The 144,179-nt window shown below is 41.6% G+C and overlaps 5 protein-coding genes across 16 annotated transcripts in view; 3 read left to right on the plus strand and 2 right to left on the minus strand.

Moving 5' to 3' along the window:
- The first annotated feature begins 7,647 nt into the window (after nucleotides 1–7,647).
- NMU (neuromedin U) lies at nucleotides 7,648–30,338 on the plus strand. Of its 5 annotated transcripts, none has more exons than XR_014175962.1 (9): nucleotides 7,648–7,858; nucleotides 19,257–19,306; nucleotides 20,413–20,460; nucleotides 20,579–20,638; nucleotides 22,544–22,618; nucleotides 25,428–25,481; nucleotides 27,118–27,157; nucleotides 28,530–28,665; nucleotides 29,957–30,004. XR_014175962.1 is itself a non-coding variant. In XM_081960089.1 (8 exons), exons 1-7 carry the CDS (start codon nucleotides 7,696–7,698, stop codon nucleotides 27,151–27,153), a joined length of 486 nt encoding a protein of 161 aa, XP_081816215.1. In that variant the 5' UTR covers nucleotides 7,648–7,695; the 3' UTR covers nucleotides 27,154–27,157; nucleotides 29,957–30,338. The 5 variants fall into 5 exon arrangements, 3 of the variants coding, with proteins under 3 accessions (XP_081816215.1, XP_081816214.1, XP_081816216.1); XR_014175963.1 differs by having other exon boundaries at nucleotides 20,417–20,460; XM_081960089.1 differs by lacking the exon at nucleotides 28,530–28,665 and having other exon boundaries at nucleotides 29,957–30,338.
- A 4,775-nt stretch (nucleotides 30,339–35,113) lies between these two features.
- On the plus strand, nucleotides 35,114–48,067 carry PDCL2 (phosducin like 2; the record flags this gene model as incomplete). The annotated part of the gene is made up of 6 exons (XM_081960292.1): nucleotides 35,114–35,179; nucleotides 38,838–38,958; nucleotides 40,708–40,798; nucleotides 42,540–42,683; nucleotides 45,149–45,357; nucleotides 47,946–48,067. 6 exons carry the CDS (start codon nucleotides 35,114–35,116, stop codon nucleotides 48,065–48,067), a joined length of 753 nt encoding a protein of 250 aa, XP_081816418.1.
- Nucleotides 48,068–51,001: 2,934 nt separating this feature from the next.
- Nucleotides 51,002–121,150, plus strand: CLOCK (clock circadian regulator). Of its 8 annotated transcripts, XM_081959451.1 has the most exons (23): nucleotides 53,247–53,354; nucleotides 74,549–74,775; nucleotides 75,560–75,688; nucleotides 76,039–76,130; nucleotides 77,399–77,458; nucleotides 85,751–85,899; nucleotides 92,389–92,480; nucleotides 93,395–93,484; nucleotides 95,826–95,946; nucleotides 100,061–100,174; nucleotides 104,820–104,938; nucleotides 105,416–105,498; nucleotides 105,710–105,816; nucleotides 106,800–106,947; nucleotides 107,222–107,297; nucleotides 108,399–108,540; nucleotides 108,784–108,884; nucleotides 109,813–109,902; nucleotides 110,407–110,565; nucleotides 112,793–112,999; nucleotides 113,930–114,135; nucleotides 115,493–115,760; nucleotides 117,005–121,150. In XM_081959451.1, exons 4-23 carry the CDS (start codon nucleotides 76,084–76,086, stop codon nucleotides 117,179–117,181), a joined length of 2,556 nt encoding a protein of 851 aa, XP_081815577.1. In that variant the 5' UTR covers nucleotides 53,247–53,354; nucleotides 74,549–74,775; nucleotides 75,560–75,688; nucleotides 76,039–76,083; the 3' UTR covers nucleotides 117,182–121,150. The 8 variants fall into 8 exon arrangements, with proteins under 8 accessions (XP_081815578.1, XP_081815577.1, XP_081815574.1 ...); XM_081959452.1 differs by lacking the exons at nucleotides 53,247–53,354; nucleotides 75,560–75,688 and adding an exon at nucleotides 51,002–51,075; XM_081959448.1 differs by lacking the exon at nucleotides 75,560–75,688.
- Nucleotides 121,151–125,348: 4,198 nt separating this feature from the next.
- On the minus strand, nucleotides 125,349–139,116 carry TMEM165 (transmembrane protein 165). Its single transcript, XM_081959314.1, has 6 exons — nucleotides 138,814–139,116; nucleotides 131,732–131,957; nucleotides 130,032–130,207; nucleotides 128,202–128,384; nucleotides 127,283–127,388; nucleotides 125,349–125,972 (listed from the first exon to the last, which is right to left on the minus strand). Exons 1-6 carry the CDS (start codon nucleotides 138,982–138,984, stop codon nucleotides 125,896–125,898), a joined length of 939 nt encoding a protein of 312 aa, XP_081815440.1. The 5' UTR covers nucleotides 138,985–139,116; the 3' UTR covers nucleotides 125,349–125,895.
- A 2,365-nt stretch (nucleotides 139,117–141,481) lies between these two features.
- SRD5A3 (steroid 5 alpha-reductase 3) overlaps nucleotides 141,482–144,179 on the minus strand; it is an 8,713-nt gene continuing 6,015 nt past the window's right edge. The window contains exon 5 of the mRNA XM_081959166.1: nucleotides 141,482–141,803. Within this exon, the coding sequence (XP_081815292.1) occupies nucleotides 141,544–141,803 (260 nt within the window). The 3' untranslated portion in view covers nucleotides 141,482–141,543. The remainder of the gene's footprint in view (nucleotides 141,804–144,179) is intronic.

A 144,179-nucleotide genomic window follows, 5' to 3' on the forward strand; every position in this document is an offset into this window, starting at 1 on the left:
TGGCTTCCCCATTAACTTTGTTTGCCAGAAGTTTGCAATAGATGATCACATGACTTAGGGACACTGTAACCGTCATAAATGTGAACCAATTGTCAAGCATCCAAATGTAAATCACAAGACCGTGGGGATGCTGCAATGGTCGTAAGTATGAAAAATGGTCATAAGTCAATTTTTTCAGTGCCGTTGTAACTTCTAAGGGTCGCGAAATGAGCTATTGTAAGTTGAGGACTACTTGTATTCCAATGGAACTTGCATAGGAAAACTTAGACCGAAGGACTTAAATATATTTCTCTCTTAAATGTTTTGGCAAGAGCCTTCAGAGAAAATTTCTAAGACAGGTGCAAGTGGATAATACTTTCTGCTTATCAGTGCCTAATTGTTTTACGGCCTATTTTTTTCTCATCAGGAGAGGATTTTTATTACGGATTGTTTAAAATATCTAATTTGGATTTTAAAAAGTGCCCTTTTTAAAAGAACTTTTTAAATTAGATAACCTAGCAAGGCCTGGTATAGAAAAGGCTGAGAGTTTAGTTACAAATGAAGTAGGGCATGCAGCCTTCAATTTATGACCACAGTCGGGATCGTAATTCCCGTTGCTAAGTGAGGCAATTATTAAGTGAGTGGCACCCAATGTTATGAATTTTTTGTTTTGTTTTGCCAAAGTTGTTAAGTGAATCGTGTGATTGTTAAGCAGATCCACTTTGTGATGACCAGGGACGAGGCACGAAGGTCACACAGGCAGCTGAGAATTCAAACTCCCCTTTAATGCTCCAAATGTCCTCTCAAATTCTCCCATGTTCTTGGCAAGTCCCAAAGTAAAGCGCATGCACGCACACGGCAGCCTCTGGCTGCGCCCAGTCCAGAAAAACAAAGGAACAGGGAAATGAATCCACGAAACAAAGGACAAACAATGAGTCCACAAAGTCAGGAAGAAGCAAGCAGTCCTGCAAACTCCAAATGTCTGTACCAGTACACCAAACTCTACCAATTCAGCATTCGTCCCTGACAAACGGCCTTCCCCACAGCGCCTCCTTAAATCTCAGTCCCCAGGTGTGCCTTGTGAAAAGGGGCAGGGCGCTCTCCTCCTGAGTCATTGGGTCAGCCTGCGCCGTTCCTGCCTTCTCTCTACTCTCCGTGCTCAGGGATCAGGAGGGGGTGGTCCTTGCTCATCGCCTGAGCTCTGTCGGTCCTCATATCTACTGCTTGCCCTCTATAGGTCATCCTGCCCCTGTTCCTCCCTGCTAACAAGCTATCCCAATCCTGAGGGGCCTTGGGCTGCCTTGGCCTGCTCTGCCCCACACCAATGAATCCCCCCCTTCGATCTCCATCGGCTCTAGCTTCTGCTCCTCCTGCTCGTCCTCCTCCACAGATTCGGGCTCCAATGGGGGCATGACGCACTTATTTCGCTTGTCAGAAGCTGGCTAGGGAGAATGCTAATGGTGACCACATGACCCTGAGAATCTGCAACCATCATAAATACATGCCAGTTGCCAAGTACCGAAAGTTTGATCAATTGACTGTGCGAATGCTCCAATGGTTGTTAAGTTACCAATTATGAGTTACCAATTGTAACTCACTTTTTAAAGTTGTATCTTTGAACCATCACTAAACAAACGGTTATAAGTTGAGGACTATTTGCATTCAGTGTTTTCCCCAAATCTATCTATTTGTGATATCTGCACCAACACTCCAAACCAAATATACTCCCATGCTGAATAGTCTTTCTGTAGTTTTTGAAAAATATCTCTCTATATAAAAGCCAAATACCACTCACTCATCACAAAATCTCCAGAACTGTAAAGCCTACAAACTTGAAATTTGGCACATATGTTCCTCTCGGCTTTTAGGTGCTTGCTAAGAAAGGATTTTTTGAAATGACCATCAGATCATTAGTATTTCTTATACAGTAATTAACACGCTCTGATGCTAAGGAGTTCTACTCCCCCTCCCCACCTGAAAAGAACCCTGTTCCAACTGCCAGTTGCCTCACATTCTGTTACCTCAGTTCAAACTGGCAGACATTCCTTTTCTTCACTCAACAGCGGTCTGGGGCACCTTACAGTACTAAACGTTGGTACCTCACCAAAATGTCTATGTTTCCACCTATGGAACTGCTTCCGGACTCAAGGCAGCGGGAGTTATATTCCCTTATGTGTTTCAATCACCGACCACCACTGAGCCAACCGATTGAACCGGAATAGTGGCATTTTTTCCCCTTCCTTAAAAAGGTCGTGGCATTTTAAGTCTTCACTCCCTGAGAACTACCAGGAAACCTGAAGCCCTTCAAGTAATGCATTGTGTCTGCCTTGTCAATAGATGGATTTTACTCGAGGGCAAAACCAAGGCCGAGATGCGCTTGTCCCCATCAGTGCCAGTTTAGTGAGTACTGGAATTCAGCAAATTAGTACAAAACATCTTCCAAAGGGCAGAGAAACATGATAGGTCACACGCTGTTGTCATCCTTCAAATATCTGCCTGGCTTTCCACCTTCAACCTTTTATGATTTGATTTCTTTTCTTTTTTTTTAATGTATTTTTTATTTCTTAAGTTGGAAAGCAAGCCGTTGTATTCTTCATCTGGTACTACCTGTTCCTTCTGTAGGCTATTTAGGACAAGTACAACAATGTAGAGCGTTGTTTTTTTTCCCTCTTGAAAAGTGGCCAGGTTTAGCTGTATTGAATATATACCTTAATGATATGAGAATCAATACAGGTAGTCCTCGACTTACAACAGGTCACTTAGTGACCGTTTGAAGTTACAGCACTGAAAATAGTGACTGTGAACCATTTTTCACACTTATCACCATTGCAAGATCCCCATGCTGATTTACATTCTTCAGATGCTTGACAACTGACTCATATTTATGACGGTCGCACGGTTCAGGAGTCATTTTGCGACCATCTGACAAGCAAAGTCAATGGCGAACCCAGATTCACTTAACAGCCACTTGCTAAGTGGAATTTGTCCTGTTTTACAACTTTTCTCACCATGCTTGTTTAAGTGAATCACTGCAGTTGTTAAATGAACAGCCGTGCTGCTAAATTAACATGGTTTTTAATTTAACAACTGCACTGATTCATTTAACAAGGGTGGTGGGAAAAGTGGGAAAATGGGACAAATTCCACTCAACAAACTTTTCACTCAACAACATAAATTGTCATAAGGTGATCACAAGTTGAGGACTGCCTATATACAGTAAGCAGACTACATGCATCATGTATTCTTGATTCAGTCTTCCCAGTAATAAAAATATGCGGATAGAAATACCGCCAACTTGGCATTGTTGTGGTTTCTACCAGTTTCTTAACCAGGAGTAAGTTTATACAAAACCAGGGCAGACTCTTATTTCATTTCAGACCAGCTCCAGATAGCAGGCAGATTTAATTAACAGAGGCAAGCTTAGCCATATGGGCTAGCAAACATTTTATAAACAAGTAATTTTTAGGAACTGTGGCAATGAGGTAGGTGCAGGGGTGGGCAGAGGGGTAAATAGGAAATTAGAATATTGTAGAAGTATAGAGTATAGGCCAGTGCTGGCAAACATTTTTGTCACCAAGTGCCAAAATGGGAGTGTGTGCGCGCGAGGGAGGTGAGCGCTGGAAACCGGAAGAGCAGCTCCCTGGTGCACATGTGCAAGAGCGCTGGAACCCGGAAGAGCAGTTCCCCTGCACATGCCGGGAAGCTGAGCTTCCGTTTTCTGGCATGCACATGCGCACCGGTACCTATTCCGCCGGAAGTTCCGCTTCCCAGCACATGCATGCGTGCCAGGGAGCTGCTCTTCCTTCCAGCCTCCCACGTGCGCAAAGACCAGCTGGCCGATGCACATGTTCGCATCAGAACCCGGAAGAGCAATGGATGATGGCTGGCGTTCCCGGAAACGCATCTGGCAGGCATGCCTTAGGTTCACCATCATAGGTATAGGCTTCTACATAATTGTCTACAGAGAGTAATGTGAGAGGTAGCTGCATCAAGAAATTGCTACCTAATGTTTCTTGCCTCTGACTTTGGGAGACAAGAAAAACCAGGGCAGCTTCACTTTTTGCAATGTGTTGTCTGCATTTTTCTTCCTTTACAAATGAAACATGGACGAGCTCCAGCAAACCCCAATCCTGTGGGGCGTTCCCTCCCGATCCCCCAAGAATATACTGCCAACGCTAAAGAAACAACATAGATCTGAAAAATAAGATTAATGTCAGAACCTGCCAGGATCATGTCTGTTTAAACCACAAAAGATCAGCGCTCAAAATGAGCAATCTAAAACTGGAAATATCCTTTTAATAAGGATGTGTTTATTCCTGCATGATCTGCAAATTAATTGCATGAGGGAATTAAACTCAGCCAGATACCAAAGCACATGCCCTGATCTCCTTTATGGAATATCGGTGTGGCTACTAAGCATCAGAGCCCTGAACTTGTTGGAAACTGGATCTCAAATGCAGTTGAGCTTCTACTGAAAAATGGTTAGTATTAATGGAATGGAATGGTGTCGAGCAGGGTAGGGTAGGAAGTAGGGTGGTGGTGGGATTCAAGTAATTTAACAACCGGTTCTCTGCCCTAAAGACCAGCTAGGTAGGTGTGGCTCGGTGGCCATGTGACCAAGTGGGTGTGGCCAACTCAACATCATTCATGTCGATGGGTGCTTCACCTTAGCTGTTACAATGTAATAAGGGTTAACCGGAGAGGCAGTTTCTGTAAGCAGGGCAATAAAGATTAGGCTAGAAACAACACTGGAGTGTTTCCTTCCTGCCTTCCTTACAGGATTAGCCCTGTAAAGTGGAAAAAAACAAAATGAGATTTCTTCTAACAAATAGTTCTCTGAACTGCTTAGAAAGTTAACAATCAGTTCTCCCGAATAGGTGCGAACTGGCTGAATCCCACCACCGGGGTAGGGAATGGAATGGAATGGAATGAAATGGAATGAAATGGAATAGAACACAACAGAACATACCTTGGAGGTCTTCTAGTCCAACCCCCTGCTTAGGCAGGAAATCCTACACCCCTTCAGACAAATGGCTATCCAACATCTTCTTTAAAATTTCCAGTATTGGAGCATTCACAACTTCTGGAGGCAAGCTGTTCCACTGATTAATTGTTCTAACTGTCAGGAAATTTCCTCTCACTTCTAAGTTGCTTCTCTCCATGATTAATTTCCATCCATTGTTTCTTGTTCTACCCTCAGGTGCTTTGGAGAATAGCTTGACTCCCTCTTCTTTGTGGCAGCCTCTAAGATAATGGAACACTGCTTCATGTCTCCCCTCGTCCTTCTTTTCATCAGACTAGACATACCCATTTCCTGCAACCGTTCTTCATATGTTTTAGTCTCCAGTCCCCTAATCATCTTTGTTGCTCTTCTCTGCACTCTTTCTAGAGTCTCCACATTTTTTGTACATTGTGGCGACCAAAACTGAATGCAGTATTCCAAGTGTGGCCTTATCAAGGCATTATAAAGTGGTATAAAGTATAGGGAATTATACATTATGAAGTATAGTGTTTCATTCTGATAATAGATGGAGAAAAGTAGAGTATCAGAAATTTAGAAATGTACATTACTATTGTCAAGTTCAAGTTGATCATATGAAATAGCAGTAGGGGTTTTAAAATTTCTTCTCCTTTCTACTATTTCTTTTAACAACACAGACTGTCCTTGACTTATGCACTCAAAATGTTAGTTGCTAAGCGAGACATTTCAGTGAACTTTGTCCCATTTTATGACTTTCCTTGCCACAGTTGTTACGTGAATCACTACAATTGTTAGGTTAATAACAGAGTTGTTAAGTGAGTCTGGCTTACCCATTGACTTTGCTTATTGGACATTCGCAAAAGAGGATCATATTACCCCTGGACATTGAAACCGTCATAAATATGAGTCAGTTGCCATGCATCCAAATTTTGATCACGTGACTGTGAGGATGCTGTGAAGTTCCAAAGTGTGAAAAATGGTCACACTGTAAATCACTTTTTTCAGTCACTTAATGAACTGTTGTAAGTTGAGGACTACCTGTACTGGGCGGGGGTGGGGGATCATTATATTAAGGGTGTGTGTGCACATTTCCCTTTTCAAAGTGTCGTATATTTGGGCTCTGACACTTCTGCCCATCGAGCGGAAAGGAGAAGGATAGATCTGATCAGAATCAGAAATCAGAATAACAGAGCTGGAAGGGACCTTGGAGGTCTTCAAGTCCAACCCCCTGCTCAAGCAGGAAACCCTACACCATTTCAGACACATGGTTGTCCAATTTCTTCTTCTAGGAAGGAAGGAAGGAAGGAAGGAAGGAAGGAAGGAAGGAAGGTATGAAGGAAGGAAGGAAATAAGAATATCAGAGTTGGAAGGGACCTTGGAGGTCTTCTAGTCCAACCCCCTGCTCAAGCAGGAGACCCTATCCCATTCCAGACACATGGTTGTCCGATTTCTTCTTAGAAGGAAGGAAGGAAGGAAGGAAGAAAGAAAGAAAGGAAGAAGGGAAGGAAGAAAGGAAATCAGAATAACAGAGTTGGAAGGGACCTTGGAGGTCTTCTAGTCCAACCCCCTGCTCAAGCAGGAGACCCTATCCCATTCCAGACACATGGTTGTCCGATTTCTTCTTAGAAGGAAGGAAGGAAGGAAGGAAGGAAGGAAGGAAGGAAGGAAGGAAGGAAGGAAGGAAGGAAGGAAGGAAGGAAATCAGAATAACAGAGTTGGAAGGGACCTTGGAGGTCTTCTAGTCCAACCCCCTGCTCAAGCAGGAGACCCTATCCCATTCCAGACACATGGTTGTCCGATTTCTTCTTAGAAGGAAGGAAGGAAGGAAGGAAGGAAGGAAGGAAGAAGGGAAGGAAGAAAGGAAATCAGAATAACAGAGTTGGAAGGGACCTTGGAGGTCTTCTAGTCCAACCCCCTGCTCAAGCAGGAGACCCTATCCCATTCCAGACACATGGTTGTCCGATTTCTTCTTAGAAGGAAGGAAGGAAGGAAGGAAGGAAGGAAGGAAGGAAGGAAGGAAGAAAGGAAATCAGAATAACAGAGTTGGAAGGGACCTTGGAGGTCTTCTAGTCCAACCCCCTGCTCAAGCAGGAGACCCTATCCCATTCCAGACACATGGTTGTCCGATTTCTTCTTAGAAGGAAGGAAGGAAGGAAGGAAGGAAGGAAGGAAGGAAGGAAGGAAGGAAGGAAGGAAGGAAGGAAGAAGGGAAGGAAGAAAGGAAATCAGAATAACAGAGTTGGAAGGGACCTTGGAGGTCTTCTAGCCCAACCCCCTGCTCAAGCAGGAGACCCTATCCCATTCCAGACAAAAAGACATCCAATCTCTTCTTAAAGCCCTCCACTTCTGGTTCCAAACCATCTCTTCCTCCCCTCTTTCCTTCCTTTCTCCCCCGCCCCCCGCTTCCCTTCCTTCCATCTCTTTTGTTCCCTAGCGGAGGAATACCTGTATAGGGCAAGCCAGGGCGGCTCCCCACTGCAAGGGGGCGCGGTCACTCCGCGTCGCGCTTCCCCAAAAGACCCTCCAGGGACCCTGGGCTCGGGGCTCCGGACGCTTCTCTGAGTCACGCGTGGAAAAGGAATGCTTGACAAGGGGCGGGGCTGCCCAGTCGCCGCCTCCCCCAGATCCGGGAGATTTAAAAGTGGGAGCCCAGCCGAGCCCTTGCAAACTCTCGGGAGCGCATGAAGAGCGGCGGGCCAAGGGAGCCAGCAGGAGCGCCGGCGGTAAGAGGCACCATGCGAAGGGCCAGCGCTTGCCGGACCCGGCCGGCACAGCAGCTCCCGTGGCCGGCGAGCGGCAGCCGCAAAGCCGGTCAGCCCAGCCGGAGGAAAGCCGGTCCTGGAACGGCTTGGAGGTTGCTGTTCGCCCTGCTGGCTTTTGGGGTGAGCTCCTGCAAAGGTAAGGGGTCTTCCCGGTCCCTTTTCAGCCAAAGGCTCAGCGCCTTCTCGCTTTTCTTCTCTGGGATTCCCCCCCACCCAATACTTTTAGGGGTGTAGGGTGTGGGGGTGGGAATCCATTGAAAGCAAAAGCCCCAATAATCCAGAGTGTGTAGGAGGGGGTACTTTTCATCTCACAGGTCCCCTCCTCGACATACGGCCGTCATGGAGCCCAACATTTCCATCACTAAGCGATGCGGTTATTAAGAGAAGAGAATGGAATAGAGGATTAGAATGAGAATAGAAGGGAAGAGAAAAGGAGAGAAGAGAAGAGAATGGAATAAAGGATTGGAATGGGAAGGGAAGGGAAGAGAAGAGAATGGAAAAGAGGATTAGAATGGGAAGGGAAGGGAAGAGAAAAGGAGAGAAAAGGAGAGAAGAGAAGAGAATGGAAGAGGATTGGAATGGGAAGGGAAGAGAAGAGAATGGAAAAGAGGATTAGAATGGGAAGGGAAGAGAAGAGAAAAGAAGAGGGGAGGAGAGAAAAGAATGGAATAGAGGATTGGAATGGGAAGAGAAGGGGAGAGAAGAGAATGGAATAGAGGACTAGAATGGGAAGAGAAGAGAAGAGAAGAGAAGAGAAGAGAAGAGAATGGAATAGAGGATTGGAATAGGAATGGAAGGGAAGAGAAAAGGAGAGAAGAGAAGAGAAGAGAAGAGAATGCAATAGCGGATTGGAATGGGAAGGGAAGGGAAGAGAATGGAATAGAGGATTGGAATGGGAGGGGAAGAGAAGAGAAAAGAAGAGGAGGGGAGAGAATGGAATAGATGATTGGAATGGGAAGGGAAGAGAGGAGAATGGAAAAGAAGATTAGAATGGGAAGAGGATTAGAATGGGAAGGGAAGGGAAGAGAAGAGAATGGGATAAAGGATTAGAATGGGAAAGGAAGGGAAGGGAATAGAGGATTAGAATGGGAAGGGAAGGGAAGAGAATTCTTTATTGGCCAAATGTGATTGGGTGCACAAGGAATTTGTCCTTGGTGCATATGCTCTCCATGTACATAAAAGAAAAGATACATTCATCAAGAATCATAAGGTAAAACACTTAATGGTAGTCATAGTGTACAAATAAGCAATCAAATCATACTTGGAAACAATATAAATCATACGGATACAAGCAACAAAGTTACAGTCATACAGTCATAAGGAGGAGCAGGAGATGGGTGATAGGAACGATGAGAAGATTAATAGTAGTGCAGACATAGTAATAGTTTGACAGTGTTGTGGGAATTAGTTGTTTAGCAGAGTGATGGCATTTGGGAAAAAACTGTCCTTGTGTCTAGTTGTGCTGGTGTGCAGTGCTCTATAGTGTCGTTTTGACGGTAGGAGTTGAAACAATTTATGTCCAGGATGCAAGGAGTCTGTAAATATGTTCACTGCCCTCTTTTTGACTCGTGCAGTACGCAGGTCCTCGATGGAAGGCAGGTTTGTAGTAATTGTTTTTTCTGCAGTTCTGATTATCCTCTGAAGTCTGTGTCTGTCTTGTTGGGTTGGGTTGCAGAACCAAACCAAACAGTTATAGAGGTGCAGATGACAGACTCAAAAAGTTAAGTGAGTTTTGCCCCGGTTTACGACCTTTCTTGCCCCAGGTGAATCCCCGAAGGGGTTAAGTTGGTAACGTGATTTTTCAGTGAATCTGGCTTCCCCACTGACTTTGCTTGTCGGAAGTGGCGAAAGGGGAACAGGTGATTCTGGGGAATACTGCAACTGTCATAAATAGGAGTCGGCTGCCAAGCATCTGGAATTTTTTTCAAATGACCATGGTGATGCTGCAATGGTTGCCAAAGGTAAAAAATAGTCCCAAGTCACCTTTTTTTTAGTGCTGTTCTAACTTTGAACTTCACTAAACGAACTCTTGCAAGTCTCGGGCTACCTGTGCTTCTAGCATGTTACTACTTTGAATGGAAAACATTGAGCATTTCAAATAGTACATTCTTAGGTCGGGGTGGCCCTGCCATAAATGCCCCCCTCCGAGGATTCCCCTCTTTTAAAACAGCCATAAAAAGGGGGAGGGTGTCCCCATTTTTCAACTATTTGGGAAGTTTCCTATCCAAGCATCCCTTCCTCTCAATCTTATTCAAAGTTTATTTTTCTTGCTTCAGACTTTAAGGCAAGTGTAAACGTTTACTCATCCCCCCCACCAAAAAAATTTCTCCAGGATTTTAATATATGAAGTTTTACTTAGATTTTGGGATAGGTATCCCTAAGTGTATAATAAACAAGGCAACTTGAGTGACTTACCTATTTTCTTGATAGAGAGCTGTTAAGAGGGCTCCTTGGTGCTCTCTGAGTTTGCTTGTTTTAGAATACAATGGAATAGAATAGAATAGAATAGAATAGAATAGAATAGAATTCTTTATTGGCCAAGTGTGATTGGATGCATAAGGAATTTGTCCTTGGTGCATATGCTCTCAGTGTACATAAAAAGACAAGATACATTCATCAAGAATCATAAGGTAAAACACTTAATGGTAGTCATAGTGTACAAATAAGCAATCAAATCATAATAGGAAACAATCAATATAAATTGCAAGGATACAAGCAACAAAGTTACAGTCATACAGTTCTAAGTGGGAGGAGATGGGTGATAGGAACAATGAGAAGATTAATAGTAGTGCAGACTTAGTAAATAGTTTGACAGTGTGGAGGGAATTATATGTTTAGCAGAGTAATGGTGTTTGGGGGAAAAAACTGTCCTTGTGTCTAGTTGTTCTGGTGTGCAGTGCTCTATAGCATTATTTTGAGGGTAGGGATTGAAACAATTTATGTCCAGGATGCGAGGGGTCTGTAAATATTTTCACAGCCCTCTTTTTGACTTGTTTTTTGCAGATGTTTCATTACCCAAACATCATCAGTGCTAGTAAGGAGGGCAATAAAACATCTGCCCCCTTGTCAACCTTGAGCTACAACTATTCTCTTTTATTAGGGTTAAGTTTACACATTGCAGTAAGCTGCTTTTCTTATGCTGTAACACAGGGGTGTCCAAACTTGGCAACTTTAAGACTTGTGGACTTCAACTCCCAGAATTCCCCAGCCAGCAGAGCAGAGCTGCCTGGCGAATTCTGGGAGTTGAAGTCCACAAGTCTTAAAGTTGCCAAGTTTGGACACCCCTGCTGTAACATATTGAAAAGTTGCCCCAAAATTCAAAAGGTGTGTCATTTTACACCAATTAAACTTGGCTGGGGAATTCTGGGAGATGAAGTCCACAGGGTTTAAAGTTGCCAAGGTTGGACTCCTCTGATATAAATGGAATACTTCATCTGTTTCCAACTGTTTCTATGTCTTAAGAGCTTCTTAACAATTGTAAAAAAGTTATGTTCTGGGTTTTAAAAAAAAACCCTGCATATTATGCAGAACTTTAAGTCAGATCTGGGGACTCCTCCTTGTCACAATTATAGCAATAAGAATGTAATTCCAATTTTTAAAACTCAGTCTCATCCTAGTTTACGTCTAGCAACGAATGTCATTTCCAATGCAGTTACTTATTATCAAAGGGTATGTCCCTCTAGAGAGCAATAGTGCCTTTTTTAGGTCAACTAATAAATAATCAGCAAAACATTGAATTTTCAAATAATAGTTGACGTAATAAAGAATATGGCACCAATGAATATTATACACTAATTCTAAATAGAAGCCACAGCAGCAATAAATCTCTGCAATAGAACAGGAGAAAGGATTTCTTCACACAATGCAGGCATTATAGCTTTGAGATATTAAGTAGGTCAAGCAATTCATATTTTGTAGATATTTTCAAGTATTGGTATATGTATCGTACCCTCATTTAACAAAACGCTTGAATTTAAAGCATAAGGTTAAACTTGCTAGTAGATCACTCTTCATACTTTACATAAATGACCTGTGCGATCATATTATAAGCAACTGCGTTCTCTTTGCTGATAATGTAAAACTATTCAACACCACTGGCAATACTGCTACTCTTCAGAAAGACCTTGACTATGTATCAGAATGGTCAATCAATTGGCAACTTCAAATCTCAACCAACAGATGCTCTGTCTTACACATTGGCAAAAAAAATCAGAAATACAAGCTGGGCGGATATGACCTCGTAGACGACCCCCACCCTGTCAAGGACCATGGACTACTCATCTGTAATGATCTCAGTGCCAGAGCTCACTGTAACAGCATTGCCAAAAAGGCATTAAGAGTTGTTAACCTAATCCTGTGTAGATTCTTTCTCTGGTAACACCGTACTACTAACCAGATCATACAAAACATTTGCTGGACCAATTCTTGAATACAGCTCATCTGTCTGGAACCTTCAGTGTGTATCGGACTTTAACACAATTGAGCGAGTCCAGAGATATTTCACGAGAAGAGTCCTCCACTCCTCTGCTCACAACAGAATCCCTTATGCCACCAGGCTCGAAATTTTGGGCTTAGACAACTTAAAAATATGCCACCTTCGGTCTGACCTATGCATAGTACATAAAATTATCTGCTACAATGTCCTTCCTGTCAATGACTACTTCAGCTTCAACCACAACAACACTGGAGCACACAATAGATACAAACTCAAGGTAAACCGCTCCAAACTCGATTGCAGAAAATACGACTTCAGCAACAGAGTGGTCGATGCCTGGAATGCTCTACCTGACTCCTTTGTTACTTCCTCAAACCCCCACAGCTTCAACCTCAAACTGTCTACCGTGGACCTCACCCCATTCCTAAGAGGTCCATAAAGGAGGCGTGCATAAGTGCACCAGTGTGCCTACCGTCTCTGTCCTAACAACCCCATTTATTCGTATCCATTTCTTATATTGATAATCTTGTATATGCTTATATCTATGATCTTATACATGCTTGACAAAAGAAATAAATAAAATCCCAAAGATACATTTTTAAGGCAAGTAGATAAATCCATTTTAAAATATCCCAATTGTTTATTCACAAACCATTCCATGGTTTAGAATCCTTATTTTACTGATAAGTAACAAAAGTGACAGCATTCGTCAAAGCACACAAAGAAATACAATTATATTGAATGTTTATATTTAATATCATCTAGCCTGATCTCCATTGCTTCGTAGTGCTAAATGAAATCATGTGTTCATATTTACAGCTTCAAAATATTAAAAAACCCTAAAAATGAAAACATAATGAAGAGAACTTGAATAATGGCTGAGTCTTATTTGTATCTTCTCTAAGTCTTTGTGCTTCGTGCAGAAAGTGCAAAGTATTAACTAAGCATGCATGCGTTGCCCAGTTAGAATTTTAATGTGGTACTTAGCCCAAATCCTATTCTTTGTGCAGTTCCCTTTTATTTCTTTGTTGCTTATTCTGTGACTTTTTTCTTCCTATGTGGAAGAGTTGCAAAATACTTTTTTTAAATTAGTAGGGCTAGGAGTAGTACTAGAAGCCATCCAGGGTCCAACTAGCAAGCACTGCTGATGTGCATAAAAAAATCTTTTACTAACAAGCTGTAAATGGGTATATTCTTTCTGCCCTCATTTTACAATTTGAATTCTGTCTGTCTATCTGTCTTGCTTGCCTGCCTGCCATCCATCCATCCATCCATCCATCCATCCATCCATCCATCTTCTCTCTAACACTATTTATTTATCTTTGTCTGTCTGTCTGTCTGTCTGTCTGTCTGTCTGTCTGTCTGTCTGTCTATCTATCTATCTATCTATCTATCTATCTATCTATCTATCTATCATCTCCCTTTCTCTCTCTCTCTCTCTTCTCTCTCTCTCTCTCTCTCTCTAACTCTACAGCTATCATCTATCTACCTACGTACATACCTACCTACCTACCTACCTACCCAGTGGTGGGTTTCAAATTTTTTTAGAACCTCTTCTGTAGGTGTGGCCTGCTTTGTGGGAGTGGCTTGCTGGCCATGTGACTGGGTGGGAGTGGCTTGCCAACCATGTGACCGGATGGGAGTGGCTTGGCAGTCATGTGACTGGGTGGGCATGGCCAACTTGTAAAATGTGGTGCAACTCACTTATTTATTTATTTATTTATTTATTTATTTATTTATTTATTTATTTATTTATTTATTTATTTATTTATTTATTTATTGGATTTCTAGACCGCCCCCTCTCCCAAGAAGGGACTCGGGGCGGTGTACAGTCAATGCAGATAAAAATACAATCATAAAACACTTAAATACATTTGGATGGAGGAGATAGGCTGTACAAGAAATAAATATATTCTAAAACCCTAAAAAACATCCCCAATTAAAAACCCAAACCCCATTAAAATAAATCCCCGGGAGATAAAACTAAGAGAGTGCCAGGCCAGCTGATTGAAATAGGTGAGTCTTTAACTTTTGACGGAAGGAACGGAGGTCGGTGGTAGTTCGAATGTCGGGGGGGAGGTCATTCCAGAGGGTTGGGCCCATCACAGAGAAGGACCTACTCCTAGGTGTCGCCCGCTGGCATTGCCTAGCGGACGGCACCAGGAGCAGTCCCTCCCTGTGTGAGCGGATAGGTCGCAGGGACGTGTGTGGTAGGATGCGATCCTGCAGATAACTAGGTCCTATGCCACTTAACAACGCTCTTGCTTAGCAACCAAAATGTTGGCTCAGAAACTCTGGCATTTGAAGCATGCAGGTCTTAAAGCTGTCAAGTTACAAGACCCTTGCACCCCTAACCCTTTAGGAAAAAAAAAACCCAGGGGTGTTCAAACTTGACAGCTTTAAGACTTGTGGACTTCAACTCCCAGAATTCCTCCTCGCCAGTGGTGGGTTCCTCCCGGATCGCACCGGATCGCGCGCGCTCCCTTTCAGCGCTCCACCTGGCTTGCGCGCTCCCTTTCAGCGCTCCACCTGGCTCTCGCGCTCCCTTCCGGCGCTGAAACCGGAAGTACAGTTTTGCCCGGCCCTGGCGAAGCAACGACGCCTGTCTGCGCTCCACCAGCTCGGCTGGGAACGGAGATGTTTCCTCAGCGGAGCGGAGCGCCTGAAAAGTCTTTTCAGGCGCTCCGCTCCGCTGAGGAAACATCTCCGTTCCCAGCCGAGCTGGTGGAGCGCAGGCAGGCGTCGTTGCTTCGCCAGGGGCGGGGCAAGACTGTACTTCCGGTTTCAGCGCCGGAAGGGAGTGCGAGAGCCAGGTGGAGCGCTGAAAGGGAGCGCGCAAGCCAGGTGGAGCGCTGAAAGGGAGCGCGCAAGCCAGGTGGAGCGCTGAAAGGGAGCGCGCGCGATCCGGTGCGATCCAGCAGGAACCCACCACTGCTCCTCGCGCTCTTCATCTTGATGATGTGCGGACGGGCGGGGGTAGGGAGCTGGAACTGGTTCTAAACGGCACTGTAGATTTGTGGAACCTCTTCTATAGAAGAGGTTAGAACTGGCAGGAACCCAGCCCTCTACCTATCTATCTACATACACATACATATACATACATACTGTGTATACCTACATTCATACTGCAGTTTTCTGGCAGCAAAGCCTACTGAATAGAATTTCCTTCAGAATAGATATGCATAAGATTATTAAAAATCAGAACTGTTTAATTATATCTTTTTGATGGTTTTATTTATTTGTTTTCCATAGGGATGATGAAAACACCCTGTTAACATAATTCAGGGGTGTCCAAACTTGGGAACTTTAAGACTTGTGGACTTCAACTCCCAGAATTCCCCAGCCCAGCGCTGGCTGGGGAATTCTGGGAGTTGAAGTCCACAAGTCTTAAAGTTCCCAAGTTTGGACACCCCTGACATAATTCAACTTTGCCTACATACACAAATGTCCTGCTATTCCCTTTTAGGGCGACCACTGTGATGCAAAGCAAAAAAATAATAATATAAAAGTAGCAAGAAAGGAAATTAATTGCATGAGATAAGAGGAGGAAACGATTAAAATCTGAATTTCACCAACACGATTCACCATATTCATACCTTCATATTTTTAGAAATAATCTGGGCTGCCATTAAATCTGTACGTCACTTCTGTGCTTCAGAAACTCAGCACTCTCTGAGAATTGCACGAAGCAGATTCATCTTCCTTTTTACACAAACAAATACACAGTTTGCAGTTTGATCCCAGTTCATTTTTTTCCATATGACCAAATCCCATCAGAGTACTTATTTTATACCACTCTCTCATTTTGTATTCAAACCATTGTCCTTTAGCATCACTGCATGTTTGACCTTATAACTTCTTTTTTCATCACAATTGTTCACTATCCCATTCAGCAGGCTAATTCTGTCGCCTGCCAGCAATTCGGCACTTCGAATCTCAAGGTTGACTCAGCCTTCCATCCTTCCAAGGTGGGTAAAATGAGGGCCCAGAGTGTTGTGGGCAAGGTGCTGAATCTGCAAACCGCTGAGAGAGGGCTGTAAAGCACTGTGAAAGTGGTAGATAAGTCCAAGGACTATTGCTATTGCTATTCCCAGTGCAAATCTTTTTATTGCTTAGTCTGTATAGATTAATACACATCCATATACGTCTTCAACAGGGGTGGGTTTCTCTCAGTATTACTACCGGTTCGATGCGTGCGCGATTCTGCTTGTGCATGCGTAGTTGCTTGTGAATTGGTTTGTGTTGTGATTGGCTGTCCACAGTATCAGTCAATCAGAATAGAACTGGAAGGGACCTGGGAGATCTTCTAGTCCAGCCCGCTGCTCAAGCAGGAGACCTTATATGCGGGATGGCATACGCACGCTGGCCAGCTGTTCAGCCTTTTTTAAAGCCATTATTCGCCCTCTCCAGGCTCCAGAGGCTTTATAGGAGCTTGGGGAGGGCGAAAACAGAGCCCCCCCCCCCCCCGAGGCCCTAATTGGCCCTAAGGGCAAACTGGAAGTTCGGGAACGGAGCCTTCAGGGGTCTTCTGGATGCTTCCCTGAAGGCTCCGGAAGACAAAAAACAACCCAACACGCAAACCGGAAGTGACTTTTTTCGCGCTCCAGAGGCTTCAGGGAAGCTTCCCTGAACCCTCCAGAGGGCCTCCGGGAGGGCGAGGGAGTCTGTTTTCGCCCTCCCCAGGCTCCTATAAAGCCTCTGGAGCCTGGGGAGGGCGAAAAAAGCATGCAAAAAATGGGGGGGGAGTGTCTGTCATGTGTGCATGCGCACTGGGGAGATCGTGCATTGCATTATGGGTGCAGCAAGCCCACGCATGACCCTCCTGCGCTCCCCCCATTTATGGCACACGAGCCAAAAATGGTTCACCATTGCTATCTATACCAGTGATGGCTAACTTTTTTGTCCTGTGTGCCGAAAGCGTGCATGTGCATGCAACAACACACGCATGCATGCCCACACCCATAATGGAATGCTCATGTGACACACACACCCTGTGCATGTGTGCTCCCCTGTGTTCTCCCCATCCCCCCCATGCATGCACGCACCCTTCCCCCCCTGCCCAGTTTTGGGTCTAGCAGGTCTTCCTGAAGCCTCCTGGGACTAACAATGGGGCATGAGGGGGAGCACTGCACCTCCTCCATGCTGTGCTCGCCACCTGTGCATACGCATGTTACCCCCCATTCGCCTCCCCACACATACATGCACATCTCCCCCATTCCCAAGAGACCTAAAAATCAGCTGGTTGACGAGAAGCGCACATACATGCGGGGTGGAGCTGAGCTGGAGCAACAGCTCATGCGCCCACAGAGAGGGCTCCACGTGCCACTTGTGGCATGTGTGCCATAGTTTCGTCATCACGGCCCTTCAGACAAGTGGCTGTCCAGTCTCTTCTTGAAAACCTCCAGTGAAGCACCCACATTTTCTGAAAACAACTTCCGTTGCACTGGTTAATTATCCTCACAGTTAGGAAGTTTCTCCTTAATTCCAGGTTGCTTCTTTCTTGGGTGTGGCCCGCCAGCGGCCAGCGGAACTGGCAGCAGATTCGGACAATGAGGAGGTTGGGGAGGAAGATGGGCCAGTCCTGGAGCCTGGGGAAGGCTCTGATGAGGGCTCTGTATCGGAGACAGAGAGGGGGCCAGAGCTGTATATCAGTTATCAGCTGCCTTCAAAATCAGACATCAGTGAGGCAGATGAACAGCTGGAGTCTGTTCCCAGTGTGTGCATGTGCAGAGTTTCCATACGAAGGGAACAGCTAAAGAACAGGGGTCGACTTGGGAGTAAGGCCACAGACGGACGATGAATGGCCCCTCCCAGAGGAAATAAAAGAGGCGCGAAAGGGGAGTGGAGTTGGCAGGGGACAATTAGTTCACTTAATTGGTTTGTGACTCTCCGAGATTCCTTGCCAAGTTTTGCGGATATCGGTCTGGCAGCTCTCCAAGCCAGATAAGGTCTGTGATTGTAAATCCTCCCTTGAAAGACTTTGCTGTATGTGAATGAGCAGAATTCACAATAAATTAATAAAAGGGATTTTTGTCGGGACAAGGAGTTGCTTCATGCTCTTAGGATGCCTAGATCAGAACACCTTGATAAGTTTCCATCCATTGTTTCTTATCCTGCCTTCAGGTGCTATGGAAAATAAGTTGACCCCTCTCTTCTTTGTGGCAACCTGTCAAATACTGGTATATTCAGGAATCTTCTTCAATACTCAAGTTCAAAGACGTGAATGTTTTTTCTAGCCTGGGGTCTTTAAAGACCAAATTTCACATCAATAGATAAGTAAAGAAAATACCATGGCTTGTACAATTCTGATCTTTGCAGTCGTAGACACATCATGGCATTTTAATATCTTTTCCAAGGCCATCATGGATTCTGTAGGAAATGTTAATCTGTAAGTGTATTTCTTAACAGTTTGTTCCCTAGGTTCTTGATTCCTTATAAATAAAGACTCATAAAAAAACCCTTATTCATAAATAGTTGAAATATTCATTAGGTGTTGAACATATGTCTTTTAGAGAACGAAAGAGACAGAAATACATAGCATATATTTTTCTCTAGCTACCATCATTTCAGAAATTACCTGAGTATGTTGAATTCACATCTAGATAAAGTGACAACACTAATTTAAAAGAAAAATAAAGTTCTGCATTCAAATATATGTAGGTATTTATGGGACGGATCTCATTTCAAACTCAATATTGTTAGGATTAGGGATTAAAATAAAATGCGTTTGGAAACATGGGTTTTCACATCATCCAATGTGTACTGCAATGTAGCTCAGATTCAAAAGTGCAGAAATTTCAATGTTTCATTTGGCACTGAAATTAATGAGAAGCATGAAAAAATAATGACGTAAGCATATCATATTTTATGTCGCGACATAAATCAGGCCTGAAGTGAACTGTTTCTGGACTCCGAATATCAGCTTCTTGTATATATTCAATGTCGTGCTGCTTTTTTGTTACTAATACTGTCACCGTGTTATCTGAGTAACAGTATTTGTTTATTCATTGACATATTCAGAATTGGTGATCTTTGCATAGTTGGTAATGTATCATAGACAGAAAATTTAAACCCAGATCATTTCTTTTCTTATTTCCAGGTGTACCAGTGATGTCCCATGTTCTCCAAGGAGAAAAAGTGTGGAATGAGGTAGAAAACAGTATCCTTCATGTTACTACTTTTAGTGTTGTTTTATTTAACACAAAGGTGTACCTGTTGTGGCCAGCAGAGCTGGCAGTAGAGTCGGACAGTGAGGAGGTTGGGGAGGTATTAGATAGGCACAAACGCGAGAGGAGACCGTGAGGCAATCAAACAGTCTTTATTGTAACTCAAACAGCTGTCACAGCAATACAGGAGAGAAGCACGGCTGGGCTTGCCTGACAGCTATTTATATGGAGCTGTCAGGCAAGCCAGCCTATCTGTACAATGGATTTTGCCCGCGCTCAGCCAGGTCGCGTCTTATCCAATCAGACGCGACCTGGCTGTTGCTATTGCAGACGCCGGCCGCCGGAGAGAAACCCCTGACGTCATCTGCCAGGATACAACAGGAGGAACATGGGTCAGTCGCTGAGGGCTGAGGGAAGCTCAGACGAGGGCTCTGCATCGGAGGCAGAGAGGGAGCTAGATAGCAGCAAGGCAGAGGAACAGGTGGAGCCTGTTCCCAGTGTGCGCATGAGCAGAGCTGTCAGAAGACAAGAACAACTAAGAAAGCAGGGTCAACTTAAGAGTAAAGCCACACCTTGGATTGGCCCCTCCCATAGGAAACAAAAGAGGAACGAATGGGGAGTGGGTTTTTGCAGAAAACAATTTGTTCATTCGATCGTTTCAAGAGTGGAAAGTTCTGTGCGTAACGGTAAGAGACTCTGTGCCAAGTTTTGCTTTGCCCTAGTGCTTTGGAAACTAGTTATCTGGCAGGGCTCAAACGAGATAAGGTGCGTGTGGATAAACATTCCTCTGAAAGACTGTTTGCTAAAGCCTTGCTGACTGTGAATGAAAGGGATTCACAGTTGTGTAAATAAAATAGGTTTTGTAGGGATCAAGACTTTGCTTCTTGCTTTCAAAGGAAGCCTGGGTCAGAACAATACCTATGCCATTTGTACTATAAGATTTAAAAAAAAACCAGATTTAATAATTGAGATTTCTAATAGGGAACTGACATATACTTTCTTTGTAATATTCAATAAAAAAGTTAAATTTCTTTCATTTTTGTTCCGTTGAAAACGTTACTGACTCTACCTTCTACTCAATCTTGATAGATAGATGGTATGTGTTCTACCATCCCAGCGAGAGAGACTCTGCCTCAGGTCAGTTGAATTTAATGTTTTAAATAATGCAAATGTGTTAATTTCCCCCCCTCCCCAAGGAGGATAATTTCAGTTCATTAATCAAGCCTCTCTCTCTCTCTCTCTCTTTTTTTTTTAGCCATCCAATGCGCTTGAAGAATTTTGCTTTATGGTTCTGGAATTGCTACAGAAAGACAAGGTAATAACAGTTACCACTGCATTTTTTTAATATGGTAGTCAGCTTCTTCTGTTCAGGTAGTCTTTGACTTATGACCGGTTGCTTAGCAACTGCTCCAAGTTCCGACGGCCCCTCCCAATATGGTACTCAGTTCTTAAGTTCCAACTGCTATTCCCCGGTCACATGACCTCAATTCAAGTGCTTAGCAACCAGCTCACATTTACGGCCATTTGCCCAGTGCTGTGGTCACACAAGTACAATAGATAACCTTTTGGCCAAAACAATGACGCTTACTTCCAGTTTTCAGAAAAAGCACATCCCATAGTGAACAGTGAGTTCTTTTAATGACGGCTGCAAAGGTCATAAAATTGATCGTGTGATGGTCCGTTTTGCAACTGTCATGACTTACCGTAATATTTGCAAGCTGCATTCCGGCCGTAAGTTGAGGACTACTTGCAATGTTTTATAATTAGTTTTCAAGCAAACGATGGATGCTAATGGATTCTCAGCCTTGTGATACCAGCTGTCGCAAGGCTACACACAGACAGATTAATTTAAATAAGGAATATGCAAAAACGGATGGTCTGTTTTTCCTCTGAAACACATCAACGTTACTATATCAAGAATGACCTAGTGGCTTTTTCCAAGATATAATCTTCCAGATTGGAAATGGCTGGCAGAATGTTCAGTTCTGTATATCATTCGTTTATTTATTTATTGTTGAATTTATTTACAAACTATCTCGCCAATATAATACATGTGGGTCTATGCATAATTTTGTATTTATTTATGACATGTTTGTGTAGTGTATATTGGAGGTGGGTGACCCTTTGAGAGCCGTATGGATCAAAATTTCATTTTAATGTATGCCGATTAGTGTACATTCAAAGTGACAATGAAGTTACTCTAAATCTAAGTCTAATGGGGCTTCTTTGGACGGCTGGTTAGCAGAACCATTTGTCAAAATTGTAAATTAGGTAGGTAATTTAAAAATCTCATTTTGAAAGGTTTACAAAGCAGCAGATGCGAATAAGGCATTTCCAATTTGCATAAGCCTTGAAATGAATTTAAATTGAATATTTTCTGTATTACATAGCACAAGGGTGTCCAAACTTGGCAACTTTAAGACTTGTGGACTTCAACTCCCAGAATTCCCCAGCCAGCAGAGCTGGCTGGGGAATTCTGGGAGTTGAAGTCCATAAGTCTTAAAGTTGCCAAGTTTGGACACCCCTGACATAGCAAGACAAGCTTTATTGGGCCATATTCTCTGTAGGGTTGAAAAACTTCAGCGTTTATTCGATTTCTAACATTTTTATTGTTAGAAATGACTGACCTTGATGCAGATTATTTTGAATTAAGTTGATTTCAAGCCACGGTTTCCTAAAGTTGTCATTAGAAACTCACCAAAGTTGATGTCACCGTAGTTTGTAAATGAGCATTGCTATTTATTAAATAGTACTGCAATTAAATAGTAAATACAAGTTAGCATGAATTAAGCTCAATCTTTCCCTCTCCAAAAAGGACATAGTTTAGTTAATGTTCTTGCCACATTGTCAATCTTAATGGCAGAAACCATTTGGGCCAAATTCTGGGATAAAATCAGAAACCATTACTATTTTTACAGCTCTACAAATTATTCTAAAGTTTATTATTTTATTATAAGTCGCTTTTTTCCCATGCTGTTGTAACTTTGAATGGTCACTAAATGAACTCTTGTAAGTCAAAGACTACCTGCATTTAGCACTCTAGCCAGTTTTGGTGTAATAGTAGCCTTGTCTCCAATACACCATGATTTTAAGCCTGGAAGACATTTATTATGTCTGTCTGTGCTGTGCTTAGAAGTGTCTGTTGTAGGAGAGGGATTTTCTCCTAGAGTCAAGCTGGAATCTCATTGCCGTTTCCGTGTCTCTATTCCTATTTTCTTAGCCATTGGTCCCACATCCCTTGCTGCCACTTACTCCCCAAATTCATGACGGGAGACAGAAGAGATACAAAGCGGACGTACGTAATTTCTAAATTATGCGCAACAGCATAACTTCATGTGTCTTTCTCATCTTTTTTTTAAAAAAAGCTTCTTAGTTTTAATTTATTTCTTTTTTAAAAAAGTTTTTTATTTTTCCTTTTCAAATTCATTCATTGATATACATTCTTATAATTGCTATTTAACATTTGTCTATTCATCGTAGTCTATATATATTCATTTTTACACACACACACACACACACACACACACACACATATAGATACCGTATTTTTTGGAGTATAAGATGCACCTTTTTCCCTCAAAAAAGAGGCTGAAAATCTGGGCGCGTCTTATACACTAAATACAGCATTTTTTCGCCTCACGAAACCCCGCTCCCTTCACCAAAATGGCTGTGCATAGCCTTTAGGAGGCTTTCAGAGAGCTCCTGGGGGCTGGGGAGGGCAGAAATGGGCTGTTTTTTGCTCAATTTTGCCCCCCCTAGCCCCCAGGAACACTCTGTGAGCTTCCTAATGCCCTTGTTTGACATAAAACAGGCTCGTTTTCAAGGAAAATGGGACATTTTTGTTCATTGTTGCCTCCTCCCCCAGAACATACCCTCCGAAAGGCTATTCATGCCCTTTTTCTGAAAAAAAACCCGGGCCCGTTTTCGCGAAAACACACCTTTTGGGGGAGGTTTTTCCTCTTCAAAACCTTGGCGCATCTTATACTCCAGTGCGTCTTGTACTCCGAAAAATACGGGTAATACAGTTTGGGTCACTTTCTTGCCACCCCATGCCTCCATCTCTCTTTCCCCTCTCCTCTTCCCTTCAATTTTAATTTATTTCTATTGGGCTGTATCATACTAGTCCTGGACTTACAATAGTTTAGTGACTGTTCAAAGTTGCAACGGCACTGAAAAATGTGATTTCTGACCGTTTTTCACACATATGACCATTGCAGCATCCTCGTGATCATCTGATCAAAATTCTGCCGCTTGACCACTGACTCATACTTGTGACGGTTGCAGTCTCCCGGGGTCATGGGATCCCCTTTTGGGACCTTCTGGCAAGCAAAGTCAGTGGGGAAGCCAGATTCATTTAACAACTGGGTTACTTAACAGTTGTTAAGAACTGCAGGGATTCACTTTAACAAATGTGTCAAGAATATTTGTAAAATGGGGCAAAACTCATTTAATAAATTCCTCATTTAGCAACATAAATTTTGGGCTCAATTGCAGTAAGTCGAGGATTACCTGTATTTCTAACTGCATGCTTATGGTTTTATTTTTTATTTTTTTAATTCATTGAGGATTAGTGCGTTTATTCAGCACTGTAGCCTAAACTACTCACGGCAGTCTTGTACCATTCGTTTCAATAGGACAATAATAGCACAGTAGGTTGTAGCATCTGTTAGGATATATCTGAAGCATTTACATTATTTAAATCTTTTTATATGGCACTTCAAAATATACATCAAGAAATAAAGTTGGTAGGTATGACTTTTTATTAATAAGGTCAGCATAGCTTTGTAATTCAATGAATCCTAGGGAACTGGAGGCTAAAACATATGTATAAAGAACGGTTGCAGGAACTGGGCATGTCTAGTTTAATGAAAAGAAGGACTAGGGGAGACATGATAGCAGTGTTCCAATATCTCAGGGGTTGCCCCAAAGAAGAGGGAGTCAAACTATTCTCCAAGGCACCTGAGGGCAGAACAAGAAGCAATGGGTAGAAACTAATCAAGGAGAGAAGCAACTTAGAACTGAGGAGACATTTACTGACAGAACAATTAATCAGTGGAACTCCTTGCCTCCAGAAGTTGTGAATGTTCCAACAATGGAAGTTTTAAAGAAGAGATTGGATTACCATGTGTCTTAAATGGTATAGGGTTTTCTGCCCTAAGCTTGGACTAGAAGACCTCCAAGGTCCCTTCCCTTCCTGTTATTCTATATTCTAAAACTGAGTTTGCATGTAACACTACTTTGGAATTCTTTATCCATTTTTCTTGCTGCAATGGGATTGATTCACACAGAGCAATATGTTTATATGTATTTATATCACACTAAGCCTGAAAGAAACAAACCACTTTATGTTTCTTTGTGTAATGCATGTGAACTATACCCAGGGGTGGAGTTCTCTGCCAGGTTGCTGGGTGGGCATAGCCATGGTGGGCGTGGCCTAGTTCGCCTCCTGCACCACGGCCGGGGGGGGGGGGCGTTTTTGCCCTTGCTGGGCTCCAGAGGCTTTCCTCGAGCCTCCGGGAGAATGAAAACAGCCTCCCCAGGCTCTGGAGGCCCTCTGGAGGCCGGAAATGGGCCCATTTCTGGCCTTCCCAAACTTCCCCTAGGCCCATTTTCACCCTCCTCCGCATGCACCCTGCACTTACCTACATCCAAAACGGGCTGTATGGGGACTCCTGGGAGGGGAGGGGAGGAGTGGGCAGGAGTGGGATTTGGCGGGTTCTCCGAACTGCACAGAATCTTAGCTAGAGGTTCTCCCAGACCCCTGCGAACCCCCAGCAGCCCACCCCTGATTATACCTGAAAGTCCTCGTGTAAACGTTTTACTACAAAGAAAATGAAAGAAATATCAGTGAAATCAGACTTACACTGCTCTTAATAATTAAGGACTTTTAAGCAAAACATTCTGATGGGGCTGTTATAATCACCTCACAAAATGTTGTTGTAAATGTTTCCCATTTATGGCAGACAGGCGTATCCCCTCATTAAGCTCCATTTTGAGATGGTTTGTAGGAGCAAAAAGGTCTTGCGATGTGCAAAAGGACGAAAATAGTCTTCGTCACTTTGCCACCATGTTTTGGGGAATTTTGAAATCTGTTCTCTTTTTAGGAAGAACTTCGAATACCTGGAGGAGTTCAAAGCAGAGGATACTTTATGTTCCGAGTAAGTCAATTTCTGTTTCTTTCTGGCCCAAGGCTATATTACAAGACAATAAACAGAACTTATGCTGAGAAGAATTGAGGTTATTCTTTGGGGATAGTCTTTTGGCTGGCCAATAAATTAGAACTACCAATAGATGATGCAGCCGATTTTATCATCTTCATGACTCTTCTTTAAATACTGTTATTTTTTGCACTATAAGATGCACCGGACCACAAGACACACATTAGATTTAGAGGAGGAAAACAAGGAGAAAAAAGTCTGCCTCTGCCTCCCAGCATCCATCTGGTATTCATCTGGCTAGCATCCTTGCAGCAAACAGTAAACAGCCTGGTCAGCTTCAGCACATTATCACAGCCCCAGCACGTGGCTCATCAGTGCTCTGCTCCGTTACGCCCACCGTTGGTCAATTAAGCTGAGCTGCTACTGTTGCCGGGGAACACTGGAGCCTTCACTGCCGAGCAGCTATCGCTGGTTGGATCAGCCTCCTGGAATACCACTGATCAGCTGTTCTAGGCAGCAGGGATTGCTGCTGCCACCTATCACCACTGCTGCCAATTGCTGCCGATTGCCGCCTATCGCCACCGCCTATTGCCACCACAGTCATTCAGCTGATCGGCGGCACTCTAGGAAGTTGATCCAACTGCCGATCAGCTGCTTGGCAGCAAAGGCTTCAGCATTCCCCAGCAGCAGTGAACGGCCGCAGCGGAGAGAAGTGGCGGCGGTGACAGGTGTCAGCAGTGGACCCCCTCCCACCCCCCGTAATATTCACTCTATGAGATGCACAGACATTTCCACCCACTTTTGGGGCGAGGGAAGTGTGTCTTACAGTGCAAAAAATACAGCACATAATACAACCAATTTAAGAGGTATACAGTACATAGGATGCTTAAACTTTTTGAACTGAACCGTAACTAATTTAGAGAACAAAGCTTTCTTATTTCTTATTTGTTCTCCTTCAACTGTGTTATTTCTTTTGCCTTCATTAATTTCTCGGTTGGACAGATTCCAGTTCTGCACGTGTGCATGTACACAAAAAATGCACACAGCAGGATAGGATAGGATGACCTAAATAAATAAATATCCCCTAAATATCCAAAAGGAGAGAGAGTAAGATCGGTCTCAATGTGGCAGAGCACTGAAATGTGCTACTTCCAGCATTTTCTGAGGAGACCAGCGAAAAGAATAAAGAGGCACAGATGGACTTGATATATGCCATTTGCTCATTTTCTCATTTTCTACCAGAGAATAATCCTGCAGTCCTCAGCTATAATCACTGCTGCCCTCCAGCACTACATATATTCTATTGAATATGTCAGTATAAATGCTTGCGAGTTAAATCAATGAGCCAGGCAGACTTCATGGTTTATGTACCTCTCTAAGGCAACTTGCAGTCTTAGTTGAAGGTAAACAGATCAAGATTTTTTGCTCATTTTTTTCTACTTTTCCTTTATTAATGAAACACTCAAATCTCTTCTCTAATATTCAGCTGTAATTAAAATGGAGGAGCGATCTGAAAAAAATCATGAACATGTTAGAACTTAGTTTCAAATCGCAAGAAGGGAGTTCATAATTCTCACAGAGGCATTCCCAAAGATATTACTTATCTATCCTTTCTTTCTTTCTTTTTTTTTTGTAGCCACGTAATGGAAGAAGATCACCTGCTTTCTATTAAAAAGGTTTTTAATCTTACTTTTGGTTTCAAATAATTGGAATGTCTGGGGAAAAGTATAAACATTATCTTTCACCAAATCTTATAATCTTTGTATTTTTTATAAATACTTCAGGCACTAACATGCGTGGATGCATGTATTATAAATAAGTGTGTGTGTATATATGTGTGTGTATACGTACACTTTCCCAACCATTCTATTGAGGAATTTACAGGATTAAATTTCAGCATTTTAGTGCATTCTTTCATCTCCCCAGAAAGAAGCCAACAATTGCAAAAAAAATCACAGAAATAACTATAATGCCCAAATTTTTGTTCTCAGAACAAAATCTCACTTTTTCTACCATATCCTTCCCAATTGTAATGGAAGAATTTACTGCTTCTCCACATTACTGCTTCCATATCTTCTGATTTTGTCTGTTTAGAATTGTCTAACCACCTGATCGGGGGACGCGGGGGCTCAGTGGCTAAAACGCTGAGCTTGTCGATCAGAAAGGTTGTCAGTTCAGCAGTTCGAATCCCTAGTGCCACATAATGGAGTGAGCTCCCATTACTTGTCCCAGCAGTTCGAAAGCATGTAAAAATGCAAGTAGAAAAATAGAAACTACCTTTGGTGGGAAGGTAACAGTGTTCCGTGCATCTTCAGTGTTGAGTCATGCTGGCCACATGACAACGGTGACGTCTTCAGACAGTGCTGGTTCTTCAGCTTTAAAACGGAGATGAGCACCGCCCCCTAGAGTCAGGAACGACTAGCACATATGTGCGAGGGGAACCTTTACCTTTATCTAACCTTTCGGGAGAGGGGACGGTCTAGAAGCACGGTAAAATAAATAATAAATAAAAATAATAATAACCTCACTGATTACTGAAAACTATAAATGTAACCTAAGCAATGAGCAATTTACTAAATTCCTTTAGAATTTACCATCACTTTGGTTGGTAGAACCTCTTAGTTCTTTTAAGAAGCCCTCTTTGGTCCTCGTGGATAAGAGGGTAGGTTTGTTTCCGTAGCATCAGCCGCTCTTCAGAGTCTTCTGTCAATTCAGTTCAAAACCTTTATTGTCGGGATACAACATGGGTACAATGAGATTGGCTAAGCCTCCCTTCGTGCCTCCCACCCAACAGAATACAACTAACATGGAAAGACAACAAATCCCAGTGAATCCGACTAACAAACACCCAGAGCAGACACCCAGTTCATATTGTGTCATGTGAACTTATTGCACGTTGCACCCCAAGTCAATCGTACTATTGTGTTGTAGAGTTATTTTTCATTCCAGAGTCATCAAAGTATGTCTAAAATAGAGTGATCCATCTTCACTGTACAAAGTAGACTTTTCATCTGAATATATTGTTATGCTTTTATCATTTCATCATAGAGTCCTGGTGGTACAGTGGTTAGAATGTAGTATTGCAGGCTAGCTCTGCCTACAGCCAGGAGTTCGATCCTGACCGGCTCAAGGTTGACTCAGCCTTCCATCCTTCCAAGGTTGAGTTGGACTAGATGACTTACAGGTAAGGAGGGCGGGTGGGCCTTCAGGAGCACCGTACCGGAACGGTACCTGGTGCTCCCAGCAGGCACTGGTACACCCGTACCGGGGTGTACCGGTAGTATCCCACCACTGCTTCCAAATCTGTTAATCTGTTAAAAGTCTGACAGCCCACGGATAAAAACTGTTCTTCAGCCTGGGCTGCCTCTGCTTCTAGATCTCCTTCCAGATGGTAGGAGGGTAAAGAAGGGCTGACCAGGGTGTGAGTCGTCCCTGAGGATTTTCCTCACTCTCCTAAGGCAGCAAACCCTAGCGATATCATCTAGTGGTGTCAGGGGGCAGCCCACGATGTTTTGTGCTGTGCTCACCACCCTCTGTAATGTCTTTCTGTCCGCAGCTGTCAAGCCAGCATACCACACTGTAATGCAATGAGTGAGGATGCTCTCCTACCGACATACACTTCTCTGCCTCAAAGGGACAAGTTGTAATTCTTTGAAAGACACAGGGGTGGGTTCTGGCTGCCGCTACTGCCGGTTCATTCAGGGATTGCGCCCCGCTCGTGTACATGCTCAATAGAACAAAAATTGCTCTGCACCTGCACAGAAAGCAAAAACAAGATGGTGGCACCTATGCCGCGAGAACCAGTTCGGGGGCATGGCAGGCCTGGGTCGCTGCTGGCTTCAGCGATCCAGGCTGCTAGGTTACTACCGGTTCAGACGGTAGGAACCCACCTCTGGAAAGACATCACATTTAAGAGAGAGAGTTGCTAGGAGCAAACAGATTTTTGGAGAAAGTTCAAATCAAGTCTTGAAACTCTGGATTAAAGCAAACACAGATTCCAGTAATGAATTTTACCGATTGGTATCACAAAAATATTAATATTCCCCCAGATCAGTGGTGACTTGCAGGCAGTACGCCCTGGTACGGGTGTACCGGTGCCTGCTGGGAGCACTGGGTACCGTTCCGGTACGGTGCTCCAGAGGGCCCAGCTGCCCGCCCGCCCTCCTTACCTGTATTTGAGCTCTTCGGCGCTTCCGTGCATGCACACGGAGTGTACGGTGCTCTCGCGACGCTCTGCCGAGCAGTTGGAGTGTCACGGAAGCGTCGTGGAGCATCACAGGAGGTAAGGATGCATGTGTGTCTTCATGTGGTGGACGCCGGGCCCCGTTGCACCATACCGGTTGCAATGGGATCCGGACCCCACCATTGCCCCAGATGTATAACAATTGAATCCATTTTTTAAAAGTGTGTATCATAAAAGTGTCATGTAATTGTTTTATATATTATTATGATTACATATTTTTTTCTTTCTTTAGGCAGGTTCTTGGATCACTTTTGGGGCTGCAGAAAAAAATGGACATCTTATGCGCTATTAAATGTCAAAGCTTTTTTTTTTAAAGATACTTTATCCAAAGTACAAAATTCTTACGATTAAAAATGCAAACGTCTGCATGTTTACTCACAGAAAAGTTCTTGTGTAATGGGCTTACACTCCCATTAGTGTGTACAGGTTTGCAACCTAAAGTACAATTTTTAAAGCATCTTAACATTATTCTAGTCCCTCATGTTACAATTTTTGAAATGGTGTGAAATTAAATTATAAACAAAAGTGTTGTTGCTGCATGCATGGACCTTGTCAGTTGAGCGAATGCTACATATACATAGTTTTTTCCTTCCTTTATTGTAAATAAAATCATTCAGTAGAGAGTTGTTTTTAATGAGTACTTTAATGACAATGTTGCTGATTTTTAGTGTCATGCTTTCCGGACTTTGGGTCTTAACGATTTCCAATTAGGCTTGAGTGTTTTTGCAAAACAACTAATGCACTAACATCCAAAATATTTTTAAATGGGCCCCCCTTGCATATTATGATATTATGATGTTTCTGCTGTTGAAGCAGGAGAGCATTTTAAGGGGAGATAACCAAAATGAGGAATGTTCAAAATCTTGACTTCATCCCTTTCTGTTACTATCTACACTTCTTAAACATCCCATTCCTGTGGCATTCAGCTTTCTTTCATGATACACCGTCTTATATATAGCCATTTAAACTTTTTTTGAAAAACATTTCTTAGTTGCAAAAGTCCGCTTCCTACCCAATCACTATATATTTCCTTGAGAGAGACAGGAAGTCTAAAAACATGAAATTCTATCTATAGCAGTCTCTCTGTCTGACTATCATATCTATCTATCCAGGGGTGAAATCAACTTACCTTCGCTACCGGTTCACAAATGTGAGCGCAAGTGCCACCTCCGTGCATCGCAGAACCTTCCGCACATGCACAGAACGTCAAAAACAGGATATGATGACATCCGGGCGGGTGGGCAGAGCCTCCCGCTGCCACCGCTACCAGTTCACCCAAATTGGGTAGAACTGGCTGAATTGCACCACTGTAATCTATCTATCTATCTATCTATCTATCTATCTATCTATCTATCTATCTATCTATCTATCATCTGTCTATCATCTTTCTAATCTTTGCCGTTCTTCCATCTGCTTGCTCTACTTTTTTTTTTTTTGGCATTTATATAAAACTTGCAAAATTTCACTGCAGTTTCCCTGTCAAAGACAACTACTGTATTTTTCAGAGTATAAGATGCACCCTTTTCCCTTTAAAAAGGGTGAAAATCTGGGTGCATCTTATACATTGAATACAGCATTTTTTGCCTCCCGAAACCCCACCTCTTTAACCAAAATGACCTGCATAGCTTTTAGAAGGCTTTCAGAGAGCTCCTGGGGGCTGGGGAGGGCAGAAATGAGCGAAAAACGGGCCGTTTGTTGCTCACTTTTGCCCCGCTGCCCCCAGGAACACTCTATAAGCCTCCTAAAGGCTATGCATGCCCTTTTTTGGGAAAAGAAATTCACCAGTTTTTGCAAAAAAAAAACACTCTTTTGGGGAGGTTTGCAGAGTGCAAAAACTTTTTTAAAAAATTTGCCTCTTCAAAACCTTGGTGCATCTTATGCTCCAGTGCGTCTTATAGTCCGAAAAATACCGAAAATAGGCAGATTCAAAACCCTCTTATATTTACCCTCCCTTCGTTCTGTTGGAAGGAGTTCTAATATTTTTATATGACCTCTTTTTCTGAAGTTATCCTATTCCCACTCCCATTTCTATCACCTTTTTCTTATTCCATGTCCATTTTTCCCCAAGATCCATTATTGATACTGCTAACAATGTCCCACATTCAGACCTCTTCTCTTCACCATCATCATTTTTTTCCAGAATCTTGCAGACTTTCTTTTTTAGAACTCACGTTGGATTTTTCCTCTATTACTGTTTACTGGAGCATTGCATGCAATTATTACTAATTTACGGATTCCTACTTTCATGCTCTTCCACAAACAGCCTAGGTCAGTGGTGGGCAACCTTTTTTTTCAACTGAGCCAAATCTCGCCAAAACCACGATTGAAATTTATTTTGAGAGCCACATTTTAAAAACTGAAAATATATAGGATGGTACACTGTTTTTAGTTTCAATAAACTCTGGCATTTGAAGCACGCAAGTCTTAAAGCTGTCAAGTTACAAGATCCTTCCATCCCTAACCCTTTAGGGAAAAAAACCCAAGGGGTCTTCAAACCTGACAGCTTGAAGACTTGTGGACTTCAACTCCCAGAATTCTGAGAATTGAAGTCCACCAAGGGCATCAATCATATTAGCCCAGGCAGGGATCTGCAAAATTGGCTCTTAAGACTGGTGGACTTCAACTCCCAGAATTCTGAGAATTGAAGTCCACCAGTCTTAAAACAGCCAACTTTGCAGACCTCTGTGTTAGCCCAAAGCCTGGCGCTGGGCGGGCCTTGCTCCCCCATTGGTGGAGCCCCAGGAAGCGAGGAGGGAGAAAAAGAGACGGAGGCCAAGGAGCTTCTCCCCCCCCCCCCGCAAAAATCTTATCAGGGAGCCGGCGGGCAGTAGCAAATTAGCTGATCACGCGGCGTGATCGGCTAATTTGCTACTGCCCGCCCGGCTCCCCGGTTAGATTTTTGCTGGGAGGATGCGGGGGGGAAGCTCCTTAGCCTCCGTTTCTTTTTCTGCCTCCTCGCTTCTCGTCCCCGCCCGACTTCAGGAGGATTGCTTGTTTTGAAGTGCCCGAGAGGAGGGAGGGGAGCGGGCGCCCGGCACACAGAAGAGCCACATTAAAGTATGTAAAGAGCCGCATGTGGCTCGCGAGCCGCGGCTTGCCGACCACTGGCCTAGGTACACCATCATACTTTCTGAATATCTTTCAATCCTTTAATTTGTAAGCCTATACCTTCACTTTCCTGTACGAGTTTCTCATCTCCACAAGATTATGCTACCAACATTCCTATTACATTTTTCCACTTTCTCTTCGTTTTGCAGCTACAGAATGTTCTCTGTTTTTCTTTCATTTCATCTGTGAATTCATCTTCTTGACCAGACGTTCTCAACCTTGGTAGCTGAAAGGTGTGTGGACTTCAACTCCCAGAACTGAAGAGCTGAGGTTCACACATCTTCAAGTTGCCACGGTTGAGAAACACTGCTCTTAAGCATGGCCCCCTCTCACATTCTCATCCTTCCACATGTGTGGTCAGCATTAAATGGGCTTACAGGTAGGGTTCTTCTTTGCCTGTCATGACATTGGTGAACTGAGGCCTTCACATAATGCTTTGTTGTAGGACAGAAAAGATGTACATGATGTTACCATCCTTAACCTACTCATGCCACATTTAATATTCCTTTCTAATGATTAGGGACGCGGTGGCTCAGTGACTAAGATGCTGAGCTTGTCGATCAGAAAGGTCGTCAGTTTGGTGGTTTAAATCCCTAGTGTCGCGTAACGGAGTGAGCTCCCGTTACTTGTCCCAGCTTCTGCCAACCTAGCAGTTCGAAAACATGTAAAAAATGCAAGTAGAAAAATGGTGGGAAGGGAATAGCGTTCTATGTGCCTTCGGCGTTTAGTCATATGGGCCACATGACCATGGAGATATCTTTGGACAGCGCTGGCTCTTTGGCTTTGAAACGGAGATGAGCATCGCCCCCTAGAGTCGGGAACGACTAGCACATATGTGCGAGGGGAGTCTTTACCTTTGCCTCTAATGGTTAGAAAACTACAGATCAGTTCTGGCATGTTTTGGTCAAAGCATAATTAAAGTCTAGTTTTGCCCAAAGCATGCCTGCATATTCTGTGCAAGTTGTCACCTCTAATCTAGGGCTCCCTTTCAAGAAAACATATTGTTGCCCACAGCAAGAAGTTATGTGCAGTGTACTGACACACACTGAGGCTTTATATGATGGCTGAGGAATTCTGGGAGTTGAAGTCCACAAGTCTTAAAGTTATCAAGATTGGAGATCCCGGCTTTATAGCATTGTAAAATTTTACAAAAAGTGGAACCATGAACCCTAAGTAAAAATTACCTTTGGGAAATATAACAAAAAGTATTCGGTAGTTGTTTATTCTTTGACTAAATCCCAAGCCTTTTATATCTTAAACGTAACATTTATCCTCATGTGCCCGTCAGTATGTGCTTGTAATCTCTACCAGATGAGCCTAATTGGTTGGTGTCAATGGGAGGACATAAGTGTGGAATCCATGATGCTACAATAAAGTGCCTTTGTTTATGAGTTTTTGTGCCTTTCTTACTACTGACTTTCCCCATGGATTACCTCTACTGCTTGCAGAGAAGAAATTGATAAGGCAGAGATTGGAATATAAGTGGGCCGAATTCATAAACTTTCCACTATTACCCATTTCTTTTGTTGCTATGTCTATGCCTATCCACTACACAGACTTTTTTTTATATCTATGGCAAAAGATCTTTCAAAATTCATAGAATAACAGGACAGAATCACAGAGTTGGTAGGGACCTTGGAGATCTTCTAGTCCAACCCCCTGCTCAGGCAGGAAGCCCAGTGATGGCAAACGTTTTTGGTGCCAAGTGCCGAAAGCATGTGTGTGCAAAACCCCAAAATGCAATGCGAGCTCCCCCTGTGCATGCACACCACACGCAGGCACGCCGCCTCCCCGCGTCCCATTTTGGCTCCCAGGTTGGCACAGGATGCTTTGCAGGCCCAAAACTGTGTGCAGAGGGGTGCGTGTGCATGTGCAAACCCCCAAAATGCAATGCGAGTACCCTCAGCATGTGCCCTGCCCCCCATGCATGCACATCAGGTTACTGCCGGTTCAGTGCGCACACATGTGCAGTTGCCCATAAATAGGCCTGAACTGATAGGAACCCACCTCTGACATGCATCCCATGCATGCGCCCTACCCCCAAGCATGTGTGGCAGAGACCCAAAGACCAGCTGGCCAGTGGGAGGTGCGCGCATGCGCAGTGGAGCTGGGCTGGGCCGATAGTTGGTGTGCCTGCAGAGAGGACTCTGCATGCCACCTGTGTGCCACAGCCCTATACCATTTCAGACAAGTAGCTGTCAATCTTCCTAAAAGCCTCCAGTGTTGGAGCATTCGCAACTTCTGGAGGAAACTGGAAAGGTTGAAATGGATGTTGAAGGACATGCCCAGCGTAGGAATCCCCAGCTATGGACCTTCTACTGGCTCCTCCCACATCCTGAAGCGGTTGGTGGGTTGGTTATTCAGTTGAAAGCCCAAGAAGATGTAAGCTGGTGGCATTAGAGCTTGGTGTTGGGGTATCACCTTGGCAGTTCCTAAGCACCATGCAGGTCAGAGCTAATGCAATATAGTATATCGACTCTATACCAAGTGCATTCATTCTTACCTCTTTCAGTAGAGGTTAACTGAAATTAAAATGGAAAAGTGCTTTACTTCCAGACTGTTCACAACGCAAATTGAGTAGGACATGAAGTCTTGCTTGCTTTGTCCCAGTTTAAGCTACTACAAAAGGATTGTTAGATGTGATTTGGGGAAGGAAACGGCACTGAAATATTACTTCAAGGGAGAAGAGAAGAGAGAGATTATTAAGCAGCAAAGTCTTATCAGTTGTAATTTAAAATTGCATCACACAAGGGTAAATGCACCCGATGATGGAAGTAAACTTGCAGTAGTTCTAGAAACAAAATATAAGAGCAAACATTATTAAGTGTATTCAATTATAACATAGCTACTGTATGCTGTCTAAATCCAGAGATCCATTAGAGACAAATATTGTACATACACTTAATATGGTTAATTCAGATTTGCCTTCTAGTGATGTATGAATTCAGCCATGGTGGATTTGTTAACCATGCTTTTTTGAACTGGTCAATTTTACTGAAAGGATCCCTGAAGGATTAGAGCAAGGGTGTCCAAACTTGGCAACTTTAAGACTTGTGGACTTCAACTCCCAGAATTCCCCAGCCAGCTGGCTGGGGAATTCTGGGAGTTGAAGTCCACAAGTCTTAAAGTTGCCAAGTTTGGACACCCCTGGATTAGAGCATACACAGTAACCTAATTCAGCTTCTGTTAAATTGCTGTTGAGAGAAGCTCCATTGTAACCTAACATGCCCAACTTCATAGATAAAACTTCTAAGCAAATTGCCAAGCTTAGCCTTGTAAAGTAACTACTTACAAAAAGTAAAAAGTGCCAAGTAACCTTGCTTGTAACTTGAAATGTGTGTCCAGGATTCCCTAACAAAGCTCTGTCTTACGTGCCAGAAAATGTATTTCTTTCCTCTACTAAGGTCCGTTGTTTTCAATGGGCTGAGAAAAATCATGAGGTTTGCGTAACATGAAATAATGTTTCTAACACTATGACGATCTGTGCAAACTGTGTAAGACTATAAGAAGTTTGGCAAAACGTTTTTTTCCCCACGGAGAGACAGTGAGGCTCACGCCTGTTTGTTTTCCCTCTCTCTGCCTGCTCTGTTACGGTGGGAGATAAAAATGCCATCAAGTTTTTTTGCGTTCTGCAGAAAATAAAAACTGATTATCAGTAGCCTCGTGTTCAGAGTTTCATTGGAGTTATCAGATTCTGAGCTGAATTCAAAAACCTTACATATTTACAATGCATGGACTTCAACTCTCAGAATTCCCCAGCCAGCCAAATTAAAGTCGAGAAGTTTGAAAAACACTGTTTTAGATGAAGAAGGCAAAGCATAATATATATATGAAGAACAAAGCAAACCGTGACTGAACCAATAACTAACATTTTTAAAACAGACACCCAGATTCTAAGTTTGTCTACAAACCTATCTCTTAACTCCAATGGATTAAATTCTGTGAGAAATGAAAAATAAGACACTATGGGCAGCCGATGATGAAAATATGTCATCCGTTCTACACCTGCCATAACTGATAAACACTTGCAGAACTGAGCAACTCTGGACAATTATGTAAATTTTAAATAACTGTATATTTTGTCTCTAAACATTCCTCATGAGTCTTAAAATATCTAAATATTTAATTTATATTACAAAGCTATCATAGTTTTATTAGCTCTCAAGGCACCCTACTTTTATGAGAATGTTGAAAATTCAGTTAGAAATCTTCATTTTTTTCAAAGAATGATAGATTCAGGATTCCAGAATTTGACAGTTAACATAATTTTAAATAGTAAGTTTAAAATTGTACTGCAGACAAATGCACATATTATTACAATTATCTTTTACAAATAATATTAGCCCTATTTATCTTTATAAAAGTAATAAGCCGTGACTGGTTGGGGATTCCGGGAATTGAAGTCCATGCATCTTAAGGTTGCCACGGTGGGAAATCCTGACCTACACCAAAGACCATATATTTTCTATATTTAATTGGACCAAAAATGCCCCTTTATGTACCCAAACCAACAAGGAATTCCAAATAAAATATTTCCAAATAAAATATGTGTCTTGCCCAACTTTAAATCTTTGTTTAGTTTTCAATTAATAGTGCTTTGATATATATTGACTTGATCAGTATTCTTTTAGTAGCAACTCAGATTAAGAATGATTTATTATGAGTAGTTCATGCATGAAATACTCTGAGAAATGAACAGGGGACATGAAATTATTTACCTTAAATGTATAACAGGATGGGTTAGACAAAGTTTAGGTCCCTTTTATTATATTTACAGTATAGTGAACTCAGCTATCCTCCAAGGAAAATATTTTAGTATTCAAGAGTTGCAAGAAAATTGATTTGAGAGGCTAGAAGGCACCAGCAGTGATGTTTACTAGGACATCAATGCCTATGGACACCATACTATCTACTTAAGAACAATGCCTTGAAAGTCATCTGGAAAATATATTCAATCAATATCTAAGTACATATAATAGAGCCAGAATGATCCCAGTATTGATCAACCAACGGAAGTTTCTAAACAGATTTCAAATCAAATGTAGAAGTATAAATCAGTGGAGAAAGTCAATTTCTGTAGGAGAAAAGCAGGAAAGTGTCTAATGAACAACAACCAAAAAAAACCAAAACAAACTTGAAGACCTTTTGGACAAAATGCTGCTTTCATCTACTCATCGTATCTTATCTGGGTAGCAAAAATTCAGTTTTGCTATCACTATCACTATTCTTGTTTCTAGAAAAGGTTGTTTGGCAGTTATTGTTATTATTAGAGTGTGGCATTGTTGGAGAAGCCAGGAGACTGCAATGTTATTGCAGAGTAGTAATTTGGTTTGCCAAGGTACCCGCCCTGTTATGGGAAATGCTTGCATGTTTCCCAAGGAGCACCACAGGAGGATAAGCTGACTTCAACCCTAGAGAAAGACGAGTGGCTCTTCCTGCAGCATCACCCAAGGCACCCTCCTTTCCTGGAACTGCCTCGCAAACAGGCATCGCAGCAGGGAAGGTTCAGAGCCATCAGGAATCTGACTACCTGCACAGAGCAACCAGCTCATCTCCCCACTAAGTGGTACCTATCTATCTATTTGCATATAACATGTTCTTGAACTATTAGATGGACAGAAGCTGAGGCAAGTGACAGAAGCTCACCCTGCCATGCAGTGCTAGGGCTCGAACCAGAGATGAGACTTCATTAAACCACTGAACCACCAGGCCTCCTGTTTGGCAGTTAAATTTGAGGGTGGGAGAGGTTAACTTCTTTCACCTTAAAATTCTCCAGAGAATCTCTAGGGAAAGGAAGTAACTATAGAAGGGAAGACAAAGCTGTCAGTTTAAAAATAATGAGGCAATTAATTTCTGGCCTTCTGAGTTCTGGACCTTGGATCTCTGAAAGAGTTCTGATTAAAAGGAAGAGATTTTTTTAAAAAAACGTCTGTTCTCCAAGTAGATTCCAAGGGAGATGATTGCATGCTGTAACTTAGTGATATCTGGGACTTCTCTTTACAAAGGATCCAAATGAAGACACAGAATGGAACGACATATTAAGAGATTTTGGGATTCTGCCTCCAAAAGAGGAGGTTAAGGATGAAATTGAAGAAATGGTTTTACGTTTACAAAAGAAAGCAGAAGGTAAGGGCCCGGCTTTCATTGGTTATTAAAATTAACTTCCTCTCATCTCTCTAGCAAATGAGGCATTTAAAGATGGTATGTAGATAATACAGACTTTCTTCAAAAAGCAAGGGGAAGCTGCTACCTTGGGCCCCACACCTGCTCCCATCTGTTCTCTGCCACATGTCTTTTCACCAACATGATCACCCAAGATAAGCCTTCCATAACTCCCAAAATTAAAATGTCCGCAACATGATTCTTTTTGCTTTCTTTCCTGTTATATTTAGCAATCGTCTGATTTTTGCCGGCCAGATATATAACCAAGAGCTATTGCCCTGGCTCTTACCCCTGCTCTTCTAATGCCCTCCAAAGTCACTACCCTAGAAAATATTGGCAGTTATTCTCTTCCTTATCCCGCTCCTATCAACTTTGCTCTACATATAATAATTTCCCCCCTCAATTTCCACAAAGAATTGCAAGCAATGCTTTTTCCATCTGACATTCACAACAAAACCATATAAGTCAGTGATGGCTAACCTTTTTGTCATTGTGGGCCGAAAGCGTGCGCGCCCACACCCATAATGCGTGTCATAATACGTGTGTGACCCCCCCCATTTGCTCCGCCCCTGCATATACATGCACGATCCCCCCGTGCTCCAGTGGTGGGTTCCGGATCCCATTGCAACCGGTACGCTGCAATGGGGCCCAGCATCCACCATGTGAATGTGTGCAGCACGCACGCAGCATGTGCATACGTACATATCCCACCACTGCCATGCTCCTACCGCCTCTCGCGCATGTGTGTGTGAGCCCCCCCTTGTATCCCATTTTAGGCCTACCAGCCCCCCCTGCAGCCTCCTGGGACCAAAAATGGGCTGTGGGGGCGCCACCACACCCCACGCACTCCCCCCGCCCCTGCACATGCATGTGTAACCCCCCTTGGGCCCCCCCACATACATGCCTCCCATATTCTCCCTGTCCCCTGCACCCAAAAATAAGATGGCCATCGGGAGGTGCAGGTGCATGCGCGGTAGAGCTGAGCTGGGGCGACAGCTCACGTGCCTGCAGAGAGAGCTCTCTCTGCCCCCTGTGGTACATGTGTCATAGTTTCGCCACCACGGCTATAGGTAAAGGAAAGGCAATGTCCCCAATTGGCAAGAGAATCTTTGAAATGGAGAACAGTTGAATCTTACCATACATAGCCTGACATTCTTCCACCACACAACCTTCCAGCCATGAGCCAATTCACCTCAGGACTTCATTGAATTGAATAGCATCTCCACAGTTCACAGAAGAGAGCTGAGATTCAAAGCTGGAAAAATAGTAATTTTCCCCTCAGATGCGATTTCATAAGTTACTTCTGAAATGAGATTTAAAGGAGAAGTCCTTGGCACGACTGTATCCAATTCTCCTTTTGAATCTCAAGAAAAAATATTTTTGTTTGATTTATCCACTTATATTTAAACTCGGCAGTCTTTCATCATCATCTTTTAACGCCCTCCTAATCCCTTGCAGGGTGGAGTCTGGGCAAGTGAATGGAGCTAGGAGAGTGTTTAATGGCCGGATGCTGTCCTTGTCACCAATGCGGAGTTTTGTTCAGAGATATATTCTCATTGTGGCCAGAAATTTTTCTACGTCTATCTGGGATTGAACTCACACCCTGCTGATTGTGAGACGAGAGCTCCACCTCTAGGCCACCGCGCCGTTCTGTTTCCTTCTAGACTTTGGTTAGATTAAAATCACTGTTTCTCTCCATTTCTCTTTTTGTAGTGAAGCCTTATGAAAAAATGAATCTGAAGCAACTGAAAGAGGCAGAAGATGATTTTGATGAGGAAGATTTAAAAGCTGTTGAAATGTACAGGTATGTCAGATTCTAAGGAGCAGGTGTGAAGTCCCCAGTGTGGGGAAATATCTATTTCCCCATCGATAAACAAATCATCATCATCACCTCAACTTTTAAACGTTAGAAATACCTTTAAATCAGGGGTGTCCAAACTTGGCAACTTTAAGACTTGTGGACTTCAACTCCCAGAATTCCCCAGCTAGCTCTGCTGGCTGGGGAATTCTGGGAGTTGAAGTCCACAAGTCTTAAAGTTGCCAAGTTTGGACACCCCTGCTTTAAATACATGGAAGGTTAGTTCTTGGGCTAACAAATATCCAAGCAACTGGCGCCATCTACAGCTCTTACTTTCAAAAATCCATTTTTGCTGAATTCCCATCTAAATAATATTATCTGTTTGTTCAAATTTAGTGAGTACGTACTGTTCTCGTGAGTACTCTTAACCGGAGTACGTCCTCATTCTATACTGCTTGCATCACATCTTTTGAGTTTTCCAAACTGCTGTGATGTTACACAGGGGAAGGTTTATTTATCCTTAGTATAATCCCTCTAATTGGATTTTTTTTTCTTGCATATAATTATGCATACGTCAAATCTGAAAGAAACCCTATAACGGTTCTGTGCTCATGTGGTGTTGCAGCATAAGCTATATTACTTTCCCTTTCATTTTAGAATGTAACTACATGCATTCTTATATATTTTATATCAATGTTTTGTTATTAATATAATAACAAAATGCAGGGAGTTCTAGCATGCAAACTTTCAAAGAGAATTAATCTCCTATACCAGATATGAGTAACTTGCTGGATTGCAGTTTCTTTTTTTCCCCCAAATTGGCCTAAAAGGAGGGCCACGGACACAGGTGGTATTCAGCAGGTTCTGACCAGTTCTGGAGAACCGGTAGCAGAAATTTTGAGTAGTTTGGAGAACCGGTAAATACCACCTCAGGCTGGCCCTGCCCCCATCTATTCTCTGCCTCCCCAGTCCCAGCTGATTGGGAGGAAATGGGGATTTTGCAGTATCCTTCCCCTGCCACGCCCACCAAGCCACACCCACCAAGCCACACCACGCCCAGCAAGCCACGCCCACAGAACCGGTAGTAGAAAAGTTTAAATCCCACCATTGGCCACAGAGTGTCTTCATTAACATCATATTGTCATCAAAATGGGAGGCCCAAATTTTCAATTCATTCTAGAGTACTGTAAGAAAGCTTTAAGGAAAGTAGGGATGCAAATATTTAGGCCATGGGGTTTGCCGTAAAGAAAAACGCACATAACCCTAAGAAAAAAAAATACCCTATTTTATCAGGAGCATTTAAAGAGAGCAATGGATGTTTTAAATACCTGCAAAGTTTAATGAGCAGAAGTCTATGGAGATTCTCAGTCATCCATGTCACGTTTGTCCCAAAGGTGCCTATTCAAAAGGCATCTGAGCTTAGTTTTTCCTTGAAGACATTTCGCTTCTCCTCCAAGAAGCTTCTTCGGTTCTGCTTATCCCAGCTGTTTGTAAGGGCTTGTAAGCCTGGACCGGAAAAGGAATGGATGGGCTACATGTTGTCCAGGCAACAAATTCAGATTTCCCCATCTCTACCCTATATAGTTCAATCACTGCATTTTTGAACTCTTTTGCATTCCCTCCCTTAACAACCTTCATTTCTGAAAATCTCCAAGGAACGGGTGTGATACCGTAACCCTATATTTTCACGGTCTCTCTTCCCACTTTTATTTAACGGTTATGCTATGAAAGTTTTCCCTTCAATTAGGAAACAACGTTTAGCAGAATTAAAAGCTCTACAAAAGAGACAAAGATTTGGAGAACTGAATGAAATTTCTGGGGATCAGTATGTGAAGGAAGTCACAAATGCGCCAAAGGATGTGTGGGTTGTCATCCATCTGTATAATGCAAGGTAAGAGAGTGTGTGTGTGTGTATATGTGTGAGTGTGTATTAGAACATTTATACTGTAAATACAGTAAATCTTTTCACACCCTGATAGTCATTCTGCTACTAGAAAGGCTTGCAGTGATGGGACAAACTCATTCCCTGTTTCCCCATTTTCACTTTCTGTGTATCTCCAAATCTTATCTGGAGAGGTGGATCTAGAGGATCTAGAGAAGGGGTGTCAAACTCGTGGCCTGACGGGTGCTTAGATCTGGCCAGCGGAGCTACCCTGGAAACAGCGAAGGACTGGCCCGCAGCGCCTCTGCCAGCAAAACTGGAGCGGCCCTCCTGAGCTCTGTTTTTGCCGGCAGAGGGTTGCGTTGCGCTGTTGCAGCTGAAAACCATTTTTGCTGGCAAAGCGCTCGGATCAGTGGAAACAGAGCTCCCACAGGGCTGCAGGAGGCCATCACAGCCGAAAACGGGGCTCAGGGGGACTACACCTGCCTCCCAAGCTCCATCTTCACCAGCAGAGGGTTGTAGGAGGCTGTGGCAACTGAAAAGCCCATTTTCGCTGGCACAGCACTCAGGCCACCACAGGCGCCCCCAACCTGAGTGATGTCGAGCTGGCCATGCCCACCCTGGCCCCCGAAGTCAAACACAACCCTGATGCCGCTCTCAATGAAATCCACCCTGACACCCCTGATCTTAGCTTCGTAGAGATGTTTATAAAGGGAAGAGAGTGATGGAAAATCCTGCATTATAGTGTCACTAATGTTGGGTGCCACTTAATTTAAACATCCCAATACAAGTTACCTGAAAGAAAAGTGACACTGAAACTATTTCTAACTGGAGGAAATAGTTTCTGGAGGAAACTATCTCTGTATATACCAGGTTCTTGCGAATCATAAAATATTATCTACAGTTTAGTTGGGCAAAAGAACATTTCTTTAAACATTCTGCTTCTCCATATGCACAGACATTGGTGCATGCATTACAGTGGTGGGTTACAACTGGTACGCCCCAGTACGGGTGTACCGGTGCCTGCCGGGAGCACAGGGTACTGTTCTGGTATGGTGCTCTGGAGGGCCCACCCGCCTGCCCGCCATCCTTACCTGCATTTGAGCTCTTTGGGGCTTCCGTGCATGGAGCGCATGGCGCCTGTGCAACGCTCTGCTGAGCAGCTGGAGCATTGTGGAGGCGTCACAGAGCATTGCAGAAGGTAAGGATGCAGGTGCATGTTGCGCACATTCATGTGGAGGACACCGGGCCCCGTTGCACCGTACCGGTTGCAACAGGATCTGGAACCCACCACTGATCCATTAGGCTTTCGTCACTGAGTGTCAGGTGCAAAGGATCAGGACCATATGCTAAGTTGCAGCCCAAAAGATTTATTCAAGCCTATACACAAGAATCTGGTTAACTAATAGTCAGCACTAAATTGATGATAAGAGTCAAAGGAATTCAAGCGAGGCTGGACTTAGATCATTTGTAGCAAAGTAAGGACTCTAAACTGATGACACATTTAACTCCACCTCCCAATCTGCCTGATCTTCTCCTACAGTAAGCCCTGATTCATATTCAATTTATTATATATGGTGGGAGAACATGAAGCTAAAACATGCTTCTGGATCCTGTTATACCAAGCAGTTTACAGGAGGTGCCTGTGTGTTGCACAGCATGAAGAAGTCATTTAGATTGGCATTCGGCCTGGCATCTATGGAGATCCTTGACTTGTGTGGCTTAGAATTATTTTGAACCAAACTTCCCTTAACATTAGATCATACATCACATGCGCACATGTGCACATGAAGAGAGAGAGAGAGAGATACATACACAGGTATCAGGATGTGTTATAACTGACACAGAAACACATAAATTGCACATAGCCAAGGATGTATAATGGTGTTTAAACACAAACATAGGGCAATTTGTAGAAGATCCTGTTTGTGAGTCTGGATTTTGTTTGAAATAATAAAATGTGATGAGTTTTCGCTTGTATGAGATTAAAGCTTGCCATATCACAACTCAATAAAATACCAGCCTAATGCAACACAATCCATTTTAAATGAAATGTAGTGTATCTGTTGAGAGTTGTGGTGGAGCAGTGGTTAGAATGCATTATTGCAGGCTAACTCTGCCCACAGCCAGCAGTTTGATTCTCACCAGACTCAAGGTTGATTCAGCCTTCCATCCTTCTGAAATGGGTAAAATGAGGACCCAGATTTTTGGGGGCAATAGGCTGACTCTCTAAAACCACTTAGAGAGGGCTGTCAAACACTATGAAGCGGTATATAAGTCTAAGTGCTATTGCTAATACTAAAAGGAAAAAGACAGCTGGAAAAAAAAGACAGATATTTATAAACTACAGATGTGGATTTATAAGCAATTCACTAATTCAGTGTTTTCAGATTCATCAAAAGAAAGATTATTATAATACGGTATATTTCTGTTGGAGATTAATAATCAAATTCTTCCTCCTCTTCCTCCTTTAGTATTCCAATGTGTGCATTGGTTAACAGACACCTGAGTCTATTAGCCGTAAAATTTCCAGAAACCAAGTTTGTGAAAGCCGTTGCCAAGAGCTGTATTGAAAAATATCATGATAATTGCTTGCCTACAATATTTGTCTATAAGGATGGTAAAATTGAAGGCAAGTTAATTGGAGTCATGGAGTTTGGTGGAACAGCACTTATGGTAGAAGGTAATATAGACATATATATATATATTTAAATAAATCAGTGAATTAGAGGATTATACAAAGAGAGCCAATGTGATATAGTGGTTAAACTGAAACTTGGGTTCAAGTCAGTGGTGGCTTCTGGGTCCGTTCCAAACGTCCACTTGGGCATGCGCAGTGCGCACATGGACATGTGTGGCGACATCCACATGGACATGCGCAGTGCGCACATGCGTCTTAGCACCTCCACGAGCCTCTGCGATGCTCCAGCTGCTCAACGGAGTGCCATGCAGGTACTGTATGCGGAAGTGCCGAAGTCTTAAAAAGAGCTTGGGCAGGTGGGTGGGCCCTCCAGAGCACCGTACTGGAACGGGATCCAGTGCTACGGGCAGGCTCTGGTATGCCCATACCAGGGGTACCGCCTGCAACCCACCACTGGTTCAAGTTCATTCATAGTCTTAGAAGCTCACTGAGTGATTTGGGGTCAGCCAATCTCTCCGTCAGTTTCACTTACCAAACAGGATTGCTGTTATGGTGGGAAATGTAAAAAGAAATATCCATGTAAGTTACTTTGAATTCCTGGAGGACCAGTGGAATATAAACAGTGAGAATCTGTACAAGTAGTCCTTGATTTATGTCCATAATTAAGCCCAAAATTTCTATTGTTAAGTGAGACATTTGTTCAGCGAATCTTGCATCCTTTTGCAACTTTGCTTGCAACCGTTGTTGAATGAATCGCTACAAGTATTAATTTAGTAACCTGGTTGTTAAGTGAACCTGGCTTCCCCACCGACTTTGCTTGTCAGAATTTTACAAAAGGGGATCACGTGACCCTGGGGACACTGCACCCGTCATAAATATGAGTCAATTACTAAGCGTCTGAATGTTGATTATGGGGATGCTGCGACGGCCGTCAGTGTGAAAAATGGTCATAAATCCCTTTTTTCAGTGCCAACTGAAAAAACTTCGAACCGTCACTGAACGAACTGTTCTTAAGTTGAGGCCTACCTGTAGTAGCCAAGGTGCTGAACCAGGAGATTGCGAATTTGAGACCTCCCTTGCGCATGAGAGTTGGCTGGGTGACTTTAGGCCAGTCACACACACTCAGCCCAACTAACTCACCAAATTGCTGTTGTGGAAAATAAGAGGCAGGAAAATTAGGTATGTTTGCATGCTGTGTAATATACCATATTTTTCGGAGTATAAGACGCACTGGAGAATAAGACGCACCGAGGTTTTGAAGAGGCAATTTTTTTAAAAAAAGTTTTTGCACTCTGCAAACCTCCCAAAAATGGCCCGTTTCCCCCTCCCCCCCAAAAAGCCATGAATAGCCTTTAGAGGGCTTGCAAAATGCTCCTGGGGGGGGGGCTGGGGGAGGGCAAAAACAAGCAAAAAGCAGTCCATTTTTCACAAAAACGGGCCCGGATACCCTTTAGGAAACTTACAGAGTGCTCCTGGGAGCTGGGGGCCGTTTTTTGCTCATTTCTGCACTCCCCAGCCCCCAGAGCTCTCTAAAAGCTTCCTAATGTATGACCATTTTGGTGAAGGGGGCGGGGTTTTGGCAGGCCAAAAATGCTGCATTCAGTGTATAAGACGCACCCAGATTTTCAGCCTCTTTTTTGAGGGGAAAAGGTGCGTCTTATACTCCGAAAAATACGGTATATAAAAAAGTGGGATAATAACTCTAACAAACACAAGGTTCAATTTAAGCTTTTAGTCCTACCTGACAACCTTATGCATTCCATACTAGGTTCCATCAGATGTGAGAAATGATACCTCAGTGATGGCGAACCTTTTCGGCATCAAGTGCCCAAACCAGAACGTGAATGCATGCATATGCATGTGCGCACACTGGAGCCCCTGAAACCCAAATACCAGCTAGCCCATGTGCATGCATGCACCAGCCAGCTGGTCTTCAGGTTTCCGGCACATGCATGCAAGGCCAGCTGGTCTTCCCGTACGCTGGACACTGGAAATCCGAAGACTAGCTGGCCAGTGGATGTATGCCTGTTTTTTGGGTGGTTTGGGCCATTTTTCAGGTTGTTTTGGGGGCCGTTTTTCGGGGCTCCAGTGCCGACGAAGACCAAGTGGCTGGGAAACCAGAAGAGCAGCTGGCGACGGCATGCATGCCCACAGAGAGGGCTCTGTGTGCCACCTCGGGCATGCATACTACAGGCTCGCCATCACAGTCTGTGATAATGTGTGTGTAACCCAGTGGTGGGTTACGGATCCCGGTGCGACCGGTACAGTGCAACAGGGCCCGGCGTCCACCACATGAACGTGCGCAGTGCATGCATGTGTCCTACCCTCCAGTGATGCCTCCACGACACTCCAGCTGCTTGGCGGAGTGTTGCGCAGGCACCGTACGTGCTTGCGCATGTCGCGGAAGTGCCAAAGAGTTCAAATACAGGTAAGGACGCCGGGCGGGCAGATGGGCCCTCCGGTGCACCATACTGGAACGGTACCAGGTGCCCCGGGCAGGCACTGGTACGCACGTACCGGGGCGTACCCCCTGCAACCCACCACTGGTGTAACCAGTGATAAAAGGTTATACACGTTAATATTACCATAGTTTCTCTTTCTGTTTCTCTGAATAGCTTTTGTTGTTTCAGATCTTGAATGGAAGTTGGCAGAATTTGGTGCTGTAAAAACGGATTTAGAAGAAAACCCCAGGAAAGGCATTAGGGACATGATGATGTCCTCACTTAGAAAGGCTTCTATAGATGATAACTAGAGTATGAAGAGACAAATGCTACTATAAATATATGTGGTCAAATTAGTTTGCAATTGTATCATCTGATGTACTGTCAACACTCAAATATTATAAATGCTTTTTGCTCCCATCCATCTACCCTCATTCTACTCTTGGATGAACAAATATTCTTACGTTTGCCGGCTGGATTTTACTCTAGTAAGATTGTTTAGCACTGTAGCCTGTTTGTCAACAACGGCATTTCAAAGTCGTGAAAAATACAGGCAATCTCTCGTTTTAAAGTCTTGATGTCGTGCTTTCTCCAAGATCTTTTTTTTTTAAATGAAATGCTCACTGTAATTTGTTAAATATCTTGATACAGGTATATAGAAATATCAAATATCAATGATAAAATCAGAGGGGTGGGATGGGATGGGAGGACCAGCCATCCCAAACAGGCCGTGTGGAGATTCCTGGGAGGGATGGGATGGCCAGCCAGGGGTGGGATTTACGGGGTTCACCGAATGGGCAGATCCTTAGCTAGAGGATCGCTCTCCCCGAGCCTCCGTGCGGGCCCTGTACTTACCTGGCATCCCAAACGGGCCGCGTGGAGATTCCTGGGAGGGGTAGGATGGGGTGGGAGGGCCAGCCAGGGGTGGGATTTATGGGTTCATCGAATGGCAGATCCTTAGCTAGAGGATCGCTCTCCCCGAGCCTTTGCGCGGGCCCTGTACTTACCTGCCATCCCAAATGGGCCACGTGGAGATTCCTGGGAGGGGTGGGATGGGATGGGAGGGCCAGCCAGGGGTGGGATTTATGGGTTCATCGAATGGCAGATCCTTAGCTAGAGGATCACCCTCCCCGAGCCTTTGCGCGGGCCCTGTACTTACCTGCCATCCCAAATGGGCCACGTGGAGATTCCTGGGAGGGGTGGGATGGGATGGGAGGGCCAGCCAGGGGTGGGATTTACTGGTTCACCGAATGGCAGATCCTTAGCTGGAGGATCGCTCTCCCCAAGCCTCCGTGCAGGCCCTGTACTTACCTGGCATCCCAAACGGGCCGCGTGGAGATTCCTGGGAGGGGTGGGATGGGATGGGATGGGAGGGCCAGCCAGGGGTGTTATTTACGGGTTCGCCAAATGGCAGATCCTTAGCTAGAGGATCGCCCGAACCTGTGCGAATCCGCAGCTGCCCACCCCTGACCATAGACCACTGTAGAGGCCCCAAAGATTGCGTGGGCCACTGCACTCTGTAGCAAATGAAGCTTCTGCATGATTTTCAAGCGTAGCCCCATGTAGCCCCATTATCTGAAATGCTAAAATAGGATTTCGAAGGAATATGTTTCTGGACTAGACCCTTTACCCATTGCACTGAAGAACTAATGGTTAAATACGAAGTTCAATAAAGGGATTTCTCCATTATTATTATTTTTTGCAGTGTATATCCTGTGTGGTGAAACTATGTGATTTCTTTGTACTGGTAATCCTCAACTTAGAATAGTTCATTTAGTGCAGGGGTGTCCAAACTTGGGAACTTTAAGACTTGTGGACTTCAACTCCCAGAATTCCCCAGCCAGCATGCTGGGGAATTCTGGGAGTTGAAGTCCACAAGTCTTAAAGTTCCCAAGTTTGGACACCCCTGATTTAGTGACCGTTCAAAGTTACAGCGGCACTTTAAAAAGTAACTTAGGACCGTTTTTCACACTTAACAACCATCGCAGCATCCCCATGGTCAAGTGATCCAAATTCAGATGCTTGGCAATTGGTTCATATTTATGACGGTTGCAGTGTCCCAGGGTCATGTGATCACCGACAAGGAAAGTCAGCGGGGAAGCCAGATTCAGGTAAGAGCTTTGTTCCTAGTTTAACAACTGCGGTGATTCAGTTAACAACTGTGACAAGAATGGGGCAAAACTCACATAACAAATGTCTCGCTTAACAACAGAAATTTGGGGCTCAATTCTGGTCATAAGTCGAGGACTACCTGTACCAGACCAAATATCTTTCATTCATTCTCAAGTCCTGCTAATTTGCCTGAATCAGATACATCAGAGCTATACATGCCTTTATTACAGCAGAGGGTTTGAGTCAGCTTTAAACAGGATGTGAATGATGAACGAACGATGAATGAAAACGAAGGATCGCTTCTATTCACCAAAGAGGCAATTAACAATTTTTATTCAGCAGAGGCCAATGGAAGCGATTGTACTGAGGCTATTAATAAAGACGTTTGCTGGTGGCGAAAAGCACTGGAATTATAATGGCAAAAAGGCATACAGATGAATTAATACAGAATGCAACCACAATCATGCATCGGCTTCCTCTGTAGGTACTTGTTTCTGCCTCTTTTCTCCAAGGCAACGAAATGATGTCCAATCAGCAATCCAAACCCAACATGTTTTGTAAGTGTAGGAAGTTAGCCCCTCTCCTAGGAAAATGAGATAACTTAGGAAATATTTTTGTTTATTTGTTTGTTGGTTTGTTTTTGTATTAAAGTTCCACAGCCTGAAAGAGTTTGAAAACTCCTCCTCTACAAAAGCTAAGCTCATTTTTAAATAGATGTTATACCATAGGAAAAATTCTGGAGTATCTTTCCTTATGAAGTGAAATGGAATATTTTAGGAAATATTAAAAGGGCACCGAATATTTCCCCTAAAAGGGAGGCAGAAACTCAACTCCCCCATCTTTGTCAAAGGGCCATTAAGGCCCGAGCCAGTCTATTGTACATAACAAAGATCTACCTCCTTCAGGCAGGGTCATAATAGGAATTGTCCAAAGTCCTTCCATTACATCATCACCCAGGAAGAGTCAACCAAGCCTGGGACTCAAAAGGACAACCTGCAAAGTGGCTCCTGCATGGCCCCATGGGAGTCTGACAACCAATCAGAATACAAGCTCAAATTCAAAAGCCCAGAGAGGGTATGAAACCCAGGCACTCCTCAGCATCTCAGGACCTCAAACTATGAGATCCTGTTCATCATTAAATCATTGTTCGTATAGAATAAACAATCAATAATTCAACCACTTTGAACCAGCATGATGAAATTTATTGGTGAGTTGGTTCATAACTTTCCAGAATGGCGGGGATAAAGGGAACGAACGTATTTTAAAATTTGGAACATGTGTTTATACAGTTTATATATTTAAAAAAAAGTATGCGAGAAGCAAAGTGTCAGTTTGGTTAAAGTTGCTTAGCAACCTGGGAGAAATATTACTTATGAACAAACAAAATAAAAGGAATATACCAAGCTTTGATGATACTGAGTCATGCATATGGTAATAGTCACAGGTTTTGCAAGGTGTAAAGCCTAATATTTGACAAAGCAGAATAGAAAGAGTAATGACACTTATGAACTTCGGTGTTAGAGAAAACTCTTGAGATTGATAGCCACGAAAACCAACCATTGGCTCATCAAACAGTTCCACCCAGAGTTTTTACTCAAGGCACACATGACCACGTTCAGATTAAGATTGTTGTTGTTGGTTGCGAAGTCGTGTCCGACCCATCGTGTGCTCATGGACAACGTTCCTCCAGGCCTTCCTGTCCTTTACCATCTCCCGGAGTCCATTTAAGCTCACGCCTACTGCTACGGTGACTCCATCCAGCCACTCATTCTCTGGCGTCCCCTTCTCCTTTTGCCCTCAATCTTTCCCAGCTCTTTTTAGGCTCTTCTCCAGTGAGTCTTTCCTTCTCATTAGGTGGCCAAAGTCTTTGAGTTTCCTCTTCAGGATCTGGCCTTCTAAAGAGCAGTCAGGGTTGATCTCCTCTAGGACTGACCGGTTGGATCACCTTGCAGTCCAAGGGACTCACAGGAGTCTTCTCCAGCACCAGAGTTCAAAGTCAGATTAAGATACTTTACATATTATGCAAAGATTTAGCTTCCTGGAAAATGCTTTAATATGATGAAAGATGGATGGCAAGTGAAAAAAAAGGACCACCACTAAGATGGATGGACACTGTGACACTGTGATGATGGGTGCACCACTGGAAGATCTGAAGGAGCAGGTTTGGGACAGATTATCATGGAGAAAATCTAGCTATGTTGTCACTGAGTTGGCATCAACTTGATGGCAAATAATCGATCCAATGTTTGAAGTAGGGGCTTCATTTCTCAGTGTTGTTCATTCTCATAAGGGGAAAATGCAAAGAATAACAAAACATTTTAGGGCAGGGTTTTGCAAACTGTGAGGTATCTATCTTGGGACACAAGTATCAGAGTGAGATGCAAGGAATCCTTTAGTTGCGATGTTATGAAAAATCTGCCTTTCCCCCAAATCTCATTGTTCATTTGTGTTCATTTTGGTGGGCCTTTAGGGGAGGTCTTTAGAGGATTTTTTAAACGGGTGTATAAAATAAGCTTATACCAGAATAAAAGGAGGTGTGATGGCAAGAAGTTGAGAAACCGCTGTTCTAGAGCAAGGATTTTCATTTTTTAAATTGTGAATTAAAAAAATTATTCTGGAACCCACAATTAAGCGGTAAAACTATAGAGATAAGAGAAATGAACTCCCCCCCCCCTTCCTGCTCTCAGATGCCTTCCTTAGCTGCTCTATATCTTCTTCAAAGTGCCATGGGCATCTTGCCGCCTTTTTAAAGTGGCTCCACTATAAAGAAGGTTCCTTAGCTCAGGGGTCTCCAACCTTTGTAAGTTTAAGGCTTGTGCACTTCAACTCCCAGAATTCTCCAGTCAGCATAGCATAGCTTGGCTGGGGAATTCTGGGAGTTGAAGTTTACAAGTCTTAAATTTGCCAGGGTTGGAGACCGGTTATCTTAGCGCGTTCCTCAGAGGGGCCCCTCCCAGTCGTCGTCCTCCCCCTCCCCCCCCCCGCTTTTAAAGACGTTTGCAATAATCCAATTTGCTAATGTGGCTCCTCCTTTGGATAAATTCATTTTTTTCTCTCCCCGCGCTCAATCACGCGCACGCGCACCGAGGTCTTCTCGCTTTTATTTACTTCGCCTCAGTTCCTCCCTTAGTCTCCTGGTTCCAACGAGGTAATCTGAGGTCAGGCGGGCCCGGCTAGGACGCCTGCGCAATAAGGTCCGTTCCACTAACGTTTCGGCGGCGCAGGCGTACCCCACCCCTTGTCCTTACTCGGCTTTTTGACGAACGGGAATCACCCTGGGCAGCCTTGGGCTGGAGTGTGCGCCCATGGCGCATGCTTAGTAGCCTCCAAGGGACGTTCAGGGGGGAAAGAGACGGAGGGGGGGAGGGGGGGCCCTCGCCCGATCGGAGTCCCGTTGCGGGTTGCCAGAAGCGCACGCGCACAAGGGGAAAGAAAAAAAAAAAGCTTTTCCCAGGCTTGGCGGCGGCGGCAGCTACTGTTTTGCCGGTAAGTGCCAGGGTGGCGCATGCGCGGTAGCGGGAAGGTTGCTGCCGAGGCCTTGGGAGATTGCCCGCCGTCGCTACTGCTGTTGCAGCTTCTGAGGGAACGAGGGTGAGTCGCCTCGTGAACGGCTCGTGGAGGCTGGACGCTGCAGCCCCGCGGCCTGAGGAACGGGAGGCACGGGTGAGGAGAAACCCCCCCGCGCGCGGTGAAGGGACAGGGACGCTGAGGGGAACAGCTGCCGCCGACCCCGAGACCGAGCAAGCATCCTCATCCTCCAGGGCGAGGGCGGGAGGACGGCTCTCCGCGGCCGGCGGGCTGAGGTAAAACTTTTGACAGGCGGGGTTGGCGCAGGGCTATGATATCAGCCCCCCCCCCCCCTTTTCCGAAGGCCTCAGATGACCCGCGGTGGACGCGGCTCAAGGCCCTCTGGGGGGAGCCCTTCGCTACCCGGCCCAGCCACTCCCGTCCTGGCCGCTGGGGCTCCACAGCGAGGCGGGGACGGCGAGCGGTGCGGTTTCATAACGGAGCCGGCGGCCGCCTTCCTTGCTCTGCCCTGGGCTAGGACTAATAAGGTTCCCGCTTGTTGCGGGAGGCTGCTTCCCAGGCTGGGCGCAGGCGTGAGGGGGATCCCGGGCGCTTCCCTTCTCTCTCCCTCCCTCCTTCCCGGCCGCCTTGTGGGCGCGGCGGGGTTGCCCTCAAATGCCCTCTGAGCCCGCTCGCCCCTTTTCGTTCTTTTAATTTAATTTATGTGTTTTCTCAAGATAACAGGTATAAACATGGACATGAGCATATGAAATGGGGACAGTAGGACAGGGACGGTAGGCACGTTGGTGGGCTTTACCGATCTCTTAGGAATGGGGTGAGGTCGGCAGTAGGCAGTCTAAGGTTAAAGTTTTGGGGGTTTGGGGAAGAAACCACTGAGTCAGGTAATGCATTCCAGGCATCGACCACTCTGTTGCTGAAGTTGTGTTTTCTGCAATTGAGTTTGCAGCGGTTTACCATAAGTTTGTATCTATTGTGTGCTCCGGTGTTGTTGTGGTTGAAGCTGAAGTAGTCATTGCCTGGTAGGACATTGTAGTAGATAATTTTATGTACTATGCATAGGTCAGACCGAAGGTGGCATATTTTTAAGTTGTCTAAGCCCAAAATTTCGAGCCTGGTGGCATAAGGGATTCTGTTGTGAGCAGAGGAGTGGAGGACTCTTCTCATGAAATACCTCTGGACTCCCTCAATTGTGTTAATGTCTGATATGCAGTGCAGGTTCCAGACAGATGAGCTCTATTCAAGAATTGGTCTAGTGAAGGAAGGATAGGTTTAGCGAAGGTCTTCCGCAGCGTCCCAGGGATGCAGCCGAGGAGATGTTTCCTCATCTTCCTGGCTTGTGGAAGGGTGGCTGAATTCTCCCAGGAGTAGCCTGAGAACACTCACAGAAATCAATGCCTACAGGTAACTCCTCGACTTACAGCCATTTGTTCAGTGGCCGTCCAAAGTTACAACAGTGCTGAAAAAAAGTGACTTTTTCTGACCCTTGTTCACACCTCTGTTTCCCTGAAAATGAGACCTCCCCCAGATAATAAGCCCAATCGGGTTTTTGAGCGCATGCACTAAAATAAGCTCTCCCCAAAAACTAAGCCTTCCCCAAAAATATTGCAACACAGCAGCAGCCATGAGATGACCATGCTCGCCGCCTCCTGCACCTTAAAAATAATAAGACCTCCCCGAAAATAAGGCCAAGCACTTATTTCAGGGGTCAAAAGAAAATAAGACCATGTCTTATTTTCGGGGAAACACGGTATGATCGTCGCAGCATCTCTGATTTTTACATTCGGGTGCTTGGCAACCAACTCACATTTATGATGGTTGCAGTGTGTGTGTGTGTGATGTGATTTCTCTTTGCCCCCCCCCCCCCATTTGCAACCTTCTGGTAAGTGAAGTCAAAAGGGAAAACAGGTTCACTTAACAACCATCTTAATAATTTAACAGCTTGCAGTGATTTGCTTAAACATGGCGAGGAAAGTCGGAAAGTGGGGCAAACTCCCTTATCAAATTTCTCGCCGAACGACAGAAATTGTGCGGCTCAGTTGTGGGTAGTAAGTCGAGGACTAACTATTTTGAAATTCTTGTTTGAATTTCTAACACAAGAAATATAAATAGGTATACAACTCCCCCACCCCTTAAACCAAAGCTCTTGCAGAGACTTGGATGAATTTAATGCAACCACAATCGAGCCCAACATTTATGTTGTTAAGTGAAAAATTTGTTAAGGGAGTTTTGCCCCACTTTACGACTGTTCTTGTCACATTTGTTAAGTGAATCACTGCCATTGTTAAATTACTAACCAAGGTTGTTATGTGAATCTAGTTTCCCCATTGACTTTGTTTGTCAGAAGGTTGCAAAAAGGGATCAGATGACCCAGGGACACTGCAACCAGCATCTGAATGTAAATCACCTGGCTGTGTAATGGTTGTAAGTGTGAAAAACAGCATTTTTCAGTGCCGTTGTAACTTCAAACAGTCACTAAGCAAACTGTTGTAAATTGAGGACTACCTCTACAATAAAATGGTACCTACACCAAAATTGTTGGGAACCACTGATCTAGGGCATTGGATCACTCTGAAGCAGACACCTATTTGCTGATTTATTGCCCATAATTATGACTCCTGCCTGCCCTCTCTTCTGCAAGGCTTGATATCGGTACTGCCAGCAATAATAGGTCTTCACTTCTTGGTGCAGTTGCATTCTTTTAGTAATTGGTCCCTCCTCTATACTAATCTCTGCTCCTCCTCCCTCTAATCTTATGCTTTTATATGTATGTGTCTAAATTTTCCTACAGTGGAAATCTGGTATAGAATAACTTGACTCCTCTCTTATGGATAGGAAGCTGGGAACATCTTAAGTAAATGCTATGGAATTCAGCTATATATTGTTACCCTTTACAATATATGGGTTCATATAGAACCAGCAATCACATAGTGCTGTGTCTTTTGCTTAAAAGTGTCTTTTAAGTGCTCATCTTTTAAGTGATAACCTATTTGTATGGGTAATCCTCAATTTACAACCTCAATTGAGCCCAAAATTTCTTTTGTTAAACATTTGTTAAGTGAGTTTTGCCCCATTTTACAACTTTTCTTGCCATAGTTAAGTGAATCGTTGCAGTTGATAAGTTAGTAACCTGGTTGTTAAATGAACCTGGACAAGCATTGACTTTGCTAGTCAGAAGTTGCAAAGGTGATCACATGATCTTGGGACACACCAATGGTCATAAATATGAATTTTGATCCCATGATCATGGGGAAGCTATAACGGTCGTAACTGTGGAAAACGGTCATGTCACGTTTTTCAGTGCCGTGGAAAGGTCACTCAACAAACTTTTCTATGTTGAGGACTACCTGTATTTGGGTTTGAAGTTTTGTCTACACTTTCAAAAATCCTTTAGATGACCATAGCTTGAAGATTATTAAAGTGTAACTTGTATGGTTTATATAGTGACTTTAGGTCAGTCATTTTCTCCCAGCCCAGCTCACCTCCCAGGATTGTTGTTGTGCCAAAAATAGGAGGAGGAAGGTGTGTTATACACATTCACCATCTTGAATTATTCTTAAAAATAACGGATTCAATTAAAATAAAAAATACATAAATACTTTTGCTGTTCTGTACACTGCAGAGCCAAAACTTTCTCCCATTTGTATGTATGTTCCAGTGGTCTCCCATACAGGTATAACCAGGTTCATAAAAGGCTAATTTCCATGCTTCAAGAGCATTATGACAAATTACTGGACACCAATGTCAGTATATATTAAAATGTTTTCATATCTCAGAAAGCAAAACAGTACACTTTACCTTGTTTCATTAATGATAATGAATTTGGGTGCCTAGTATTTTGAGTTATGGAACATAATATAGGTAGTCTTGACTTACAACAATTTGTTTAGTGACCGTTCAAAGTTACAATGACACTAAAAAAAGTGACTTACGATCATTTTTCTCATTTGTAATTGTTGCAGCATCTGCACGGTCACATAATTTACATTCAGATGCTTGATAACTGACTCACATTTATGACGGTTGCAATGTCCCGGGGTTATGTGATCATCTTTTGCAACCTTCTAACAACCAAATCAATGGGAAAACTAGGTTCACTTAATGATGTTACTAATTTAAAAACTGCAGTGACTCACTTAACAAATGTGGCAAGAAAAATCATGAAATGGGAAAAACTCACTCAACAGATTTCTCAGCAACATAAATTTTGGGCTCAGTTGTGGTCGTAAGTTGAAGACTACCTGTAGTCAACATTAAAAGCAATTTTCAAGCAATGCAAGTAAGAACAAGAACAGAAATACTCTATTTCTCTCAGCTTCCTTAAATCTGATCCCATTATTTCCCTTGTGTACTGTGTTTTGCTGTAAGCCTTGCTGAAATTGCAAGCTTTGGTCATATTACAAATCTTCATATTGTTTTGAATGAACAATATTGTTTAAAGATGATTAAAACTTGGGTGACCTATTTTTCCTGTATCAACAGCCACACTTTATTTGCCATATTGGAGACCGCATTTCGAATAATAAGACCAGGATAAAAGTAAAATACACTATAATAAAGTAGAAGATGCTAGGAACTTTTAGCTGGTTTATTTACTGTGGTTATTTTATTTATTATGAGTATGTTTGCTTAAAGGGGAGAGGGGAAGAGGAAAAATTCTGAATATACTATATATGTGTTCAGAGTTCCAGGGGAGGGTTGAGAATTTATGTCAACAGCATTGCTACTGAGTATCATTACAACTATTTGCATATTTCTGTCAAACTTTTGAAAAATATATCTGTTTAGTGATATAATATGAATTATTAAAAGCAATATAACTGCATTATTTCTTGCTATCTTCAGTTTAGCATAGTTGCTAAATTGTACTGTACTTGACACTATAAATTTTAAAGCATATTTTTGTTGAAGACTGGGCAACAGTGCTGTGAATGCTCAATGTCATTCTCAAGTATAATAAATACTGTAACAATGTATGAATAATAGTGAACATGCAATGAATATAAATCAAGGATTATAAATAAAATAAGCATTAGGCTAGGGCAGAACAATGGTTCCATTAGATCAAAATAGTTTGTTCTCTTACCACTTGATTATATATTGTACATGGCCAAAAACAAAACACACCATTGGAGCATAAGAGCAATATTCTTCAGTATTAGTCTTCAGCATCTTGTGCATGGAGATTATAAAACTGAGGTTTTTGAATATCAGTACTGACTCATCAGTTTTCCCATTTATTCACCTGCAACTTTTTAAATAGCAGTCTTATGGTCATTTACCAAGGAAAATCTACTACTAAATCCAATGGGACTTTTCTGCACAAATATTCAGCTTGGTCATTTAGGACTTTATACTTATCATATATTATTAAAAATGTGTTAATTGTGCCATTTTCTATTTCAAACTTAGTTGAACTTTATTACAATTTTATATTTTGAACATATGTACAGATTTCTTTCATATTATTTTATTCCCACTTATAATTTCTCCATCCCATCAGGTTCTGTGGTTTTCTTTATAAAAATAAATAAAAATAAAAGCAAAACAAATAGACTCGGTTTATTCTCACAATCTTAGCTTTATTTTTACAATTTTTAAATTAAATCATCTGGAATTGTTTTTAATATTCTAATGAAATAATCATATAATGCAGTATTGAATTTTTTTTGCACTAAGGCATCTTGGCTTTATCTGGAAAATCGCCAACATGCATTTTAGGAAGTTATATATTATTTATTCTGAGATAATCATAAATATAGCATTATGAAGTGCTAACTTATCTGTAGAAGACTGGGACAAAGCATTCATCTTCCAACACTGAACTATTAGTCTTCATTTGTATTGTGTGATGATTTATGTATAGCTCCCTTTATTTGACTGTACTTTCTCCCCCTTTCAGATAACTCAAGTTTCCCCGAAAATAAGACTGAGTCTAATACTAATTTTTTCTCCAAAAGATGCATTAGTGTTATTATCAGGTCTTATTTTCGGAGACGTACGGTACTAAATGCATCCATCTGGCTGACTGTCTTAACTCAGGCTTATTTGCGGGGTATATCTTAAATTACAAGCATCCTGAAAAATCATGCTAGGGCTTATTTTCCAGTTGGGTCTTATTTTGGGGGAAACGGTAGATTTTGTATCCCCTCCTCCTCCTCCTCCTCCTCATCATCATCATCATCATCATCCATCCATCCATGCATCCATCCATCCATCTATTAAAAAGGATGTATGTATGTATGTATGTATGTATGTATGTATGTATGCATGTATGTTCCAGTGTAACTCTGGAGCGCCTTGAGCATTTCAACCAAACACAGATGATTTACCCTCTGGAAACAAATAGTGGGGGGTGGAGTAAGACACCCCTGGTGTATGTGTGTGTGTGTGTGTGTTTGTGTTCCAACTTAACTCTGGAATGCCTAGCCTGTTAAGGAAAGCAAGTGTGGTGTCCTAGTGTGGCAATTGTTTGTGATGTCAGTTCCTTCGCAGCTTCCTCTGGAAAGCCAGCTGTGATGTTCACCCTCCAGTGGACCAATGGGGAAGCGCCTGATGGATTTGGGGCAAAGTGCCAGGATCGTAGACAGGGCAGGAAAAAGGAGTGCATGGGAGGGGGAAGGGAGAGGGCAGGGATGATGGACATGGGAGTAGGGGGAAGATAGGCCCCTCTCAATGGCTCCCTGTCAGACAAATGTTTTAATGTCTATAAATACTGGACAATGCCGGGTTATCAGCTAGTATGGAATAAAAGATCTGAGTATCTTTTTTTATACTCTGCATAGGAAGTCAGCCTTTTTTGGGTGCATCCCTTTAATGGGATAACGTTACAGGATTATGCAGATGGGCAAATTAAGAACAACAGGATTAAAATTAGGTTTATATTCAATTAAAGAATATAAACTGTAATTAAAGAATTCAATTAAAGAATAGAAATGAAGAACATGTATGCCTTTTGGTTAAGTTTTAATTTTTCAAACTGAAAAAAAAGCCTTGCCTGCTATGATTAGAACTCCAAAGAAACTCAAAGTATTATGGTAGATGGAAGAATAATTGGCAGCTGATTAATGTAGGTGCCCAGGAGCTGTTTCTACTGGCATTCATTTCTTATAAGAAGTATAATTTGACTTCCTCATTTCTTTGAATGTCTTAAAATACATGACCAGGCTGTCTTTTCATTTACAAGAACTCAGTAAGTTTTTAGATCTAGCAAATTAGTTGGTTGCTATGGTCACATCAATTTGTGAGATTCCTCTATTCTTACCAAATAGAAACTTGAGAACTAAAGCCACTGGCAAACACAAATACAAAAGTTGTAAGTGTCTGAAGTTGAATAAATCTCATGCTTGGAAATTTATCACTAAAGATTTTAAATGTTATGGATTTTATTTTTAACTTTAATTTTAAAGTCATAAAGTAAACATGTCGAACACAAAAATAATTTATTTGGAACTGGTTCCAGGTTTAGTTCAGATCTTCCATTATTTCTCAAATGCAATGGGAAAAATGGTAGTAAATTTCAAAGAACCTTTTTTTGGAATGATCCTGACTTTGGAAAAATAGATTAGAATTAATGGCTAAGAATATGAATTGTGAAAAAAAATGAATGGGCTTGGGTGTAGATCTGCAGATACATTCTTCTAGTTTGCACAAAAACAAAGAAATCATTCTATTTTTAGAGTTAGAAATATTTCAGAATATTGATTGCTTACAGCTGGGTATTTTGCTTAAAGTATGTTTGAGCCCTGAGAACTCTGGGTTGATTTATTTGTTTAATGATCTATTTTATCTGTTCTCTTAGCCATCCATGTATTTGCTAGACTCCAGAACCTTCTTAAACACCAAAAGCATCAATATTCTCTCTGTCCTGCTTCTTCAAGGCCCAGTTTTTGCTTCCATAGGGTGTCATATGAAATACCATTGCTTGCAGTTTTCTGATCTTTGTTAGAATATTTGCTATCAATATTTGTTGTGATTTAGTTTCATTCTTTCTGAGACTGCTCACAAAGTTCATAACAATAATGCCAACAGAAAACCTAACTTCAGAACCAAAAAATAAAATTAAGCTTTGAAATTAAGTTTTTCAAAACTGAAAAAGCAAAAAACCACAAAACCACCCCAACCATCAACAATAAACGACAAAAGCAGAAGAATGTTCTAGGGGAGATTAATAGCATCCCTCAAAATCCTGGTAAAAAAATCTTTGTTTTTTTTCAGTTGAAGTTACAGATTGTGAACATCCCTCAGAATCCACTCAGAAATAGGTTCCTCTATCAAAATGACCTATCCTGGTCAATAAATCTCCTTTCAAGAAGGTGGCATTCCAGATAATGTTAATTATGATTTAAATCCCATTAAATCCAAGTTGAAAGACATATGAAGAAATGAAGACAAATATTTGGGTAATAGAGATATAATTTAAGCAGAGACTTTTAAAATTGTTTACCATATTATGCCATTTGATTACCCTAAGCTTATTTGCAGGCAATAAAACAATAATTTGTAATTTTCAGTGTTGTATGTACCAATAAAGGAGAATACGTATTTCCTTGCCCAAACTAGGTAACATCATCAGTGCTTATCTTATTTATTTATTTATTTATTCTTCGCATTTCTAGACCGCCCCCTCTCCCAAAAAGGACTCGGGGCGGTGTACAGTCCACACAACAAATAACAAGTACTAAATACAAATATAAATATAGATATAAATATACATAAATATACATAAGGAGGAGGTTAAAAATTTAAAAGAACTGTACAGAAGAATATAAATATGGTTCTAAAAACCCTAAAATCAGTTAAATTTAAAACCATACCCTTAAAATAACCAGGTAAGAATATGTTTCCAGGAGGTAATAGTTGTAACAATTATAATTATGCCAGGCCAGCTAATCGAAACAGGTGAGTCTTCAATTTTTGTCGGAAGGAGCGGAAGTCTGTGGTGGTTCTAATATCGGGGGGGGGGGGGAGGTCATTCCAGAGGGTTGGGCCCATCACAGAGAAGGCCCTACTCCTTGGCGCCGCCCGCTGGCATTGCCTAGTGGACGGCACCTGGAGAAGCCCCTCCCTGTGAGAGCGGATTGGCCGCAGGGATGTATGTGGGAGGATGCGATCCCGCAAGTAACTAAGGATGTTTGGGAAATGAAGTGTCTTCAAGAAAACAATCAAGCTTAGTATTGTATGTACTGTATAGTTCAATTGCTGTGATCGTTTATTATTCATTTTTAACTTTATTCTTTAATCAATCAACTATTGTTTTGGGATTTTTCTACCTGGCGAAGTATTTTAAGCACAATATACATTTATATTGCTTGGAATATTGCAGTAAAATGTTGCATTCCTGTGGAATTGGTTTCATTTCAAGAAATTTCATACTCTACTATCTGGGTTTGAGAGCTTTGATTCTAAGTATGTCATAGGGTTGTGTCCTCAAGTTGGTTGGCAAATGATTTTAAGCTATTATTATTATCCAAAAATTGTCTATTATATGGCATAAGATTATGATGTAAAAAGTAAACAAAATTACATACCAAAATAAACAAACAAAACCCTAGTGGTTTAAAGCAGTTCCTGTTTGTTATGCTCTGGCAGATTACAGATAAAGTCCTTTCTCAGTATTTAGAGCAGTACTTCTAAAATATTTCCCTTCATTACCCAAAACTGCTTATCGGAAAGTCCTTTTTACTCAATGTAGAAATAACGTTTTAAGTTAGCTTAAATGTCAGTGTTGTGATGGGTTTCTGAGCATTACCTGAATTTTGGGTAATTTAACCAGGTTTGGAAAGCCCTAATTTAGAGGGAATCTTAACTGTTTATTATGTTTTTCACCTGCATTTTCTGGTAGGTAAACATTTGGTATGCAAATCCAGTAATTATTCTGGCTTTATAGTAGTAAGGTTTCTTGAGAGACAGTTGCAGTTTCCTAGTAGCAGCTCTTTTTCCTGGAAGAAATCTTGATATTAAGACTCTGAAAGAAGACAAGCCCCTACGCAATGATGTCAAAGAATAAAATCTCTTTTTAAAACAGGGATACACATTTTTCTAGGAGTACATTCCATCTAAGAATGATGCGGCAGTGCTGGTGTTGAGGCTAAAAAATACACAGAATAATGAATTTGTGTGTGAACAAATATAAAATAACATTTTTATTTAATTATTTTAAATATATATATTTAAATTATTTATTTAAAACTAAATAAATAATGGTAGCAGGTGGCTTTACAGACTGTTAGATCCCCTCATTTCAAAACTCATTTTGCCTTTTGCTGCTCTGTCTGCACAGGGAAAGCAAAGGGGGATTTTTAACAACACTTCCGCTTTGCCTATACAAACCTGTGGGAGCTCTGTTTTGATAAAGTCATAAGTAAGTTGACAGGACTCCTGCAGGTATGCTCAAAAGTGGGTCTGCTGTCAAAACTCAGGACTAGCCCTTTCTCTGTGTTTTGCTTGTGCAACCCAGTTGCCTGGTTACCCAGGCAAAGTGAGAACAAAGCAGGGCCATCAAATGCCTAGTACGTTTTGATACTATTCGCACTGCAAAGTTGTCTAGGCAAAGCAAGAGCTAGTTTTGACTCCCCTTTTATCTGTGCAAGTATCCTCAGAAGCTTATGTTTTCTTCCTGGGAGTTCTATCCTACAATTTAAGAATCAATGATATTTGGTATTAATTGAGAACAATGTGTATGATTAATTAATAGGTAATAAAATGACAGAACTTTTGCTAAATAACTTTTAACAGACTTATATTCATATATTTTATTAAATGCATGTGTATATACACACATCAAGCATCGCCAAATTGAACAAGAGAGAGAGGGAGGGAGGGAGAGGTATAGATTTGGATGGATGGATGGATGGATGGATGGATAGATAGATGATAGATAGATAGATAGATAGATAGATAGATAGATAGATAGCTATAGCAATAGCAATAGCAATAGCAATAGCAATATATACCACTTCATAGTGTTTTTACAGCATTCTCTAAGCAGTTTTACAGAGTTAGCATATTGCCCCCAACAGACAGACCTACAGACAGACAGACAGATATTGAACAAAATGTAAAAGAGCGCTTCCTGTGAGAAAACCTATTTCTAGATTTGTGGTTTCTGCCATGAAAAACTATGGGGAAGATGGCACATGGAGAGTGCAAATCCATCCCTTTCCTAGGCTGTCCTAGGAAAGTGATAATGGCCTCTTCCTTAGGCCATTGGGTTCCTCATGTACTTCAGTAATATGATATCCCCAGATAAGGGTATCATTCTCACCCTTCTGATTTTTCATACATTGTTAAAAGACTTGCCTTTTTTTTCAAGCTTTGAAAAAGCTTGAAAGAGTGCAAAGTGCTCTTTGCACTTTGACTTATATGCTGCTTCATAGTGCTTTGCAGCACTCTCTAAGTGGTTTTACAGAGTCAGCATACTATCCCCAACAATCGGGGTCCTCATTTTACCAACCTCAGAAGGATGGAAAACTGAGTCAATCTTGAACCGGTGAGGACTGAACTGTGGCAGTGACCTGAATTAGCCTGTAGTAGGTTAGGATCAGGGACATGGTGGCTCAGTGGCTAAGATGCTGAGCTTGTAGATCAGAAGGATGACAGTTCAGTAGTTCAAATCCCTAGCGCCGCAAAACGGAGTGAGTGCCTGTTACTTGTCCCAGCGTCTGCCAATCTAGCAGTTTGAAAGCATGTAAAAAAGGCAAGTAGAAAAATAGGGACCACCTTTGGTGGGAAGGTAACAGCGTTCCGTGCGCCTTCGGCGTTTAGTCATGCTGGCTACATGACTACGGAGACATCTTCGGACAGCACTGGCTCTTCGGCTTAGAAACGGAGATGAGCACCGCCCCCTAGAACTGGGAACGACTGGAACGCATCTGTGGGGGAGCCTTTTCTTGTTTGTTTGTTTTTGGTCCTGTCTTCTGATGAAGTATACTGTCTTTCTTTGATATGTGTTCTTTTCTCTTGCTTTTTAATGGTAAACCACTAATCATTATAAAATTGTACTCTCTCAAAATTGAAATAATAGTCTAAATAGCTGCTATCTTTCAAGTTTACCCTATCCAGTAAATGATACTGTAGTTTAAGGTATTCCCACTCTGTCAAGAAGAGATGGCTCTTATGAGGTGGTGAGTGAGAAAGAGGGATGATAGTTAGGATGGGAGCAGAGTCTGGATGCTTTTTACTATTTTGAAAGTCATAAGTCATATCGTGGTGAGATGAGAAAAAAGTCAAATGAGGGCATAAAGCTAGGGCTTGTAACATCAGTGGATTGAATCAGCAAAGAAGAAAATGAATTAGAGGCTGAAAACTTCTGCAGTCTCCGACTGTTAAGGAGCAAAGACAATAAACACAGCCAGTAAACAAGCAGGTAGGCAGTGATGAATAAGAGTCATTCATAGGCAACAGGAAGTTCATCTCAGCATTAAAAAAACCAAGAAACAATGGAGATTAATTTCTTATTTAAAATTAAGCAAACTGACAGATGAAAGTAAAAAGCCTCCCCAGGCAAGTAAAAGAATGCCCTCCCACTGGGAATTGTACCCGTCCTTCCCCTTTCTTCGCTTATAGGCATGATCTTTTCAGTTTGAATTATTTAGTAATGATTTTAATTGTTTATATCAGATTGTAGCTGTTCATGTTTTATTATTAGTTGCCTCAAGTATCCTCTGGGCAGAAAGAAAAATGTAACTTGTATGCGTAATAACAGCTGTCACCACAATTCAATTATGTGTTTTCCTTTTTAAGGAGTCCCATACAGCACTCTACTCCTATTCATAGTTACAATCAGAATGTTTTACTTTACCTTAGTAGTATAATATTTGATTTACAACTTGACTATCTCCTGTTTTATTTTACTTTATGTAGTTGTAAAACAAGAGTACTCATGGTATAAGAATACCGCCTAAGAAAAGCATCAACCAAGTTTGCCAAGTTGCATGTCTGTAGTATTCTGCGACAGCTATCTTACCGTATTTTTCGGAGTATAAGACACACGGGGGTATAAGACGCACCAAGGTTTTGAAGAGGCAAATAAAAAAAGTAGGTAGGTAGATAGAAGGAAAGAAAGAGAGAGAAATACAGTAGATAGGTAGGGAGAGAGAGAGAATAGGTAGGTTGGTAGGTAGAGGGATAGAGAGATAAATAGAGAGAAATACAGTAGGTAGAGATAAATAGAGAGATATAGAGAAATATAGTAGGTAGGAAGAGAGAGAGAGAGAGAGAGAGAGAGAGAATAGGTTGGTTGGTAGGTAGAGGGATAGAGAGAGAAATAGAGAAATACAGTAGGTAGAGAGAGATAAATAGAGAGATATAGAGAAATACAGTAGGTAGGAAGAGAGAGAGTAGGTAGGTTGGTAGGTAGAGGGATAGAGAGAGAAAAAGAGAGAGATAGAGATACAGTAGATAGGTAGGGAGAGAGAGAGAGTAGGTAGGTAGGTAGATGTTTCCAGGTGTATTTATCCATGTGCTGGAGAAGGAAATCGCTGACAATCTGTAGCACCTAAGTTTATTTCTGCTGGCACAGCACTTGATCAATGTAATTCTTTCCAAAAAGGGGAAAAAAGGTTTTTGCACTCTGCAAACCTCCCCAAAACAGCCCATTTTTCAGGAAAACGGGCCCGTTTTTTTAAAAGAAAGGCATGAATAGCCTTGGGGGGGGGGGGGGGCTTGCAGAGTGCTCCTGGGAGGAGTGCCCCCCCCCAAATGAGCAGAAATGGCCCGTTTTTCGTGAAAATGGACCCATTTTTTGTCAAACAAATTGCATGCATAGCCTTATGGAGGCTTATTGAGTGCTGCTGGGGGGGGGGGGGGCAATGACAAAAAACCGCCTGTTTTCTGCTCATTTCTGCCCTCCCCAGCACCCAGGAACTCTCTGAAAGCCTCCATAAGGGTATGCACAGCCATTTTGGTGAAGGGGCGGGGCTTCGGGAGGCAAAAAATGCTGTATTCGATATATAAGACGCACCCAGATTTTCAACCTCTTTTTAAAGGAAAAAAGGTGTGTCTTATACTCCAAAAAATACGGTCCTTGTTTCTCACTATCCTCCACATTTACATATTTCCAAACTAATCAGTTGCTAATTTTAACGCATTATCCCCATGCCATAGTCAGTGATACCTATTGTATTGTATTTGTTATTATTTTAAGTTCATAGGCCAGTATCCAAAGATGCTCCAAAGTGGAGGATATTCAAATTAGCTTTTGATTTGTGTTTCCCTAATACCTGTTTCTCCTCAATTCTTAAAGCTTTTGAAAAACCTCTTTTTAAACTGTTGAGAGTCAAGAGGCATTTGCTATTATGTAGCAGAAAAACACTATGGAATAGCACAAGCCGATAAGTATGCCTGCAATCTATATATTACTAAAACTCTTGCGTCCATTTGATTGAAAAGTTCAATTGGGAGAAACAATGCATGTAGAGAAACAGGTTTTTGAATTACTGTACCTCAGATGGGCTAACTTATATAATGTGTCCAATATTCTGGAAGATTCCTATAGCATTGAAATTTGGAAAAATTGTGATTGCTTTAGTGTTGCTGCACAACCATGATGCTACACTAATAGTCAGTGGTGGTCATGTGATTATAATTTCACATAACTGACAGCGCTCCCTGCCAATTTCCTACAATGAAGGTCAATGAGCAAGTCAGCAGGAAGCCACTCCTAATCTCACTGCTTTTTTTGCCCATCTGTGATCATTTTGCTTCTCTGTTTAGGTAAAGAAATGTCTCCGAAATGATGAGCCCACAGGTTATCTAGTAATAGTTTATCATTCTAAGCTTGACGTGTATTCATAGTGAGTGCTAAACATAGCTCTAAAGTATGATGTGCAGTTTGATTCTCCTGTGTGCTGCTTGGAGAGTCCAAGCATGGGTTAAATACAGTCTATCTGCCCTAGGACTGAGTAGATTTTTCTTTAACCATGCCTCCTTTGCCTCATTGAGGTCAGTTTAAAAACTCAGTCCGCTCGTCAGGACTAGTTTTGGGGAGCTCCTTTGTTAGATAGACTGGAACTCTCCAAGCATTTCACAGTAGATTTCAGATCTTTATTTTCAGTAGCATTTGTGCTTAGTGTAGATCAGAGTAGGCAATTAAAAGAAGAGTCAACTTGCCTTTAAAATACTGCTGAGGTAACTGTCAGGGATCCGACCTGCTGCTGGTCACACGGAGCGGTTGGAAAGGCAGAAACCACTTATCTGGCGGCTGCCGGTGAGTGCGGGGGCGGCAGGAGGCTTCCTGCGTGCTTTCCGCCCGTCCAAAGTGCCTGGGGCCTTAGAAAGTTGGAATTGAGCCCTGGTGAATGTGATGGCATTTTCTTCCTCCCAATGAGCGCATCAGACATCTTGGGAGCACCTTTTCGTGCACTTTTTCGGGAGGCTAATTGAGGCGCCTGTAAGCAACAGAAGGTCTGCTCTTTGCAGTGCGGAGACGCGGTGGCCATTTTAAAGCTTCTGTTTCTTTCGCCGGAGAAGCCTCAGAGAGCCTGCTTAATCACGCCCCATTACCTCAGCCACAGATCGGCGCTGGGGAGCGTCTGGTTATGTCCGGGGCTCCGCAGGGCTTCCCTCCCCCTCCAAAAGTTTATCCTGTTTCAGGAAGGGCGGTATTGGAGTGCTCTGGTCACCTAGCGACCCTCCAGCCTTTAGGCAGATCTGCAGGCGCTGCGAAGCCAGCTGGCCAGCACCGGGTGTCCTCCTATCACTGCAGCTTCAACCTTCAGCCAATGAAGTTCAGTACCTTCACCTAAACCCCAGCACCAGCGGAGATGGCAGATGAAGGTTTGGTGGAAATGGAGGAGCTGGCAGGGCCCTCTTCGAAGCGCAGTAGGCCAGATCCTCCATCCCAAGTAGGGAAAGGGTGGAAGGGCACTGAGGGAAAGAAATCCCATATTTCCTCAGGGAGCAAGAGCTCCAAGACACAGGCGGCCAAGGGCCATAAGACCTTAGGAGGGAGGAGTGATAGGCCCCAGGGCCAGGACATATCACTTGAGCACCAAACAGCTGTAATATGTTCCTCTCCTGCCAGGTCTGAGGAGAGGGAAACTCCCTCTCACCAGGGGGATCGGTCCCCATCCTTGAGTCACAGGGAATCTCAGATTGGGTCTCCCGAGGCCTCCCTGGGGTATCCAGATTCTCCTAGTTCCTCTATAAGGGCGGATTTGGAGCCTTTTCAGTGTATCCTGCCTGAGGAAGATTCCTCAGCCCCTGCTAGGCGCAAGCGACACCTGGGCTCCTCCAGGTCTAGACCTGCAGAGGACACAGGTCCGGCGCTGTCAGCTGAGATGAGGGAGGTCATCTCCCTTGCCATCTCCCAAGGCATTGCAGAAGGGATCCGTCAAAAGGAATTCAGAGGTGGCAGGCCTTCCAAGGCCGGTCATCATTCCATTGACAACAGGGATTGCACCCACAATTCCCCAGGTACCTCTACTACGACGGAGGCATCTGGCTGGGAAGAGGAGGCCGCAGACGAGTTTGAATTATCGGAGGACGAGGCTATGCCCCCCGATAAGCCTGCCTTCATGGGCCACTTCAAACCGTCTCTATTTAAGGCAATCTTGCACAAGGCCAGGGCTTCCGCAGAATTAGGTCTAACCGATCCTAAAGATAAAGCTGTACCTTCTACTTCCCAGGACCCCAAGCAGGGCCTCCTTAAGGAGAATGCTCCAGCTCAGGAGCTGATTCCGGTCCCCGACTTGTTCATGGATGTTGTCCAGCACCAATGGGTGCAGCCAGGTACATTGGCCAATCCCAGTGGGGGAGACAAGAATTTGTACTCCTCAGAAGCTAGGATGGAAGATATATTGAAGTTGCCAGAGGTGGATGCCCTGGTGGTCTCATTGACTTCCAGTTAGGCCCTGCCGGCAGACCTTCTAGACAGTCTCAAGGAGGAGGACAAAAGGGCGGAAAAAGCCTGCCATAAGATGCACCAATTGAACATTATGCAAACACAAGTAGTAGAACAAAGTGAAACTAGAGTCTTGGACTTTAAGAGAGCTAATTTCAATAAACTTAGAGAGAGCTTGGGAAAAATTCCATGGATGAGAATCCTCAAGGGGAAAACAACTCAAGAAGCTTGGGAAATTTTGAAAAATGAGATTACAAAAGCCCAGTCTAGCATAATACCAATGAAGAAGAAAAATAACAGCTCCCAAAATAAACCAGCATGGCTGCATAAAGAACTCTCTGACAAATTGAAAGACAAAAAAGTTAAGTATAAAAAGTGGAAAGAGGGGGACATAGCTAAGGCAGAATATAAGCAAATAGCCCGAGCCTGTAAAGATGAAGTAAGGAAAGCTAAGGCTCACAATGAAGAAAGGCTTGCCAAAAAAGTAAAAAAATACCAAAAAAAGCTTCTCCCAACATGTTAAAAACAAGAAAAAAGTTAAGGAAATAATTGGTCCATTGCTGGGAGAAAGTGGCAAGAAGGTTACAAGCAACAGGGAGAAAGCTCATTTAACTCATCTTTTGCATCTGTTTTTACACAAAGGGATAAAACAGTCCAACCTATCAAAAACAGCACCACAAAAATCAGATTAGGAACACAAATTGAAATAGGGAAGAAAATGGTAAGTGAGCACCTGTCTACCCTAGACGAATTCAAATCACCAGGACCGGATGGATTACACCCAGGGTTCTGAAGGAACTGGCAGACGAGATCTCAGAACCACTGAACTATATCTTTCAGAGATCCTGGAGCACCGGGGAACTACCAGAGGACTGGAAAAGAGCTGATGTGGTTCCCATCTTCAAAAAAGGAAAAAAAACAGATCCAGGAAACTACAGACCTATCAGCCTGACCTCAGTACCAGGAAAGATTCTGGAAAAGATAATCAAGCAACGAATTAGCGAACACCTAGAAGCAAACAAAGTAATAGCCAAAAGCCAACACGGGTTTGTCAAAAACAGATCATGCCAGACTAATCTTAATTGCATTCTTTGACAAAGTGACAAAATTAGTGGACCAGAGGAATGCCGTTGATATCGTTTACTTGGACTTCAGTGAGGCATTTGATAAGGTAGACCATAACCTACTACTAGATAAAGTAGAAGAATGTGGGTTAGACAGCATCACCACCAGATGGATTCATAACTGGCTGACCAACGGCACTCAATATGTAGTCCTCAATGGAACTGCATCTACATGGAGGGAGGTATGCAATGGAGTACCCCAAGGCTCTGTTTTGGGCCTAGTACTCTTCAACATCTTCATCAATGATTTGGATGAGGGAATAAATGGAGGACTCATTCAATTTGCAGATGACACCAAGCTGGCAGGAATAGCCAACACTCCAGAAGACAGGCTTAAGATACAGAAGGATTTTGACAAACTTGAACATTGGGCACTATCTAATAAAATGAAATTCAATGGTGAAAAGAGTAAGCTTCTACAAAAACAAAAACAAAATGTACAGGTTCAGTATAGGTGGTACCTTGCTCAACAGTAGTAACTGTGAGAGGGATCTTGGAGTCCTAGTGGACAACTATTGAAATATGAGCCAGCAGTGTGCAGCAGCTGCCAAAAAAGCCAACACAGTTCTAGGCTGCATAAACAGAGGGATAGAATCAAGATCATATGAAGTGTTAATACCACTTTATAAGGCCTTGGTAAGGCCACACTTGGAATACTGCATTCAGTTTTGGTTGCCACGATGTCGAAAAGGTGTGGAGACTCTAGAAAGAGTGTAGAGAAGAGCAACAAAGATGATTAGGGGACTGGAGACTAAACATATGAAGAACGGTTGCAGGAACTGGGTATGTCTAGTTTAATAGAAAGAAGTACTAGGGGAGACATGATAGCAGTGTTCCAATATCTCAGGGGTTGCCACAAAGAAGAGGGAGTCAAACTATTCTCCAAGGCACCTGAGGGCAGGACAAGAAGCAATGGGTGGAAACTAATCAAGGAGAGAAGCAACTTAGAACTGAGGAGAAATTTCCTGACAGTTAGAACAATTAATCAGTGGAACAGCTTGCCTCCAGAAGTTGTGAATGCCCCAACACTGGAAGTCTTTAAGAAGATGTTGGATAGCCATTTGTCTGCAACAGTATAGGGTTTCCTGCATAGGCAGGGGGTTGGACTAGAAGACCTCCAAGGTCCCTTACAACTCTGCTATTGTATTGTATTCTATTATCAAAACCATCCAAGTGTCCAGAAGATTATCCACAACGCGTATATGTACGATGCGACCTGGGTTGCCTTTTTGGCTTGGTGCAAGGAGTGTGGTATTGAAGACGTCTCTGCATCCATACCTCAAACTTCTGGACTTCCTTTAGGATGGGTCCTTCAGGGGGCTGGCTCCCAACACTCTACATCGCCAGTTGCAGCCTTGTCCACCATCCTTGCGAGAGACACTTCTCAGTCCCTGAGTTAACACCCTCAGGTCAAGAGTTTCCTGAAGGGCGCATCCAACATCCGCCCTCAGGTTATACACAGATATCCTTCCTGGAACTTGCCATATATTCTGCGAGCCCTGACGAATGCACCTTTCGAACCCATTCGAACTGCCAGTCTTTGTCATTTGACTCTTAAAACTCTCTTCCTAGTGGCGATTACTTCCGCTAGGAGGGTATCAGAGCTTGCGGCTCTTTCAGTCAGGGAGGAACTGTGTATAATACATAACGATAGGATCATTCTGCAACTCGACCCTACCTTCATACCAAAAATGAACACTCACTTCCACAGGCCCCAGGAGGTGATACTCCCCAACTTTTGCCATCAGCCTAAGCATCCTAAGGAGCGCTCTTGGCATAAGCTAGACATTCGACGAGCTGTACGTATATATGTTAAAAGGACCAAGGAGTTTAGGCGCTCCGAATCATTTTTTGTATCATTTCAGCCAGGGTCGCTGGGCCGAAAGGTCTCCTCTTTAACCATTGGATGTTGGCTGCGGGCCTGTATCAAAATGGCTTATGAACATCAGGGCAGGACCGTGCCAGGTCGAGTGACAGCACACTCTACAAGGAGTGCTGTCACTACAGCAGCGTGGGAGACCCAAGCTTCCATTATTGACATTTGCAGAACGGCTACGTGGGCATCTCCCACAGCGTTCATCAGGAATTACAAAATTGATACCTTTGCCTCAGCCTCAGCCTCTTTTGGAAGACGAGTTGTACAGAAAGTTGCCTCGGCTCCGGACTTTCTGGACACGAGTTCTTCCCTCCCTGGGACACAATAGCTTGGGTATGTCCCATGCTTGGACTCTCCAAGCAGCACACAGGAGAATCACCATTGGCTTACCTGAATGGTCGTTCTCTGGGGCACTGCGGCAGAGTCCAAACCCGCCCAGGGTTTAACTAGGTGTCCAAGACTCCTTATCACGGTCAAGAATCCTGTAGGGTGTCCTGCAGCGGATAAGACCTACATTTTTAAACTGACTTCAATGAGGTAAAGGAGGTGTGGTTAAAGAAAAATCTACTCAGTCCTAGGGCAGATAGACAGTATTTAACCCATTCTTGGACTCTCCCGCAGCGCCCAGTTTATGACCGTTCAGGTAAGCCAACGGTCATTTTCTGTCAGAATTCAAAATATTAGTAGTATGAATAGAACAACTATATTCACATGTAACTTAATATTGCTTTCCAAACTGAACTACTTGCATAAACTTTATAGCCACTCTGGAATTATTGTTTTTTTCTAAATTGTGGGGGTTGATTAGATCTACAATATCAGAACTGAACAAATTTGGGCAATCACTAGATGAAGCAAAGTGAAACTTATTTGTAGTTAGCATCTGCTTTTTTGGAAGCCAAAAATAGTGCAAATAGTGTGTGTGTGTGTGTGTGTGTGTGTGTGTGTGTGTGTGTATGTGTATGTCTGTGTACATATACTGTATTGTGCAGTTAAATGTTATATATAACTATAGATGAACAAGTGATATAATTGAAAATCAGTAAATCAGTTCAAATGTTTGCAAGTGTTTGAGATTGTAGCTTTGCTGAATAGCCTTAATTGCATAAGAAGATCAAGATCAAAACCTTATTTATTTTAACTGAAAATATTTATAGTACACTCCTTTCAGAAGTGCACAATTAAGTGGAGAAAATCAAATAGCAGTGTCATAACACAATAAAAAATACATACCCATATGGAATGCCCACAATCAATCAATTAGAGCCAATGTTGCAATGGGGTTGATTTTAGTTTGTTTCATCCCATCCAGAATCTGACAGCTTCAGGATACCTGTTCAGGCTTTCTACAGCATGTCTGGCTCAGTTCGGAATGATGGTGTATGGATATCATCAGCATACTAAAGTCACTTCACTTCAAGATGACAGCAACTTCAGATAGATGTTAAATTGGAGAGATCCCTGTGGCATCCCACACAGAAGCAACCAAGGATTCAAGTTCTGTTCCTCCATATTTATTGACTGCAACTGCTGATTCAGGTAAGAATGGAACCGCTGTAAAATGGTACCCCTGAGTCCCAATTGTCATAATCAGTCAGTAAGATATCATAATCGGTGGTGCTCAGTAATGCAAAGAAATCGAAAAGGTCCAAAAATGCATTCTATTTAAATTAGATAAACTACATCATCTACCCGAGCAACATATTTTAAAAATTGTATAGCTAGTGAACCGATATATAGAAACTTAAATAGCTACTTCAAAATAAACCTTCTAAAGAAATTTCATTTTGTTAAGTAGGCCTTTCTTGCTATAAGTTTAAGAAACAAGATACATTAAAATGGTCATGAGATTGCTATAATTTCTCTGTGGCAGAGAAATAGTTGAGACTTTTATATGTAGAAGGAGAATAAATGGGACGGGTGTGGAAAAAGTAGATAATTTATCTCCATTTTAGAATATGGAATTAAATTATGGAATTTAGAGGCAAAGGAAAACATTTCTACACAGACTCCACAGTTAAGCTGTGCAGTTCCCCTTCACAAGGTTTAGTTATGGCTGTCAACTTTGATATTTTTTTGTATTTTTAAAGTGATATTAAGATTAAAAGGGAACACCAGTTGCTGGGAGAATATAAGTGGTGCTTTTGCATCTGATTGGTAACTACAGGCACAAAATACTGGATGAAATAGTCGATTGGTCTAATCCAGCTAGTATTTCTTATGTTATTAAAGTATTTTGTTACTATTATTATCATTATGATTAATAGTGGATGTTGCTCCTTTAGTTTAAAACATTAACTTTTTTCTGTTTTGTTTTAAATAGTAATATGCTAGAATTTAAAAGAACCTCTATGGGCAATATATTCTGAAGACACCTTTCTCTCAAAAATTGGCCCTTCTGTAATCAGTCTTTGTAGAATATCGCCATTTATCATCCAGAAAGGAACACACGGTAAAATATTGCAAGTTTAAATTTAAACCATAATTATGATATGTATCTATAAATAAGACTAGAGACTGGGTTCAGGAATCTAGTTCAGGTATGCGGAGCATCATAAATGGGATTTTTGAAACTTTTTAAAATAGCTAACTTTGATATGTTGTAAGAAATTGATTTCTTTTTGGTTTTTATGGTGGCACATGCTGTGGCATTATTTGGTGAGAAAGGGAGCTATATTGAAGATACCGAAGCTAAAAGGCTCTTGAGTGTTTGGAACTTAATTACATGGGTTGTTGGAATCCTTTATAAAACAGAAGGAATAATTGCAAATTCTATTTCCTTTTATTTCCATTTACCTGAAGATCAGAATTACAAATGTCTACCACAAGACTAAAGTATGATATGTTATGTTCCTTACCATAAGTACCCATAAAATGAGCTCCATTGCAGACAGGTAAGTTATTTTTTAATTTTAAGTTTATACTCTTAATGTTACCTATGTATTAATTGAGAATTTCAAAGAAAGACAGGTGAAAAAATTATCTTCTATTTGTTACAAATCAGTATTAAGTTTTCACGTTATCCCAAGATATGATTGATACATGAGTGTGAACTAAAAAAAAGCTTGGTAAGAATGTGGTGGGTGTATTTCTTTTTGAATTGTTCAAATAGCTGCATCATTTGAAGTGAAATGCGGGGGGGGGGGGCGCAAACAAATTTAATTAATTAATAAATACTGTACATAACTGGTTCTGAATTACCGTATTTTTCGGGGTATAAGATGCACTGGAGTATAAGACGCACCAAGGTTTTGAGGAGGCAAATTTTTAACAAAAGTAGGTAGGTAGATAGAGGGATAAAGAGGGAGAGAAAGAGAGAGAAATACAGTAGGTAGGTAGGTAGGGAGGTAGATAAAGTGATAGAGAGAGAGAGAGAAAGAGAGAGAAATACAGTAGATAGATAGGGAGAGAGAGAAGAGGGTATAGGTAGGTAGGTAGAGGGAGAGAGGGAGAGAGAGGGAGAGAGAGAGAGTAGTACGTAGATGTTTCCAGGTGTATTTATCCATGTGCTGGAGAAGGAAATCCCTGACAATCTGCAGCACCTAAGACATGTTTCTGCTGGCACAGCACTTGATCAATGTAATTCTCATCAATCACCCTAACTAAAGAGCTTTCTGGAAGGGGGAAAAAAACGTTTTTCCCCTCAGCAAACCTCCCCAAAATGGTGCGTTTTTCGCGAAAACAGGCCCATTTTTTAAAAAAAACAAAGGCATGAATAGCCTTGGGGGGACTTGCAGAGTGCTCCTGCAGGGGTGGAGTGGAGGCCAAAAACGAGCAAAAAAACGGCCTGTTTTCCGTGAAAACGGGCCCGTTTTTTGTCAAAAACCCTGCATCCATAGCCTTATGGAGGCTTATAGAGTGCGGCTGGAGGGGGGAATGGCCCATTGTTTGCTCATTCCTCCCCAGCCCCCAGGAGCTCTCTGAAAGCCTCCATAAGGGTATACACGGCCATTTTTCTGAAGGAGGTGGGGCTTGGGGAGGCAAAAAATGCTGTATTCGATGTATTAGACGTACCAGATTTTCAGCCTTTTTTTTGAGGAAGAAAGGTGTGTCTTATACTCCAAAAAATATGGTATATCTGCTTCTAGCTATGTTTTCATGATTAGCCCCAGTCTGCAAGGTTATTGTTTTCTAGAACCTGCTTTTTTTTTTTTTTTTGTAGAGATGATGGCAGCATTTTCGATGGTCTCGTGGAAGAAGATGACAAGGATAAAGCAAAGAGGTTTGTTCTGTGAAAGAGTAGCATGAAACCTCTTCATTTGTGATCAGGAGGTGTATTTATGCATTGTAATTGCATTCTGTATTAAACAAAGACAGCCTTTTGAAGCAGTCTCCAGCAAGGTGGGGAAGATTGTCGAAGATTGCCTGGAGATGTGGAAAGTAAACGAGGGATTGACTGGAAATACTATCTTTTCTTCTTCCCCTCCCATTGTTGTCAATGTGGAAATGGCACTATCTGTCTTACCAGAAACAATGAGTAGTAGTTTATTTATTTTTTTGAAAAATTACTGTAAGAAAAATGCTGAGGAAATCACATTTTTTTTCATTTTATTCTCAAGAAGATTCCAGACTTCTACATTTTTTACAATTCTTGTATTTCCATTTGTGCAACTATTTAGAAAGAAACTGGTTCTTTTTAAAATTAAAGTGGATATATCAAGGCAATTAGTGTGTCTAAAGCAAATATTTCAGCTCCATTAAAAAATTACATTGCTAACGTTTTCACATAAGAACCGAGGTGGCTCAGTGGTTAGGATGCAATGCTGAAGGCTACTTCAGCTGACTTCTAGCTGCAGTTCGGCAGTTCAAATCTCAGTGGCTCAAGGTTGTCTCAGCCTTCAATCCTTCCGAGGTGGGTAAAATGAGAACCCAGATTGTTGGGGGCAACATGCTGACTCTGTAAACAACTTAGAGAAGGCTGTAAAGAATATACCACCACGAAGTGGTATATAAGTAAGTGCTATTGCTATAATTATTTTATACTCTGTCTTTCAGTCTGAAAAGCTCGGAGCAGCTTGCATAAGATCACCAGACCCTACTTATAAATTTAAAAAATACAACATACATGGAAAGATGGATGGAGAGGGGAAAATGTAGTTAGAGCACTAATTTGTAGGCTGTGGAGAAGTAGGCTGTTCAGAGATATCATCCCCTCTTTTCCTGTACACCGCTTGGAGAGTCCAAGCAATGGTTAATTCAGTCTGCTTGCCCTTAGGACTGAGGAACTATTTTTCCTTAAGCCACACCTCCTCCTGGTGTGCTCAATCCCCCAGAATTCTTCCTCAGTCAGCCCGTTTGGACGTATTTAGTTAGAGCTCTGAGCTAAATTGATCCTTTTTTTGGCTTGGACTCTCTAATTGCGTTTAAAGTTTTTTCTCTAATATTCCCCAACCTCGTGTGACGTTTCTCTCTTCAATTCTGCGACTTTCTTCAGTAGAATCTGCACTTGAAGGCCAGGAGGTAAGCTGGAAGGTGGTGGGGGGTGCCCCTCAGCCGATCCTCTTGGGACGGCTTCGGAGGCCTGCCGCTTGTCGTTTAAAACGGCGCGGCTGCAGCGGCGAGGTTCCTAAGTCCCCAGGCCCCTCGTTTGTTATTTTAGTCGAAGTTTTTTCGCTCCCCGGCCTGCTAGAGGACCTCTGCCGCAGGGAAGAGTGGGCGATCGTCGCCATTGCGAGGCGCGTTCGCCCCTCGCTCTCCCTTAGCCCCACGCTGTTGCGGCGGCCATTTTTAGGCGCGAAAATAGCGCGCCCAGCCATGGCCGCCATTTTGCATCAGCCTCGTTGTCAGGAGGCCGCTGGAGGTGGCAGGACCTAGCAAGGGTTTCTCGGGCTAGGATCGCCACCTTCGCCCTTTGTCTATTTTTGTGAGCGGCGCTGGTTCCTGTGCCATTCCAACGGTCATCATACCGGCTCAGGGAGGAGGCCTTAAGTAAGCGCAGGCCTAAAGATTTTTTCTATAGTCACTCTCCTCCCTGCTTCTCCTGCGGAGCCTTGCACCTCGGTGCAGGCCCCAATCCTACCCCTGGGCCTCCGACTGGTGTTAAACATGGGATGATTTCATTGTATTGATTCGATTAATTGTATATATGGCAATTTTAACGATTCAATTCGTTTTGTTTCCCATTACAGCAACCAGTCTATATCTATCCTTCTGCCTTATCATAGCCTTGCTCCATCTTGTGTGGTCATTGACTATGGACCTGCCCAGTCCTCCCGATTCCCAAGACGCTAGGCCGAGCCTCTCGCAGGCCCCTAGCAAGGGTTCCTCCTCTTCGGGGAGTGGGGGTGCGGGCAAGAGTGGTGGGGGTAGCTCTGGGAAACAGCGTTCCAGAACCCCTTCGGTAGCTGAGGCCAAGGATGCTGAAAGGCGCCAGCGGGCCCTTGACAAGCAATTCGAGAAGGCCAGACGCCAGGCAGACAGGGTGCAGTCCCTTTCAGGAGCCCCTCCATCCCGGGAAGATCTCCAGTCGGTCCTCGCCGAGGAGGTGGAATCCCAGGACCTATCCCCTAATAGGTCATTTGCAGAGCCGGCCTCCCCGGCCCCTTCTTGGGCCTGTGAACAGGTTCCTCCCCCTGGGGATGCTAGCATAGACGATATGCAGGGTGAGGCTTCACCCCCCCTAGAAGAGGGCTTGGATCCCGATTCTGACTCTGAGGAGTTATCGCCCCGCATGCAGGAGCTAATGGCCCGCGCCATTGCCAAGGGCATCACGGAGGCCATGAAATTTAAAAGCCCTACCGCAGCGGCCCCTAGGGGCCCCAAACCCGATCAGGCAGCTCCGCCCCCAAGCAAGCGTGCTCGCCATCCTTCCCTGGAATCCTCGGTGGTCAGCGAGACCTCTGCCATTGAGGACCCTGACCCGGAGGTGCTAGGCCTCTCGGACGACGAGGACCTTCCCCCCGAAGCGCCCGCCTTTGCGGGTCTCTTCAAGCCCAGCCTTTTTAAATCGGTCCTTCACAAGGTCAAGGCTGCCACCAGGGTGGGGATCAAGCCCAAGCCGACCGCGCCGGCGGATGATGCCCCTCCGGCTAATCCCAATGCGGTCATGTTTGATGTGCCAGCGCCCCAGCAAGAGCTGGTTCCGGTCCCGGGGCTGTTCCTCGACTTAATCCAGCGCCAGTGGGCTCAGCCTGCCACGCAATCCTCTCCCAGCGGGGTAGATAGGAAGCTTTATACTATGGAGCCAGTGTTGGAGGACCTTCTGGCCCTTCCCACTGTCGACCCGCCCATCGCTGCGCTCACTTCCAACTCCTCTCTACCGGCCGACCTCCTGGAAGGCCTTAAGGCGGAGGACAAGAAGGCGGAAAAGGCGTGCCACAAGACCCATCTGGCGGCTGCCTGGGCCATCAGGGCCTCTTCTTCCGCTTCCTTTTTTAATAGGGCCTCTGTAATCTGGCTGCGCGAGCTCCTAAACAAGCTCCCGGCGGGAGACATCCGTCTCCACCAGGACGTGTCAAAAATAATCGCGGCCTCCCAGTATGCCGCTGACGCGTCCCTCAATGCCACCAAATTTGCCTCCAGGGCCCTCGGTTCTAACATAACTTCCCGTCGACTGATCTGGCTCCGACATTGGCAAGCGGACCAGAAAAACAAATGGAAACTGGCTTCCGCCCCCTTTAAGGGGTCCAAATTGTTTGGCGAATCCCTGGATCCTCTCCTTATTGAGTCCAAGGACAAGAGGAAGATCCTACCTTCTCTAAACAAAAAGCAGGAACGTAAGGCAGCTCCCTACTCTAGGAGGCAGTCCTTTCGTGCCTCCGAGCCTTCCACCTCTGTCTCTTCCTTCTCTCCCTCTAATAGGTCCTTCGGCCAGCAGGGCGACAGGTCCCAAGACAGAGCGCCCTTTCGGGACAGAGGCAGGCAGCAGTTCGGCTTCCGCAAGTATAACCGCGGTGGGGCCTCTAACAGGCCGTTCCGTAAGTCAAAGTGACTGCCAGGGCTTGGCGCCCATCGGGGGTCGCCTCCAGCTGTTCGCCTCCCATTGGGTCCAGAACACCGAGGATGCTTGGGTTCTGCAGACAGTCAGGGAAGGCCTCTCCCTGGAATCCTGTCCCTTCCCCCTCGGACCTTCATCCGGTGTCCTGTCCCGTCCTGCCCCCAAAAGAGGCAGCGTATGGACCAGGAAGTCCGTCATCTCCTAGACATCAGGGCCGTGGAACCAGTTCCCCAAGGCGAAGAGGGGAGGGGGTTTTACTCCATCCTCTTCCTGGTGCCAAAGAACTCGGGGGGGTGGAGAGCCATCTTGGACCTCAAGAACCTCAACAGACATATCGCCTACCGGAGGTTCAAGATGCAGTCTCTGCAGACCATTCTGGCGGGGATTCGACAGGGAGATCTTCTCACATCTATAGATCTCAAAGAGGCATACCTTCACATCCCCATCCGTCCTCAGCACAGGAAGTTCCTGCGCTTCTATTATGCGGGTCGCCACTTCCAGTACAAAGCTCTTCCATTCGGCCTCTCGTCCGCTCCTCGGACGTTTACCAAAGTGCTGGCGGTAGTGGCGGCTCAGCTAAGACGCAGGCCCATAAGGCTCCAGTGCTACCTGGACGACATCCTGATCCAGTCGTCGTCCAGGCAGCAGGCCCTTCGAGATCTCCAAACCACTATGAGATCCCTCAGAAACCACGGCTTCACTCTAAACATAGAGAAGAGCCATCTCATTCCAACCAACAGACTTGTACACCTGGGGGCGGTGATAGATACCAACTTGTGCAGGGTTTTCCTTTCCCGAGACAGGTTGACCGGTCTAAGGTCCATGACCCACAAGGTGTTGAGCTTGAGGCAGGCTCCAGTGGTCCTTCTGTCGCAGCTGCTGGGAAAAATGATCTCCTGCATTTCCATCGTGCCGTGGGCCCGCCTGCATTCCAGGTCTCTTCAGTGGCTGCTGCTGCCGCACCAGAGGGCATCCAGGAGCAACTCTACCAGGCCGATTCGAGTTCCCCCGGACGTGAGGAGGTCTCTCCGCTGGTGGGTGTCTCCGGCCATCCTCAAGGGCCACCTGTTCAAGGAGCCCGAGAGGTTGATCATCACCACAGACGCCAGCCTCTCCGGCTGGGGAGCCCACATGGGGCCCCTGGTTGTTCAGGGCAAGTGGTCCCAAGTGGAAACCAGCTACAGCATCAACCTGCTGGAACTGAGAGCTGCTCGCCTGGCCCTGCGCCATTTCAGCCGGTCCATCCATCGTCAACATGTGCTTCTGATGACGGACAATGTGGCCACCAAGGCCCACATCAACCGCCAGGGCGGCACCAGATCCAGAGCACTGATGAGAGAGGCGGAGTCCCTGGGACGCTGGGCGGAGCGCCATCTGGAATCCCTTCGCTCCGACCATATCTCCGGAGTGGACAACACACAGGCCGACTAGCTGAGCAGGACGACCATAGATCCTGCGGAGTGGAAACTGGACCCTCGCCTGTTCCACCAGATGTCCGACAGATTCGGGACTCCGGCCGTAGACCTGTTTGCGTCCAGGGACAACAAGCAGCTCGACCGCTTCTACTCCCGGTTCTTCACCCCGGGGGCGGAGGGGACAGACGCTCTGCGTTGCAAGTGGCCCCGCGAGCTACTGTATGCCTTCCCTCCCCTGCCTCTCCTTCCTCTATTCATCTCCAAGTCATCGCAGAGGGAGCAGAGGTCCTTCTCGTGGCCCCGCATTGGCCCCGCAGGTCGTGGTTTGCCGACCTTGTCCACCTGTCGGTGTCTCCTCCGTGGCGTATCCCTCCGGACCAGATCTCCCTCAGCCAGGGGGCCGTGGTTCATCCAGAGCCCCAGTGGCTCCAGTTGGCCGTCTGGCACTTGAGGGGGACCAACTGAAAGGCCAAGGCCTGTCAGAGGAGGTAGTGAACACCATTCAGGCGGCGAGACGCCCTTCAACCACCAGGATTTATGATGCGTCCTGGGCCGCCTTCGCCAAGTGGTGTGAGGAGCTGCTCATCGAGCCGACGACCGCGCCGGTTCCCAGAGTGCTTGACTTCCTTCAAGCGGGACTCAACAAGGGCCTGGCCCCGAACACCCTTCGACGCCAAGTGGCGGCTTTGTCTACTGTCTGGTCGGGCGACCACCTTTTGCCTCTCAGCAAGATCCCGAAGGTGCATCTTTTCCTCAAGGGTGCCTCTAACCTTCGCCCTCCCACCGTTCATCGCTACCCTACTTGGCAGCTGTCCGTGGTCCTGCGGGCCCTCTCTGGCCCTCCATTCGAGCCTTTACGCACTACTTCTCTTCGATTCCTGACGCTGAAGACGGCCTTCTTGATTGCCATCACGTCAGCTCGCCGGATTTCGGAGCTGGCGGCTCTCTCTGTTCGCCAGGATCTGTGCGTCATCCACCCTGACAGGGTCATTTTGAGGCTGGACCCGACCTTTACCCCCAAAGTAAACTCATGGTTCCATAGAGCGCAAGACATTGTGTTGCCAAATTTTTGTCCTCATCCGTCGCATCCCAGAGAGCGATCCTGGCACAATCTTGATGTCAGGAGGGCCCTGAAGGTCTACATCGCTCGTACTGCGGAATTCAGGAAGTCAGAGGCTCTTTTCCTCTCCTTCCAGCCCGGTTCCCTAGGGAAGAAGGTCACTTCCTCCACAATTGGCAGGTGGCTTCGCGCTTGTATTGCGACTGCCTATGAAAGTCAATCCAAGGCCGTTCCGCGCGGCATCACTGCACACTCCACACGAAGTGCTGCTACTTCAGCGGCCTGGGCCACCCAGGCCTCGATCCTGGACATCTGCAGGGCCGCTACATGGTCCTCTCCTTCTCCATTTGTGCGACACTATAAACTGGACATTTTCGCCTCGGCGAAGGCGTCCTTCGGCAGGCGTGTGCTCCAGGCGGTTGTGTCAGAGACCGAATCCCGGGAGCCTTCTTCTGCCCACCCAGTTGGACAATAACTTTGGTATGTCCCATTGCTTGGACTCTCCAAGCGGTGTACAGGAAAATGACCATTGGCTTACCTGAAGGGTCCTTTTCTGTACACCGCGGGAGAGTCCAACCCACCCTGGCTCTCAAGGCCGGGATTCGGGTTCCTCGTGTCAACAGTACATCATCTTGGACGCTTCGCTCCGTCCGCACGAACTGACTCCTTCTAAGAATTCTGGGGGATTGAGCACACCAGGAGGAGGTGTGGCTTAAGGAAAAATAGTTCCTCAGTCCTAAGGGCAAGCAGACTGAATTAACCATTGCTTGGACTCTCCCGCGGTGTACAGAAAAGGACCCTTCAGGTAAGCCAATGGTCAATTTGTTACCCTCAACAACAACTGGAACTTGTCCAGTTGGCTTCTATTTGCTGGTAGAAGGAGAATTCTCTGTTCAGCGAAGATCTGGGATTCCCACTGAAAATTCTTACGACTGAATAGTAGTCCTGATCACGTCTTTGACAAAGGAGAGGAATCCCCAACCAAGTTTGTCACAGCATCAGTGGAGGAAGATGTTGTATCCCGCCAGCAGCCAGCACAGCTGGCAGCAGAGTTGGACTGTGAGAAGGTTGGGGGGCAGCATGGACCAGTCCTGGAAGCTGGGGAAGGCTCGGACGAGGGCTCTGCATTGGAGGCAGAGGCCACCTGGCAGTGATCAGGTGCCTACGGAAGCTAGACAGCAGTGAGGCAGAGGAACAGCTAGTGCCTGTTCCCAGTGTGCGCATGCACAGAGCTGCCAGAAGAAAAGAAGAACTCAAAAATCAGGGTAGACTTGGGAGTAAAGTCACAGGGGAAGGTGATTGGCCCCTCCCATAGGAAATAAAAGAGGAGCAAAAGGGGAGTGGGCTTTTTTAGGAAACAATTTTTTTCGGTCGTTAGATTCATTTCAGGAGTGTGAAGATCTGTCCTTGAATCTTAGAGACTCTGTGCCCAGCCTTTCCTTGCACAGCACCTCATTTGGAAAATATTTACATGGCAGCTTTCCAAGATAGATAGGGTCTGTAGTCATAAATATTACTTGGAAAGACAGTTTGCCACGCCTTGCTGAATGTGAATGGGTTTACTGAATCTAGACTTAGTCATACTTCTATTTACCAGTTTGCATGTATATTTTCATGAAATCAGTAGGAAGATCTTTTTGGTGATGGAAGGCTTTATGATAGCTTCTGAAACAGGGATGTAGGATTGTCTGGTGGAAATTTATACTTTACTCTTTCTTACCAAGTAAGAAAGGAACTGAGTCAGTTGGTGGTTATCTACTTCAGAAAATGAGCAGATAGGTAAAGAAACTAAGGACGCTTCAGATTCATGACTGCCTAAAATACTCAGTTTTAGGTCCTGTTAGTGATAGGATTGCTTACTTTCTTTACCCACAAACCTTTCTGTGGGATTTATTGTGGGACATCTATTTGGCCAATGTGGCTCCGCTTCACTATATCCAGCATTCCTCTAGCCTTTGCAAGACCTTGGATTCTTCTTTTAGAGTTGAATTTTATGACTTCAGTGTGGCTATAATATGTCTTCATCAGGATCCAGTGCAATTACTCATCAAGAATTTGTATAATGCTGTTCTCTCTTATGGTACTTATATATTTTTTAAATAGAGTATCAAGAAACAAGTCTGAAAAGAAACGCAGAGATCAATTTAATATACTCATCAAAGAGCTGGGATCCATGCTTCCAGGCAATGCTCGAAAGATGGATAAATCCACTGTATTGCAAAAAAGTATTGACTTTTTAAGGAAGCACAAAGGTAATTTTTTTACATGTTACATGGAAATTGTGAATGTTTTGAAATTTATAAATATATTAACATTCTATTGTCCTTTGTACAGCTCCAAGGAAAAATCCTCTGAAATAATGGTACAAAATATATAAATACATGCTTAATTCTTCCCCATCCCAGTATATAATATTTAGGGACCTTGACAGATGAATTATTGAGAGATCACTGGAACTATTACTTTAAATAGACAGACCATAAGCAGCAACCACCACAGCAAAATGTAACATTTCAAAGATGAAAAATAATAGGATTAAGCAAATCCTTTGAGAGACATGCTTCACAAGGTGTAACAATACATAAAAAACACTCCTCTTTAAAATGTTAAAGCACCCACACATTTTTTTCAAGCTTGCATAGCTGCTTTGTAAATAGTTTCTGGCTGCACATAGATGTGTACATATTCATTTTTTTCCTAGTTGAAACTGTATATACATGCAGATACAGCCTTTTAATAACTGAAAGAGATGTGCTTTATGGGGTCTCCACACCTTACAAACCATCTCTTTTCAAGGGATTATACAAGTCTAGAAAAGAACACAAAATTTCTGTGAAAGTAGTCATGTTTTTGAAGGTAACTGGTAGCAGACAAGAAATGTTTGGTAATAAATTCAAGTTTTCTTTATCTTGAGCCCTGGTGGTGCAGTGGTTAGAAGGTAGTATTGCAGGCTAACTCTGCCTAGTTCAATCCTGACCAGCTCAAGGTTGACTCAGCCTTCCCTCTTTCCAAGGTCAGTAAAATGAAGACCCAGATTTTTGGGAGCAATATGGTCTGTTAATCACTCAGGGCAGTAAAGCACTATGATACGATATATAAGTCTTAAGTGCTATTGCTATTTACAGGGACTTATTTCTAAAAGTAACACATCTTATTTATTAGAGTTAATATAAACTTGACCACAAAAAAGCCTTATATGCACATATAAGGGGTGAGTCAGAGAGACAAAGGTAGGGGCCCTTTAACTCCATTTCATTTGAACTTTCCTGAGGTTGGTGATTGGAGCTGTTTCTACAAGGGGGGAGTCAGAGAAACAAAGGTAGGGGCCCTTTAACTCCATTTCATTTGAACTTCCCTGAGGCTGGTGATTGGAGCTGTTTTCTACAAGGGGGGAGTCAGAGAGACAAAGATAGGGGCCCTTTAATTCCATTTTTATTTGAACTTTCCTGAGGCTGGTGATTGGAGCTTCTGGCTGGAAGGGGGGAAGCAGAGAGACAAAGAGGAGTAGGTAGAATCATATGTCCATAAACCAAAATAGTAATAATACATTGTGGATTAGTGCGCTTGAGATTGTGATTTTATTTTATTTCAAAATGACCGGCTTAGTTCAATGTAATAGCTGTTTTGCACCTGTCTTTTGCAGTACTCTTTTCAAATTTGGATACTGTCCCCTTTGTAAACAAATTACTAGTCTACAAATTACTAGTCTACAGATTACCTATCTAGAATCTCTAATCTGTGCTCTCCAAGCAGAAATTAGGTGCCCAATTTGACCATTCCACACTATGGAGATGCCACGCTATCAGCCCCCTCTACCGCAAAGATCCTGCAGGAGAAGAGAAGTCTGGACAACCGTGGGATTTGGCAGGGTGAGAGCTGTGAACCATAAACACAAAGCTTTTGTTGTGACCCAGCATAACAGATATAGTGCCCTTGCTGACCTTAATGGGGATACTAAAGAGACAGGTCAAGGTAGTTGTGATAATGATGACTCAAATAAGCAGGGGATCATGGAGAACTTTCTTTGGAAAGGCGAAATGGGGAATCAGGTATCACACATCAGTCACACAAGAAGTCAAGGTAAGTAAAAAGAGAAGTCACCTTCTGGTTGGTGATACAATCGTAAGGGATATAAATTTAGAAAAGGATATGGAGGTTTAAAAAGAGGTCAGGTGTCTGCCAGATGCTACTGCCAGCGGAGACAAGAGGCATATTCTTAAGACAGTCAAGAATGCAAGTAAGCACTGTGATGTTGATGCTATTATACATCTTGGCACAAATGTCCCAAAAAGATGTATACTTTCTGTGAAGAATGATTTCCAGAGCTTGGGGTATGAGCTTAGTAGTGTAGGTTGTAGACTTATCTTTTCAGAGGTTTTACCAGTATATAAGGAACAAAAAGGGAAGGGCCAGTGTGTAGCAGAGTTTAATGTGCGGCTAAAGGAGTGGTGTAAAAGGGAAGGCTTTGGTTTTATTAGTCATGATGTCTGCAGCTGGTCCAATGAAAAGCTGTACAAAAGAGATGGTTTGCACCCATCCAAGAAAGGGACTGAGTTACTTGGCATTAAATTCACAGATTTTCTGGATAAACATTTAAACTGAACAGCGGGGACAGAGAATTAATTGATACAGAACATTTCTGTCCGCAGCAATCTAAAATTCACAGGGTTATCAGCGCATGTAACAGATGTTTGTGCGGGTACGATTATCACTCTTGCTGTCAAGCAAAATCAAGCATTTAATAGTGAGTGCCATACCATGTGCATGAATCATACAGGTGGCAAGCAAATAGGGGCAGTCAGGCATAACACAGGTTATGTAGACAGTAAACACAGGGTCAATCAAAATGGATTCAAATGTCTATATACCAATGCACAGAATATGAGGAATAAACAATAAATATTCAATAAATAATTTCAATAAACATAGAGAGATCTTGGGAAGAATTCCATGGATGAGAATCCTCAAGGGGAAAACAACTCAAGAAGCTTGGGAAATTTTGAAAAATGAGATTACAAAAGCCCAGTCTAGCATAATACCAATGAAGAAGAAAAATAACAGCTCCCAAAAGAAACCAGCATGGCTGCATAAAGAACTCTCTGACAAATTGAAAGACAAAAAAGTTAAGTATAAAAAGTGGAAAGAGGGGGACATAGCTAAGGCAAAATATAAGCAAATAGCCCGAGCCTGTAAAGATGAAGTAAGGAAAGCTAAGGCTCACAATGAAGAAAGGCTTGCCACAAAAGTAAAAAAAGTACCAAAAAAAGCTTCTCCCAACATGTTAAAAACAAGAAAATAGTTAAGGAAACAATTGGTCCATTGCTGGGAGAAAGTGGCAAGAAGGTGACAAGCAACAGGGAGAAAACAGAACTATTTAACTCATTTTTTGCATCTGTCTTTACCCAAAGGGATAAAACAGTCCAACCTATCAAAAACAGCACCACAACAATCAGATTAGGAACACAAATTGAAATAGGAAAGAAAATGGTAAGTGAGCATCTGTCTACCCTAGACGAGTTCAAATCACCAGGACCGGATGGATTACACCGCAGGGTTCTGAAGGAACTGGCAGATGAGATCTCAGAACCACTGAACTATATCTTTCAGAGATCCTGGAGAACTGGGGAGCTACCAGAGGACTGGAAAAGAGCTGATGTGGTTCTCATCTTCAAAAAAGAAAAAAAAAATAGATCCAGGAAACTATAGACCTATGAGCCTGACCTCAATACCAGGAAAGATTCTGGAAAAGATAATCAAGCAACGAATTAGTGAACACTTAGAAGTAAACAAAGTAATAGCCAAAAGCCAACATGGGTTTGTCAAAAACAGATCATGCCAGACTAATCTTATTGCATTATTTGACAAAGTGACAAAATTAGTGGACCAGAGGAATGCTGTTGATATAGTTTACTTGGACTTCAGTAAGGCATTTGATAAGGTAAACCATAACCTACTATTAGATACAGTAGAAGAATGTGGGTTGGACAGCATCACCACCACATGGATTCGTAACTGGCTGACTAACCGCACTCAACATGTAGTCCTCAATGTAACTTCATCTACGTGGAGGGAAGTATGCAGTGGAGGACCCCAAGGCTCTGTTTTAGGCCCAGTACTCTTCAACATCTTCATCAATAATTTGGATGAGGGAATAAATGGGGAACTCATCAAATTTGCAGATGACACCAAGCTGGCAGGAATAGCCAACACTCCAGAAGACAGGCTTAAGATACAGAAGGATCTTGACAAACTTGAACATTGGGCACTATCTAATAAAATGAAATTCAATGGTGAAAAGAGTAAGGTTCTACATTTAGACAACAAAAACGAAATGTACAGGTACAGTATAGGTGGTACCTTGCACAATAGTAGTAACTGTGAGAGGGATCTTGGAGTCCTAGTGGACAACCATTTAAATATGAGCCAGCCGTGTGCAGCAGCTGCCAAAAAAGCCAACACAGTTCTAGGCTATATAAACAGAGGGATAGAATCAAGATGTGGAGACTCTAGAAAGTGTGGAGAGAAGAGCAACAAAGATGATTAGGGGACTGGAGACTAAACATATTAAGAATGGTTGCAGGAACTGGGTATGTCTAGTTTAATGAAAAGGATAGAGGAGACATTATAGGAGTGTTCCAATATCTCAGGGGTTGCCACAAAGAAGAGGGAGTCAAACTATTCTCCAAGGCACCTGAGGGTAGAACAAGAAGCAATGGGTGGAAACTAATCAAGGAGAGAAGCAACTTAGAACTGAGGAGAAATTTCCTGACAGTTAGAACAATTAATCAGTGAAACAGCTTGCCTCCAGAAGTTGTGAATGTCCCAACACTGGAAGTCTTTAAGAGGATGTTGGATAGCCATTTGTCTGCAACAGTATAGGGCCGTGATGGCGAACCTATGGCACGCGTGCCACAAGTGGCACGCGGAGCCATTTGTCAGGGCACGCGAGGCACTGAGTTCACCTTTTTAAAAGCTATTTTTCGCCTTCCCCAGGCTCCAGAGGCTTTATAGGAGCATGGGGAGGGCCAAAAGAGCCTTCCCCCCCGGAGGTTTCAGGGACCGTCCGGAGGCTTCCCTGACGCCTTCGGAGCGCTTAAAACCACCCTCCGAGCAAACCGGAAGTTGCTCGGAGGGTCGTTTTAAGCGTTCCAAAGGCTTCAGGGACCATCCGGAGGCTTCCCTGACGCCTTCGGAGCACTTAAAACGACCCTCCGAGCAACCCGGAAGTCACTTCCGGTTTGCTCAGAGGGTCGTTTTAAGTGTTCCGAAGGCTTCAGGGAAGCCTCCGGACAGTCCCTGAAGCTTCCGGAGGGCCTCCGGGGGGGTGGGGGAGGCTCTTTTCGCCCTCCCCAGGCTCCTATAAAGCCTCTGGAGCCTGGGGAGAGTGAAAAAAGCATGCAAAATGGGGGGGGTCACACGTTCACGCATGCGCACTGGGCGGTCGTGCATTGCATTATGGGTGCGGCACACCCGCACACGATCCCCCTGCGCTCCCCCCACTTGTGGCACGCGAGCCAAAAAAGGTTCGCCATCGCTGGTATAGGGTTTCCTGCCTAGGCGGGGGTTGGACTAGAAGACCTCCAAGGTCCCTTCCAACTCTGCTATTGTATTGTATTGTATAGTATAAACATATGGCTGCAGGTGAATTTCATGAGGAATTCTTTAGATGTATAATTCTCTCTTTTGTGAAAAAGTTAAAAAAATGTCCATTTAAGTTATAGTGATAGGTGTGAAAGACAGATATAGGAAGAAATTAAGTAAAAGGACTGTTTATTTTTAGCCCAGAATAAACATACACAAAAAACCAGTACAGAAAATTGAAGGGCAAGAATGGTTTACAATAAACAAAAAGTAGATTCTGATTGACTTCTACTCCTGCTAGTTCTTAAATTGCTAAATATTTCCTGTATCTCCATTTTCCAGCTCCCTGAGAATTAGAGTCTTGCTTATGTGGCTGGGTGCCAACTGGGAAAAAGCTGCTCTACTTCTTCCCTCAAGAAAGATGCTATACCAAAGGCCAAATGGAGTTTCCCTGTCCTCTTTTTAAAGCCCACCTTTTCTTGGTTTTGACTGATTCTTTTGCTCACCGTTTGAATTCATTGGTTTAGGTTTGATTGACATACCAGATGTAAGCTTTCTCTTGTCTCTTTCCTACTTGAGCTTCTTAGAATGTAATTTGCCCCATTCACTATTGTACTTCTCTTTCACACAAATTGTTTAGATTTTAAGTTCATCTTACATTTGTGAGCTTTATTGGTTTATAGCATAATACCGATTTTAAAAAAAAGAGTTGTTGGCTGCAGCCAGAATATAAAGTCGAGTTGGGGTTATTATTATTATTTTTGGTGGCTGGAAATAATGCATTCTTTATCTAAAGAGCAATTTAAGATCATGTAAGATATTGCGTTAGCTGGATGGAATTTAAGACTTAAAAAGGATTAACTGACTTCATTCTCATGGAGAATGAACATTTGCTGTTGGAAAATAATAGTCTTATAGGAGTCTTGTAGGATCCTGGGCAGACCCTTTGAAGCAAAATGCAAACTGGGCCATCTTGCAATAATGAGAAAGGAACCTTTTGTTTTTCATCGGTTTGACTGACTCAGTACTTACATTTTTCTTCTTTATACATAGTTTATTGCCTTCTCCCCAACTAGAATGACTGGATTGTTAGCAGCAAGCAAAGGTGCATAGGTAGAGTAGATTGTCTTTATGGACAGAAAATTTATCTTCTTTTGTAGAAATCACTGCCCAGTCAGATGCCAGTGAGATTCGACAGGACTGGAAACCCACATTCCTTAGTAATGAAGAATTCACTCAGTTAATGTTAGAGGTAATTTGTTTTCATCTTAAAATATGTGATTAGACTCTTATTGTTACTTCTTTATATTATATTGGTATAGATGAATGTAACTTTTTAGCTTTACATTATCCTTAAGTGCATTTTTATTAATAGCATATAATGAAAATAAGTTCTGATGAAATGTCACTTATGTAGAATGGTATTCAGGGAAGGGGGGTGTTTTTTATTATTTGGAATATAATATTTGTATATTTGTAATATTAAATTGACTCTTGGACTAACGTTGGACTCCTGTTTTGAAGTTTCCTATCACTTTTCAAAGCCCAGGAAATTGAATCTAGTTTATAGAAGATGCTGTCTGTTTTTCCATGACATGCCTGATTTTTGAAAACTTTGAAAGACTTTTACTTTGCTGTTTCACCATTTTCTGAGAAGGGAAGCAGAATTAGCCTTTTTTTGTTGTTGTTTTCTTTTGTTTTTTGCAGTGGTGTCTACACTAAGGACTTGGTTCCAAAAGACAGCAAAGGCTATTTTTTTTCCTGGGTATTCATGAAATTGTAATTTATTACTTCAGTTCCCTTGCCAATTTCTACTATTTTTGTTCCTCCTGGTATTTTGAAATAATATTTTTGCTGATATTTTGTTTAAGTTATTTGAATTTCAGCCTTCTTAATTTTTATCTAAAATAAACTTTACTGCTGTTGAGAGTCTTTTAGATTGAAAAATAAAATAAAAATAATTTCAAAGAATACACTGTACATTTTCCCAGCCTAACCTAGGGTCTTCTATTTAAATAATGTTCAGCATTGCCAACTATATATTATTCACTGTGGAAAGCAGGTTTACTTTTACGTTCAGTTAAGTTATTTCATTTTTTTGAATGTTAACTAAATTAACAGTTAGAGACCAGTTTATCTCTAACTGTTTCTTTTGTTTAATTTCAGGCTCTTGATGGTTTTTTTCTAGCAATCATGACAGATGGAAGTATAATATATGTATCAGAAAGTGTAACCCCCTTACTTGAACATTTGCCAGTAAGTACACACTTTCAGAGAGATACCAAACTTCTAAAGTCATTTGATGGGCAATTTACCATCTGCCATTTAAGAATCTGGAATTTAAACAGCATTCTCATCTTTTTAAAGATTCTGTTGTTTTTCTCAGTGGAACTTCTACCGTGTTATTCTCAGCTTTTCACAACCCTGGTGCCCTCTAGATGTGTTGGATTTCCTCTCAGGCCATGCTTCCTGTGAATTATGTGAGTTGAAATTCATTGCACCAGGAGGGCATCAGCTTAGGAAAGTCTGCTCTGTTTTGTATTATACTTGCTCTATGGCCAGTGCTATGACAGGAAGATTTCTGGAGAACTCAGAAAGTGATATATATCCCAACTCTGTCAGGCCTAGGGCCTGCTCCATTCACCAGTGTTTGTCCAGCATTACGGTATATTAAGTAATTGTGGCAGTTGCACTATTAGCATTTTGAGGTCAACATAATATATAATCTAAAGCTAAATATATAATCTATACAGACTTCGTCTCCCTTAACTGACTAGAGAGTACTTGTTAAAGATAGGCCAGACATGGTCATTCTCTGTAGTAGCTCCCCTTTGTTTGAAGCAACCTCATGACCTTCCTAAAAGCATAGATTTTCCAGAAGGTGTTAGGGATGAATTATAACCAGTGATGCCACAGCTTGTCACTTTTAATATTCATTTGGCCAATTTGATTATGTATTTTATTATTTTAAGTAATTATAATCTTGATTTTTTTTACTATACATTTGTTAAGTTACCAAAAATCCCATTACATCTCAGCTGGCAGACCAGACATATAAATAAATAGGAAAGGGCAGCAAAAGATTTAAGCCTATAATTACTGCATATACGCAAATACATGCTCCAAGTAAGATGCAAGAATGCCTGTGTAAATCCAGCAAGTTCTTCATGTTCCTGAATTGGCCTCTGAGTAGAGAAAGTAATATACATTTTTGCAATTACTAACAGAATATTAATAAATTATTGAAGAAGCAGGTGGAGTATGATGGCATGTAATTGTCCACAGTACAGGTATCCTCCCCATGCAGACTACTTTGGACAATAGAACGTGCTTTGTCCTCCTTTTCATTGTAAAAAAGTTGGTCACCTTACTACTAGTAATATTTCTGGTTGAGATCATGAAAGGATTGAAGTTGAAGTTCTTTAACCTACCATCCCAGTATACTAGTTAGGCTGGCCATTTTCAAAACTTCTACTATACTTTCTTTTTGGACATAGATGAATAAGATGCAATATATATAAGCATGCATTCTCTTTAATGCTTTAAATGCTCACAAATCAATATTTATGGCTAGAACCAATGTAATTATGTTAAGATATGGCTTCTGGTTTTTGAAAACTTTTTTTTCATTGAATAGTACTTCATGCAATAGCACAAACTAGCTTCAAAAGAAGTATTATTAAGAGACGGATGTTATTTGGCAAAAATAAACCTGATGTATAAAATTTGTTTTAGCTTTTTAATATGCTAAAGATTGGAAGAGTGGATAAACTAATAATAATAATAATAATAATAATAATAATAATAATAATAATAATAATAATAATAATAATAATAATAGAATGGAAAGATGTGTGAGTTGAAATATGCTGGCAAATATGTACTTCTCTACACTTACTGATCCAGGCCCAAACTTTGTACCAGTAGGTTCATCTCTCCAGAGAGGCCATCGCAAGTGGTTGTCCTACATACATACATTTTGAAGCTGAAAATATTTGTACTGTGGCATAAAGTTTTGCCACTGAAAGAAAATAAGTACAAAATCTTACTGACTGTACATGAATTTTTCAGAGCACTTGAAAATGAGTACTCTGAACCAATATTTCACTACTTGAAGTCCAAGTGTCAAGGGAGATTATTTTATGCTATATATTTATGCAGAAATTACAAAAGAAAGGCTTCTATAATAAAGCAGTAGACCACATTTTTTTAAAAAAAGTCACTCTTGACTCCTAATTGACTACAAGACAATTTTTGGGAGTAATTTGTCATGACAGTCTTCATGGGTCTGAGGAGATGGTCCCCATCCAAACAGACAGGCAGCTTCTTCACAGAGGTTTCACAACAGCTACTTTAAAGTTGGGTACTATAATTCCCCCAGGAATAATTTTATTCCTGGGACTAGAATCTAAGACACAATGAATATTGAGAATATAGTAACCTTTATTAGCCACATCTGAATCAATACTGATGTAGCATACCTGATCATGTGCTACAGAATGTATATATTTTTTCTCTTGACAACTTGATTTTATATTAAAAAGTGAGATTCATTAATACTGCATTTTAGTTTTCAATCTATTTTTTTCTCCTTTAGTCTGACCTTGTGGATCAGAGTATATTTAATTTTGTCCCTGAGGGGGAACATTCAGAGGTTTATAAAATACTATCCACACATCTGTTGGAAAGTGATTCATTGACCCCAGAATATTTAAAATGTAAGTTGAATTTTTGAATTATTTTATTGTTACAAGGAAATATCCTTTAAAAACCTGCATGTTTACAAATATGCATGAACTTCATGAAAAGAATTATTTATTTGTTGGGGTAAGAATTTACTGAAGTAATTTACATGGTAAGTAAATGAAAAGAATAGTATGACAGAAAACAAATGACACCAACAACAACTAAAATGGCCCCAATGCAGTGGCAGAGGGGAATTGGGCTGCAAGAAAGATGGCCTGATGCATACACGCATGCAGCTCCACTCTTATGAGCATAAGAGCATGCTGGCCTGCCTTTCATGTGAGTGGAGCTATGAGCTGTGAGTGGACAGCCTTTCACATGGCCTAGTGCCATGATGGCGAACCTATGGCACGCGTGCCACAAGTGGCACGCGGAGCCATTTGTCAGGGCACGCAAGGCGCTGCCCTGTCAGCTGGCCAGAGTGCATGCGCGCGCTGGCCAGCTGAGTTCACCTTTTTAAAAGCTATTTTTCGCCTTCCCCAGGCTCCAGAGGCTTTATAGGAGCCTGGGGAGGGCAAAAAGAGCCTCCCCCACCCCCCCGGAGGCTTCAGGGACCATCCCTGAAGCCTTCGGAATGCTTAAAACCAACCTCCGAGCAAACCGGAAGTCACTTTCGGTTTGCTCGGAGGGTGGTTTTAAGCGTTCCGAAGGCTTCAGGGACCGTCCAAGGCTTTCCTGATGCCTTAGGAGTGCTTAAAACCACCCTCCGAGCAACCCGGAAGTCACTTCCGGTTTGCTCGGAGGGTGGTTTTAAGCGCTCCGAAGGCTTCAGGGAAGCCTCTGGACAGTCCCTGAAGCCTCTGGAGGGCCTCCGGGGGGTCGGGGGAGGCTCTTTTCGCCCTCCCCAGGCTCCTATAAAGCCCCTGGAGCCTGGGGAGGGCAAAAAAACATGTAAAAATGGGGGGTGGTCGCGCGTTTTGCGCGCATGCGCACTGGGGTGGTCACGCATTGCATTATGGGTGCAGCACACCCGCACTCGACCCCCCTGCGCTCCCCCCACTTGTGGCACGCGAGCCAAAAAAGGTTCGCCATCACTGGCCTAGTGGTTAGGGACCTCTGATTTATTCAGTGTTTCTGTCAGTCAGATACTATTTCCTTATAATAATAATAATAATAATACTTTAATTTGTTAGCCGCTCCCTCTCCTCATTGTTTAAATGTAAAAGTAAAGGTTCTCCTCACACATATGTGCTAGTTGTTCCCGATTCTAGAGGGTGGTGCTCATCTCCGTTACAAAGCCAAAGAGCCAGCGCTGTCCGAAGATGTCTCCATGGTCATGTGGCCAGCATGACTAAACACCGAAGGCGCATGGAACATTTACCTTCCCACCAAAGGTGGTTCCTATTTTTGTACCTGCTTTTTTTACGTGCTTTCGAACTGCTAGGCTGGCAGAAGCTGGGACAAGTAACGGTAGCTCACTCGGTTACACGGCGCTAGGGATTCGAACCGCTGAACTGCCAACCTTTCTGATTGACAAGCTCAGCGTCTTAGCCACTGAGCCACCGTGTCCCTGTATAGTTCTTTATTCCCTCCCCCCCCCCCCCCCATTTCTTGTTTTCCTTTTCCTAACAAGATTTTTAACTGGATCTTGAGCTGTTTCTTGAGTCTAGCTCAAGAGCCTCTTAAAAAACCTGTTAGGAAAAGGAAAATATGAAATCGGGGGGGATAAAGAACTATAAGGAAATAGTGTCTGATTGACAGAAATACTGGTGTATAAATAATACTGGTACTTTTGTGCTTCTCCAAATAGTAGAGTTTTGTTAATCCTGATAGTATCTTCTCATTGTGCATAGATAGGACCCTTTTTGCTATATAAGAGCCGCAGTGGTGCAGTGGTTAGCGTGCAGTACTGCAGGCTGCTCTGCTGGTCACCGGCTACCTACAATTTGGCAGTTCGAATGTCACCAGGCTCAAGGTTGACTCATCCTTCCATCCTTGTGAAGTGGGTAAAATGGGGAACCAGATTGTTGGGGGTAATAGAGAGGGCTGTAATGCACTGTGAAGCGGTATATAAGTCTACGTGTTATTGCTGTTGCTATAAAAGATTACATACTCTGAATTACAGAAAAGAGGGAAACTGTATTTGTATACTGCATCTTCTAGGTTCTTGAACATTATCTGGTTATCTGAAACTGGGGAGTATTGGTAGAGACTAGAAATACTGGATGTGTTTAGCCAGAAAGAGACTTCAAGATGAAGCAGAAGGATTTGGAAACAATTTTGTTTCCCTAGCATGGAATGAATGAGTGTGGATCTGCTCCATTCCAGTTCTAGACTTAACTGGTTCAGTCCCAGTCTTTTTAAGACTCAGTCTTAATGTAGTGGACTACCAACTGGTGTCTTTCCCAATTACAGGATATTTTTGAGGGTGAAGGGATCCTTTTATTATTTCTTTATACTGGTTACTTTTCTCCGGTGTTGCATTTTTTGGGAGTTTTTATAGCATTCATTTCTGAGCTGAATTAATTAATAGGTTTGACTGAATCCTGAAATAGGTTGTGGAAAATATCAAACAGCTAATTCCTTCTCAACCCCTATAACTACTTCCTTTAGAAAAAAAAACATAATTATTCTTTATGTAAACGTTTAGCACAAAAACATTTCAACCTGTTTGAGGTGTTTATGTATATTCTTTGCAGAATAAATTATCATTGCTGCAAATGTCAGGTTTTTTTCCCCCAAAAGCAACATAGCTACTGGAACATTTTTCAAGAGATGCAGTTTGCAAGCCCTTGCTCCAATTTCTTTTATTTGGCATACATAATCTTTATTCATCTTTAGCTGAAAAAAACCCACATATAGCTATTGGAATGTCGCAGAGAAGAGTGGATTGGTTTATTCTCCAAAGGACCAGAGAGCAGGACAAGAAGTAATGGGTGGAAGCTTGTTTAAAAAGAAAATCCAGCCTAGAAGTGAGGAGAAATGTTCTGACAGTGAGAATGTTGTGGTACTTCATCACTGGAAGCTTTCAAAAATAGACTGGGCAACCATTTAACTGGGATGGTGTAATGTCTCCTGCCTTGAGCAGGAAGATTCCTTCCAGTCCTATGATTCTATTATGCTTTATGCCAGTAAATATTTAGCAACTGGCTCAGCCAGTTCCATTATCACCACATTGCCAAACAGTTGATCAGCACAACTGTGTTGGGTGTTGGGATTCAACTCTGTTGGGCAGCCAGCTTTCAAAATTCTAGAAAATTCTAACGATCGGCTCTCACAAAGCAGCATAAGCCAGCTCCAGCATGCCACTTACCAAAGCTATTTTTTGTTTTTATCATTCTGTGTCTGTGGACACCAGAGCTATATTCAAAATCTTTCTTCGAACGTGAACGTTGGATATTATCTGCAGGGAAACTAAAAGATGACTTGAGCTATTTTTACATTTTTATAACAGTCCATGGGCTGTAATGAATGGTTTCTGCATATTTCTACTCTTGATTTATCTGATTTTCATAAAAGCTGGTCACTCTCAATGTAGCCCATAAAAAAGACTATTATAAATAATTATATTTTCCAATGTTAATAGCTCTATAGACTTAAAAAAGTCTTAATTTGAGCTAGGAAGATAAGATTAAAATTGCCGTTATAGTGATATTACCGTGTTTCCCCCAAAATAAGACAGGGTCTTATTTTCTTTTGACCCCCGAAATAAGCACTTGGCCTTATTTTTGGGGAGGTCTTATTATTTTTGAAGTGCAGGAGGCGGCGAGCATGGTCATCTCATGGCTGCTGCTGTTTTGCAATATTTTGGGGAGGGCTTATTGGGGGGGGCTTATTTTAGCACATGCGCTCAAAAGCCTGATTGGGTTTATTATCCGGGGAGGTCTTATTTTTTGGGAAATAGGGTAGTCTGGACGTAAACCTTTGAATCTGGAGGAACATGCAGTACGCTTGCACAGACATTATTTTATAAATGTGAACGATCTAGACATTGTGCAAGGATACTAAAAATAAACTTACTGGTAGACGGCTGAGATAAAGTTACGCCATATGAAAAGCAGCTTCTTCCATTGGTTGTCATTTTGTGGACATATCAGATTTTAAATTAATCTTGATACTTCATCATTTATTGTTTTATTTTTGCAGCAAAAAATCAACTGGAGTTCTGTTGCCATATGCTCCGAGGGACAATAGACCCTAAAGAGTCACCTACATATGAATATGTAAAATGCATAGGAAACTTCAAATCCTTGAGTAACAGTAAGTTAATTAAAGCACGTAGTATGTTTTAATAAGCAATATTTCTCAGATATTTCACAATCTATGGTAGAATAAAACAAATAAGAAAAATTATTTGTGTTTTTACAATGAATAGGCATAATACTAAATTGATAATGAGAGTAACAGCAGTATTATTAATAACACACTGAAATGAGGTATGTTACAACGATCGGTATATGGAAATACCAGGCAATGAAAGACTGATATCAATAATTTAATTTGAATTTCCTAAACTGCTGATTATTTTAGAGACACAAATTATTGTGTATAATGAGGATGAAGAAAGCTGTATTTTAAGTTTAAAAGCTTTTTTTCTGAATTCAGAGTTGCAACCTCATATCCCTTTATGTGGAAGTAGAATTATAGTGGGATGGCACTGTCTGGTAAATATGATTGTAGTGTCTCATACGGACCTTAGAACTGAAAATTGGAAACAAAAGTGCTTTCAGTCCACTGAAGAAAGAACCTTCCTGTTAGAAGTAACTAAGAAATGCCTGAAGATTGCTATTGTTAAAATAACAAATGCAGCTACCATCATACCATTTGCAAATCAAGATACCATAGTTTCTCGTTTGAGGCAGGAAGTCTCCCAAATCTCTGCCTTTGCAAGCACAATTAAATTAACTCAAAATGAAAAATCTGCTGCTCTTTTCAGATTATTCCGATTACCTATTTAAAATAACAGCTTGCTTTGCCTATCTGTAGGTCTGGTCAGATTGTAGCCTAATAAGCCAGTTACTCTTCATAATTAGTTTATGGTTATGGTTACTTCCTGTAACTGCTGATGTGTTTGCTTCACACTCTTTTCTAAATAGTTCAGTATTTGTGTGGTGCTTCAGTTCCATACAATGGAAATTGTTTATATTGTCTGAGTTTACATGTACAGCTCTGTGAAAAAGTCCTGCAACGTTGTACGGTTTATGGTTTATGATATTTTTTGGATAGGCCATTGATTTTATGATATTTTATGCTTACTGCTATGCAAATATTGTTATATTTAAATAAATACTGGTGGTTTTTAAGTGAAAAGCATAAGCTTTTTGCAATTTGGTGCTGCTTGGATGGGGATTGTGAATTTTCTTGCATGTTTACAATAACTATGAAAACAGACTAACTGATGTATACCCAGAGCCATACGTGTTGCAATTACTAAGGCTGATGCTAGTGTTTTGTTAACATTTTGATTGTTTGTGGTCCTGAAGAGGACCATTTAGGTAGCCAAACATGGTTACTAATATGAAATTGGCCAGCCCTTATTGCTTATCACCAGACGTCATCGCTTCAGCATAGACTGTATAAGCCTTTGCACGTGATCTTTGGTGACAATGTGGTGACAGGCTGCAACAATGGATTCAGTCAGCTCCTGCTTGGTCTTCGGATGCTTCTTGCTTATTTCGTAACCAATCGTGGCCCACAAATTCTCAATTGGGTTCAAATCTGGGCTCTGAGCTGGCCAATCCAGGAGTCGAACACCATGCTTTTTCATCCACTGCTGGACGGACTTGGCTCGATGACAAGGAATGTTGTCATCCTGGAAGTAAAAGGTCCTTCCTACAAGTTGCTGAGCTGAAGGAAGCCTGGTCTTTTCCAGGACTTCAACATACTGCTTGGAACTCATGATTCCCTGCACGATTTGTATCCGGCCAATACCAGAAGCAGCGATACAGCCCCAGATCATCACGTGCAATGTGGATGCTTCACAGATGGATTCAGGCAGTACGGCCTAAATTCTTCAGCTGGAAATCTTCTGACGTACTTATTACACTGATTCCCAGTCAAGTAGAAATTGCTCTCATCACTGAAGACGACCTTGGCCCACTGTTCGTTGGTCCATTTGGCATACCTCTTGGCCCATGCATGTCGATGACAGCGGTGAGCGTCTGTGAGCAAAGGTTGTGCACACTTTTACATCACATGTTTCACCCCAAATTCTTTTAATCTGAGGTGAGGTGAGCTTCCTGTCAGCCATCGAAATGCGTTGCAGAGCCCGATCTTGCCATTTTGTCGACTTTCTTGGTCTTCCAGAGCGGAGCCTGTCATCAACTGAACCAGTTATTTGGTATTTTTCAACCACTCTGCTCACTGTGGGGTGATGGCATTTCACTCTCTTGGCTATTTCTGTACAGGAGTAACCCTCTTCATGAAGCACAATGATGTGATGCTGCTGCTCAGTACTGGTGAAAGCAAAGGCCTTCATCCTTGCCCGCAGTCAGAGCTAAATTAAATTTCTCGATGCTTTCAGAGAGTATGACAACATTGATTGGCTCATAGATTTAGCCTCTGTGCATTTTGATTGGTCAGCCAAAGCTCGCTGCTGATTGGCTACTTTCGATCCTAACATTCTCGAAAATTCCAGTTGTGTTTGTTTTAGCAAATAAACTCACTCAAAACCTTAAAAAGACTTCGGTTATATTAATAAAAATTATGCGTCTCAATCCGATTACAAAAATGTTCATCAAAGTACTAATTTTGCATGGTTTCTATGAGTGAAAAGTTGATTAAACATGTAAATAGAGCTTAAAACTCAAAGCGTGCAGGACTTTTTCACACAGTTGTATCTACATCCATTTTCCCTCAAATGGTTGAAATAGAATAAAACAAATGCAGGTAATCCTCAACTTAAAACAGTTCATTTAGTGACTGTTCAATGACCATATTTCACACCTATGACCATTGCAGCATCCCCATGGCCACCTGATCGAAATTGAGATTGGCAATTTAGATGTTTGGCAATATTTATGATAGTTACAGTGTCCTAGGATCATGTGATCACCTTTTGTAGTCTTCAGACAATTGAAGTCAACGGGGAAAGCCAGATTAATTTAAGAACCATGTTACTAATTTAACAACTGCAGTGATTCAGTTAAAAATTGTGGCAAGAAAGATTGTAAAATGAGGCAAAACTCAACTGTCTTGCTTAGCAACAAAATTTTGGCATTCAATTGTAATTGTAAGTTGCGGGCTTCCTGTATTATAATACAAGGAATATCTTTTTGTCTGAATGGACAGAAAACTTCAATAATCCTTTGAATAAATATAGATTTATTCATATGTGTAACATTGGAGCAAAAGATATGCAGACTTGGCACTTATAAATCTTATTTTGCTTTGTGCTTGGATGTGGTGTACTTATAAAACCTGCAATTTATTTATTTATTTCCCTCTATTTTACATGCTGGGAGATCCTCTCTAGCAGCATCTTCAGAAATCCTATTTATAGCTCATTTGGATCATGTTTATTTTTATTTTTAATTTTGGCAGTATTCTTCAACAGAGTCATTTTTTTTCAAGAGGTTTCTGCCGTTTTCTGTTAGTGACTGGGTGTGAAAATAGAGAAGGCATATAGTAGTTTCAAGTGACTTTTTTTCTTCAGAGAAAGGCAACCATGGCAGGTAGCAGCACTAACAATACCATTGCAATGAGAACTGCTGAAAAGACCCTTAAGCAGAGTAAATGGCAAGCAGGAACTGGTTTTCCTTGTGTGCAATAATAGTAAATGATGACATCCTTGGATCAAACAGCTGTGAGTGCTTAGGAAGAAGAATTGAGGGTATTTTCATCAAATGGAGAAAGCATTGACATGACGCATCACACTTCTGTTACCAGAGACCTTTCCTTTAATATACATCATGGATGGCCAATAATAACTAAAACCTTTTAATTACCATATTTTTCGGAGCATAAGATGAACCTTTTTCCTTCAAAAAAAGAGGTTGAAAATCTGGGTGCATTTTATACACTGAATATAGCATTTTTTGCCTCTTGAAACCCTGCCCCCTTCACCAAAATGGCCGTCCATTGCCTTTAAGAGGCTTTCAGAGTGCTCCTGGGGGCTGGGGAGGGCAGAAATGAGCAAAAAATGGGCCGTTTTTTGCTCAATTGTGCCCCCCCCCCGGCAGCCCCCAGGAGCACTCTACAATCCTCCTAAAGGCTATACATGCCCTCTTTTTTTGCAAAAAAATGGGCTTGTTTTTGTGAAAAAATGGGCCGGTTTTGGGAGGTCTGCAGAGTGCAAAAACTTTTTTTTTTAGTTTGCCTCTTCAAAACCTTGGTGCGTCTTATACTCCGAAAAATACGGTATAAGCTGTCTGTGAATGAGCAAAGTTTATATATTCCTTAGCATTCTCTTTTATGTATTTTCCTTCTGTAAGTCAGTGGCGAACTGTGAGATGTTGTAGAACAGGGGTATCAAACTCACATCATCACAGTGGCATCACGTGGCGTATCGGGACTTTTTCTTCTTCGCTAAACTGGGGATGGGCATGGACAGCCCGTAACGCATCTGGCCTCTGGGGTGGGAGTTTGACAGCTCTGTTGTAGAATATTTTAGATTTTAGCCTGAAGTGCATAGGAAGTTAAAATTTGCTATCGATTAAAATTAAGTAGTTTTCCCAATGAATTAGTTTCACTAATAAAACAACGGTTTTGGATTATTATCACTTTAATTGCATTAAAGTGATAGTTTAATTTAAAGTGATAATTTAATTTAAATTCTCATTTAAAAACTGAAGTCTTGTTTTATTTTTTCAGATAATGTTGTGTTATATTTTGAACTATTGCTTGTTTATATGTATTTGTGCTGATGCTTTGAAGTTATTGTAATTTTAAACTCTTTTCTGCATAGTGCCTAACTCTGCACATAATGGTTATGAAGAAACCATCCAACGATCTCATAGGCCTTCATATGAAGACAGAATTTGCTTTGTAGCTACAGTTAGGTTAGCTACACCTCAATTTATTAAGGTTTGTTAAAATTATCTAGTCAAAAACGTTGCTAGTTCTTTGCATTTAATTTAGTCTGATTTATTCTTATTTAATATTTATTTAAATATGCTGACATCTGTGTGGTTAGTCATTCATCATGCAAAATTTAATTGCTGGAAGTCATTTCTAAAGGCTGCCCTCTTTAAAGAAGAATGTAGCACATGAATTATCAATTGGAAATAGTACAGTGACTCGCTACATCAACAGGCTTATTCCCAGCTCTGAAGAGAAATAAGTGGAATGCTGAGGATGCCTGTGGTTCCTTTATTGATCGCATGCATAGAATTCCTGTGGTGGGGAAATGTTCATCCTATAAAATGGATAGTAATGCAGGTGCAGCAAGTTGCATTCAATGAATCAGTTTCATTATCTGGACAACAATTTGAAAAGAGTCTTTAGATTAGATCAGAGGAATTCTGAGAATCTTAATTCTTTTTTTAATGTTTTTTTCCCTAGGAAATGAGCACAGTAGAAGAACCCAATGAAGAGTTCACCTCCAGGCATAGTTTAGAATGGAAGTTCCTTTTCTTGGATCACAGGTGCCATTTCTTACAAATAGAGTACGAATGTGGTAGCATTTTATTAGCATCAGTGGACATTATTTGGCCTTAGCTGTGTACAGGAAACAATGAATACCGTGGTTCTTGATGAATATTTTTATTTGATTCCAACCTTTGCATTTTAAAAAGCATATAGCATTTTTTTCTCTTTTCTGAAAACCAAAGAAATAATCCTTGTATCATTATCCAGGGCTCCACCAATAATAGGCTATTTACCATTTGAAGTGTTGGGGACATCAGGCTACGATTATTATCATGTGGATGACCTGGGAAATTTGGCAAAATGCCATGAACATTGTAAGTAATAACATAACCATCCTACATTATCATAGAATCTTGGAGGTAATCTAGTCTAATCTTTGCCCAGGGTAAGAATCCAATACAACAGCATTAAATACATCAAATTAAATTAAATTAATTACATCACCTGTTCCGACTAGCTGGCTTAGCTGATTGACAGTTCCATCTTCCACCTCCTGGCAAACATTTTATTGGGGAATTTTTAAGGGTATTTTAATATTTGTATTTTAACTAAGAATTGTACAGTATATTTTTTACCTCCTCCGTCTATGTCCACGTCTATGTCTATGTCTATGTTCATGTCTATGTATTTGTATATGGTTTTAACATGACTGTACACCGCCCCGAGTCCTGCCTAGGAAAGGGTGCGGTCTAGAAATAAAAGTTATTATTATTATTATTATTATTATTATTATTATTATTATTATTATTATTATTATTATTATTATTATTATTAAATGGTAAACATATTCCTATTTTCCCCCTGTAATTAAAGCTTAGGGAATTCAACATGCTTCTAAAGACTGCACCAATGGTGCATCATTATGAATAAAATTCATAACACTATGTTCCATATTTTTAAATAAGGTTTCCTTGTTTGTTTATTTATTAATTACTAGCTCACTTTGATTGGCACATTTTCACAAATTTTAAAAGTTAGGTTAAAATGCCTTTTTCTGCCTACTCTTTTTAAACCAACTTTTTAAAGCAATGCATGTATGCAATGAATGTATGCAATTTTATGATTCATAGCACGAGCAAAATTAAATAATTGTTGGTTTAAAAAAATAGTCTGTTCAGAATTGATTCTGTCTTGCCATTTGGATATTTTCTCTCCTTATATAATAAGTTCCAGCAGATTTAAACTCTTTCTATTTAGATTCCTATCAAGAAAATTTAAACAAATGTTGTAAACTGTTTTAGACCATATCCCAAAATTGGCATCTTGTGAAGCCCCCCTTTGTTGTTTCATCTTGTAGTAATGCAGTATGGGAAAGGGAAATCCTGCTATTACCGATTCCTCACAAAAGGCCAGCAGTGGATTTGGTTGCAGACTCATTACTATATCACTTACCATCAATGGAATTCTAGACCAGAATTTATTGTGTGTACACACACGGTAGTAAGGTAACAACTCTGCATCACTTTTTACTTTAATTGTTTAAAACCATTTTCTACTTCTATTTTATTTTTGCTATTTCAACTAAGCTTCAGGAAAATGGCTAGTGAAAAATATCTGAGTTAGTCAAGAATGTATGATTACATTAATTTTGAATTGCCGATATAATTATTTTTTGGTTTTGGTATAGACCTCTACAGAACTAAAAGTCTAATATCTTAAATGGTGCAAATGCTTTTGTATTTTGATAATATCCTGATATTTTCATTTACTTATCTGTAGTTATGCTGAGGTTCGAGCAGAAAGACGGCGCGAACTTGGCATAGAAGAATCTCTGCCAGAGATTATAGCAGAGAAAGTACGTTTTCTGCTCTTTCTTTATATTTGTTCCTTTTACTGATGTATTGTTCTTTTCACCTGGTGAATGGTTTAAATGATTTGAAATTAATGTGCATCTATAAAGTGAACTGAATCTCCAAAAATGCATTCACATTATGTGAGTACTTATATAAATACATTTATTTCTATTTGTTATGTTTATAAGACCAGAAATAATAAGTATTCAGGGTTCTAATAATATTCTGTTAGGTTTAAAAAGAAGAAGAAAAGATAAATTTCAGATAACTGTTTTATGTAGTAGAACAATGTGTAGAATGCTAATAAATGCCATTTCTACAATGTATCTATTAGTATTTTCTAACTTTAACATACTATCCTTACAAGAATCTTCAGCACTTTTGGTTCTGAAGGCACAGGAAATTTTGCAAAATATGATATGGGTAAAATAACAACAAAACATTTGCTTTGTTCTCATGGTTATTTCTAACCATTTCTAAAATTACTACACCTTCCTTTCTAAAAAGCTTTCATTCCTGAAGAATTTGCTATTCCCTTCTCTCTCTGATTCATATTGTCTCTCTGATTTATATTGTCGTTCTCAGTGTCACATTTATATACATGCACACGCACTTTAACCTTCCAGTTTTTCATTTATAGTCATATAGTTAGGTGGGTCCAACTTTTGGGTTAGGTTACTTGGGCCACATTGAGTTAATTGTCTTGGGTCATATATAAAATATATAATATAGTTAATGTTATAAATGCACATATTAATGGTAAAGGTTTATGAGCTTGTGGGGCTGCAAGCTAGCTTTCTGGGGTGCACACAGCACATGGGTCATGGGTTGGACATGCCTGCTTTACACCCTTTTTTTTACCGGATTGTAAGAAAACATGTGGAAACCAACAAAGATTGTAAGCCAGGGCTGGGATGGGAAGATATTTGGATTACTTCATGGCATGCAAAACTGGAAAAATTTGGAAGAGAGAGAGTAGATGACTGCCATTGAAATGTTGTTGCCCTTATGAAAGTCTATATCTGCCTAATTTAAAAACATAGTCTGATTTTTCCTATTGTTTTGTTTTGGATAAGCTAGAAAAACCTTATTTTCCTCCCCAGAGTCAGGATTCTAGTTCTGACAATCATATAAATACAGTGAGTCTCAAAGAAGCATTGGAGAGATTTGATCGCAGCCCCACACCTTCTGCCTCCTCTAGGAGTTCCAGGAAATCTTCTCATACTGCAGTTTCGGATCCTTCATGTGAGTGTCGAGAATTGAAATATTTTCCTATGGTTGACTATTTATACAGTCTATTTATGTTATGTTCTATTTGAAGCTAAGAGACTTAAAAAACAAAGGACAAGAAATTACATTTGAAGTCTGTTTTCAGTTTTAAAAGCTTTATAATTTTCCAGTGAAAGACCAAGCACTTGTCTAAGCGTATTTGTTTTAGGATGATGATTAATAAAATTATCTTTCAATATTCATTGGCTGCTGCTTTAGCAACACCAACAAAGATGACAGTGGATACTAGCACTCCTCCAAGGCAAAATTTATCTGCACATGAAAAGTCTGCACAAAGGAGAGCTTCGCTTGGTAGCCAGGTAATCCTTTAGAAGTAGCACCACTTCTCCAAAGTTAAGAAATGTTACTTTCATTTTTTTTAAGAAGAAAAGTGAATTCTAGAAGGTTATCTCATCATCCAGTTTACATGTAATCATTTTGGAAGCTTTCCGATATCTAGGTTTTTTTTGCCCTGTGCTCTTTATGTACATTTGTATAGCCTTTTTGTTAATGTCACCCAGTACATCTGGCTGTTCAAATCATATAGAACAGGGGTTTCCAAACTTGGCAACTTTAAGACTTGTGGACTTCAACTCCCAGAATTCCCCAGCCAGCTCTGCTGGCTGGGGAATTCTGGGAGTTGAAGTCCACAAGTCTTAAAGTTGCCAAGTTTGGACACCCCTGATATAGAATAACACATATTTGAATGGAAATTAGATTTTAATATATTTCACTTTAGTGAGTTGAAATTGGTGTCTTACAGTTTAACCGTTCGGTTATAAATGTTGTAATGTTCATGTTCTTTAGAATTACTTTTTAATTTGCACCTCTTCCATGTCAGATAATCATTAGGTGCAAAGAAAAAGATGTTTATAGAAAGTTTTATATTCCCTGAGAGCAACACTGGGATAAATCTCTGAGGTTTCTTCTTTGAATGTTTGATTTCTGTTGGCCTCTGTGAGATGTACATTTGACATTTTTTATGAGTATTTATACTAAGGCAAATCAGAAGCAGCAGACTGACTTCATTAAATGATTTTGCATGGCTGAGTTTCATTCTTGTTGTTATAGGATAGGAGGATTTGTTTTTATTCAGTTATGTCAGTAGAAACAAACACCCCCAAAAGGATGGGTTTTTAAAATATTTTCCTGATATCAGTGCTATTAAAATAAAATGTTGCTTTGTTTTCATCAGGTGTGAAAGAAATTAACTGAATAATTATATGTGTGTATATTTTTTAATTTTAGCCTTTAAATTCACAATCCATTGGGCAGCCTCTGGCACAACCAATGATGACCCAGCCTGCAACTTTACAACTTCAGCAAAGCATGTCTCAGGTAACAACTCAATCTGAATGTTAAAAGCAAAAATAGATACTTTGTGCAGGGTACTGAAGATACAATGCAAAATTTAACACAGAATTTAAAAGATCTTAGCTGAATCAGATTCAATTCTTAGAGAGAAGTAACTTGTTTTTAAAATGCCCAGTGTGATCGATGGTCTCTGAAAGGCTTCCTTCCTAACTACTAACTTTGCCTGATCCTACTCAGGTCGCCAGTCCAGATAAGATTGGCCAGGTGCTGTCAGTTGCCAAGGCAATATAAAATTTAAGTACTTAACTTAAATTTTCTCCTTGTTTACTTTTAAGGTTTCTCTAAAAGGTCACTGTTCTCTATGTTGGAATATTTTTTGGTTGTTTTATGCTGTGTAATACTTTAGCTGATTAAATTGATTTCAATGTGTATATAGCTAACAGTCAGGTGCTTTGTAATAGTCGGATACTTTTCTTATAACATATTGATTACTGATTCAGATCTTTTATAAAAAATTCTGCTTTGTAGCCAATGCTTCAGTTTTCTGCTCAATTAGGAGCTATGCAACACTTAAAGGACCAATTGGAGCAAAGAACACGAATGATAGAAGCAAACATCCATCGCCAGCAAGAGGAACTGCGAAAAATTCAGGAACAACTCCAGATGGTTCATGGACAAGGCCTCCAGGTTAGTTTGAAGTAATTAGATAGGAACGTAGATAGTATGCAAAAAATGAGATTTGATTTCAACATATGAAAATTGTGTTTATATTTCTATTGGCTAGTATGAACTGTAGTATTTTATCTACAAAATTTCATGATAAAGACAGCTATCAATATTTTGATAATTCATTTGCTTAGAAATTTTTTTCACAAACATACAGTCAATTCTATTTATATTAATTAATTGGATAATTAACATTAAAGATAGTCCTCATTTAGCAGCTACAATTGGGACCTGCAACTTTACCATTAAGTGAGACATCCCAATTTTATGACTTTGATTTATTTTTTTAAAATGTATTAAAGAGTTAAAAAATAATGCAAAGTACAATAAAGAAAAAATAGAAAAGTAAACAGATTAAAAAGAAAAAAGTAGAAAAAAAGAAAGAAATGTAAGAATTTAGTAAAGAAAAAGAAAAGTAGTATCTAAAGAAGTAATTAGCAATCTTCATCACAAGTATAAACTATTTTACTAACTTTTCACCTCCTCTTAATTTACAACCAATTGGATCTGTTCATCCAATGTCTTATCTATAAACAAATCCATAAAGCATTATCATTTTGGTTGTGGTAGCAGGTACAGTCCATTAAGGAAATAACCTAACTATTTTAACCTTAATTAAGAAACATTTTTATAGTTCTTTCTTTTACTTCTAACAGTCTTAATTTTTAATCCATTCAAGTAATGTCCTAGAACTTTATTTCTTTTCCTTTCTTTTTAACTCTTTCTTACTAGATTCTTTCAAGTTTTAACAAATCTCTTTCGTAGAATATAAAATAATTACCCCGATCACTCCCTTGGTTTATTATTTGTAATTCCTTTTTTTATTGTTGAAGCATCAGCCAATCTCTATGTCCATTTTTTCCATGTTTTTCTTGTAGTCTGCCATTTGTAAATCCATTTTCAACTCTGTATCTGTCTCTATCTTGTGGGTTTGTTCCTCTTTTGCCATTTCTTCCAAAATAACTTGGATACAATCTATCCATAGAAGCAAAGATTGCTACTTACTTTGTCAATATTAACTTCTGATTCCATTTTTCAATAGTAATTTTCAGTATTTCCAATGTTGTAATAGTTTATGTATTCTTCCCCTTTAGTTCCCTCCAGCGTCCAAATTTTGAAATTCTTTATCTCTTTTATGTTCAGAACAACTTGAACATGGGAAGAATTCTTATAATTAATTCCAACATCTTACTTCAGATTTATCTGGGCTCTTAGTTTATCACTTTCTAAAATCAAAATCTTAATTCATCTTTTTTCTGTTTATTTCAATTTTTAAAAGTTCTTAAGGTTGTAGTTATTCTTTCATGAAAGAATTAATGGTAGGCTTAGCTAGAGTTTTCATATTTATTAAGCCAAAGGTTTCTGATAGCTGAAAAATAGTTAATCAGCCATTTCCAAATTTGATTAGAAAGGGGAGTATGAGAAAGTAATGTCCTTTTAAAGGCTCCAACTGCAATTTGAGTGAAATGGCGATTCACTCACATCCCAGTGCTCAAAACCTAAGCTTTGTGGTCTGCTTGCAAGGAGCAACTGGGGTCTCTCTGTGTAATTTCACATCCTCTCTTTATTCAAAGAGCTGTTCTATTTACCGTCTCTTTATTTTTCACCATGGTTGTTGGCTCTGCTTGTCACAGAGTCGTTTTCAGTCTGAAATTTCTTTCCCTGAAAGTCTTCTGTTTTATTTTAGCTTTTCTTTGCTCTACAGACCTGCAAACGTCATAAAAAGGAGAATTACTCCTAAAGTTAATTTTCATCGCCGTTATAACTACAAATAGTCTCTAAGTGAATCAGTTGCTAAACAAGGACTACTTGTAGGGGTTATTAACAAATATTGTCTTCCTTAATAGATATATTATTATATGTTCTGCTATTAATTACCAGAGCTTTCTTCAATGTATTGCCCTTAAAATGTATTGCACATAGCCAATATATCAGGAGGACACCAGGTTAGAAAAATTGAAAAAAAAGTAGAAAGATAATGCTGATTTAGAATATATGCCACTAGGGACTTTATGATTTATGTGTTTGCTTAAAAGCAAGCTCTGTTGAACTGAATGGCTTATTTCCAAGTATATTGATTGGATACATTTAATTTCTCATAAACAATGTTACTATACAAAATAATTATGCGATGATCGTTTGTTGGTAGTATTTTAAGCATTGATGTGGACTATGTTTCTTCCAAAAGATGTTCTTGCAGCAATCTACTCCGGGGTTAAACTTTGGGTCTGTACAGCTAGCTTCTGGAAACGCCTCAACTATTCAACAGATCACCCCAATAAGCATGCAAGGCCAGGTTGTTCAGACTAACCAGATCCAAGGTGGCATGAACAGTGGACATATTGGTTCTCAGCACATGATGCAGCAACAATCTCTGCAAAGTACCACAGCACAGGTAGTAGATAGGATTCAGTTATACGGTGACGTTTTGCAGAGTTGTGTAATGCAATGTTTCTCAACCTTGGTGACTTTTAGATGGGTGGACTTCAACTCCTAGAATTCTCCAGCCAGCAACGTTGGCTGGGGAATTCTGGGAATTGAAGTCCACCCAATCTAAAAGTCACCAAGGTTGAGAAACACTGGGTAATGTTTCAGATTCAGTTCCAAAATAGTGATTTGGAGCATAGGGGTGAAGTAAATTTGTCATATTTGTGCAACTCTTTAAAACAGCCCACCTTTTTTTTTCTTGAAATCTGCCATTATGGAATGTGATCCTCTTTGAGTCTCTGTATGCTCTGAAGCAACTTTCTGGACATGAAGTCTAAGTACTCCATACCCTAGTTATGTGTCACAAACATCTCTTGCATCTGTGTGATATCCAGAGTGCTTCCTGAGCAGCATTTCTTTTGTTAGCACATGTCTTCAAGAAGAAACTGACTTCTTTGCATAAGGAAATACTTACAGGGCAGGAAAGTGTAACTCATGAGCCAAAATCAATTTTTGGAGAATTGCATGGGGAGCATGTCGTAATGTGAATTGCTCCTTCAGTTAAGTATCTTACATTGATCCTTTAATGTGTAATAAACAGTATCTTTTATTCTTTTGATTAAAGGTGCAGAAATAGGCTTTCCTCTTATTTTAATTCCTATTCTTTTCCAAATCAGATTCCTAGCTGTACGCAATTTCATCATAAGATCTACATCTCTAGTGCTATAATGTTTATAGTCACAGCTAAGCTCAGAAAAGGATATTGTATGAGTACTATAATTGGCTCATAGTTAACACTCCAATTTAGACTACTGTTCCTTTCCGTTGGAATAGTGATAGTTCACATCTGTTGAATGAAGCTGAATAATTGTCCTGACAAAATATTTTATTTCTGCAGCATAATCAACAAACCATTCTCAGCGGGCATAGTCAACAGACGTCTCTAAGCACCCAAGGCCAGAATACGCTATCAGCCCCATTATACAACACTATGGTAATTTCCCAGCCGGCTCCAGGAAGTGTAGTCCAACTTCCTTCAACTCTACAGCAGACCAATAACCAGAATGCTGCCATCACCACCTTTGCCCAGGATAGGCAAATCAGGTGAGTGTGAGCAAATCTGGCAGGATTGTTCTGGATAGCAGCATTGGAAGGTTCAGTATGTATGATAGTTCCCCTTTAAACTTTGCTTGGCAAAGTTTTCTTTATTGTGAAGAGAAAACTAGAAGGATTAAATGAGGAAACTAGTTTAATAAATTAAGAAACAAGAGAGACCAACTTAAATATGATATTTTGAGATGTGATCTACTATGCCTGGGGACAGTCTTCTGGAGGTCTGCTGCTGCAGCCCTTAATTTTTCTTGGAAAAGGGAGAGCCAGCATGGGTAAAGTGACGATGCACCAGAGGTAGATTATTGTCATATTTGAAGGCAAAGATAGGATATTTTTTCTTGTTTCTTCTTTCTTTCAGGTTGGGATTTTTAGGAAGCTTATTAAGCTCATTTTAAGATTTCCTACCGTTTTTATGCTGTCACCCTCAAAGTGCTGTCCCTTTTCTAATAAGGCAGGGGTGTCCAAACTTGGCAACTTTAAGACTTGTGGACTTCAACTCCCAGAATTCCCCAGCCAGCTCTGCTGGCTGGGGAATTCTGGGAGTTGAAGTCCACAAGTCTTAAAGTTGCCAAGTTTGGACACCCCTGTAATAAGGCAAAAGAAAAACAACAAGGCCATGCTGCCAGTTTTCAACAATTGTGGTCAGAGGAAGCACAAAAATTATTTCTGGGGACAGAATGTTGGGAGACTTTGTGGCTTCAGGTCAGCCCTTCCTGATTTGTTAAAGCAACTAACTGGATGCCATTTCCTGTATATCCCTGGTGATGATAACAGGTTGCCTTCATGCCTGACATTGACTTTCTTGAAATTATTTGGCTATAAAGATGGGGGAAGAGTCCTTTTCGGTCATGACACCAAACACTTCCCAACAGGAAAGACTGATGTTTCTTAGCTGGTGAATATATTGATTTGTAATTCTGCCAGTATATATCTTCAGCATATAAACTTTTTTAAAATTTAGTTAGCTAAGTGAAAATGTCATCATGTAAAACTAGTTGTATTAAAAAACTGCTGATAAAAGTAGATCTCACTCAAAATGTTGGATCCGTTGGACGCTTGTTCTCTCTCAACAAGGCCGCTCTTTTGTATGAAACTTACTGGCAGTCCAAGCCAATACAGTTCACATTAAGTCAACTCTCCAGAAGTTGTGAACGCCCCAACACTGGAAGTCTTTAAGAAGATGTTGGATAGCCATTTGTCTGAAACGGTATAGGGTTTCCTGCCTAGGCAGGGGATTGGACTAGAAGACCTCCAAGGTCCCTTCCAACTCTGCTATTGTATTGTATAATTTGATAACCCTAATTTAGAATACCTGGGAGAGACAACTGATGCTTATTTGCTTTCACAGATTTTCCCAAGGCCAACAGCTGGTGACAAAATTAGTGACTGCGCCTGTAGCATGTGGAACAGTAATGGTACCAAGTACCATGTTTATGGGGCAGGTGGTGACTGCTTATCCGACTTTTGCTGCACAACAGCAGCAGCAACCACAGACATTATCAATACCGCAGCAACAGGAACAGCAGCAGCCCCAGGAGCAGCCCCAGCAGCAGCTTGCTTCAGTTCAACCTCCAGCTCAGGCTCAGCTGACCCAGCATCCTCAACAGTTTTTACAGGTGAAACCAGAAGGAACCAGCTCTCTGAACCCCCAGTTCAATTAAACCAAGAGTAGTGTTTCTCAACCTTAGTAAGGTGTGACGTGTGGACTTCAACTCCCAGAATTCCACAGCCATCTGTTGAAGTCCCATACAGCTTAGAGATGCCAAGATTGAAAGAAAAAAAACCCCACATCAAATTAGAGATATCTTCAAAGAACTTGGTAGAACCATCTTCCGCAGACAGATCATGCAAATTTACAACTTTGGTGCTTGTGTGTTATGTGCTTAGCTCTGCTGGCTGGGGAATTCTGGGAGTTGAAGTCCACAAGTCTTAAAGTTCCCAAGTTTGGATACCCCTGGCTTAGGTGTACAGTGCACACCTTTCAAGGTGAATAACACAGGGCATATATTAAGAATTGCCAAAAATACCAGGTTCTGTTCTTGAAAGGTGAATTTTTAAATAGTTTTAAGGTCAGATATTCAGGCAAAAGATTTGGTTGGATTTATATATTGCATTTCTTCCCTAAAACAAATGCCTGTAGTGAGCACCTCTCGGGCATTCTTCTGATTTACAATTAGAACTATTGCTTTCATTAAAAAAATTCTTTTGAAATTTTTGTTTTTGCCAATATGTAATTCCTTGCATATGTCTATATATGCTTCCCTTTGCTTGTAAGAGGCATGAGTAAATATTTATTTATGATCCAATTACAATATAAAGAGGCAAGAAAAATCCAGAATTGAAGAGCGTATGTTCTTATTAATAGCAGTAGGAAGAAAGCAAAAAATGTAGTTTCACGAAAACATACAACCTTTATTTTAAAACTAAATATGTTTAAAAAGAGCTTGTGACATAGCATATAACTCATTTGTTTAGTGCTCTGAATGGGGGGGGGGGACGACGACACAGAGAGAGACACAGGCCATACGCCTTCCTATTTTCCCCACAACAAAAAACCTGCGAGGTGAGTTTGGCTGAGAAAGTGAGACTAGCCCAGTCACCCAGCTAGCTTTCATGCTTAAGGCAGGACTAGGACTTGGCGTCTTGTCTTCTAGCCTTAACCACTAGACCAAACGGGCTCCTATTATATATAGATATTGTGGGATATATACCCTATTTGGACACATCGGAAAAAGGGAATTCCCCCTTTCCCTCTGTATAATAAGTTGCAGTTACAGTATGGGATCATAATGTGATGTTGTTAGGTAACCTGCTTCTGTTCTGACAGCTTAACCTCCCCCTCTCGTTTATATATTTGTAGACATCCAGATTACTTCATGGAAATCAGTCGACGCAACTGATTCTCTCTGCTGCTTTCCCACTACAACAAAGCACTTTTGCCCAGTCGCATCACCAGCAGTCCCAGTCACAGCCACCGCAAATGCCACGACACAGAGCTGACAGCATGACAGAGGCTTCTAAAGTGCCGCCCCAATAGTGTGGGGGCTTTGCTACTGGGAGCAAGACTGGCAGGGGAACTGCTCAGCTTGTAATTGCACTGGAGACGGTGAGATAGGAGTCGACAGATTTTGCAATGCACAGTATTGAAGTCCTTTTAGCTGCCTGGAATGTATCTGCTGAAGAAAACTGTACAACGTGCTATGGGATTTCCAGGAGGTGTAAAGCTGGAAGAGATGACGGGACAGGGACATGCTGACTTTTGCCAGGAATGTAATTGCTCTGGTTTCTGTGTTTGGCTTTTCTCCAAAGGCCGTGAGTTACTTTGTCCAGATCAAAGTCAAAATGTTCAGTGGACTAAACAAGATACTTACAATTAAGTTTGCTCAGATTAAGTGTTATGATGGACAGGCTGTTGCTACAGCTATTTAAGTATGCCTGCAATTATGCTCCAAAGCAAAGTTATTATTTTTTTCATATTACAGGACAGTAAATATTTTCAAAATATTGAATGGAATCTATCTTCATTGTACAGATACTGTAAAATACTGTGTATATGTCTGGTAAAAAGCAAGAGAGCAGGATATTTTATATGAAGCATGGAACTTGGTTTGAATATGTTTTTTCCCAAAATTTCACCAAATGTTCAAACTACTGTTTTCATCTGTTTTATACCTGTTTGTCTTCTCCATCGTGGAATCTGTAACCTGCACGGTCATTTATTCTCATCTGTAATGTGGGCACAATCTCCTGTTCGTAGTTTATGTGTAATGTCCAGTTTGTTCCATGAGGTGATAGTGTGTTCAGGTTTGTGGAAATTTTTGCAAGTTAAATTATTGATGAAATAATTGACTCTTTGAACTGTGGGGGTTCAAGGCATTCAATTTCATAAATACCATTTGTCATGTATCATTTCATGAATATTTTTTTCTCTGGAAAAAAAATAGGAATTTGCACTGCTCTGTTTTTGATGGTTTGGAATTTTGATTCCCCAAAGCTGTCTTTTGATATAATACATAGTTGCAAATATTTATGTAAAACATATGGTTTAAAATATGAACATGATTTTCACAAATGACTCAAATATAGGAATAATTTGCACAAAATATATTTAAATTTAATAATTGTAGGCACTTTTTAACTTCTCTGCCGTGGGAAATGTGATTTCGGAATTTGTTGGAATCTTTTTATTCTCCTGTAAAATGTTAACCTTTATTTAATCACAGATAATTCAGGGTCATTTGAAGCAGAACAAATAAAACCTCCACAGTGCCTTGATTTTGATTCAGGTAGTAGTGCTAAACATACTGAATTACATTATCTTGAATTTATGACCATATTTGAAGTTTTAGTTCACTAACAAAACATGCTTCCTAGCTAAGTCTCTATTGTAGTTGTACATATAAGTATTTTTAAAACTGTACAAATTAAGAATTGAAATGTTTTTAAAATGCTGCACTCTCCTTAAACATTCAGTAAGGGAATAGCTGCAGTGTAATTACTCACATTCCACAATTTGAAATTATGCATCTAATTTTTTTCTAAATTTATGCCAAAACATGTATGTGAGTAACAACACAACTAATTTGTAAAGCAATTTAAATTGAGTTATCTGAAATGAGGTGGAATATCTAAATAAGATATAAAGGGATAACATTGTATTAAGACTTCAGATGACAAATTCACTTCATAAAGATAATAAAAAGATCCAACTGAAATTCTGTACAGATTTTAAAAAAAGTTTAATATATTTTATGGTACTAGTTTTAAAATCCACGTCTGCAGAGCAAAATAAGTTTGAAAAGACTTAATTGGGTATCTAAAAGGGAAAAAAAGTGCAGGAATGTCTGAATCAAGAAAGATTGGGTAATAAGGAGGAGCTTTATTAACGTAACCAAAGTTATAGTGAAAGCCGCAAAGAATGTAGTGCTGGTTGGGCAAAGCAACATCTTGGTAGAAAATACCAAGTGTTTATCCTAAGGTTAATTTAGATGCTATTCAGGTATCATGCTAAACTATCAGCTTATCTTAGTTGTAAATGTGCCCTTGTACATCTACTGACTATTTTCTAAGTGGTAGATAAATTGAGCATAACATTCATATGCAAGATTCTGCTTTCACCTGTCTTGAAGAAATCAGAGAATGAAGCCATAATTTGTGTAAATGCCACTCCTGGCTTTATTTCTTGGTTTTTGTGGGAAACATGCTAGGCTTGTCCACAATGTGGGTTGACCGTAGCCACATTTATGACCGCACCGGTAGATATGCTTGAGCATGTTTGTTACTAAGGCAGGCATATGGTTTAATGTGATATGTGAACAGCTCCTTCAAGTTTTTTTCCATTGCTGTAGCCTTATATGGTTCCAATCCCCCCCTGCCCCACATGCATCATTCAACAGTTTTAATAGCTTGTACCGTAATCAAATTTTTAAGATTTATTTTTAAAGAACCAAAGAATTGGATTAATCCTATTCCCTCTTGGCAAATACTGGAAACCAGTGGGTAGCTTACATAGGAAACTACGTAGCATTATTATCTACATACATAAGAAATGTGGAAATAGTTCTATGAATTTAATTGCAAATAACTCTGTTCTGCCGTAACTTGTTTGTTGTAATCCCAATCCTGGTTGTGTTGAACAAAAACCTTTGTATGTAGTAAATGATTGTCTAGTTGGGCTTAAAGCTATTTAGAATATTATTATAGCATTAAATAAGAAAATTGGGAGGGCTTTGGAATTGCTTTATAGATCAAGGTTTTAGCCTAAGAGTGCAGAGCAATATGGGCAGTTCATTTGGTATAGATTTCCTTTGTAATTTTGATTGAGAAAGAACACAACTACAGTATCAGTAGATGTGACATGTATTTTTGGAGGTTATATAAAAGGTGAGCTAATGGAAGAAAAGTAGTAAGAAAGTAAAAAGCAAATACTAAAGATTTTTTTTTTCTATAGCACTCCAGACATACTTCAACGAAACAAAAAAATTTTTAGAAGGTATGTTGGCATTTATGATTATTTTCTGGCTGATGACTTTGTCTGAATATTTTTTGCTTCCGTGGAGTGTCAATGTGCCCTACATAGCGAAAAGATCCAGCTTTTTCTCTTAATGACAAGTTTGTCATTAAGATTCTCAAGGCTAGCGTATAGCCTTGGTGTTTCTCACTTTTAACTTTTAATCTCAGAAATTGTAAGCGTGGTTATTCCACCATCTGTAATTTAGTATGGCCAAATGTCTCTGCTGGGGAAGGCAGGGCGGGTGGAGTGGGCACGAGGAGCTGGGAGTTCATGTTGTGGGTATTGCACTTAAGCTAAAGCAGGGGTGGGCAACCTGTACAGGGTCAGGGACCACACTACAGCTTCCTGACCTCCTGGAGAGCTGCAGGAGGCCTTCCGTTGACATGGAGAAATGGGTCGGCCTTTGGAGGGGCAGCGTTTGAGTGGGAAGTGGGAACGGGAGACCTCCGGGAGGCAAGTTCCCTCCCACAATCAAACTCTGAGACAGTGCCAAACTGTATTCATTTTGTGGCCAGTTCTTGGCAGTGCAATTTTGGCCCCTTTTTCAGGGTGGTCGGGTAGTGTGAAGGGTGGGGATGGGAACATTTTGCTTCCATTCCCATTCTTTTTTTTTTATTTGGGGGGGGGGAGGAGAAAGGAAAACTTGTTTTGGCAAAATCCAGTCGTTTTGCCACTGAATCCCAGCAGTGCAGTTGCAGAGAGGTTTCGAATGAGTTCCTGGGCGTGGCAAGATGCCAACCTCTGTGCAGGAGCAACAGTTGAACAAGGGATAGGAAGCCTGAGGAGGTGCTGCTGAAAGGGAGAAGGGTAGTTTAGGTTTGCTTACATTTGTGGGGTTTGGAGGGGAAGGAAGACTCCAAAGATGAGCTTCTAGGAATTCTAGAGGGAATCGTATATGTACGTCTTTGGTTGTTCGGGTTTTTTCCCGCGTAGAATTGGAAGTATCATCACGACGTTTCGATGAAGTCTCATTCATCATCTTCAGGTTGGTGCTTCCGGCTTGGTGCGGAGCACCAAGCCGGAAGCACCAACCTGAAGATGATGAATGAGACTTCATCGAAACGTCGTGATGATACTTCCAATTCTACGCGGGAAAAAACCCGAACAACCAAAGACGTACATATTAACACCCGCGAAAACCTCAAAAAACATATATATACACATATTAAGAGAATCTAGTCAGCGCTCTCCATATGCCTTCCATTATTTTTATGTAGAAGTTTACTTGCTGGTGAAATAAATTTTTCCAGTCTGTCACAATCTGTAGGCTTCCTGCCTGCTGTCAGCTGACAAGAATAAAAATGACTGATCATCCACATAAGTCCAAAGCTGTCAGATAAAACCATGTTAGTTGCTTAAGAACTGGTTGAAAAAGGTAATCCTTGTTAACCACTGTGGCTAGTCACTGAGATGGCGTAGTGATGGGGGTAACCGCACTTAGGGTAGGATACAAAATAGTAAAAATATTTTTAAGTGGGAAGAGTCTTTCCAAGAGACCAGCACTAAAATATAAAATAATGATGCACCCGGGTAGATTGACAAGTCAAAATTGCTTTTTTCTCTCTGAAACTCCACAACTCTTTGTTTCTGCAAGTGGTGATCACTCTCCTGTAATACTTGAGTAGGATATTAAATTAGGTAGGCTAAAATGTGCGCAAATATAAGCACTTTATTGAGGGGGGGAGGGGAAATCTAATTTTGAAATACAATTTATTTAGGCAATGGGGACTGTTCACAGAAGAAAGGGGTGGGGTCAGAATGTAGACTATTGTCAAAAAGAGGCATTGCTGGGAAATGTTTCTTAACATTTAGGCTTAAGTCTAAATGCGTGATTATGCAGACATGTAGTATTGGTTGGCTTTGTATGGATATAGATAAATACCTAAGCTTTTTTCAGATCTGATTTTTTTTAAAATAAAAAAAAAATGTTGCACAATTGCCAGAGAATTATCAACAGGAGGCACTCATATGATTCTAAGTGGTCCTTAGGATTGAAAGGTGTAGAGGGTTTACAGATGTGGCCTTTAGTAGACTGCTTCAGTCACAAGTATAATTTGTATTTTTAGTGAACACCCATTTTTGTTGTGTTTGTAGGTGTGTGTGATTTTTTTTAAAAAAAATGTTACTGTGTCATGTGATGTCAGCATGCATGTCAAACTCATGAATCAATTGTCAGAAATGTATTGTTGAGAGATGTATGCGATGAGACAAGGCGGCCTAGAGGGAGCCGATTTGATTTGGAAGAGGGGATGTGTTTTCTTCTTCCCTAGCCCCACCACGTTAAAAAAATTGGAGTTGTTTTCAAATGTATACAATTATTTTTGAAGTTGAATGTTGAACAGTCAGTGAGTGAGACAAGCTTTGAGAGACATTTTTAAAAAACATAAATTTGGTTGTTTATGAAACTGAATAGTTTATTGATACATATTTTTTTAACACTACATTCCTCTGTCTTTAATAAACAAGTACTTTACAGTCTATGTTGCTACGCTTCATGCTTTCTCATCTGCATGGCTAATGCCAGCAGCATGATCGGCCGTATTGCTTAAGGGATATTGTACCTGCCAGTAACACAAAAAGAAAGCAAAATGAAACACTGTGTATGAACAAAATACTCTCTTGCCTGATATACAGATCCCAGCTCTAACTGAGGTGCTGCACTAGTAGACAATCAAAATCTATGGAAGACTTTGGGGTGGGGTGGGGGATGTTCTTAAAGATACAGCTGCTTTGAAAGTGTTTTTTATTCTTAAAAGTATTTATTTTTTAAATTGTCTAATTGGATACTTTTCAGTGTTGATTTCACATTGTCTTGGTTTTGCATTTTTAAAATTTGGCATTAAGATTTGTATATGTAGGAAACCTGTGTGATTTTCATGATCTGACATCAGGAACTGTAGATATGGATCCTTAGTATTCATGTGATCATTACCAAGTGTCAGTTTTTAACTGAATAAACATAACATTTGAAATTTCTGCTTTGTAGCATTAAGGTTTTGATCATGTTTCCGGCTTGAATACTTCTTCTTGCTGACTTGGTTATCTATACTGTTACTTTTCTTCTTCAACATCAATCAGAAAGAATTGAGTGGGGTGGAGGGAGATGATGAAATTGCAAATACAAGCGGGCACCCTTTGGGTTTGGCTGGTGCTATTTGTGGCTCTTTTTGTGTTACAGCGATTGTGCTAATCATCTATGAGAGTGTTTCTCAACCTGGGCAACTTTTCAGACGTATGGACTTCAACTCCCAGAATTCTCCAGCCATCTTAAAAGTCCATACATTTTAAAGTTGCCCAGATCAAAAAACACTGATCTAGGATAATAGCGCTGTCTCCAGCCTTAGATACCTATCTCTCGCAAACCCTGAACAGGACTTGTCCTTGCATTTCTAGATGGATGGAAAAGGAACGACATTCACTATTCTTTTTCAATGCTCATGCTTCTGACAAAAATTTAAACCCGCAGCGAGTGGAAGGAAAAATAATAATTTAGGTAGCCTAAAAACAATTTAGGCTAACTGCCAATTTGTTTTATTTTCAAGCATCTGAGATCTGAAAATCTGAGCATTGCCACATAACTCTTGAAAGTCCCAGGATGAGAAATGACCTAGATTTTGAATCTTTCAAGAGTTTCTACAGCTTTCCCTATTGACTTGGATGGGGGAAACGAATGCTGGTTTATAGAGTCTCTGCTGCTTCAATGGCCATAGGATTTCAGTCCGTGTGATTTCTTCCCTGCGTTAAATAAAATCACGTCCAATAAAATTTCATAGACGTGTTTTTGTTTTAACTGTAACTGAATGTAAGACCCAGTTGCTTTTTAATAAAATGTAAGTAACTGTTCCAGGAATTTACCTAAATCAGGGGTGTCCAAACTTGGGAACTTTAAGACTTGTGGACTTCAACTCCCAGAATTCCCCAGCCAGCCATGCTCGGCTGGCTGGGGAATTCTGGGAGTTGAAGTCCACAAGTCTTAAAGTTCCCAAGTTTGGACACCCCTGACCTAAATAATAGTTCAACAAGTCTCAAGCATTAGGATTAGGAAAAGCCAAATGCATAGTTACAGAATAGGTGGAACCTGGTTCAATAGTAATAACTCTGAGAGGGATCGAGTTGTCCTGTTGGATCACTACTTCAGTTTGAGCCATTGCAATCCTGGGATGCATCAATGGAAAGATAGCGTCAAGATTATGGGAACTGACAGTATCGCTCTATAGTGTACTACTGAGGCACGCTTGAAATAGAGGATCCAATTCTAGTCACCACAATACAAAAAAGGAGGTGTGACCCTCTAAAGCAGGGATTTCCAACCTGGGCAATTGTAAGACTTGTGGAACTTCCAACTCCCATAATTCCTCAGCCAGCTTTACAAACAGGATCCCACCCCCCTTTTTTTGGCTACAAGATGGACAACTATATTGCTCAGAAATAGCAATTGGCAAATCCAGAATCCTGCGGGCAGATCAAAAGAGCAGCATTAATTGAACTATTTTCAAGAAACTAATTCCATTCCAAGCAATGGGAAGATACTGGTTTTATACCCGCAAAATAGCTGATTTAAATTCTCCCCTACCCCAGGCACATGATATAAACATGAGGAATGCTTTGGACCCCAGCTTCCTTTGAATGGCTTCTGAACTTCTGGACTGGGGGAGGGAAGGGTGGGGAGTTTCAGAAGGCAAAAAGGAGGGGTAATTTGGAACTTCTCCCCATTTGATCAATCTTATCTCAGCCTTCTTATTGCAGTATTGGTTAGGAATAAAGCATTACTTTGGGAAAGGGGTTCCCCCATATTAGGGCAGTGCCATATAACATCATCTCTAGCAGCACAACCAGCTTATGTACTGAATGGCTGAGTCTACACAGCGTACTAAGGCAAAATCATGGCACCACTTAGAACAATGGATGTGGCACTGAATCGGTGGCAAATTATCATTTTTCCATAACTGACAAGCAGCCTGACTTAAAATTAAAAACAATAGCAATCATGGGGAACCGCAGAAATATTTATCCATCAAAGGTACTGGAATAAAAAGAAATGGGCACAATCACTAAAAATATTGAACAGTACACATTATTTTCCTCTGAATGAAACCAAAACGCATTTTAATTGCATTTCTAGAATAGGAAATACCTATTTTTTATCCATTTTGCTCCATATTACTATACTTACTAAAAACAAAACAATAACCACTTTAAGAATATTTTAATCTGAAAATGCATCAAATGTTCAGTAAAATACAAAAAAAATGATCTGTAAATATCTAGATGGATTCTGTATTGTGAGACCATTTCTGAATTAGCACATTCCGTATCCTGATTCTTCCACCATGTTCAATGTCTTGAATAGATGACTTAATTGTTGGCACAGCTCTTCATTTCTGATTGTGGGATCATGTACTTGAGAAATAAAATCGAAGGGCTTTTTTTCAAGCAGTGTTTTTTGGACATCTGCAAATAAAATAACTCCACAAAATTTCAGGAGCTGAACCTCAGTTGATCTGAGTCGGTACAGTAAGAAAATGTACATTATTCCTATTCCCAATATATATAGATCATGTAATTGTCCAGCAGATACTGTATCTACAAAACATATCAAACTAATTGTGGCTATAAAAATTAGAGCATTCCACCTTCAGTGCTTGTTTGAATAAGTAGCTGTACATTATATACTGGAAGCCGAATGGCAGTCACTGGTTCTAATTTTGTATTTCAAGGAAAAGGAGGAAAAAGTCCTGCTAAAATCCAACATCTGGGCTTATAAATAGTGCAGAGAATGCAAATGCTAAAAAAACAATGCCTCCTATGATTGTCACTGCAAAAGAAAAAAAATAACCAGGTGGTTAGAACTTATATAAAGGACAAAATTTCACAAGACTTTTTTTTTTGTATTTATAAAATTACTTTCATGCCTCTACTTCTTAGCAGCATCTAATCAATCAAGACACTCTATATATTTCCAACATGGACAGAGTTAAGGAGTTATAAACGACAAGCTTTAGTTAATGTTTATATACTATAAGAAATAATCCACATCAAATGATTTTTGTGCAATTCAGCAAAATTTGAACTACAAAAGACCTTATCTTGGCGGATGGCTTTCATAGGAAACATGTACTTTCCCTTTTTGGTTTTTATATTTTTAAATTCTTTTTAGGTTTTTTTTAATTAGTTTTGTATTGTGTGTATGTGTTTTTTAATCCTATAAACCACCCACACGCATGTATGTGAGATGGTTGTATAATTTCAACCAATAAATAAATGGGAAAAAATGTCACTTTTGTCTACTGCGTATTCCTATCGAGAAAGACTAAATAATATAAATATTTCAGTAAATGGATAAATGAGAGACATTTGAAAAACTGATCTTGAACCAATTGGAAAATTAGACCGTATAGGAAGTTTCATGTCAAGATTACCGGTTTATATCTGCTCAGGCCTGTTCACACTGACTGACAGTGGATTAAACATAATTTCCCCTCTCCATCTAAGAAACCCACATTCTAAATTATGAGCCTGAACTTAAAGAGGATATAGTAAATAGACAAAATTTACCTATTTCAGTTTTCTTGGAACCAATTATCCACTAACTTAACAAACAGTAGAACATTTTAACGCATCGGTTACTTTGGACACGCCTAAACTGAAGGATGTGGGCAGGTTTTTAAGACCATATGTCCCATGCATCAGCTTTACAACATCTACAGAACTGCTAGTGATAATATTAATTTTTGCATGCCTTTCCAGGGGAAAGAAGGGGACTAAAAGTGTATTATTACAGATAGCCCTCGACTTATAGAAGTAATCTGGACTGGAATTTGCATCATTTAGTGAAACTGATTCAAGGCGGTCCCCTTTATTAATGTTATAGATAACTTATATCCAACACTCCTATATCCCCCACAACAAAAATCCTGTGAGGCTAGTTGGACTGAGAATGACTAGCCCAAAGTCATCCAGAGGGCTTTCATGCCTAAAGCAGGACTGGAACTCACAATCTCCTGTTTTTTAGCCTGGCGTCTTAATCACTAGACCAAACTGGTTTTTCAATCTCTTCCTGGTTAGAAAACAACTCGCCTTCCCTGTTTGCAAATAGACAGTTTTCTTTTCCTGTCCAGAACTTACCAGTTCGAACTGAGATTTTTTGTGCTATAATTCTTCCTCCAATCACTGCTAAGCCAGTACACAAACTATGCCCAAGTGTTCCACCCACAGCCACACCGTAGGGGTCCTGTGTCAAAAATGGAAAACAGTTCAGTGCTATTTGAAAAGCTACAGTTTTTTGCTGCAGTTGCTTACAAAGGAGCCACTAATACTTTCAAAGGCCACAAACAGATAAAAACACACAGAGAATGTACCGTCAGCCACATCCAGCCTTAGTTCATGACCAGAGAGAATTCACTAGAATGTCATTCCTGAGATAACAGAAAGTATCACAATCCCTTTAAAAAATGAGAAAACTAGAAACAAAAGGTGCTTTTCCTACTCAGTTTAAATGCTCACCTCAGCATCAGTAGGGGAACCAATTCTGCCCCCTAATGTAACGTAACCACTTGGACAGAATAAAAGTGCCAAGAAATAAAAATGTATTAATATTAAACCAAAAAAACACAGTAACTAATTACAGAGACTTGTACTTCCAGGTCTTCAGAGGTTACTTATATAAGCTGAACTACAGTTTCTCTTGGGTCAGATTCCATGGTGTGCCTTGCAACGTCCGTGTAAGCAACAATTTAACATATGGAATATAAAATCAAAGCCATATGGGTCTCAAAAGCAGTCTTACGACTGCAGGTCCCATCGCTTCTCTGCACAGATATATGCAAGGTAATGTCCTTTCTCAGGTAAGTCAACTCTATTGAGTACATTCCATGGAGCAAGCCATATAACTGTTCCTTTTAAATTGGTCAGATCCCAAGGGAAGATGACTTATTACACCGCTTAAGGCTCAAATCACACTATTAATCTATCTATACCTAATCAGAACCTGAACCTTTCGCTCTGTAACTTCTAATCATGTACATTTCTTATACAGTTGACTCACCTCTCTTGCTGCCAGGACAATGGTGGTCAACTGGGAGCGGTCGCCCCATTCAGCCAGGAATGTTAAAGTGAATGCTTGCACAAAAATTGGAGAAATAAAATGCAGACATCTCTTCTGAGGTATTGCAGGGCCTGTACCCGCTTCCATGTCTCCAGGGCCGTTTAAGAGTTTCATTCTCTGGAGCTTGCAAAAAAAAAAGCTGTTAGACCACTCGGGAAATAGAGCCAAAGAATCAACATCAGTGATAGAAGCAATGATCCGCTTTACAAATGTAAATCTACAAAATGTACCAATGTAAATAGATACAAGCTAACAATTAAATAATTAATGCTTCATCATAAGAGTGATGGGTGCAGGAATGAGACAGCTGCTGCAACTAATCTAGGTTTGCAACTCTGGCTAAATCCTGACGTTTTTGCTGGCTATAAAGGTTTCTCCTTTTACAATCCATCCTTGGTTGGAAACAGAATATTCAATGGATATAAAGGAATGGATAATCTGATTTTAAAACGGAATGGCAATTCTAGCTACAATCCTGATTTCAGAAATAATCACAAATGGAAACAATTCTGACACTGAAGTGTTACAATACTATATCGATATCATATCAACTCTTATGGTGATAGAGTGGCATATGCTGGCAATAAAAATACCAACAAAAATGTCCAGAATTGAATGTCTTGATAAAGACTGATCCACTGCTAATTTTGGACATCCATCCAGCTAATCCTACGAGGAACAATAGGTGGGTCTTTTGAAATTACCTAACTACAGGATTTAATAGCTCTTAGCACTAGTCAAGATACCTAGGGTACTTGGAGTCGTAACTCAGAGGTATCAGGTAACTCATTTCCCCTCCCTAATTTAGTGATCTTATGCAGCAATTTGGATTCAAGGGAGAAAAAGTGATTCCAAAAGTGCAAGGAAGCAAGAATTCCATATGGCAGTAGGGATTTGTTTCTTTTCCTGGACAAACACACCACAAGACATCTTTCATTTTAAGGAGGTAGTGTTGTGGCCTGCCAGTGGCCAGCAGAGCTGGCAGCAGATTCAGACAGTGAGGAGGTTGGGGAGGAACATGGGCCAGTCCTGGAGTCTGGGGAAGGCTCTGATGAGGGCTCTGTGTCTGAGGCAGAGAGGGGGCCAGAGCCGTATGCCAGTCATCAGCTGCCTTCAGAGTCAGACATCAGTGAGGCAGACAAACAGCTGGAGCCTGTTCCCAGTGTGCGCATGCACAGAGTTGCCAGACGAAGGAAACAGCTAAAGAACAGGGGTCGACTTGGGAGTAAGGCCACAGATCGACGATGAATGGCCCCTCCCAGAGGAAATAAAAGAGGAGCGAAAGGGGAGTGAAGTTTGCAGGAAACAATTAGTTTGCTTAATTGGTTCCTGATTCTCCAAGACTCCTTGTCAGGTTCTGCAGATATTGGCCTGGCAGCTTTCCAAGCCAGATAAGGTCTGTGACTGTAAATCCTCCCTTGAAAGACTTTGCTGGATGTGAATGAGCAGAATTCACAGTCAATTAATAAAAGGGTTTTTTGTTGGGACCAGGAGTTTGCTTCCTGCTCTTGGGAAGCCTCGGTCAAAACAGGTAGTAGTGATTGGTGCCCTTTGAATCACCTTTCCTTCTTCAGTCTGGATCTTTGCACAGCCTTCATATCATTAAGTACTAAATAGGTACTTGTTAAGAATATCATTTAAGAAGTATTAACCAAATACCAAACTAATAGTTTCTAACCAGGCATGCTGGCTGGAGAATTCTGTGAGTTGAAGTCCACACATCTTAAAAATGGCCAAGGTCGAGAAACACGGTTATAAACTTTAACTTACTTCTTCATCTTTCTTTTTGAGTTCTGCTTGAACTTCCTCTAATTCTTCCTGACCTTCATCTGCGCTCATCTTCAAGCCTTCACGAAGCATTCGGATACCGAAAATTGCAAAGAGTGCTGTTGACACGTAGTAGGTATATATTCTAGGAATTACTGTGGTAGCGTAACCAAATAAAACTACAAACAGAAAAGCAAATAATTTAGGTTTTCCATGAAGCAGACTTGATTTATTTCTACCGTCTAAGCACTTTTTTAAAAAAAAGTCCTGTATATATTAATTCATCCCATGGAATTAATATACACTAATATAGTATTATACACAATATTATTTCCCACATTTTTACCTAGCTGAAATACAGATAAATTTTTCCAAGAAAAGGTCAATTTATAAAAATTAACACTAATGTATTTGCAATAGCCAAAATATTCCTACACTATATTTTGCAGTAATTCTAATTTACAATAACTATGAATAGGGCATATAATAGAATAAGAGAGTTGGAAGGGACCTTGGAGGTCTTCTAGTCCAACCTCCTTGCTTAGGCAGGAAATCCTACACCACTTCAGACAAATGGTTATCTAATCTCTTCTTTAAAATTTCCAGTTCCGGAGCATTTAAAACTTCTGGAGGCAAGTTGTGAATGCTGCAACACTGGAAGTTTTTAAGAGATTACATAACTATTTGTTTGAAATGGTGTAGGGTTTCCTGCCTAAGCAGGGGGTTGGACTAGAACAGGGGTGTCCAAACTTGGGAACTTTAAGACTTGTGGACTTCAACTCGTAGAATTCCCCAGCCAGCATGGCTGGCTGGGGAATTCTAGGAGTTGAAGTCCACAAGTCTTAAAGTTCCCAAGTTTGGACACCCCTGGACTAGAAGACTTTCAAGGTAGGTCCACCTACCCACAGAGAGGGTAGTCTCTTTTATTGCATAACATTTTTAGATTGATCAAACGATAGAGACTTTATGTGACTTACAAGTAAAAAGAAAACAATTAAAGCTAATATAAAAAACCAAAACAAAAGCCAAATGGCTAGTCAAAATCTTCCTTCAACACCAAAATCTATGGCCTCTAGTGCCTTCCTATTGTAAGAAGGCCTCCCCTAAAGGAGTGCAAAGTATTTCAAATTCAAAACAGAAGTGCTCCAATGCTTTCCATAATGTCAGAATGGCACAGGGCCATTTCTGATAAAATGAAACCACCTAGTTTAAACTGGGCCTTTTCACAACTGAAATTTTTCACAGGTCCCTATTAATAATAGCCTTTATTGTCATTGTACATCATGTATACAACGAAATTGGTGTAGCCTCTACTGGTGCAATCCAGAACAGAATTCCCAATTTTTACAAGTAATTAGGGAAAGAAAGAAAGAAACTAGTTTCCATAGGTACGTGGAGTGATTGTGGTTGTGTTTAGGAGTCTGATGGCCTATGGGTAGAAGCTGTTTTTAAACCTGTTTTTCTGGCTGGCTATACTTTTGTGTCTTCTGCCCAATGGCACAAGTGAAAAGAGATACTGGCCAGGGTGTGGATCATCCCTAAGTACCTTCCTTACTCTGCTAAAGCAGCGAGACCTGGCGATGTCATCCAGTGGTTTCTTGTGCTGAATTGATCTCTCTCTGTAATGCTACATTCTCTCCCACATTCAGTACATATACCACATTCCCACTACGTTCTAGGAAATAGAAGACAAAAGGACTAACCAGATAGACACGTCATCAGCCCTAAGGCCAGCATAGCCCCCGTCAGCACTATTAAGCGATTGTAACGCATTGCCATGATAGCAGCAATGAAGAAGGTTTTATCCCCCAGTTCTGAAACAATGATGACAGAAATCGCAGCCACGAATGCATGGATAAATCCTAGGTTAGTTTTATCTGAAGACTCTTCACTAACCAAATGGACGGGAACGACGAGGGTAGGTCCTTTCTGAAAAGAAAAATAATATGATTTTTATTCCAAGTTTTAAGGAAATCAGTTCCTTATCAGGCCAACATCATGCTAAGAAAAATGCAGTCCATTGGATAGTATGGAAAAGGGCCCTTACAAATTCTTTCCTTTCCTGATGAATTAGCCAAGAAGCTTAAGTGCCAAAATAAACCACCCTGTTCAGTTTACCTGGGGATGGACACATCTGAGAGTATATACAATACTTCCTTAAAGTACTCATATTTTCATGTACAAGCACATCCATAGATAAGCAGAACGTCAAAGTACCATATGGGAAAGCCCTTTTATTTTATTTCATTTATTGGATTTATATGCCGCCCATCTCGTCCGGAGGCAGCTTACAAACATGAAAATCAGAAACACTAAAAAGATAAGACTGTAATAATCACAGTTAAAATTTAGATTAAAAATACTTTATCATTGAAAGATTAAAAGGTGGGAGTACGACGATCACAGGGGAAGATAGGGCAGTCTCTCAATCTTCTAACCACATGAGAATGATACCACACACACACACCCCCATTGGCGCCCCAGGCCCGCTGGCAGAGCCAGGTCTTCAAGCCCTTACACAAGATCAGGAGGGTCAAGGCAGATCTAATCTCAGGGGTCACAGCAGAGAAGGCTCTTCTCCTGGAGCCTGCCCATCATATTTCCTCAGCTGAATGGGTCCTTAGCATGCCCACTCTGCCAGCAGAGGTGGGATCGGCCAATCCCAATGAAGTGTGACAGTTCCTCCAGTAGCCTGGATCATGCCATACAGGGCTTTAAAGGTAATAACCAATGCCTTGAATTTTACCTGGAAGCAAACCGGCAACCAATATAGCTCAAGGAGCAGTGGTGAAACATGGGGGCTCCAAGAACTGCCCACGTTGCTACTTTCTGCACCAGCTGTAGCTTCCGAATACTTTTTCTTTAAGGGTAGCCCCATGTAAAGTACATATATACAGGCGGCACTCTTTTTTCATGGCACTTTTGTTAAAATTTTGAGGGTCACCTTGTCCATGGATGGCCTTAAATCAAAGTATATAAAATATTTGACTAATCTTTTTAAACTTAGAAGTGTTATGGTATTATAAATCTGAAGTTGGTATCAACACTTAGAAACCACAAACTTAAACAGCATTTCTTACAATATTGTTTGGAATATTCCTTAAGTTTTCCGTAAACACAAACCTATGTGCAGCCCAAAGTCACAGAGTCAGGCAGTATACAAATTTAATATATTATAAAACAATCATTTCATGTTCAGCTGTTCTCCTTGGTATTTAATGTAAATTGTTTCATCAAGGTTTTTATTTATCCCCGCTGAAACAAAAGTCCAAAAATGATCTGAACTTTAGATGTTGACTCGTTAGCATTCTATTTTTCATATTTTATTGTTATGGCACTTTGCCCGTAGCTGCAATTTATCTGCATTTCTTCAACAATAAATTGTAGTCACTCCCAACAAATTTCTACTTACCTTTAATTCACCTAACTAATTATTTATGAGGCATATTTGAAGGAATTAACTATATGTAGCATTGAGAAAAAAAAATACAGAAAGCAGATACAATAGTTGTTTTCAAGTACTTGAATATATGTCACATAGAATTTCTTCAAAATCAACTATTGTCCCCAAATAAGGGCTTAGAGTAATAGAAAAGCAATTCTATTAAATATCAAGAACAAAAATTCGTAACAGTAAGAGTGGTTCATCAAGATTCACTTTACTGACCAGAGAGTTATATGCCTTAAATGACCATTTCTAGCTTGGTATATTATATCACCTAGATAATTGCTGATTTGTGACCACATACAATATAAACATTCATAACAAGCAATTTTCACAAATGCATATAAGATCCAAAATATAATTTCACAAATGATTGTAACAAAGACAGTAAATATTTCATAAAAGCAGTTTGTTAAAGTAAAATGAGAAACCTATTTAAATAGGGAGAATTAAGCCAGAGGCATTCGATGCATCTCCTTAAAAAATATTCACAATCAAATCCCCCAATCACAACCACCTTTTTCCAAATACTGCTTCAAAAAGAGCAATGGCAGACCAGACCAATGAATGAATAAAATGATCTTTGGATTTCAAGCCAAGTACTTTTTCCAGATAGCTGGGACTCTAATGCAAAGTCATATCTAAACTGTCACCAGAACTGAGATCAATATAATATTCTTCTTCTATCTGCTGACCTTCTAAATCCAAGTTATTTTATCTCACTATTTAAAGGTAATATATATATATAGGTATTCCTTGACTTTTGACCACAATTGAGTCCAAAATTTCAATTGCTAAGCAAGACAGTTGTTAAGTGAGTGTTGTCCACTTTTACGACCTTTCTTGCACAACTATTAAGTAAAACAATGCAATTGTTGAGCTAGTATCATGGTTTTTAAGTGAATCTGGTTTTCCCCATTGACTTTGCTTGTCAGGTCACAAAAGCTGGTCACATAACCCCAGGACACTGAAACCATCATGCATACCTGCCAGTTGAAAAAACCTCTGAATTTTGATAACATGAAGATGGAGAGGACGCCGCAATGGTTGTAAGTATGAAAGACAGTCACAAGTCACTTTTTTCAGTGCCACTCTAATTTTGAACAGCCACTAAACAAATGGTTATAAGTCAAGGATTACCTACATGTTCTTTTTGAATACATCTGCTAACTACATATCCTAACACAGAGATTAAAATACAACTGTAGTTTTAGAATATCATTCTAGAATATACTATGCTATTTCTAGAATAGTATTCTAGAAATAGAATTCTAAGAAAAGTAAAGCAACTGCAAGTTCTATTTTTAAATAAGTGAAATTACCAAATACTTGCGAGTGTCTTTTAAAAAAAAATGATTTTATAGTCTCAGGATAGTTTTGTCTTCACAAATGAAATGTGAATCAAAGTTTCATGCACTTTCATCTACAAGCTGATTGTTGACAGGCTAAGTGTTTTTCTTTTATTACAAATATTGTCGTAGATCCCAGAGAAAGCTAGTTCTTATTTGTCTCAAACCTTCCCAACCAGGTGCTATCATAGTTCAGGAATAAAAGCTGATGTTATCACGCAAATGCATCCAACATGTTAAACCCTGTCTGCTCTTTGTCAAAATTCAGAGATTCGCCCTACCATGAAACACTAGCTTGTAGATGAAAGTGCATGAAACTTCAATTCACATTTTATTTCTGAAGACAAAATTATCCTGAGACTATAAAATCCGTACTTTTAAAAAAAGACACTCTTGCTTTTATTTGATAATCAAAATACTACTAAAACTTTGAGTCGTTACCCTTAACTAGGCAAAATAGTCCATTATAAGGCAAAATTTTTCCAACCAAGATACCTTGAATGGCCCAACTTACAGAATGTGTCCAAATTTTGGCACCCATGAATCCCATGGAATTGAAATTTGGCAAATTTTATAAAACAGCTTATAACTTAAGCTTATAGCTTATAAAACAATTCCCATGGTCAATTCCTGATATTTGTGCTATACAATTCTACTTGGTTACTTGTAAGGTGGATGCATCTCTGAATATCTCCCTGAATTTTTAAGAACTTTTAAATTACATTAGAAGCTCTGTTATTGTGGAAGGCATTTGGCAAAGAAATATCTCCGAAATGACAACCCAAGAAGTCATAGGTTGTCTAGTCTATATTAAAATTTAAGTTGGTCATTCCTTTTTGTTTAAGCAATGAGTGGTAAACCTCAATTTATAATTTATAGCAAAGGAATATGAGGGAAGTCACCTTTTAATAGTTTAGAACTTCTCATGAAATCTGATTAAACAATGCCTGAATGAACAGAAACATCTATGATTATAAAATTGTGTTCCAAGAAGTGCTGAGCAGTCAACACTATGCAGGCATTATGGCAAGATATTTAATTCAGCACAACTGAAAGAAATAAGAAATTGATACATAACAGTAAATGTATAGTCTGTTTAGAAAAACAGTTAAGATATATTGGTTAAACTAATGGGCTGCATATTCATAAAATGGCAAATTATTGTCATTTCACACTCGGAAATTATTATGCAAGTCCACGACTTTCTAACAGTAACTGGGAAAAAAAACATTGTGTAACACAATTTGAACTGTCATTATCCAATTCCAACGATGAAATCACTGAAATATATTTACTTTTCAAGACCTTGAAAAGTTACCTTGCTGAAAGGTCACCATGATCTGTAACATGTGAGCTAATTGATTGTGCAATTTGGCAACATCAGTGTCCTAATCAGCCTAATTAAACTAACAGCCGTTAGGTACATAGTAGACAGTGTAACTGTTCCTAGAGAGACTATATCACTTTTTTCCCCAAAACAAGGTGTAAAATAGATTTAAGTAATTTTAGGAAGATGTGAACCATAAATTATTAATACTGGGTGTTGTCTGCAGTTCGCCAATAGCCCATTGGTCAGATGAGTATATAAAACAAGCTAAGCATGTCTCATATGGATAAAGAGCGCATAGGTTAGGAAAGGCCAGGCATTTTAATAAAATGCTTTTAGCTGGATACTCTACCAGTCTTCTGATTTCTTTCCCCCTTCTGAGATCCAACAGGACTCTCTTCGTTGCAGTCTCCTACGATTTCTATGAGATGAGGCATTTCAGAAAATGAAATGCGGGCATTGCAGGTAGTCCGCGATTGAGCCCAAAATTGTGGTTGCCAAGCGAGACATTTGCTAAGTGAGTTTTGCCCCATTTAATGATCTAATTATATTTTTAACAGTTGTTTATCATGGCAGCTGTTAAAGTTACTAAAACAGTTGTTAAATGAATCTGGCTTCCCCATTAATTTTGCTTTTCAGGAGTTTGCAAAGGATCAATGATCCTGATATTTATGACACCGCAACTGTCATAAATATGAGTCAGTTGTCAAGCACCCAAATTTTGATCAAGTGACTATGGGGATATTGCAACGGTTGTGTGAAAAATGATCATAAGTCACATTTTTAAGGGCTGTTGTAACTTCAAACGAACTGTTGTAAGTCAAGGACTACCAGTACAACCAAGGGAGAACAGAACCCGTGGGACAGTATGTATATTGTATGTGTAAGTAGTCCTCAACTTACATTATGACAATTTTTCACACTTACGACCATTGCAGCATCCCCATGGCCATGTGATTTACATTCAGACACTTGACAACCGGTTCATATTTATGATGGTTGAGATGTCCAGGGATCATGGGATCTCCTTTTGCGATCTTCTAACAAGCAAAGTCAATGGGGAAACCAGATTCACTTAACAAATGTGTTACTATCTTATCAACTGCAGTGATTCACTTAACCCAGGGGTGTCCAAACTTGGGAACTTTAAGACTTGTGGACTTCAACTCCCAGAATTCCCCAGCCAGCCATGCTGGCTGGGGAATTCTGGGAGTTGAAGTCCACAAGTCTTAAAGTTCCCAAGTTTGGACACCCCTGACTTAACCAATATGGCAAGAAAACTCGTAAAAGGGGACAAATCTCATTGTCACACTTAGAAACTCAACTGTCACACTTAGAAACATACATTTGGGCAGAATCGTGATCGTAAGCCTATATATAAAGGTAGTCCTCAATTTACAACCGTTCATTTAGTGGCCAAAGTTACAACGGCACTGGAAAAAGTGACTTATGACCGTTTTTCACACTTATGACCACCGCAGCATTTCCATGGTCACATGATCAAAATTCAGACATTTGACAATTGATTCATATTTATGACGACTGCTGTGTGTGTGAGAGAGAGAGACGTGATCCCCTTTTGCAACCTTCTGACAAGCAAAGTCAATGGGGGGAAGCCCGATCCACATAACAACTGTGGGCCGTAACTTAACCAATGCATTGATTCACTTAACAAACATGGCAAGGAAAGTCGTAAAAGGGGGACAAAACTCACTTAACAACTGTCTCACTTAGCACTGTTGGAAGAAATGTCCTTCTGGGTTCAGTTCCAAGTGGGTGTGTATACATATGTATGCATATATGTATAAAGTTAAAGATTCCCCTCGCACATATGTGCCAGTCCTTCCCGACTCTAGGGGGCGGTGCTCACCTCTGTTTGAAAGCCAAAGAGCCAGCGCTGCCCGAAGACGTCTCCATTGTCATGTGGCCGGCATGACTAAATGTCAAAGGCGCACGGAACGCTTTTACCTTCCCACCAAAGGTGGCTCCTATTTTTCTACTTGCATTTTTACATGCTTTCCAACTGCTAGGTTGGCAGAAGCTGGGACAAGTAACAGGAGCTCACTCCATTATGCGGGACTAGGGATTCGAACCGCCACAACTGCTGACCTTTCTGATTGACAAGCTTAGCCAGTGAGGCACCCTTTGTATATGTGTGTGTATATATATGTATATATGTATATTTCTGCCTCTCTTTTAGGGGAAATATTCTGTTCTTTTTAATATTTCCTAAAATATTTCATTTTTCTAGCAGAGGGGAGGGTCCTAACCTCCTACAGCACCATTAATTTTGGGCTCCATTGTGGTCGTAAGTTGAGGACTCCTCTGTGTGTGTGTGTGTACATACATATATACGTATGTATGTATGTATGTATGTATGTATGTATGTATGTATGTATGTATACATACATAGTTGGATGAATCAAACCTGTCGCGACCTCCAATCCCCAAAGGCTTCTCCCATCCCCTCCTTCACCCGGCCCAGGGCGGAGACTCGAAGGGCCGCCATCCACCGTTGGAACAGGGAAGGAGAAGCCACGGAGGAGAAGCCGGGGCCTTCCGCAGTCTTCCTTCCCCCTTCGCGGGCGGGAGTACTCCAGCAGCCCCGCGGCACCCCGTACCAAGCCGGCTCCCAGGGCGTCGCCTCCGCCTCCCTCAGCTCACCTCAGCCCGGAGGAGGTCCGGCCCTTGCACCGCCGGCTGCTGGTGCGGCGCCGGCGGCGGCTTCTGCTGCTCCTGGTGAGGCGGCAAGTCTCGCTCGCGGCCGACGTCTTGCTCGGAGGCCGCGGCCAGCAGCAGCAGCAGCAGCAGCCAGAGCCGCAGGACCCCCGCCATGCCTGTCCCGGAGCCCGGCCGTTTCCCGCTCTCACTCTCGGGAAGAGCGGCCGCCACAGGCGGAAGTGAGTGGAACCCGCCCCGCCGCCATGGCCGCTTCCTCCGGGCCGATCGTGCAACCCAACCCAGCCGCCTTGCCTTGTCACTCAACCCGAAGCCTTGGCGACGTCCCGCCTCCGCCGCGGGTTCCCTGGCCTGATTGGGGGGAACCTCCCCGCTCGCTCTGGGATTGGCGTCAGAGAATAGAACCCGTCAGTTCGGCTGTCCCGTCGGAGCGAACGGGGCGGAGGGGACGAGCGAGCCAGCCAATCACGCGTGTCACGTGACGCTGTTCTGTCAGGACGGAGCTCCTCCCACTTGTGGTTTGCTGGCAGGGAGGCGTTTTGGAATCTGCGATCATTTGGAAATGCAACAATTAACGCCCCAAATCAGGTTAATCTCTCAGATTAGTGCAGGTAGAACTCAATTGCTAATTTAAAGGGCAGTTCAATGCAAAGGTTATTTGCTCTTGTCCCCTTCTAGGTTTTCTTCCTCCTCACAGCAGCCCAACAAAAGTAAATCACCAACCGATATTAGGTTTAGTACTTCCAAATCATTAATCTAGCTTTAATAATTTAATTTTAATACATAATACATTTGTAGTCCGTAGACCGTTGCTTGTGTACGTCGCCCCGAGTCCCTGTGGAGAGAGGGGGCGACTAATAAGTCTGATAAAATAAAATAAATAAATAAGTGCAGCTGTTACTACTTGCGACAGGTGTAACTACCTTTTCAAACTTTTTTTAACAATTAAAAGAAATGGAATCTTACCAATAATGGATACAATTTGAAGCTTTTTGAAATATTGACGTAAGAAATACAATACAATACAATAGCAGAGTTGGAAGGGACCTTGGAGGTCTTCTAGTCCAACCCCTGCCTAGGCAGGAAACCCTATACCGTTTCAGACAAATGGCTATCCAACATCTTCTTAAGGACTTCCAGTGTTGGAGCATTCACAACTTCTGGAGGCAAGCTGTTCCACTGATTAATTGTTCTAACTGTCAGGAAATTTCTCCTCAGTTCTAAGTTGCTTCTCTCCTTGATTAGTTTCCACCCATTGCTTCTTGTTCTGCCCTCAGGTGCCTTGGAGAATAGTTTGACTCCCTCTTCTTTGTGGCAACCCCTGAGATATTGGAAGACTGCTATCATGTCTCCCCTAGTCCTCCTTTTCATTAAACTAGACATACCCAGTTCCTGCATTCACCTTGAGCAGTTTTGGTAAAAGCTTAGAGTTGAGCAAATGTATAGCTCTTGAATTAGTGCCCTCATAGGTAGCCCTTAACTTACGACCACAATTGAGGCCCAATTTCTGTTGCTAAGTGAGACAATAGTTACATGACTTTTGCCCCATTTTATAACCGTTTATGCCACAGTTGCTAGGTGAAATGCTGCAGTTAAGTTAGTAACATGGTTGTAAAGTGAAGCTGGCTTCCCCATAGACTGCTTTTCAGACAATTGCAAAAGGTTGACTTCAGGACGCTACAACCGTCATAAATATGAATCAGTTGCACCTTCAGGTAGTAGAAGTGACTGATAAAACCAACAGCCTTGTCACTCCGAATGCATGTGCAATGAGTATGCCCAATTCAGCAAATTCCTGCAGCGCATGTTAGAGATCTATTTATTTATCATATTTACAGACTGACCATCTCCCTCTACTACCATTGGTGGGATACGACTGGTACGCCCCGGTACAGCCACACCTACAGAAGAGGTTCTAAAAAAATTTGAAACCCACCACTGCGTTGCACCATACCGGTTGCAAGGGGATCCGGAACCAGTGGTGGGTTTCAAAAAGTTAGGCATGACTAAACACCGAAGTGTTAGGGGTGCAAGGGTCTTGTAACTTGACAGCTTTAAGACTTGCACACTTCAATGCCAGAGTTCCTGAGCCAACATGACTGGAGGAGGAATTCTGGGAGTTGAAGTCCACAAGTCTTAAAGCTGTCAAGTTTGAACACCCCGGGTTTTTTTTTCTAAAGGGTTAGGGGTGCAAGGGTCCTGTAACTTGACAGCTTTAAGACTTGCGTGCTTCAAATGCCAGAGTTTCTGAGCCAACATTTTGGTTGCTAAGCAAGAGTGTTGTTAAGTGAGTTTCACATTTTACAAGTTGGCCACGCCCACCCAGTCACATGGCTGGCAAGCCACTCCCACAAAGCAGGCCATACCTACAGAAGAGGTTCTAAAAAAATTTGAAACCCGCCACTGATGCCCATTGATCAGCTGGCCGGCATGCACACGCACTCTGGTTTTTGGCACTGCTGTGCACGTGAAGGACAGCTGATCGGCGTGCACGCATGCGTGCCAGAAACCCAGAAAATAAGCAGGCAAGACCGTGCATGCCGGGCGACATGGCTTTGCATGCCACTTTGGGCCATAGGTTCACCATCGCAATAACCAGCAATAATTTAATTTCAGCAGAAAAAAAAATGCTGGTAATAATAACTTCATCTCAGGCAATCTCAAGATCTTTAATTGCTTCAAATATAGAATCGTACTCCACTTAATATAAATAATTTAAAAAATAAAGGGTAAATATGCTTTCCGATGTTTTGGATAGTGCTTAAATTTGTTTAAGTAATACTCGTGGCACAAAACAGCACTTAGTGCCTGGTTAAAAAAGACATATGTCACTACTAGCCACCAGGTTAAGTTATAAAATCCAAAAGTGACAGCCATTGATGTATAGATGAGAAATTCTGCAAAATAATGAGGACTGGACACCATTTCAAACCAATCGCCAAAAGGAATGCTATGATCCAAACTGGAGACCTTTCCTAAAAAAAAGAAAAAGAAGAAGAAGAAATAAAGTAGCTGTTGAATTTAGAGAGCAGAATTAGTGATGTAATTAGATAGTGAGAGGGGAAAACCAGTCAGGCGACAACTTTAATAAATCCATTGGCTCTATTTGGCCCTTTTCCATTACAGTGACTGTAATCTGGTCCAGCGACTTTGCCATTAAGCAAAATAGTTGCTAAGGGAATAAAAGAGCAAGGGAGAGAAGCGGTGAACATCTGCTTGCTGTTCTGTCATTCAGATAAAGTTCTCGGTAATGTCACGTGCCTGACCTGTTTTTTTTCCTTTCTGAACCCTCACACAGGCCAGAGAGATTGTTTAAAGAGCTGCTGCCTGAAACTGACCAGACCTTAAATCAGTTTCTCATTGGAAGGCTTTTGTTGTTAGATGCAGGAAATTTGGTCATAAATGCACACTAATCTGAAAATTTATTTTTTTTATCCTGCCTTTCTTACCGTTTATAAATTGTTTATAAATACCATCATATTCAGGGGTGGGTTTCAAAAATTTTAGCAACGGGTTCTCTGCCCGGTTGCTGGGTGGACGTGGCCATGGTGGGTATGGCCTAGTCCAGGGGTCAGCAAACTGCGGCTCTGGAGCCGCATGTGGCTCTTTCCTCCCTCTGCTGTGGCTCCGTCACCGCCACAATTTTGAGAGGAGCTTCGGGGGGGGGGGGGGGAAGAGAAGCACAGTGCGCCAGGAGAAGACTCTATGGCAGGGGGAGAGTTTTCCAGTTGTCTCCACAATTGATAGGGCTTTCGGTTATGACAGACAGAGGAAAAAGTACGCCGCGCTAGGAGGAGACTCTATGGTGACTCTAAGTTCCAGTCAGCTCCAGAACTGAAGAGGGGGCTTCCAGTTGAGACCTTTGTGGCTCCCGGTGTTTTCTTTTCTGTGGGAAACGGGTCCAAATGGCTCTTTGAGTGTTTAAGTTTGCCGACCCCTGGCCTAGTCAGTCTCCTGCAGCACTGGAGGTGGGGGTCGTTTTCCTTGAGCCTCTGGGAGGGCAAAAATGGCCTCATCCAGGCTTCTAGAACTTCCAGGAGGCCCGTTTTTTGCCCTCCCCGAGTCTCCGCGCAGGCCCTGCACTTTCCTAGCATCCCAAACGGACCGCATGGAGACTCCTGGGAAGAGTGGGGGTGGGGGGAGGAGCCAGGGATGGGATTTGTGTGTTTGCCGAATTGGGCAGATCCTTACCTAGAGGATTGCCCGAACCTGTGCAAACCCACACCAGCCCATTCCTGATTCTATTTATGAATGGTCACTAACCATGATAGTTGCCAATCAACAAGTGGATATATTTGTTTCCACTCGTTGTTTCCCTTGTTGCTTCCACTTGTTTCCAAGACAAAACTAAGTGCTTATTTTGATCAATTCGTAGGATCTTCATCACTATGATCAGATTTGCTTGTTATTTTTTCCCCGCAGCAGCAAGTCTTCTCTAACCCATGATTCATGTGAATGACAGGATATCCAGTTTGGCCAAAGAACCTGTTTTCCTGGATTATATGATGTCTTAATTACTGTGCCTCTGCACACATCCAAAATATATTCCTGTCTCACATGTCACCCCTGTGCTTATAAAGAAACCTACATTTAAACATTTTCCCAAGTGGATATTTTAGCCTCATCTTGCAATCATCTGGCTTCAAACTACTTCCAACATCAAGAGCCACCATCCCAGCTAGCACAGCCAATGAATGAAATCTGCTCTTACTCTTTAGCTGTAGTCCAAATTCCCTAGGCCTGTGTTGCTAATAATGGGTCTTCTCCAAGTGGCCTTTGATATAGACCAGGGGTGTCAAACTCACATCATCACGGTGGCATCACGTGACATATTGGGACTCCCCCCCCCTTCGCTAAACCGAGCTCGGGCATGGCCAGTGCTTCAGGCATCAGGGCTGCAGCTGGCACTTTAACAGCTCTGATGTAGACCAAAACCAAGATGCTGGTGAAAAGTGCCAAAAAAGTCCCTCGATCTAAAACACGGCTCCCCAAACTTTTGGACTTCAGGGACCACTACATTCACAATTTTAATATGAATGTCATATTTAATATCATAATATGATCTGCCTATTAATCTGCTGGGTGGGCGTGGCAAGGTGGTCATGTGACTGGGTGGGTGTGGCCAGCTCAATGCCATTCACTTTGAGGGGTACCTTGCCAGTCTCTACTCACCACTCCTGGCCTGCCTATCAGGGCTCCTAAGGGCCCCAACTGGAAGCAGTTGTTGGAGCTAAGCAGCCACCATGAGAAAGAGTTGGCAAAACAGCTGGCTCAGTTCAAATTGGATCTGACCAAGAAGGAGGCTCAGCAGAAGCACCTCACTGAGGACTGCAAGCATAGGCTTTCCAAGC

This window comes from Natrix helvetica, assembly GCF_964273705.1.
Source record: "Natrix helvetica genome assembly, chromosome: 7".
Classification (NCBI taxonomy): Eukaryota; Metazoa; Chordata; class Lepidosauria; order Squamata; family Natricidae; genus Natrix; species Natrix helvetica.

Bases quoted from the DNA above. Each gene is read 5' to 3' on its own strand.
- NMU (XM_081960088.1), top strand. From the start codon at position 7,696: ATGCGAAGGGCCAGCGCTTGCCGGACCCGGCCGGCACAGCAGCTCCCG. The intron at 19,307-20,416 runs GTAGAAAACAGT...CTTGATAGATAG, and splicing joins GAGAAAAAGTGTGGAATGAG to ATGGTATGTGTTCTACCATC. The intron at 20,461-20,578 runs GTCAGTTGAATT...TTTTTTTTTTAG, and splicing joins CGAGAGAGACTCTGCCTCAG to CCATCCAATGCGCTTGAAGA.
- CLOCK (XM_081959452.1), top strand. From the start codon at position 76,084: ATGTTCCTTACCATAAGTACCCATAAAATGAGCTCCATTGCAGACAG. The intron at 108,885-109,812 runs GTAATCCTTTAG...TTTTAATTTTAG, and splicing joins GAGCTTCGCTTGGTAGCCAG to CCTTTAAATTCACAATCCAT. The intron at 110,566-112,792 runs GTTAGTTTGAAG...TTCTTCCAAAAG, and splicing joins TTCATGGACAAGGCCTCCAG to ATGTTCTTGCAGCAATCTAC.
- TMEM165 (XM_081959314.1), bottom strand. From the start codon at position 138,984: ATGGCGGGGGTCCTGCGGCTCTGGCTGCTGCTGCTGCTGCTGCTGGCC. The intron at 131,958-138,813 runs GTGAGCTGAGGG...TTTTCTTTTCAG, and splicing joins CGGACCTCCTCCGGGCTGAG to AAAGGACCTACCCTCGTCGT. The intron at 125,973-127,282 runs GTAAGTTCTGGA...TTTCTTTTGCAG, and splicing joins AAAAATCTCAGTTCGAACTG to TGACAATCATAGGAGGCATT.